Source organism: Apodemus sylvaticus, chromosome 21, assembly GCF_947179515.1.
Source record: "Apodemus sylvaticus chromosome 21, mApoSyl1.1, whole genome shotgun sequence".
NCBI classification, from domain to species: Eukaryota; Metazoa; Chordata; class Mammalia; order Rodentia; family Muridae; genus Apodemus; species Apodemus sylvaticus.
In genome coordinates, this window is record NC_067492.1 from 24,046,170 (window position 1) to 24,187,708 (window position 141,539).

Genomic DNA, 141,539 nt, shown 5'->3' on the forward strand with positions numbered 1-141,539 from the left:
CGAGCTCCTCTCTTCTCTGGCACAGGGGCAGAGGGACTCCATTTCCTGCCAAGCTCTTTCACTGTGTGCTAGAGCCCAACTCACACTATTTTTAAAAAGATAGCCAAGTTCTTTTTTCATATGCAGTATTTCAGTTCTGGGCCTTGTGCAGGCCAGGTAAACACTCTAACACAGAGCCTCATACTCAATCTCTAAGACAAATGTGTGTTCTCTCTCTCTCTCTTTCTTGTGTGTGTGCGCACACGCATGTACACACGCATGCATTTGTCTGCACATGTGGAGGCCAGAAGCCAACACTTGGTGTGTTCCTCTATCACTTTCCGCCTTGTCTTTTGAGAAAGGGCCTCTCACTGGAGACTGACTGGTCAGAAAGCCCCTGGGACTCACCTGCCTCTGCCCCTCTGAGCAGGTTCCAGGTGGACACTGCCCATCCGAGCCTTTCCATGGACTCTGGAGCTCTGAACTCGGGTCTTTGTGCTTGAATAGCAAACGCTTTACCCACAGGGCCACCCTTCCACACCCCAAATGTAGCAGATTTTTATTGGCTTCCTACGGGCGCCGGGGTCCTGTGTTTGGAGCACAGGTAGACTGTGAGCCAACCACTGGCCACGTCCCTCAGCCTCTCTCGGTGGCAGCCTCAATCCTGCATCCCTTCCTCAGGTACCGTTTTCACGTGTCCTCCTCCTTTCTTCTCAGTCACTTGTATCCCAAGTTATTTTGAGTCTTTTCTGTTTCCCCAGGTTAGCCCAGGGTCAGTTCCTCCTACTTCACCAGACTGCCTACTCCTCCTTGAAATTCAGACCCATTTCTGCCTTCAGCGATCTCAGTCTCCTCAAAGCCTCTCTTGCCCAGCTGGCTGGCTGATGCCGGAAGCCACGCTGTGCTGGTTTTCCTCCGAGTCTTCTGGCCTTCCTTTTGCCTTCTTCATAAACTTGTCTTCCTTGTGGATGAGTGAGTGAGTCTGGTTGTGGAGGCCTCCCCCTCACCTCCTCCACCCATGAGCTCATCTTCTACTCCCATGCTGGCGACACCCCCACTCTCCGGCCTTCCAGCCAAGGCCGCCTCTTGACTTCAGGCCCACACATCCAGCTGCCCGGGATGCCTCCCTTGGCCACCATAAGCTACTTGCACTTAACATGTCCAAAGTTGGTCTCATCATCTTCCTAATTCCTGGCAGATGTCTTCTTCCCACCATGTCCTTCATTTCACGCACCGGCCTCCAAAATTCTTGTGTTCTGAGCTCTGAGTTTAGTGCTGAAGCTGCTGCTGCTGCTGCTGGTGGTGGTGGTGGTGGTGGTGGTGATGATGATGATGATGATGATGATGATGACTAGGTCTGATTATCACTATTTTACCTTCAGACGAACAGACCCTGCCTCAACATTTAAACTCCAGCTTAAATGCAAACTCTGTGCTTTTGAGAACTCTGTCAATACAAAGCTGCATTTGCCACATGCAGCCTCGTGGACGTCATTTTATGGGGAAAAGGGAACATGGTGTGGTTTTGAGCAAAGGAGCCCTTTGTCCCAGCTGGCTCAAAAGTAGGTTCTGGAGAAGGTGCAGGTCTGGAGTCTGCAGCTTGTTACTACAGCCAGAAAGGGATGGGAATAGAAGTCTTCTACAGACAAACTGACCTAGGGTGTCTATAGATAGGCAAGGGCTGAGGCCAGAGGCAGTTGGAGGATGCTTATGGGCCAATGTGGTGCAGGCAGAAGCCCTGAGGACTACAGACTCCTTTCGAATACCCTACACTACATGGGAGCCAAGCCCCGTCTCATTTTTCAGAGGTATCCTATTTAGTGAGCGCACATTCTGCACCTTGGTTACCTGGGGGAGAGGCAGTAAGATCCAGGATACGTAAGATCCAGGATACGTAAGATCCAGGATACACGAGCATCACTTGGATTCCGAGACTGTGACTCTCTCCTGAATTATTTTATGGCCTCGCAGATTGAAGGCAGATGTTTAGGGAGGAGGGTCCCGGAAGGCAGATGTTTAGGGAGGAGGGTCCCGGGAAGGTGGGAAACATTTTGTGCTCTGCAGAATTTTCTGGACTAGTCCCAGGGGAAAAGCAAGCCCCCCCCCTCCCCCGAGGTCTCTGGGAGACTGGTGATCAGACTGAGTCAGGCCTTTTTGGGTCCTCGAGTGTGAGTTATCTGTACTCTTTTCACATGGATTTTGTATCTTCGGCACGCCAGTTCCGTGCTCCGCTGGGCTTATGCTCACTTTGTACCTCTGCTGTTCTCTGGCCTCCCTCGGAAGCAGGCACTACCATTAGCCTCTGGCTATACAGAAGGGCACGGGCTCCGAGGGACGCAGTGCTGCGCGGTCCTCAGGCTTTCTTAAATTTGTCCTTTCACGGCTTCCATTACCCAGGGACAAAAAGATTTTTCTGGGGGAGGGGCAGGGCAAGGTCTTACTAAGTAGCCTGGGTTGGCCTGGCGCTTGCTGTGTGTAGACCAGGCTGGCCTGGGACTCATGGAAATCCCCTGGTCTCAGTTTCAGAAGTGCTGGGATTAAAAGTGTGAACCTCCATGCCCAGTTGCCCAAAATTTGTTATATGGTCCCAGGTATAGGTATATAAAATGGGGATACTTGCCAAATGTGGCGGGGCACCTGTTTAATCCCAGCACTCGGGAAGCAGAGGCAGGCGCTGGTTCAAGGCCAGCCTCGTCTACATTGTGAGTTCTAGGACAGCCAGGACTATGCAGAGAAACCCTTTTGCATAAAAAAAAACAAAAACAACAACAACAACAACAACAAAAAAACAGCTGGGCAGTGGTGGCACATGCCTTTAGACCCAGCACTTGGGAGGCAGAGGCAGGAAGATTTCTGAGTTCGAGGCCAGCCTGGTCTAGAGATTGAGTTCCAGGTCAGCCAGGGTTACACAAAGAAACCCTTGTCTCGGAAAAAGAAAAACCAAAACCAACCAGCCAAACAAACAAAAAAACACCACCACAGAAAAAAAACAACCCCCAAAACAAAACAAACAAACAAAAAATATATACAAAATCACAAAAGTATACAAATCACACATTTTCTAGTAAGTCACTAAAATTAATTTTAGAATAATTCTTTGGTGTATATATCATTTTGCCCTCTTTATTAAAGAGGAATGAAAATGTGTATGCTAATGAAGCATATATACTTGTTAAGTTTTACATATAGAATTAAATCTCGGTTGAATTTTGTCTATTGGTTGTTGTTTATTTTGGCTTTTCCAGATGAACTTTTTCTTTTCTTTTTTTTTTCTTTTTTTCTTTTTTTTGGCATCTGTGTGTGTGTTTGTGTGTGTATGAGAGAGACAGAGAAAGAGAGAGAGGGGGGGAAAGGGAGAGAGAGAGAACATGTATCTGAAGGGGTGTGAGGGCAGGTGCACACTTTTTGTGGCCTCTGAGGATCAAACACAGGATGGCAGGCCTCAGTGGCTGAGCCATCTTGCCTGCTCTGTTTTTGTAGGTGGGGGTTGAGGTAGGATCTCACTATGTAGTAGCCCAGGCTGGCCCTGAGTTTATGGAAGTCCTCTTGCTTCAACCTGAAAGTCCTGGGGTTATCCATGTGGGTATGAGCCACATGCCCACGTCAGTTAAATGTTTGATTCTGAATGGCATATAGAACATCTGTATGGCATAGAACATCTGTATGGCATAAAATATCTGTATGGCATAGAACATCTGCATGGCATAGAACATCTGCATGGCATAGAACATCTTCAGTGTTCCTCTGAGTTGATTAGGATTTTAGTTTTATGTGTTAAAGCTGAGAAACTATTTTTCCTACATTTGTAGTACAAAACAGGAAATGTATGTTTGGGGAATTATTGGAAATTCTGTACTAAGACCAGAGCAAAATTCATTTAATGATTTTGCTGTTGTTCTTTTATTTTGCTTGTCTTTTTTTAAAAAAAAAATTTTTTTTTTGAGAGATGGCTCAGTGATTAAAAATACTAGCTGCTTTTCCAGAGGTCCTGAGTTCAATTCCCAGCAGGAACATGGCATCTCACAATCATGTATAATGGGATCCTATGCTTTCTTCTGATCTGCAGGCAGACAGCCCCCAGATACATAAAATGAATAAATAAATCATGTACATATATGTAATAAATTATACATACATATAATATATACATACATATAATGCACACACATGCACACACACACAATGTATATATTGGAAACAGAGTTTACACTGTTTTCCTGGCTAGCCTGGAACTTACTGTGTAGACCACGGTGGCCTCAAACTCACAGAGATCTCAAGTGCTAAGATTAAAGACATACACGACCACGCCTAGCCTTGTTTTGTTTTTTTCTTGAGACAAGGCCTCACATAGTCCAAGCTGGCTTCAAACTCTCAATCCTCCTGCCTCAGATTCTGAAATGATAGAATTATAGGCATGTGTCACCATGCCCTGTCCTCATTTAATGTTTTTCTTTTTAAATGAAACTTAGCAACTCAAGCAGTACTTTTAAAAATATGACACACTAAGTTAATACAATCTAAAAAAAAATCTATGAATTTGATACACACTGAAAAGGTACAGTAAAATTATTAATAAGTCTTTTTATTTTTTATTGTTTATTTTATGTTCAGTGGTACTTGTCTGCATGTCTGTCTGTGTACAGGTGCCAGAAGCCCTGGAACCAGAGTTACAGACAGTTGTGAGTGAATTAAACTCAGGACCTCTGCAAGAATAGCCAATGCAGCCGTTAAGCCAGCTCTCCAGCCCAGAGTCCTCTTTTTTTTTTTTTTTTTTTTTTTTGAGACAGGGTTTCTCTGTATAGCCCTGGCTGTCCTGGAACTCATTCTGTAGACTAGGCTGGCCTGGAACTCAGAAATCCTCCCACCTCTGCCTGGCTTTTTTTTTTTTAAGCCATAGAACCATTATGTTTCTATGAGAATGAAGAACCCCATATGAACAGAAAAACATCTTAGTCTGTAATACAAATAGTCTCAAGTCTGAAGGAAGGCGGCTCCGGCATCCTTTGTTGCTGCCACATAGCATGGTGGTACATATACACAGGGCAAGGTTTGCATACCAAGTGTTCAGAGCCAGCTCTGTGGTAAATTTGCAAATTGTAATCCAGGCGAGCGCTACCAGAAACACCTCAGATTCGTTATGTATTTGACTTTGAATTAACTGTGTGTGTATGTATTAAAAAATATTTTACTATTGTCAAATTTTTCTCAGCCCCTCCATTCAGGGACCTTATATGGGGTTTCAACCTAAAGTTTCAGATGCTGGGCCCTGGGTCATACATGCTCTAGACTCTTCATTCTTAGCACGCTGCCCTCTGGCCTTTCGTTGGGAGATAGACATTCCTCAGCGAGCGAGCAGTCTCCAGGGTGAAGGACTATCAACTTTTCCTCCACTCTTGGATCAGAAACAAGTCTCCCAAAGGCAGAATTAAGGCAACTGAATGTTTATAGCTATTTCCAAAGCCTTTCTCCTCTACAGCCGCTGTGGCCGTGGCCCCTTTATCCAGGCCCAAGTTTCTTGGTAGAACAACTAACTGCAAGAGATACAGCACTTGGTTACTTGGCCAGCTGGTGTCATTTATTTGCATATACATAATTCTGCCCCACCCTCGGTGGCTAATATGACTCTGGGGAAGCACTAGCTGTCTTCTGATTGCTGGAGGCATGTGTGTGTGTGTGTGTGTGTGTGTGTGTGGTGTTTATGCAAACTGAAACCAGATGGAGGGGGTTGTTCACAGTCCTGCTTCCAGTTCTCTCCAGCGAATTCCTTGAAAAAGCAGCCCTCTGTGTGAGATGCTGTCCTCTGTGAGGTCTCTCACCGCTGGTATGCAAATAATAAGTAGGACTGGTGTTTCTAAAGTGGTGTTTCTAAGAACCGGGTTGAGGTGGGGAGTGTGTGTGCTCTGCGGCCTGGGGTTTTCTGCAAGGTCATCTGCAGCCCTAACTGTTCTCTAATCTCACCTTCTGTGCCCTCCCTCCTGTTCCCTTCCCTTCAGCTTGGGATCAGACGAGCAAAAGTGTGGAACTAAAGTTCGAGTCAGAATAACCTAAGCCTAGCATTTGCTAAAAGGCATGAACTGCAGAGAGCGATCTAGATACAGCCCGCTTAGCCTCAAATCCTAACTCTCTGGATGGGTTGGGTTTTGCAGCTAGGGACCCCTAATGGAATTCAAAGCCACACTCTTGCTTCCATCCCGGGAAGGTGACCACTGTAAATCTTTTATTTGCTTGTTTGTTTATTTTGGAGAAAGGGTTCTGAGGCTATCATCCCAGTTAGCCTGAAACTCACTATGTAAATTAGACTAGCTTCAAAAGCGGGGGTGGGGGGGGTGGAGGGGGTGGGGGAGGTGGGGGGTGGGGGGGTGGGGGGTCGGGGGGTGGGGGGGTGATCCACCTGCCTCTGTCTTCTTAGTGCTGGGATTTAGGGAGTGTAGCCAACTGTTAAAGTGGTGTGCGTATGCGCGCGCCTGTCTCTCATGTGCGTGTGTGTGTGTGTGTGTGTGTGTGTGTGTATGTACACACGAGTGTGCGTGAGTGTGTGTGTGCACAAGAGTGTCAGTGCGGGTATGAGTGTGAAGATCAGAGGACAGCCTTGGGTGTTGGTCCTCCACTTCCACCTTGTTTGAGACAGGGTCTCTTCCCCACGCCCCACGCCCCGCCCCCAGCCTCCCAGGCCAGCTGGCCAGCAGGCTTCCATGGCTGCTGTAGTCTCCACCTCACATCTCTCCACAGCAACACTAGGGTTCCATGTACTCACGCGCGACGTGTTCAACCTTTATGTGGGTTCTGGGGATTCAAACTTAGGTCCTCACGTTTGTGCTGAAAGTTTTTATACACTGAGCCGTTTCTCCAGCCCTATTGAAGTATTTTTAACTGCCGGCCAGGCCCAGAGCTTTGTAACGCGATCATTAAGCGATTCCTCGTTCAGAGAGAACAGGCAAAGTGTGCCCACTGGTCCCCGTGTGGGGGTCAGCAGTTTTTCTTTGGAACATGAATTGGGCATTGTCGCGGTGAGGCACGACCCAGTCCCCAGGCAGGGAAGAGGACACTTCTTTCCCCAGTGCTGCCCTTCATTCCTAGCTCAGAATGTAGTTCTTTTGGATTTGGAGCTTTTCAGATAATTGTGTAGGGTTACACAAGGTTTCGCGATATGAGCCCTCAAAGAAAGCCCTGCCAGGGGCAGGCTGGAAGGTCTCAGCAGCAGCCTCTGCTTTAAAGTAGCTGAGGGGAAATTCAGGTGTTTCGGCCATGCACAATTCTCAAATAAAGAAAGCAAGAGCAGCCAATAGTTTAGCATGCATGTACCATTCCCCGTAGAAATAAGCAAGCAGAGTTGGATTTCATACTGAAAGGAAATCTCCTCCCGGAGCCCTGCAGGGCCAGTGGGGGTCAGCGGCAGAGCCAGTGTCTGGAACAGGCCTGGCACAGACTTGGAAATCTCAGCAGCACAGGATCCATCTCTCCTCCCCACTCCCTCCCCTCCCTTCTCCTCTCCCCCCTCCCTTTGCCTTTCCCCCATCACCCTTCTCCTCCCTCCCCTCCCCCCCTCCATCTCTGCTTTCCTTTCTTCATCTTAGGTAACACACTTGCTTGGTAAATACAAGCCTTTAGTTTTCCAAGAAACATAAAATAAAAATTGAATTATGGGCAGGCAAAGCCTTAAAAATCTTTGGTTCCTAGGACTCTCTGGACACATTTTTCACACTCCATGATTATTTTATTTCGTTGGCCTCCTAGGAGCAGCCCTCCAGCCGATGTGTTGTGTAAGGGGCTGGTTCCAAACACCTTGTCCCCAGCTAGAGACATGGAGTAAATTTTATCTAGCTCTGTGGAGAGTTCTAGAAGGATGACATTGTGTTCCAAGCCTCACTAGCTACAGTCAACAGAAGGAAGGATGCCGGACTCTCACCAAGGACGCCGAGAGACTATTTTAAACACTGGATGCTAGTACTTCTTGCTTAAAGCACAGAACAGCCATAAAGACTTCTTAACAAGGAAAAATTAATGGGTGCAAAATGTCTTGAATGGAGCAAATAAAAACCAAACCAAAACAAAAAGGTCCCACCCTCCCCCGATTCACAAGGGATGTGGGAAGGGATAGTTTACTGTGTTGAAGGGATAGTCCTACTGGAGGTGAACCATTTTCTCCTGGGCTGGACATCCAACAAAGCATCTCATACGAGCCAGGCAAGTGGTTTGCCACTGAGAGCTGCATCTTTAGTTCAGGAAAACCAACTTTAATAAAAAACGATTCAGTGAGGGATTATTTACTTTATAAAAGGCAATTTCCTGGTTCTTTTTTCTTTCTGTTTTTATTTGTTTGTTTGTTTTATTTTTTTGAGACCAGGTTTCTCTGTGTAGCTCTGGCTGTCCTGGAACTAACTTTGTAGACCAGGCTGGCCTCGAACTCAGAAATCTGCTCACCTCTGCCTTCTGAGTTCTCGGATTAAAGGCGCTCACCACCACTGCTTAGTTCTGGTCCTTCTTGGTATTGCATAAAATCTCCTCAGTTTTACTTTATAGTGGGCTTCACATAAGAGTAATATCATTGGGGTGGTAGTGGCGGATGTCTTTAATCCCAGCATTCAGGAGGCAGAGGCAGGAGGATCTCTAAGTTCGAGGACAGCCTAGTCTACTGATCAAGTTCTGGGACTGCCAGGGATACACAGAAAAATCCTGTCTAGAAAACCAAAACAGAAGCCCAACACCCCCTCTCTCTCCTCCCTCCACCTTCCTTTCTCATGCAATCATCTATTGTTTATTATTATTACTGTTTATTATTATTGTTTATTATTTAAGACAGGGTCTCGATATGTAGCCCAAGATGGCTTCACATTAATTGTCCTGCATTGCTGCCATCCTACGTGTTTTCCTCATGTTGAGTTGGCAGGCATGTGCCACCGTGCCCAGTTCTGCAGGCGTTTCCTGTGTGCTCTATCATCTGTTATGGAAGCAGTGGAGAACTAGAGGAAGGTGATTCCTCTCTCTGGTTCCCCTTCCTGTGATCTGGCTGGAGGAACAAGCCTGAGTCAGATCACTGTACAGTAACAGAGCCCCTGACAGAAAGCACTAGAAAGCAGAGTCCCATAGTGCTCTGGGATGGAGGCCCTCTCTACTTTGAGGCTCAGAGAAAGATTTTTTTTTCTGGATGAAGTGATAGTACCACAGGTTTCGGTTCTGCTGGCTAAGGCCCAGCTAGGATGAGCTCCCCCCACCCAGGAGGCGCCTCTGGCAGTTCTCAGAGCCAGGAGAGCCTGCCCAGGGTGGAGGGAACTGGGTCTTTCCAGGAAATCAAGGGTAGCCAATAAAGCCCAAAGGTCAGCTGCAGTCAGCCGGCAGGCCGTGAAGACTGATGGCTTCGAGTCTCATTTCACAGGATAAAGAAACGCAGCTTCTTTGGGAGAAGGAAGAATTGAGGATTGTAAGCAGGAAAGAAAATAGTGTACTTTTACTTTTCTTTTGTTTCTTTTTTTCTTTTGCTCATATACGAACATACGTACGTGCATGTGTGCGTTTGTGTGTGTATGTATCATGTATGTGTATAGATGAACATACACATGAAACCTCTAGATTGACATTGATACTGGGTGTCAGTTCATCCCAGCAGTAGGGAGGCAGAGATTTCTGAGTTCAAGACCTGCTGGTCTACAGAGTGAATTCCAGGACAGCCAGGGCTACACAGAGAAACGCTGTCTCTAAGAACAAAAAACAAACAAAATTTGTCTGGTGGCGCATACCTTTGACCCCAGCACTTGGGAGGGCGGCAGAGGCAGGCGAATCTCTGTGAGTCTGAGGTCAGCCTGGTTTACAGAGTGAGTTCCAGGCTGGCTGAGACTACATGGTAAGATTCTGTCTCAAAAGAAAAAAAAATTTAAATTATTTGGCAGTGTGTGTATGATGTGGGGAAGGATGCGTGTGCCACAGAGCATGCGTGGACATGTGGAGTCAGAGGAAATCCTTATGAACTTGGTTTTCTTCTACCTTCACGTGGGTTCTGAGGACTAAACCCAGGTCATCAAGTGTTTAATCTACTGAGCCATCTTGTCTGCCCAATTATTATTTTTGAGATAGGGAGGGTCTCCTGAATCTGGGGCTTGTCAGTTCCCATAGAATAGCTGGCCAGCATGCTCTAGGGTTTCTGTCTCTCTCCAGAGCTCAGATTATCCTCCTAGCTTTTACATGGATGCTGAGGATAGAAATCAGTTGACATTTCACCAGCTAAACCATCTCTCCAGCTCTCCTCCTCCTTCCTAAGGTCTCCATAGGCTACGAGAAGACCAGTTAGTTGGTAGTGGTGCTCACCAGGGAGGAAATGCTAGTGGTCACTGGGGTAAGCCAATGGATGGGCTAACTCTCCAAGCTATTGTGACCCAGATAAAGTGGTTCCAGACAAGAAGAACTCTGGATGGTCACCTCCCACCCGTGGTAATTTGATAATTACATTGATGAAAGGAACAGACCAAACTGAGATTTAGAGGGGCTGTGTCACTAGCTGGTGAGGTGGCAGAGCTGAGTTGGAAACAGGTAACCACCGGTCTGCTCTGAGACAGGCATCCAGTTCCAAAAAGCCTGAGAGCACACAATTCAGTCTGAGACTCTCCTCTGGCTCAGGGTAGAATGAGCCCACTGTGTCTTCAGGTGTAGCCGCCCACAGTTCCTAGGAATCATGGTCGCCAGCTTCTGGTCTCCCAACTCAAGGGTGTTTTAGACTTTAAACCAATTTAGACACATATGTACGTTTTCCTACGTGGTTAAGGCTCTTGTATGGTGGGAAGACCTGTCCTATGGGTTAGGGGCAAGGACTCTGAGTCAGAAGAGGCCTGAGGGGCTGACTTCTGAGCCAGAAAGAGCACAGGTCTCATGTTTTCACAGAAAATGGCCCTAAGGAGAGAGCATAGGACAACATTCTCAGTGACGGTTAACCTATTAGAAAAGGCCTGAGGGTGAAGCCAGGGACGCTGACTCATCACAGGCGACAAGAATGGACTCACATGCCAGGGAGGTGGGCAGGAGGGACTGAACAGGCCTTGGCAGCCATGTTTGCTGTGTGTTTCCATTGATCCCAAAGGCAAAGGGACTCCTGGAGGATGTTGGTGTTTTTGTTTTGTTTTGCTTTTGGAGTCATGGACTCCCCATGTAGCCTAGGCTCACCTCAAAATCACAATCCTCCTCTTGATCTACCTTCTGAGCCCTGAGATTACAGGCATGCACCAACAAATTGGGTGTTTCCTTAAGGATATTAAATAAGATGGTGTGGCTGCTTTCCCCCACCCCACTTATATATTACTATTTATTTATTTATAGTGCATGTATATGTGTGTCTGCCTGTCTGTGTCTGTGTGTACCCATGTGTGGAAGTCAGAGGAGTACTTGCATGAGGTGGTTTGCCTCTTCTACCACATGGGCCCTGGGGAGGAGCAGGGAATTGAACTCGTGTTTTTGTACTTGTCAGGAAGAACTTTACCTGTTGTGCCACATCTTACCAGGACAGGATGTTGTTTCACAGTAGGAAGACGTAGTTCTCTCTGGTGTTTTCTCAGACAGCGAGGTCTTGATGACCAGACTGGGGATCCCAGGCGAAGGAGAACTTAAAAAGTTCTCCTGGTCCTGATGGGGCCATTGGTGCCTTTGGAAAGTAGATTTGGGTGAGAGCAAGCCTCTTCTCTGAGAAACTAGACAGGAAGATGCTTTGAGGTCAGCAGGAAAGACGCTGGCGATCAGGCCCGACAGAGGGAGGGAAATGGACCTAGGACATGTTTCAGATGGAGGACAACTTGACCTTGGGGCTGTCTGTGCTCAGTATAGAAGAACCGTACACTAGGAGTTTGAGCAAGGATGTCCCCTCTAGGCCGGGCATTCGAACAATTTGCTCCCGGGTGGCGGTGCTGCTTGGGAGGTTTAGGAGGTACAGCCAGGGCGCCATTGAGAGCCGGCTCTGACCGGTTAGAGCAGCACTGTCCGAGTTTGTTCTCTCTGCCTCTTGCTCTGCTCCTGCTGCTGTGCCTGCCACTCGTGGCCAGGTTTCCTTGCAATGACGGACCCTTATCCTTCCGCAACCAACAGCTCCGACGAACTGCTTTCTGTAAACTGCTCTCGATCCTGATGTGGTAGCACAGCAAGAATTTAATTCAGAGGCCAATGCCAAGAGCGTCGCTGTGGAGAGCCGGGCCAAGTTCTTTTGTGGATGACTCTGGAAGATTTTGAAACTTTGGATTAGAAAAGCAGCTTAATGTTTTTTTTTCTTGTTTTTTTGTTTTAGGAGACAGGGTTTCTCTGTGTAGCCCTGGCTGTCCTGGAACTCACTCTGTAGACCAGGCTGGCCTCAAACTCAGAAATCTGCCTGCCTCTGTTTCCTAAGTGTTGGGATCAAAGGTGTGCGCCACCACTGCCCGGCTAAAATTTCTTTCTTTCTTCCTTTCTAAAATTTCTTTCTTTCTTTCTTTCTAAAATTTCTTTCTTTCTTTCTTTCTTTCTTTCTTTCTTTCTTTCTTTCTTAAGTTTCTTTCTTTCTTTCTTTCTTTCTAAAATTTCTTTCTTTCTTTCTAAAATTTCTTTCTTTCTTTCTTTCTTTCTTTCTTTCTTTCTTTCTTTCTTTCTTCTTCTTTCTTTCTTTCTTTCCTTCCTTCCTTCCTTCCTCTCTCCCTCTCCCTCCCTCCTTCCTTCCTTCCCTTCTTTCTTTCTTTCCTTCCTTCCTTCCTTTCCTTCCTCTTCCTTCTTTCTTTCTTTCCTTCCTTCCTTCCTTCCTTTCCTTCCCCTTCCTTCCTTCCTTCCTTCCTTCCTTCCTTCCTTCCTTCTTTCTTTCTTTCTTTCTTTCTTTCTTTCTTTCTTTCTTTCTTTCTTTCTAAGATTATTTATTATATGTAAGTACACTGTAGCTGTCTTCAGACACCCCAGAAGAGGGCATCAGATCTTATTACAGATGATTGTAAGCCATCATGAGGTTGCTGGGATTTGAAGTCATGACTTTTGGAAGAGCAGTTGGCACCGTTAACCGCCGAGCCATCTCTCCAGCCCAGTTTAATGGTTTAAGCCAAATTTAATGGGCCATCCAAACAGGAGCCTGGAAGACCACAGTACTGAGAGCAAAGTGGATTGTAGAGGCCTCAGACTTCAGGAGGAACTAATGACTTTAACAACAATGGGGCCAATGCCATTTCTGTGATATTTTGACAAAGAATCTAACTGCTTTCTATCTTTGTCCTAAGAACTTAGCTGAGGCTAAACTAAAAAGCAATAGACCAATTTCTTTAATGGAGAAACTTGAAGATTGAATGAGGTTGGGTCTGTGTACTGGCTGATTTTGTGTGTCAACTTGACACAAGCTGGAGTTATCACAGGAAAAGGAGCTTCAGTTGAGAAAATGCCTCCATGAGATCCAGCTGTAAGGCATTTTCTCAAATAGTGAGCTAAGGAGAAGGGCCCTTTGTGGGTGGGGCCATCCCTGGGCTGGTAGTCTTGTGTTCTATAAGAAAGCAAGCAGAGCAAGGCAGAAGAAGCAAGTCAGTAAGAAATATCCCCCCCATGGCCTTTGCATCAGCTCCTGATTCCTGACCTGCATGAGTTCCAGTCCTGACTTCCTTTAGTGATGAACTGCAATGTGGAAGTGTAAGCTCAATAAACCTTTTCCTCCCCAACTTGCCTCTTAGTCATGATGTTTGTGCAGGAATAGAAACCCCGACTAAGACAAATTGGTACCAACATAGTGGGGTATTCCTGTGACAATCTGACCATGTTTTGGGGAAGACTGTGGAAAGACTTTGAAACTTTGAGTTAGAAGAGTTATTAGGATGTTAAGAGCTCTGTGGGAGGAGAGCACAAGCCAGGGGAAGCAAGCCAGTAAGTAACATTCGTCCATGGCCTCTGCATCAGCTCCTGCTTCCTGACCTGCTTGAGTCTCAGTCCTGACTTCTTTGGTGATGAACAACAGTATGGAAGTGTAAGCTGAATAAACCCTTTCCTCCACAACTTGCTTCTTGGTCATGATGTTTGTGCAGGCTGTTTGTTGTGTGGGAGCTTGGAAGATAATGTTGAGAACAGTGCAGAAGATGGAGGCCTGGCTTGTGAAATTTCAGAGGGAAAATTAAAGACTCTTATCAGGGATGTTGCTGTTTGGATTGTGAAGATTCTGTAGTTTTGGTTAGCTGAGGCTGAAGAATCATCTGTGATTAACAAGATACCAGAACCTTACTGGGACTACTGATGCTAGTTAGATGGAGCTAAGAAATTATCGGTGATTAAGAAGAAGAAGCCAGCATCACGGAGATTAAATCTTCTGAGAAGTGTTTTTTGAGAGCCCAGAGGCTGTGTTCCAGAGATAGCCAAGGTTGTACCTTGTGCTGTGGCTGGACTTGGTAATGTGTAAGAGTCACCCAGGTGGTACTGGTTTTGAAGGCCTGAAGGATCATGAAGAACAGCTGAGGTTTGGCACTGTGAGAGGCTGTGGAAGGCCATTGGTGAAGGTTGCAGCCTCAGTTGCAATTAATGGCCCAGGAATGAAGGGGTCATGCAAAGGAGTTGAGGCTTGGCATCATGAAGAGAGCCTATGAGAGGCTATTGGTGAAGCCTAGATACAGTGGAAGACAGCAGTGTTTTGGAGATGCCATTACCATGAATGACCACCAAGAACAGCAGCAGCAGTGGAGTACAGGCACCTGGAGCCTAGAAGACAAGGTATGTACTACAAAGGGCAGGACTGGAGAAGACCAGAAGATCATGAGTTGGATCCCAGACATTGGACGGGTAGAGTTTGATTTTGATTGTGACTGTACCCTGATATTTTTCCTTCTTGAAATAAGAAAGTATTTTAGTGGAGCTCACAGTTAAGAGACTTTGGATTTTAAAAGATATTGGATATTTTAAAAGGAATGAACTTCTAAAATGTAAAGACTGGGACTTTTAAAGTTATTTAGATCTTGGGGACGAGTAAGAAACTAAGTATTGAAGCTTAATAGTGATGTTCGTGTGTCAAGTTGACAAGGGGTCAATTGTACTAGATGTATTTTTGTGTCAACTTGACACAAGCTGGAGTTATTACAGGGAAAGGAGCTTCAGATGAGAAAATGCTTCCATGAGATCTAGCTGTAAAACATTTTCTCATTGATCAAGAGGGGAGGGCCCATTGTGGTGGTACTATCTCTGGGCTGGTAGTCCTGGGTTCTATAAGAAAGCAGGCTGAGCAAGCCAGGGGAAGCAAGCCAGTAAGTAACATCCGTCCATGGCCTCTGCATCAGCTCCTGCTTCCTGACCTGCTTGAGTCTCAGTCCTGACTTCTTTGGTGATGAACAACAGTATGGAAGTGTAAGCTGAATAAACCTTTTCCTCCCCAACTTGCTTCTTGGTCATGATGTTTGTGTAGGAATAGAAACCCTGACTAAGATAGTCTGTGGTATGACTATTGTTGATAATGCTTACACAGGTCTGCAATGGAAAAGAGCAAGGAGGGCAGAAAGACATAAGAAATGTACAGTTTGGCGAGACAAAGAGCCCCGGTAAGCTTAATGTCATGGTGAGCAGTGTCTGCTGAAAAGAACAACTGTAATCGCTAAGGAGATTGACAGCATTAAGGAGAAGCCTGGTTTGCATTAAAACAAAGGGGAGAGCAGGACCTCTGCCAGGTTAAGTGTCGGGGTAGTTTTGTGCACCACGTATTCAGATGCTGACTTCCGTGCTCAGAGATCTGGCTGCAGTCCTAGGACTGGCATTGTCAAGCATCTCCAGTCTTCATGTTGTATAAAAATTGTTTTACATCACCTCTGATTGGTTAATAAATAGCTGATTCAACCAATAGCTGGGCAGAGGAGGAGAGAAGGCAGGACTTCTTCTGTTCCTAGTCAGGGGGGGTCCTAAAGAGATGAGAGAGAGAGTGAGGAGGGGAGGAAGAGAGGTTGTATCATATAGGTAGATCATGTGGAAGGACCAGGAGGAGCCACCGTGAGGACACACATGGAGCAGAGTGAGCCCGGACAAGACTTGAGATCACAGGACAATGTGGTTTGCAAGTACGTAGCTTTAGAGGATTAGTTGTAGAACTTGAAGCCTTGCAATGAATGTATTAGGTCTTTGTGTCATTTATTTGGAAGCTAAAACAGGCTAGAGTGGCTGTAGAAACACCCTGCCATCATTTGGGATCAAGGGGGATGAAGCCCGGGCCCCCTTCAACCAGGCACTTTTATATAGGGTGCCCACTGTGCCACCAAATGTAAATGAAGTTGGGGGGTTGTTTCTTCTTCACTAGCTCGGTTGGTAGGAGCATGAGACTCTTAATCTCAGGACTGTGGGTTTGTGCCTCACACTGGGTACCAAATATAAATGTAATCCTGTTTTTTTTCTATCCCCCATCCCCAGTTCCCAAATAAATGACACAGAGACTTTGTATTTATTAATAAGCTAGAAGCACTAAGCTGGGCAGGTTCTGCGCTATTCTAACCCAACCATGCTTGCCTGAACTACTTCCCAGCCACATGCCCCATCACTTGCCATCTGAGTCTTACCCTGACTTGCTCTGGTCCATGTGTGTCCTCTTGGCTGATCTCTTGTCATGACCTCATGGTAACTCCTCTGTGTACTTCTCTCTCTCTCTCTCTCTCTCTCTCTCTCTCTCTCTCTCTTTCTCTCTCTCCTCCCCCTCCCTCCCTACTTGGGATCCACTGATGGTTTTGTATGTCCTGCCCTATCTCTTCTCCTGGCCAGCTATTGGCTGAATCAGCCCTTTATTAACCAATCAGAGTTGATGAAAAATAATTTTTACACATCATTGAGACAGACGATGCTCCAGTAATCATGACAATGCCAACATCTAGACTGGAACCAGATCTCTGGGCACAGTAATTAGCATCTGAATACATTGTGTACAAAACTATCACCCAACAAGTAAAATTTACAACTTGTATGTTTCTGTTCCTAGAAATAAGCTGTTGAGTGAGATTGCTGGTGATGTGTTCAGCATGTACTGCTGACCATTCTGGCTTTTGAGGCTTGATGGATGCAAGAGTGAAGGGTCGAAACTCTCCTTTTGCCATTTCAGAGAGCCACTGAGTCCAGGCAGCATGTGGCAGAGGGAGTTCTTGAATAAAAACCCAGAGAGAGGGAGGAAGGATGTGAAGTCTGGGTTACAGTGGAGACTCCAAGATGCTGGAGATGCCTGAGCTGTAAGATGTCCGCCAAGGAAAGCTGCAGATAGGTAGAAGAACCAATCCAAGAGAGATGTATCTCGTAAGCTGCATCTCTGCTTGAGGGGCAGAACTAGCTGAGCTCTCTGATACCAGATACTGAGCTTCAGGATTTGGTGTTTCCACTGCTGGGTTCCAGCCTTGCTTTGGTCCAGTATTTCTTCTTTATCTCCCCATCCCTCCCCTTTGAAGTGACAATGTATATTCTGTGCTGGTATATGTTGGAGAATGTATAATTTGCGTTTTTATTTTACAGAGGGTTACAATTAAGAGAGTGTCTTGTAGGTTGGTTGTGGTGGCACACACCTTTAATTCCAGCACTTGGGAGGCAGAAGCAGGGTGTATCTCTGTAAATTTGAAGCCAGTCTGGTCTAAGTAATGAGTTTTGGGCCAGCCAGGGAAAAATAGTCTCAAAAACAAAACAATGAGATACAACAACAACAATGACAACAAGTAAACAAAAACATTGCCTGAGTCACAGAAGAGATCAGAGCCATATGCTGTGTTGAGACTATGACAGACTGTGAGGACTTTTGAAGTTTGACTAAATGCATTTTGCATTACAATAAGTCTACTGGCCTATGGGGTCAGAAAGTGGAATGTAGTAGATTAAGTGAGAAATGTCTCCCATGTGCTTAGGCCTTTGAGCCCATGGCCTCCCCCCCACTCCCCACTGATGGCACTGTTTGGGGACAGTTAGGAGGTGTGGCCTTGCTGAAGGGAGTATGCCACTGGGAACAGGTCTGAGAGATCATGGTGCCACTGTACTTCCAGTTTGCTCCCTCTGCTTCCTGCTTCCTGCTCTCAGTTCTCCTGCCCCTGCTGCTTAGCCTGCTGCTTCGCCTGCTGCTTCGCCTGCTGCTTCGCCTGCTGCTTCGCCTGCTGCTTAGCCTGCTGCTTAGCCTGCTGCTTGCCACCACGCTGCCCTGCTGTGGCGGATTCATCCCTCTGAACCTTAAGCTCAAATAAATCCTTCTATAATCTTCCCTTGTCCTGGTGTTTTAGCTTGGCCACAGAGAGCAAGTAACTAATATATCTGTGAAGATGCCTGCTAAGATGGGCCGATGAGGAGGATAATAGTGCTTCCCAAAAGGCTCAGTTGCGGTAGTGCTCTCCAGGAGGACCAGGCTTTCTGGTAAAAATTAAGAAGGAATATAGGGATCTGTTGCATGTCACACACTCGTTAGACATGCAGGAGATGTACCCTGGAGGTAGGGGACTCTGGGGTATAGAAGGCTATGACTCTTGGGTCTCTTTCTTTGCTGGGGACATCAGTTAACCCTTCCTCCACCTTCATTTCTCTATTTGACCCTGGGTTCTCCATTTCCAGATAACGACTGAGGAGTCATATGAGTTTCTGAAGCCAGAGTAATCTTGATATTATCTTCAAATTTGAGCTTTATCAGTCAGTCCTAAAAGCAAGAATTTAAATTATAGAGAGGTTAACTTGCATAAGGACCCAAATTGGCATGTCACAGAGCAGAATTATGTCACATTTACTTCACACATGTGACTTACACATTTTTAGTGGTAGATACACTTTCTGTTCCTATCTGTCCAGGGTGGGAGGTAGCCACCCCAGGAACTTACCAGTTTTGAGCTTTCAAAGCTTTGCTTAGAACTCATTGTGTAGACCAGGCTGGCCTCAACCTCACAGAGATACGCCTGCCTCTGCCTTCTAGTGCTGGCAGTAATATATGTGCTGCCGTGCTTAGCAGGGAATGAGAATTTCTAAGGAATTCAACTTAACAAGGAGGTCCTTCAAAGGAAGAGAAGCTAAAGGTTCTGTCCCCTAGCAGTTCCAGGAGGAGCCCCCAGAGTCCCAACTAGAAAAATCTCCGTAGCCTGGGACAGTAGCAGAGAGGAATCCTGACAGGAGAGTGGTGTGTGTGTGTGTGTGTGTGTGTGTGTGTGTGTGTGTGTTCCAAGTCCTTTGGAATTATCTGGGAAGAGAGAGTCTAGTGGAGGAGACCTATACTGAATTTGAAGATGAGAGTTTCTAAAAGGCATTATGCTTGATTTAAGGGCAATAAGGAATTTAGATATTTTGTGGCTGGAGCAATGGCTCAGTGGTCAGCAGCATGTATTTCTTTTGTAGAGGACCTGAGTCTGGCTCTCAGCATCCATATCTGGGAGCTCACAACCACCTATAACTTCAGCTCCAAAGGGATCTGACATCTTTGGCCTCCTAGAGCACAGACACAAACACAGATAATAAATTAAAAAAAAGACAAATAATAATTGTCTTTTTTTGAGACAGAATCTAACTACATAGCCCTGAGTGGTTTGAAACTCACTATATAGACTAGGCTGGCCTTAAACTCACATAGATCCTCTTGCTTCTGCCTTCTGGATGCTGGGATCAAAGTCATGAGCCACCATTCCTGGTCCCAAAATAAGTCTTTTTTATTTTTAAGTTTTTAAAAATGTAAATTGGTATCTTGCCTACGTGTGTGTGTGTGTGTGTGTGTGTGTGTATTTGTGTGCGCGTGCACACACACACACACACACACACACACACACAAAATACCAGGATCGGGAATAGCATCCCATTATAGATGGTTATGAGCCCCCATGCAGTTGCTGGGAATTGAACTCTGGACGAACAGCCATTGCTCTTAACCTATAAGCTATCTCTTCAGCTCCCCTCAAATAAATCTTTAAAAAAAATTCTTGGTGTTGGTGGCACATGTTTCAATTCTAATACTCTGAATCCTGAGGCAGGCAGATCTTTGAGTTTGAGGCCAGCCTGGTTTATGTAGTGAGTTCCAGGCTAGTTAGGGCTACTCTGTCTCAACCTCCACACCCCCAAACAAAAACAACAAAAACAAAAGAAAAAAACCCAAAAATTCGAACAAAAAAATTAGACATTTTGTGTTATCAATACTAAATTCTTATACTTCACACCTTACATTATAGTTGCTCACATTTTCAGTTGTGTAAAGCATTTGTTTAGGTCTGTCTCTCCTTCAACCTGTTATTTCCTTCAAGGGCAGGAATCCCTGAGTACTCCTCATGATGTGCCTGGCACTTGAGACATACTTGGAGAATGCAGCGGCCATATCTTTACTATAATGCCAGCAAATTCAGGAGGCAAAGGTAGGAGAATTGCAAATTTGAGGTCATCATGAGACCCTGTTTCAAAACACACACACACACACACACACACACACACACACACACACACACACACGAGACCCTGTTTCAAAACACACACGCACACACGAAAGAAAATGAGTAAAGAGACTAGATTGGTTGGGGGGTCTTCCTAAATGTGATTTAGAGGAGAAATTAGATACAGGACGCATTGTGAGGAGAGTAGGATTCTTGGAAGACAAAGTGTGGGAGGTGGAAGGGAGTGGATATTCCCTGTTTCATGGTTATGGGGGGAAATGAAGAATGGACTTGCTGTAGAGTCAGGGGGCACTTAGCAAACTCCGCCCAGAGCCACGATCCCCCTGCAAAGTGATGCGGCGCGGTTTGGCCGCTGTGGGGCGCCGTAGCTCGCGCTGTTGCCAGGGGAACGGTCCCCGCGCCGGGCAAGGCCCAGCCTGCCTTGGCCTGGCACGGATGCACAGCCAGCGGGTCCGAACTAAGGCGGAAGGACTGTGAGGCCCAACCTCCGTCCGGGATGGAGCCGCGCTCCGGGACGCGTCTCCTCCGTGTCCGGGGGACTCACTCTGCCCGGACGGTCTGAAGTGCCGCGGCCCTGGGGAGGGTGGACGGGCAGGGCGGGGCCGAGCGGCTGGCTGACCTTGGCAGGCCGCATCTGGCGCGGCCGCCACCACGCGCAGGTGAGGAGAGGCTGCGTTTCTCACCTCCGAGCCTGGCCCGAGCCATTGGCTCGCTCTGCGCCTGGCGGGACTCTGGGCCCGTCTCGGCTTGCTGCTGGGTTTCACCGACCCAGTGGAGCGCCGGACTTCTTTTATCATTTATCAGGGCTATAGCTCCGCACTGAGCGCCCACTGAGCGCCCACCGATTGCCAGGCTGTGTGCCAGGCGACGGGCCTCAGAGCAGACGCCTGCAGTCTTCGGAATCCACAGAGAATTAAGGATGGGTTGGGGAAACAGGCGCCAGACACGTGACTAGAGTAATTCCAGGTCTCATTAAGTGCTGGGGGGTGGGGGGCTAAAGGTCATTCTTAAGCTAAAACAAGGAGGTTGGAAAGGAGCCAGAATTGCGAATAGGGGAAGGGTGTTTCTGAAAGAGGGAAAAGCGAACCCAGAAGTCCGGGCAGCAGAGTACTATTATGGAACGGAAATGCGAGGGCAGTTCCTAAAGTTCATGGGGAGGGGGGGTCTCAACTTTTATCCCAGAACGCGAAGGGAGTCACTGAAGTGTTTGATGAGTTTCAAAATTTCAAAAGGGTTTTATACTCTGGGTGCTGCTGAGCAGAAATCATTCGAAGATTACCATAGTGCAGTCAGTGTAGCCGAGCGTCCTGGAACCCACAAGTCGCTCCCTGCTCTCATCTGTGCACACAGAATGTTGTTGGCATGTTCTCGTATCACATGTCATCAGACAAAGTGGTGGGGGCTGGGGGGAGTCCGCATCTGAGACCAAGGACTAGAGAGATCTGTGGGAACAGTTTGAAATAATAGGACTACCTCAGAGTGTTGAATTAAGTGAACTCAAGTAGGGCCTAGCCTACAATAAGTGCTTTCTAAGTGGCAGCGATGGCTGTTAGTATGGAAACAGTGCAATGATCTTAGGGCTGCAGAGATGGTGATCACTTTATTACCAAAGGAGAGCTAGCTTAGATGAATGTGGTCACTCCTTTTGTGGTAGGAGACCAGCTATATACAGATAATCACCAGGAGATGCAATAAAAGCAGCTGTGGTGTTTAATTAGCTTCTCCCCCTATTGTTTTTCTTTCTTTGTTCTGTCACCCTTTGGTCTTAATGACTTTCTTGGTGGGTGTTCCCCAAAGGCCTGGCTGGCTCCTACAACCACCAGTTGATTTCCTGGTTAAAAATCAACAACCCTTGCCTCCTTCCCTTGATTTGGTTTCTGTTCCCCGCTGCTCTGTTTCTCTTCCTGGACTTGTATCCCAGAGTTTGTGGTGGCTGCTGCAGAGGAGAAGATACAGAAATGTTTGCACAGCATGTCAACCCAGGAATCATTTCAAGTTTCTCTTGCCAAGCAACTGACTTCAGCATGTTGTTTACGAGAGAGAAAGTAGAGGCCAGCCGCATTATTTGAGACCAAAGACCAGAGAGGCCTTTGAGAACAGCTTAAAGTTCTAGCTTATTTTCTGGAAGTGATACGATATATACTCCTCAGTTGAACCATAGACACTTCTCAGACTGTTTAAGAACACACATTTTTCTGGTACCTGTGGGGAGTTTTAATCAACACTGTACTTGCCCCTAGAAGTCGTTTATAAATGACTCTTTGCACTCAAACCAATGTGCTCTGCAAAGCACAGGTCCCCTTGATGTGGTCTAAATTGAGGCACAGTAGATCTCGGTGAGAATTATTTTTGAAGCAGATCCTGGAGAAAGGCTGGAAACATGATTTAGAGTTGCTCAGAGGAGTCTTAGGGGAGGAAGGAGAGCTGCGCAGGAGCACACCTTTCCTGTGGAGCACACCTCTGCCTTGTCGGGGGTCACAGGGTACTGACCGGCTCTTGGTCAAGAGCTAGACATGACCCCTAAGAGTGCCAGGAAGTTCTGTGACCCCTCCTCCCAGCACTGAATGGCTCAGAACTGCCTTCGTGGGTGAGAAAGCCCTTCAATAAGCACTCTTGTCAAATGGTTGTCAGGCGGGAATTCCTGGTTTTTCTGGCCTGGTAGAAACCTCTAGCACACACAGGCTCATTTGGTTCACATGGCAGTACAGTGGAGCAAGGAGGGCTGGAGGGAACAGCCTCTCAACTGTTGATCTGGTGTGTGTGTGTGTTTCGTTGCTGGGGATTGAATCCAGGCCTTCCTTTCCACAGAGCAAGCTATCCTACTACTACTTCTTTATTTTTGAGATAGAGTTTCACCTTGTAGCTTTGTCCTGGAACTCACAGAGACCTGCCCACCACTGGTAGCTGGGATTAAAGGTCTGTACCACCATGCCCAGCTACTTTAATTTTTAAAAGCAATAAATGGTTTTTAAAAATTGAATAATACTAACAAACATACAGTAGAAACAAATGGTACTAGATCTTCATAGAAACTGCCTGTGTTTGGGTTCTGCCATTTCCTTCCCAGAGTACTCTGGACCTATAGAAACATAGATATCTGTCTGTCTGTCCCTTCTGGGTGTTTGTTTGTTTTGACACAATCTTGCTATATAACCTAGGCTGGGCCTGGGACTTGCAGCCTTCCAGCCCTAGCCTCCCAAATGGTATTTTATATTTGTATGTATGTGTATGTGTATATGTGTGTGTGTGTGTGTGTGTGTATATAAAATGTGTGCATTTGTGTATGTGTTTACCTGTCACATATATTGGATCTCTTGGACCTCCTAGTGTAGGTGCTGGGAATTGAACTCTAGGCCTGGACAAGCAATAGCTGCGTTTTTTTTTTTTGTTTGTTTGTTTGTTTGTTTTTTGTTTTGTTTTGTTTTTTTTTAAGGTTTATTCTGAAGACTAGCTGGGAATTGAACTCAGGACCTCTGGAAGAACAGCCAGTGCTCTTAACCTCTGAGCTATATCTCTCCAGCCCTTTTATTATTTATTTGTTTGTTTGTTTGTTTGTTTGTTTGTTTTTCCAAGACAGGGTTTCTCTGTGTAGCCCTGGCTGTTCTGGAACTCATTTTGTAGACCAGGCTCGCCTCAGACTCAGAAATCCACCAGCCTCTGCCTCCCAAGTGCTGGGATTAAAGGTGTGTGCCACTAGGCCTGGCCTTTTATTACTTTTTTAAATATTTATTTTATGTTTGAGTGTGTTTTACCTGCATGCATATCTGTGTACCATATGCATACCTGGTACCCTTGGAGATTAGAAGAGGGTGTCAAATTTCCTGGAACTGGAGTTTAAGATAGGTTTGAGCCACCATGCTAAGGCTGGAAACTTGGTCCTCTTTAAGAGCAGCAAGTGTCTGCTTCTGAGCCACCTCTCTCTAGCCCCATAACTTGATTTTTATTTATTTGATAGCTCAGTTCTACAATTGTGTGTCTTGCATGTTCATGTAACTTTATCTTAAAAACAATGTCATCATCTGCTTTTGATGCTGCTAGCATTCCTTTGTAGATATGTACCATAGTGTGTTTATATTTGTTTTTGTTCTTTGTTGTTACAAGGAACAATACAATGAACTTTTGTGTGGTAGGAGAGTGTAGGGTAAATACAGCAGTGGAATGTCTGGGCCACAAGTTAAATGTGTTGGCAGGTTTGGTAGACATCGCCAATTGCCTTCTAGTTAACTTGAAAGAAGACATCCAAAGAAGTGGGATTTGTGAAGTTTGCCCCCAGCTTCTTAAACTGTGAAGAGCTGTGCAAGAGCCAGAGGAAGGCAGGCTCTGTCTGCAGACCGCCTGCTTCCTGTTTCCATGCCCCCCAATACATACCAGTGTTTTTTTGAGACAGGGTCTCCCTACATAGCCCTGGCTATCCTGGAACTCACTATGTAGAACAAACTGGCCTTGAACTCACAGAGATCTGTCTTGCTCTGCCTCTACTTTAATCCCTCTGAGTGCTGGGATTAAAGTGCCAAGCTACCCAGCTTCATGTTCCTTTTTTATCTGACCCAAGCAATTTACCTTCCTAGTTTCTTGGCTTCTTCCTTGCTATCCCTCATTATTAGTTGAGTTGATTCTGAAGTCCTCAGACACCTTTCAGAAATCCAGGGCTGTCCACAGGCTCTCTAGGGCCTGGGCTTTGCACTTTAGGTGATTTAGCTATCTCATGCATGAATTTCAGAACAACAGTCTGATTTATTGCTACTATTATTATTGTTCTTATTATTTGAGCTCAGATGTTGGCATCTTGCTGTGTTACCCAAGTTGGCTTTGAACTCATGGGCCAAGTAATCTTCCTGCCTTAGCCTCCTGGCTGCCTACATTTTTTCATTGTTGGAGTGGTGATGGGCAGGAAATATTATCAGTCATGCAGCTGTTATACCATTCATTATGAGAACTCAAAATATTAAGATTTCTTTCTTTCTTTCTTCCTTCCTTCCTTTTTTTTCTTGCTGTTTTGAGACAGGGTCTCACTATCTAACATTGGCTGGGCTGTAATTTGCTATTTAGAACAAGGTTGGCCTCAAGCTCAGAGATTCACCTCCTTCTCCCTCCAGAGTTCTGGGATTAAAGTCATTTGCCACTTGCTACTTTTGGCTAAGATGTTCTCCATTTAATTTAAGTTTAATGTAACTTTATATAAATTAAGGAGGCTTAATTTTATTTTGAAAATGTTATTTAAGGTTTTTAGCAAGTGAATGTTAAATAGAAAAGATTGTTGTCATCCTGGCAATGGTCTTCATCTTGTAGGGACAAGGGAAGGGCCTACACACCCTCTTCAGTCTTCCACAGATGTCAAACAAGTCCTTGCCTTAGGTGGCAGATACTTGTGCCTCTTAACAGTCTGTGTATCTCCTTGCCCTTTCTCCCTCCCGTCCTCAACAGCATCTGTGTGCTTTGTCTTTTAAAGCAGAAGGTCTATATAGTATTCAGCTCATTAAACATGCAGCAGGGGTCACTGTATGGGCAAGGAGGAGCTGTGCACCTGACCTTAACCCAGAGTTCAGGGCCGCCTCCTGTACTGTTACCTTACCCCGTATTCTTTCTAGTTTTGTTTATATCCTCTTCTCTGCTGAGGCCAGAAACGGAAGCTGTGTCATACGGTGCTTTAAAATCCCTCTGGCTCTCTGTGGCATCTTCAGCAATGCCCAGAGCATCCCACCTGGCCTCAGTGCTGCTGCTGCCCCCTTGCACATCCCGGCTGAATGCCAGTTCTAGCCCTGGCAAAGCGCTACCCGAGCACTGCGTGCCTACTGCCCCGCTGTTGCCTCAGAAAGGAAAGCTGGAAGGGCACCGAGCCTCATCTGTGTTTATACCCTCAGTGCACAGGCCTGGGTTCCAGTGCGCCTTGCCTGCCTGGGGCTGAGTGCACCATCTGCTCATGTTTTGGGGGAACAGAGCCACATATCTTTCAGTTTGGACTCCCAGGGTGTTGAGAGGGAAGGGACAGCCAGAGAAAGTCCCCAAGCCTGATGACAATACTTGGTCTCATCTGTGGGCCCCATTTTGGATTTGGTCCAACCTCCCAGCCCTTGTAATGAAAATCTTTTGGGCCAAAAAGAATTTGTGGACCCCAGTTCAATGATAGAAATTATTATCAAGTTCACAGTTTGCTCCCTCAGGATTTGGGGGCAGGAAGCATCCTCCTGGCTGTCCTTTGTGTCTGTTCCTGAGTGCTGCTGCTTCGAAGGCATTCGTCCCTGTATCTGATGTCATTGGCAAGTGGCCCCTCTCTGGACCAACAGTATAGTATCCTCATTTGGAGTCAAAGCTACCTCCAAGAATATTAGCAGCAAGCCTCTATCTTAGGATGGTGATTTCTCCTGCCTCAGGACTCGGGTAATTTAACACTAGGGATGCTGTAGCACCTGTCAAGTGCTAGGAACATATCGGCCACATGCCTCTGTTTCTTCCTCATTTCATTTGTGGGATTGACAAAGCCAAGACCATGCTTGGGGTTAAATTCATATATTCCCTTCAGAGTGCTTTCTTGCTTGATTGGGATATAGCCAAGGGAGATGGTGCTTATGTAATGTGCGCCAGGCCCTGGGTTCAGGACGTCAGAATAATGCCCTGATGGCGGTGTTTCTAAGCCCATGAGTCCACAGAGAGCCCATGAGCCTCAGAGAACTGCCGCTCAGCTGAATTGACAGGGCTTGCCTCGATGACCTATGCTTATTGTTACTAGCCAGGGATGAAGATTTGCTCACCTCAGAATGTTCTAAAGAAAATGTTGTCAGTTTTTATTTTCTTTGTCACCTGTGGTCTAAATTTGGACCCAAAGCCTGACTTGCCCTTTTTTGATGACTGATCAGCCCTGTACCTTAAGGCAGTTTCCAAAGAAACAAACAGAGACATGTGGCTGATAATGCCCTATTTTTGGTAGTGGCCATAGGCATCTCTAGGTAACAAGATCAGAATGTCAGCCCAAGACAGAGTGGTGGCATATTCTGTACAATCTAAAGACTATCTTGGCCTATAAATCAAGTTGAGACACTTGGAAAAATCTCTTAATCAAATTATCCAATCTCTTCAGCTAAATTAAAAGGAACAGTGGAGATAGAGAACTTGTGTGTCCTAATACTTGAGCTGGACGTGTTGGCTCATATTTGCAATCTCAACTCTCAAGGGGATGAGGCAGGAGGTTTGCCAAGGGTTTGAGTTAACCTGGGCTACATAATGAGTTTTAGGGTTGGCCATGACTGCAAAGAGAGACTTGGTCTTATTTTATTTTTTTGAATTTCAGTGTGTTTTTCTGTGGGGCCTTTTGCTTAAGAAAGCAACTCCAGAACCCAGAAGGGTCAAGGACACCACAAGAAAACCTACAGAATCAACTAACCTGGACTCATAGGGAACACAGAGACTGAACTGACAGCCAGGGAGAGTGCATGGGACAGACCTAGGCCCTTTACACAGATGTTACAGCTGTGTAGCTTGGTCTTCATGTGGGACTCCTAATATCCGGAATGGGCTGTCTCCAACTCTTGCTGGTTATAGGGGACTTTTTTCCTCCTAAAGTTGCTTCTCCAGCAACTTTAACTCGCCTGACTCACCAGTCCAGTGGAAGGAGAAGCCGCTGGGTCTCTGCGCCATGACCGGAGCACAGCAGGCTGTTTGCAGAGCAAAAGCCGTGGGTGGTAAAGCACCCAGGAGCCTTTGGCTACCAAAGCCACTTGGAAGCGTGCACCCTCTACTTGGGGGTAGAAACCCTCAATGTTACACACCTCTTACTGTGGTAGTTAGTGAAGTTAGACGCTATCCCTGAAGTAGTCACCGACTTCCAGCGTCTGTTATGAGAAACAAGATTGCCAGCAGGATTGTTTAGTGGGTAAAGGCACTTGCTGCCAAGCTTGACACCCTGAGTTGGAGCTCCATGCGCACGCACATGCACGCGCACGCACACATGCATGCATGCATGCATGCATGCACGAAATGTAAAAAGGAAAAGATGTCAGAACTGGTCTGTGCTGCCAGCATGTAGCTATTAGTGCTTTACAGGAGGGAGACCAGGGGCTTACCTAGTTGAGTTGTCAAAGACCCTAGCCATGTGTTCTCCATGTCAGACATTTAACACTTAGGTTAACACTGCACATTTGTGCAGAGCATGCTTTAGAATCCACTGTGGGGCTAGAGCTTGGAAAACATTTCCTGGCTAGCATGTGGCCTGCATTGGATCCCCAGAACCTATGGCAAATGCCCGGTTGGATGGCTTGTATACTAGGGATGGGGAAGCCAGGTAGATCCCCAGGTCTCACTGGCTAGCCAGCCTCAGCCACTGGCAGACTCCAGGCCAGTGAGAAACCCTGTCACAGAAGGAAAAAAAAAAGGTGGGCTATGGCTTGGAGGTGGTTCAGTGGTTAGGCGCACTCACTGTCTTCTCTTCCAAAGGACCCAAGTTCAATTCCTAGCTCACAACCATTTGTAACTTTATTTCTACAGACAGACATGTAGGCAAAATGCCCATAAATATAAAAATAAATGTTTTAAAAATCATTATTTATGTGTATGGGTGTTTTGCTTGCATGTATGTCTGTGTACCATGGGCATGCGGTGCCTGTGGGGGTAGAAGGTGGTGTCAGATCCCTGGAAGTAGAGATACAGGTAACAGAACACTCAGATTCAACTGCCATATATCTCAAGTTGCCTCTCTTTTGAAAGGCAGAGTGTGTCAGGGGTGCTGGCTCGGTGGTTAAAAGTACTGCTTCTCTTGGGTGCTTTGATTCCCACAACCAACATCAGATGGTGCTAACTGCCTGTAACTCCAGTTCCAGGGTATCTGATGCCATTTTCTGGACTCTGGGATCCTGCATATACACACAGCACATGTAAATAAACAAATAAGTCAGGAAGGGTAGATGGCACTTTCACAAGGACACCAAGGTTATCCCCTGGCCTTTACACAGAGGCACTCGCGCATATACACACACACACACACACATACACACACATGAACACACTTATGAATACACACAAACAAACACTGAAGAATTTATTCTGATAGAAAGTACTTTATTCTCAATTTTTCCTTTGCAGCTGGGCGTGGTGGCACATGCCTGTCATCTTGGCCTGAGGAGGAACGGGTAGATGAAGACCAGCTATGGCTACATAGTGAGTAAGAGCTTGCCTCAAGACATTTGTTTCCTTGTTTCTTATTATTGATAGTTCCGGATGTTAGATTTTTTTTCCTCCCACAGGATCAAAAGGTATGCTTTTTATTTTTTTTTTTTTTTGGCAGGGCATAGTGTCACATGCCTTAAATCCCAGCACTCAGGAGGCAGAGGTAGGTGAATCTCTGCCCATTCAAAGCCAGTTTCTAATCTACACAACAAGTTTCAGGATATTCTACATAGAGCTTGTCTCAGAAAAAATAGAATACGTGTATGATTGTGACTGGAAAAAATAGGGACAGGAAATCAGATATTGGCCATTTTCCCATTGTGTATGTGAATTTCTCTTTTTGGGACAGGGTCTTACCATAGATCCCTGGCTACCCCAGAAACCATGTACCCCAGGCTGCCCTTGAACTCACAGAGATCCATTGCCTCTGCTTCCTGAGTGCTGAGATTAAAGGTGTACCACACCTAACATGAGTATGGATTTTGAATATATAAAGTATTAATGCTAGTCAAAATATTCTAGTCAACAAGTGTTGGTAGTTTAGCTTTATAACAAGTATCAACAAACCTGCTAAATTCTGGGTAATAGTGTTTAGAATTAAAATTATAAATTTCTTTCTGAGGGCAACTAAGTGGTTTTCATATCATTTTTGTCATATGGTAGATTACATTCACTGTACTTTTCTGAGTTGTCCTACATACAAGTATACATGTGCAATGCATGTGTATGCTTCGTCTAGGGCATCAGATATGGTAGACAGACCCTTTATTACGGAGCTCTACCTCCAGCCTTCAAGTCTATGTCTTATTCCTGTGGAAAAATAACAGCAACCTCAATCAGTCCTAGATCTTATAGACTATCAGACAAGGAACATATTTAATTGTCCTGCAGCCTAGAAATAGGAGACAAACCAGAGACAAAAGTAATCACAGTTACTGTAGAGTGAACACTTGCCTGCTGGATTTGCCAGTAGTATCACTGATCTGTGCACTCCAGGAGGCACCCACACTCTTCCTTTTCAGAGGAGGAATTCCAGTCCTCTTAGCTAATAAGTGCAAAGCCCAAAGCTGAACCTAGACATGCTGGTTTAAATATGTTTGGCTCAGGGAGTGGCACCATTAGGAGTTGTGGCCTTTTTGGAGTAGGCGTGGCCTTGTTGGAGGAAGTGTATCACTGTAGGTGTGGGCTTTGAGACCCTTTTCCTAGCTGCCTTGGAGACAGTCTCCTGGCTGCCTTTGGATCAAGATGTAGAATTCTCAGGTCCTCTTCTAGCACTGCCTGCAGGCTGCCATGCTTCCTGCCATGATGACACTGGACTGACCCTCTGAACCTGAACCAGCCCCAGTTAAATGTTGTCTTTTATAAGAGTTGCCCTGGTCGTAGTGTATCTTCACAGCAATGGAAACCCTAAGACCCGTTTCCTTCAAAGCCAGGGAATCTCTATCCTGTGTGCTTCTTAGTGAAGGGGGGGGGGGGGGTAAGGGAGCCGAGGACTACGTCTCAGAAGAAAACAAAGGTCACTGTTTAGCTTTGAGATAAGACCATTCAGGGCTGATATCACACACGGCCATGCTTGGCCTGCAGGAGCCGCTCAGCCTTAGGCTGAGGGGAGTGTGGCTTCTAGTGAAAGGCCAGCAGTCAGGTGACAGCCAGTTTGTAGAGGATGTAGGGTAAAGGGTATGCCACTGAGTAAATGTCATGGCCACGTGGAGGGTGGGAGAGGAGGATTGAAGGCAGAGCAGATAGACTAGCTGGTCTTTAATTTTGGTTGGTAACAGAGAGAGGGTTCATACCTCAAAAGTGTCTTAGCACTGAAGCTTAGGATATAGTGTTTTTAAAGGAAAAACCCACAAAAAACACAATTACATCACTATTAGATGAGGTCAGAGTAACCTTGAAACATTTGTTTAGGCAGAATGTAGTAGTTATTTCAGACACAACACGACAATTAATTTCATTTATATTTTCAGTTATTTTAGCGTATGTTTGTATAAACATCAATTATTTTGGACTATGGTCAGGGTCATAGAAACCCCAAGAGTGTGGCCAAGGCAGATGTGACTGTTGGACAGAGGGCTGAGAACTGTCTGAGCAGCTGCAAAATGGAGTAAGAACAAGATGGTATCACCTCAGTCACCTCGGTTGGCTGGAATTATACATCAGTTATCTTACTCATATTTGGTTTTATTTCAGATGGTTTCAAGTCAGCGAACATTCACTGAGCATCTACTATATACAAGGTATAGCTCCTGATTGTTGGGGGAGGAGACACACGGGGGGGGGGGGAAGGCAGAGGTGAATGGATTACATGTCTACGGTCTCTGAGGGAAGAGAGTATAGCAAAATGGTTGACATCGGGACAGCAGAGAATTCCAAACTGCAGTGACACTCCCAATGAGGACTGAACATGAGGGGCCCTGGCTCTGCTTGGGACCCCAGGGAAATCTTCCCATTTGAGGGGATGCTTGTAGTGGGCAGGGGCATTTTGTGGTCTGTGAGGTCAGTTACTCCTAGTGCTGAGGTGCTTGCGGTGCCTTTTTTCCTTAGTTTATCATCACTTGTGTGTGGCTGCAGTGACAGTAGCTGACAGGAGAACCAAGGAACCAAAGATTATGCCTCATTGTTTCAGGGGTTCCAACCCATCATGGTGGAATGGCCCATTTCACGTCATAGCTGACCAGGCAGTAGGGAGCAAGGCAGGAGGGAGGCAGGGATAACACTCGTTAGGCCGTCTCCAGTGACCCATTTCCTCTAGTAGTCCTATCTCCCGGAGTTTCCAGAAGCTCGCTAAAACAGCATCTCTATCTTGGAATCAAACATTCATAACCCTGTGAGGGACATTTCAGATTCAAGCCATATTAGAGTTTGCTGGTTATGGGTGAGGGCTTTGGAAAGACTGTCTAGCTGCCTGGGTGTTTTTGCCTTCCCACCAAGAGCTCAGAGCTGCCGTTTGCCCAGGCATGACACTGCCTGCCTGGTTTGTCAACCCGGAAGATACTGGTGGACAGGGCTCTTTCTCCTGTAAGAACAGGCTTGTCCCTGCTCTGTGGGAGTTCTGGTCAGCAACTGGGCTTCAGCAAGGCAGGACAGGGTGGGGGGTTGCTGCCCTCTGGTAGCCTGGCTCTGGCCAAGGCCTGGCCTTTCTTGCAGCTCTCTGAGTGGGTGAAAGGGCGTTAGACCGTCTCCCTTCTGGGTAAATCAGACCCAGGGTGACTGGGGGAAGCGTGCCCATTCATTCTGCTGGAAGGAATCAAAGAAGAATCCTCCCTCCCCGTGTGTGTGGGCTCATCCCCAGCTGAGAAACTGTAGAGTACCCCTCTGAAGCACAGGGGTCCTCTGTTGTTGGTCCCTGGTCCTAAAGGGACTATGTGTCTGCCAAGCAGCGAGCGGTGAGGCCAGAGCTTTCTGGACACCCCTACTGCCTGTTTCCTTCAGCAAAGGACCAGGGCCCCCTCTCTGACACTTGATTTGGATCTCAGGACGGAGGTGACTAATCCTAACAGAATCAGCATGTGTTCTCATCGCCCTGGCCCCAGCTTGATATTGTTACCAGATGAGAACATGTCTTATTGAGTTTCACTCTTATGGCTGTAGAGACAGGACACTTTGAGTAACAGGCAGCCACACGGTGTCCTGAATAACTCTGGACCCTCCTCCCATGACCTGGCCAGGCTAGGGTCAGAGTCTGCTCTTGAGTTTTAGGACCGTACTTTATTGCCACCCTGCCCCCGACTGCATATTTTTATTAGGCTAGGACCCCAGGTTTCTCTGCAGACTGTATAGCTCCTGCTGCTCCCTACCATCCAGCTAAATCCTGGCTGTAGCCAGGGCCCTGTGCTCCCACTGGACCTTTTTAGGCCTAATGCTCTCTACTTTTCTCCCTCTGGAGATGAACATCTGCAACAAACCCTCCAACAAGACAGCCCCTGAGAAGAGTGTGTGGACAGCGCCCTCACAGGACAGTGGGCCTTCCCCAGAACTGCAGGGCCAGCGCTCTCGTCGGAATGGATGGAGCTGGCCTCCCCACCCGCTCCAGATTGTGGCTTGGCTGCTCTACCTCTTCTTCGCGGTGATTGGCTTTGGGGTCCTCGTTCCCCTCCTGCCTCACCACTGGGTGCCTGCTGGTTATGCTGTATCCTTGGAATGTTTGGGACTGGGAAAGTTGGGGAGATGCATAGTTGAAAGAAGGCAGAAGTCTGAAGCAGGGTCCTAGAGCAGGGTCATCTTAGTTGATTCCCTGCCAGGGTTCAATACCAGGGGCCTCACAAAGTTTCCTAAAGCTTCTTCAGACTCCTTATCCATGAGCTAAAGAAAGGGCATGTTATGGTTGGAGATGTGGCTCAGTCGGTAGAGTGCTGGCCTGGCATGTGCAAAGTCCTGGGTTCAATTCTCCTTTGAGACAGCAAGTTTTGGAGCAATAATTTCACTTGTGAAGGAATTTGTCATGGTATGGTTTTCCCATATAATAAGTTTCTTGTCACACTTAAAATGTGGTTTTATTTATAACCACATTATTTTGCTATGCCTGGGAATATTTACACGCTTATTGATTTTAGGATGAGGGTGCTTGTGCCAAAAAGTGGCACAGATATGTCCTTCAAGGTCCTGGGAACAGTGACAAACTCTAACTTGATTGAGCCTTATAGTATAGTCTGTTCCAGTCCTGGCCACAACCCCAAAGACCTACAAGGCTGTGCGTAGGTGGTGTGTAGGGTGCAGTAGCCTGTGTGCCCCTGTCTAGAGAGTTCCTGTCCTCTCTCCTGGCATCAACCTCCTGGAGAGGATTTCTGAGAGGGGAGGGATAAGCTGGAGAGCACGCGTCAGCAGGGCCTGCTCTCAGCTCAGCCTCCTCAGGCTTCTGCTGGTCGGAGCAGCTTCTCCAGCCCTCTGGTTTGGACTCTTCTGTCACACAGGAAGGGTTCATTGGCTTCCAAGGGCTGGGTTGAGAATGAGGGCATATTAAGAAGTATGTGACCATAAAGGGCTTTAGCTATTAATGCAAGTGTGTGTGCTTGGCCCCGAGCCCTGGGCTGGTGAGTGACAAAAGCAGCTGAATAAAGGAGCTCTAGAGAAGATTGTCACCCTCAAACTCTAGCTGTGTCACTGGGGCCTTCCTGGTTCACAAGAGCCCAAGGCTAGATCATCAGCTGGGTGAATGAATGGGAAATGACTTTTTGTAAGGTGACCGTGGGCCTTAGTGTGATTAGGTGGGACATTCTCCTGTGGTCTGGAATAATTCCATCAGTGACTGGGTTACCCAGGTAACCTACCTGCAGGGCACCCGGGAACCCAGAGTAGTAACCATGGCCTGGAGTGAGGAGAATCAGAGCCAGCCACAGTAAACAAAAGTGCTTACATTTGCCAACACTTGACAGGAATCGTCTCCATCAGTCCCTCTGACAATCCTGTGGGGAAGGTATTCTCCCCACTAAGAAAGCATAGTAGTCATGTTTCTCTTGCTGTGATGAAATAATGTGGCCCAAAGCAACTGATGGAAGAAAGGATTTATTTTAGCTCATGGTTCCAGAAGGTTAGGTAATTAATGCTCATAATTGTGGGAAGAGGGTAGCAGGAGGTGGGCTGGAGGGAGGAGCAGGAAGCTGGCTGAGCACATCTCAGCTGCACACAGGAAGCAGAACAAGGCTCGCAACCCTCAAATCCTGTCCCACAATGCTGTCCTTCTCACACAGGTTCTATAACCTCCAACAGTGCCACCAGTTGGTAACCAAGTGTTTAAATAGATGAACATATGGGTAACATTTCTCATTCAAGACCTTATGAAGAAAATGCTTCGACAGGATAGTGACGTTCTAAGGTCACACAACTAGTACCCAGTGAGGCCAGACAGGCTATTCAGGCTGAGGAAATGGAACAATTGAGGTTTGATGTACTTCCTGCCTGCTTTCTCTTTTTCTGGGAGCCATCTGGGAGCTTCCAAAGCTACCTAGTCTGGCAGCCTGACCAAGGCTCTGTGTTCCATCAGTGTCCTTCCATCGCAGCTCTCAGAACCCTTCGGAATGAAGTGGGCACCAGTTCCCCACTGTGGGCCTAGAATGGCCCTAGGCTTCAGGAATGCACAGATGAGCTCTGGTGCTTGCGGGGAGGGCGAGAGTGGTGGGTTAGACACATTGGTCACACCCATGTAAATGTTGGGAAGGGCTCAGTCTAGTCTGGCACACATCCCCCAGCATTGCTGGTGCTTGCAACCTCCTTCTTCCATTCATGCCTGGCTCCCCTTCCTCCTGCTGACAGCCAGTCAGTCCTCACACTGTTGAGTTTACCTCCTCCCCAGCCTCCCACCTTCCTTCCACTGCTCCTGCCTCTCTGACCAAGTAAGTCTCCCCTGTGTGTCCCTGCTCCTGCACCTACAGCTGCAGGCAGAGCACTCTTAGGACTGTCTGAAGACACAGCACACCCCCTCTCTTTCTTGATGAATCAATCTCTCCCCCCTCCCACCACCCCTCCCCTCTCCCTTTCTCCTGACCATCTTTATCCCTCCAGCCAGAGCACTTTCAAAACACACACACACACACACACACACACACCCTCACCCTCCCTCCCTCTGATAATGTTTCACCACCTCAAAATCTAGCAACTTTTCCCTGCCCTAGGAAATGAGGCTGAAGATGTCACTGAGTCTTTGTGCTTTCTCCATGTGCAGTCTTCCTGTGTATTCAGCTTCCTTTTATTTCCCCGTTTTGACAACAGTGATGTCTTCCCAGAAGGCCTTGCTCACCACCCAGCCAAACAGAGGTCCAGAAGGGTCAGATCAATAGGCCAATCTGGCTGGGAAATTATGGAATGATTAATACCTAAACTGCACAGGTCCTTTATATGTTGTGAGGTCTTTTATTTCTTTAATATTTAACATTGAGAGAGCTCACATGGAAGCCTAGAATTTTGTTGTTGTTCCTTTTGAAAGCTCAGAGTTTGGCAGCATGGACCCTCATTATTATATGATAGTCAATGAGAATGACTGGGACAATATTTCAGTCACCCCTCTGATTGACACCTCTCATGTTCCGGATAGTCCCAGTCCTTTCCTTCTGCCTTGCCTTCCAAGGACCTGTTACGCATTCTTTTCCATATCTCAGCTGAGATGACACTTCTTCAGAGAAGTCTCCCAGATCCTGTTGGAATAGATATAGCCATCAGTTACAGAGCATCTCCTCTCATCTGATGACCTGTTATTTGGTTAATATCTGTGCTTTCTATTATGCAGTGGGCTTCTTACAGCTCAGAACCGACGGTTTCTATAGACCTCCGTGCCTGTCAAAAAGGAAAGAGCTGTGCACACAGCTGAATGAAGGAACCAGTGAAGGAAGCTGGGAGAAGACAGGAAGCTCAGTGTTTGCCCACACTGAGTGTCTAGAGTTGAGAGAAGACAGAGGAAGGCAAGCTTTGGCCCCTGGCTAAGGCATGAACTTCAGCTAGAGAGCCACTTAGAGCCACTGTAGGCCTTGATGCAGGGAAGCGCTTAAGTCCAGGCCTTTGAAGCCATGCAGGGCAGGGTTTAGAGAAGAATGTGTGGTTCTTAAGTAACCCAGGCACCCATAGCCCTGGCCATGAGGACAGAGCTCAGGGCTGGCCTTACGTTTGGCTCTTTGAGCTCTGGCACAACACAGTCTGGAAGAGCTGGCTCATTGAGACAGGTAGAGGAATTTGGCTACTGTGTGAGGGTAAGGATTAGGACAGCTGATGGGTAGAAGATGAATAATGCTTAGATCCTGAGTGAGAGAGGGAAGGTGTTGGCCTGGCTCAGGAAGATAAAGAAGGATCCTGTGTGGAGTAGGTGAAGAGGAGAAGAAGATAAGGCAGCTCCTTCCCTGGGGGGAGCCTCTGTATAGATGGCGAGTTTGTGTATAGATGTTCCAGCAGTCTGTGTCTGGCTAAGTCCTGGGAGTGCTTCACTTCAGCTCCAGGAGCTACAGTGCTCTGGCCAACCCTGGACATGTGCGGCCGTCCCAGACATCCGCTTAGGGTGCCAGCTACCTGGACTTGAGGTGCGGGAAGCTGCCAGTGGGTGAGCCCTGTCTGTAAGTGGTTCTCCATCTGGCCCTAGCTCTTGAAAGGGTAGGAAGTGGCTTCCTGTGAAAGCAAGAAAAACAAGCTCAGAATTTCAGCCACGGTCTCTGGACTTTAGAAGGTGATGTCTTTTACTCTCCTTCACCTTCTGGAATCTGAGACCCAAAACTGGCTTGTACCCACCTGAAATGTTAAGGCCAAGGCCATTTGGCTAGATTTCCTGGTGTTAGTAGTGAGTACTACTGGTCTTTGGACTCCATTATCATATGACTTTTTTTTTTTTTTAAAAAAGATTTATTTATTTATTTATTATATGTAAGTGCACTGTAGCTGTCTTCAGACACACCAGAAGAGAGCATTAGATCTCATTACAGATGGTTGTGAGCCACCATGTGGTTGCTGGGATATGAACTCAGGACCTCTGGAAGAGCAGTTGCTCTTAACCACTGAGCCATCCCTCCAGCCTATCATATGACTTTTTGATCGAGGGTATAGGGTCTGATGAAGAAGCTTGGTGAGGAGGCTCCTATGAGGCAGGAGTCTCTGTATAAAGGGAATCTGCATGGACAGGAGAATCCTTCCAGGAGAGTGGGTGGGGCTCCTGGTTTGCAGAGTACGGACTGAGTCTTTAACCTTCTGGGCTAGTGCATGGGGGCCATCTTTGCTGGCCACCTTGTGGTGCACCTGACTGCTGTCTCCATCGATCCAGCAGATGCCAATGTGCGGGACAAGAGCTATTCTGGGCCCCTGCCTATCTTCAACCGCAGCCAACATGCACATGTCATTGAAGACCTGCACTGCAACCTGTGCGACGTGGACGTGTGAGTGCGTGAGTGTGAGTGAACGTGTGGGCCGTGAGTGGGCCTGCAGGGTCACGCCCAGCTTCCCCGTGACACTTACACCTCTGAACACTTGTACTTTCCCTAATGAAGAGTGTGGAGGGTGGGTGTGCAGGGGCATGCCTTAGACTCCAGCACTCAGGAGGCAGAGGCAGGCAGATCTCTGTGAGCTATAGGCCAGCCTGGGCTACAGAGTTCCAGGACATCCAGAGCAACACAATAAGACCCCGTCTCAAAAAGAAAAACAAAGAGTCTTGGTGGAGCTGGACATGGTGGTGCTTACCTATAATCCTAGCCATTGGGAGGCTGAGGCAGGATTTCAGTGAGTTTAAGGCTAGTCAGGGCTACATAATAAGACAGATTCAAAAAACAAAAACAACAAAACGTTTGGTGGAGTGACCTGAGATAGTGATTACAGGAAGAGAAAAGACAAGGCATAGCATTTCCTATAGCAAAACCGGAAGGCATTTGGCAGCACCAAACCATTTCTAAATGCTAGCGAGAACTTTAACCTCTTGAAAGTACTCAGATAGGGGAGGAGGGAGTTAAGACTTGAGTGCTTTATGCTAAGCGCTACGTTCTTTAACAAAAGAGCCAGAGCCCACTGCTCAGAAAGCCAGATGTATCCTGAAGCCACAAAGCTACTGAGCAGCAGTGTCAGGGGCACACTACCTGTCTGGCCCCCCGCACATTTGCACAGTTACCCGTGAGGAGTCTGAGGCAGAGAGGCCAGTGGCTCCCGGCCCTGCTAGTGAGGAGGAGACAAGGTTGTGGAACACCCATTCTTCTTTGGACCTCTCTTGGACTCCTCCCCACACTACCCAAGCTTTGTCGTCTCCCAGACTCGTGTGTGGGTTGAGGGATAGAGTGCAGCCCAAGGCCAGCTCCACACGTGGAATCTGAAGGCCCAGAGTAGCCTGTTGAAGGGTGTGTGGACAGGAGGCAGCATGCCCACTGCCGTTCCCTAAGCAGCAGCCAGCACAGGTTCCGACCGGCTCTGGCAGTTGCTCTGTGAGTGATGGAGGGATGCACTGTTCTCCCGTGCTCATTTGGGTCTTGAGATGCGGCCCCACTAGTGTCCTGGTGTGGCCGTTTGACTTGCTCCTTTCCCATGAGCCTCGTTAATGCCCCTGGATGACAGTGAACACCTCTCCTTTTGGCTCCTTTACAGTTAGCCCACACATGTCTTCTGGAACAATGCCAGAAAAATTCCTGTAGGATGGCAAGGAAAGTGACCCCAAAATGGAGCTGTTAGAAGTGCAATTAAAGTACCAGCCGGGCAGCTCTGCATTTTGCCTGGGGTCCCACACCTGCATCTTGTGTGTGGTCTGGCATGGATGTCCTTGCTTGGAAAGGATGCCTCCTTTCCTTCTCATGTGACCTTTACGTAGGTATGTAGTTCAAGAGTAGGACTCCCAAGACACCCTTCTTCCCTTTACCGTGAGCCTCAGCACCTTCTCCGGGGGTCCCTCCTCCTGTTTCCGCCAGAGGGCGCGTGTGCTCCTCATTGCTGGTCTGAGAAAGGGCAGAGGTGTCTGTGGGTAATCAGGAACCAGACTTGACTCGGGTCATTATGCTGGGCTGGCTGACCATGAGGTGCCTTCCCCCCCAAACTTCCACAGGAGTGCGAGATCCAAACACTGCAGCGCCTGCAATAAGTGCGTATGCGGCTTTGACCATCACTGCAAGTGGCTCAACAACTGTGTGGGCGAGAGGAACTATCGGTGAGAATCAGCGGGGCCCGGGCTTCCTGATCTATCAGGACTGCTTGTAATACAGTATACAATTGTGGGTGGGGATTTGTGCACACTGAGAAGATACTTGGGATGGCAGAGGGTGGGTTCAGAGACCGCCATCCTATTGGTCCAGGCTAAGATGGGGAGCCTGAGAGGTGGATGTGTTCATAGAGTCTCGAGCTCTGTGCCCGTGAGGTCTGAGGTGTTGGGGTCAGGAGCCTGGCTTCTTACAAGCTGGGGCTCAGGAGTGCTGACAGCTGCCCATGGTTGGGCCAGGCTCTTTCTGCACAGTGTGGCGTCTGCTTTGTTGGGTGTTCTGCTCCTGGTGCTGGTGGCCACTTATGTCTTCGTGGAGTTCTTTGTCAACCCCATGCGGCTTCGTACCAACCAACACTTTGAAGGTCGGTGTGGGTTCTAGACTCAGGCTTGTTTTAGTTAGTGCACCCCTGGCCCCTGGCTAAGCACAGTCTGCCTGTGCCCTGCAGTCTTGAAGAATCACACGGATGTGTGGTTTGTGTTCTTGCCTGCTGCCCCTGTGGAGACCCAGGCTCCTGCCATCCTGGCCCTGGCCGCCCTGCTCATCCTCCTGGGCCTGCTTTCTACAGCTCTGCTTGGCCACCTGCTCTGCTTCCACATTTATTTAAGTAAGTGCCCTCTCTAAGCTCGCCTGGAAGGGGAGAGTCTCCACTGCTGGGAGGTACCTCTGGGCTGTAGAACCGTGAAGTCATGGACCTTACAGTGCTTGCTCTTTGTGGTTGGCCTGGTTTTGCCCTACTGCTTAGTACATGTGTAATAGGGATTTGAACCTAGTGCCAGCTGCCTCTCCACTACTGACCTGTCTCTTGCCACACCCACCAGTGTGGCACAAGCTTACCACCTATGAATACATCGTGCAGCACCGTCCAGCTCAGGAAGCAAAGGAGACCCACAAGGAGCTGGAGTCATGCCCCCGCAAGGTGCGGTCCATTCAGGTATAGAGGCCCTGAGAGGCGGGCTTGGGTGTGTGTGTGTGAGCTGGGGAGGAAGGCTGTGCACAGGAGCCATGGAGGAGACAAGCTGAGAACAGCAGCTAGAGTGGGGGCCTGAGGCGCAGGACCCAGCCGAAGCTGGGCACACAGGCACTGACACAGCCAAGAGGGGCCCTGTGTGTCTGTAGTCCTGCGCACCCTCCTGTGCAGGCAGGCACTGGCGTGCGGTAGAGCAAGCCAGCCCTCAGTTGGCAATGGACTGGGTTAGCCATCAGCTCTCTTCATCTGCAGCCTCGACTTCTTACCTCTTGTTTTAGTTTTAGAACAGGGACAACCGTTAACAGTCCGTGTTGGAGATGGGCACATTGATGTCCAGAAAGGTTAAAGGCAGCTGGTCTGAGGAGAGTGAAGGGTTCCATGCACAGAACAAGGAACCCTGCAACGTAGGCTTTGGCCTGCTCAGCCCAGCTGCAGACCAGCCTGTCCCCATTCCCACGCCCCTGGCTTCCTGAGGGCAGCAGCTGGGGATGGAGGTGCTCCAGTCCTCAAAGCCCCTAGGGACTGTAAAGGCAGGGGCCCGGGCAGGCTTTGCTGGGAAGGCTGAACCCTGGATCCCAAATCCTCATGGCAACTGGATACAAACACAGGCTGGTGGGTGGTTTGGAGGAGGACCCTGCCTCTTTTTCTCACAGGCTGGTGGGTGGTTTGGAGGACCCTGCCTCTTTTTCTCATCCCCACTGCCTGTGGGCCAAGCTGAAGAGTGCTACCAACTGGGGGAAAACCTCCGGTCTCACCATCCCTACCTGCCCTGGTGCTGGGCACCAGACTGTATCCAGATACTGGCAGCCACCCTAGAGTGTCCTAGAGTGTAGAGCAAGCAGGCCAGGCTTGCTTAGGATGCCCAGGCCCCAGGCTCATGTACTCTGTGCCTCGCCTAGGCCTTGGCCCAACTGTGACAGCAGCAAAGACATTTACTTCTGTTGTCTGCAGCTAAGGACAGGGCAAGCCTGTTCTGTAGGAGCAGGTGCCGGCCCCTTTACAGGCGAGAGCTGGTGGCCAAGAGCCTCCAAAGCACCACTCGAATGTGGCCCTGTTTGAAGGTCTCTGAGGAAGGGCAAGGATCAGCTCTGAGGCGAGGAGGAAGTCTAGCAGGGACCTTCCTGTCATAGCATCACCTTCTAGCTGGTTAGGGCTCGACTCCAAGCCTGTCCTGAAGTCCAAGGGATCCAGGGTGGCCAGTCTTTGCTGAGTTCCTACTTAAGGAGGGGGATGGGAGGACAGTGACCTTAGGGCCCCAGGACTTCTGATCCGTGTGCTGTTCTGCTTGCGCAGCTATTCCCATACCCTCCCCCCAAAGGGTCATCCTAGGCAGAGTTTGAGCCCCGGACTCAACTGGGACCTCAGTATTTGCACCTGTGTAGTCAGCCAGTGGTTGGCTGGGCCTTGTCCTAGTCCCTAAAACTCTCAGGGACCCAGCAGGCAGCCTCCCAATCCCCACCCAGCAGGAATTTGGGAGGGGCCCCTCTCTGGAGCCGTTGCCCCCAAAACATAGGCTTGTTTTAGAGACGGCTTTCAGTTACAGTGTCGGCTCTGCCTTAGTCAGGACGCCTCTGTCACCATGGAAACGACTGCCTAGCAGGCGACAGCTGTCTGGGTGCTCCCTCCAGCTCACTGGCCCCGCCCTTTGCCCTCTGCCCTACTCCTTTTCCGGAGGTGGCTTTTCCTGGTCTTCTATGTCTTTACCTGCAGTTCTCTCCAGCAAAGCTGGGGGGCATTTGGCACACAGTGGTGCCAGCCTAGCCACTCCCAACCCTTTGCTATCATCACACCTTCAAGGTTCAGGGCTGTAGCACTGTTCTGTCACCTTTGTTTTGGGAAATAGGGACACAACGACTACATTCACATTCTTCTTCCCAGCAGCCAGAATCATGGCTGGCACACTGGGGTGTATGCAGTATGCTGCAGACCAAGCCCCCAGCGTTCCCAGCCTGGAGTGCACAAGCTGGCCTGTCAATAGCTTTGTGGTTTCCTGGCCACTGAACAAATGAGTTCAGTGCCTGGATCCCTAAGAGGAGGAGTCAGGGGCAGGTGAGGGCAGCACTTGAGTGTTCCATCCCTGTGAACCTCTTGGCTAAGCGTCCCAGTCTAGGTACTGGACCTAAGGCTGCAGCTTGACTAGATGGAGTGAGTCCTTGTGATGAGATGAGATTTAGAAATGCGTTCGAAGCCTTGCCTTGCAGAAGGGCTTTCCCAGCCCATCTGACATCCCTAGACCTTTGGGACATGAGGCCACCAAGCTATCGGAGAGGCCAGTAACAAGGGGTGCGCGGGGCTTAGATTGTCTGGATCCACACCGTCTCCTAGCCTTCCTGACCCCTTTCCCAAGGAGATGGAGTTCTACATGAGGACCTTCAGCCATGTGCGTCCAGAGCCCTCTGGCCAGGCTAGGCCAGCAGCATTGAATGCCAAGTAAGTGCCACCTGGCTGTTCCAGTCGAGGAGGGAGAAAGGGTGGGTCAGTCAAAGCATGGGTCTGGGTCCAGCTCTGCAGCCTTGGCTGGATTAGTGTCTGCCCTGCTAGGAAGGGAGCCTCCAGCAGGAGGGGCTCCAGGGCAGCCTCCAGCAGGGCAGCCTCCAGCAGGAGGGGCTTCAGGGCAGCATCTAGAGTTTGCTCCCTGGCTTTTACCTCAGTCCTTCCCAGTTTCTTGCCACCCAAGGCCAAGTGGAACCACCACTGCCCTCCTCCTCAGACACACTGGCTCTGCCTCCACGGATCCAACCCCAGGTAGGAGGACCTGTGTCCAAGAAGAGGGAGATGGAAAAGAACCCTCTACTCTGATGACTCCCTGCTGCTTTTGGCAAAGGGGTGTAAGGGAAGCAGCCCACACTTCCTTTGTCTTCACAGAAAAAGAGGAAGCGGCGTGTGTATAGATTACCCAGGTCTGGGGTCTTGGAACGAGAGCTCCCTCTGCCCAGGCTCCGGGGTGAGCACGCTCTCTGCTTGGATCCTGTTGGATTAGTTCGAGGGAGGGGAAGGTTTTAAAGCCCTAGCTGCAGCCCTCCTCTAACCCTAAGTTCCCCTCTGCGCAGAGACTGGGACTCCTAGCCGCAACTCCAGCTCTTCATCTGATTCCACCAGTGCCAGCCCAGTGCATGCTGGTGGCTCTGCGGACGCCTACTACTCAGCATCAGCTGAGTCCATGGAAGAGATCCCAGTGGCCCAGACGCGCCTGGGCAGTGCCGCACTGGGCGCCCCAGGAGCCAGGGGCCGAGAGTCTGGGCTGGCTCTACAGGCACGTTCGCCCGCTGTTTTTGTGAGCCCGAGCAGTGGTGAGCCTGGAACACCTGGAGGCAGTGGAGGCCTGCCTTAGCCCACTAAGGCTAAGGACTAGAGGCAGGAGGGCCTTGTAGGATCGTCTGGTCAGACTCTATGCAACACCCCACATTCGCCGCAACGAGTGCACTTTAGGGACCTCAAGGCCGACAGGATCGGCCTTCCTTTCCCAAGACTCAGCAATATCCGCTCCACCAGCCCTGGTGCCCCAATAAACATTTTTTTAATGCTTTTGTGGACTTAATGCTTATTTTCATAGTTAAAAAAAAAATCCATGGGTCTCACAGAAACAAGACTACCATTGCTAGCTTGGGGCAGAGAAGGGGTGGGGGCAGGGGTTAGCAAAGGTCTCTGGACAGGATTTTTTTTAAGTGTTGGGAATCAAAAACATGGGGTCTTGTTCAAGCACTACCAACTCTCCTCTGTCCCTATTTCCTTTGTAGCCCAGGCTAGCCCCAAAGATTTGAACCTTCTCCTTCAGGCTCCCGAATTCCCAGATTGCAGGCATGTGCCACCACACCCAGCAAGGTTATTCAGTAGTATTGGCAGTTGGAGAGGAAACAGGTTAGGGAGGCACATTGTCCGAACAGAAGCTGTGAGGCGGAAAGACAGGAATGGAAGGAGACAGCCATTCTCGAGATTCAGGAATTGCTTCCATATAGGACCCAGCAGTTGGCGGCGGGGGTGGGGTGGGGTTGGGGGGGTGGAGGGGGGAAGAACGAGTGATCCACTGATTGTCTCAGTGTTCCCCTAATGCTTCAGAATCTGGCCTACTGAGAACCTAGAAGTAGGTGAATGGCATAGGTTTAGCGGCAGCTGTGGTCTTTGAGCTAGCCATAGATCCTTGTCAATGAGGGGCAGGATCCTGTTCTTCATTTCAGCTCTTAGTCTCAGGTTGATTCTTTCAGAAGTCTCTTGAGGGTTGGGGACACCACTGGAACTTTGGGGGGCTGTTTCCCCATTGGCCATGGAAGTTCTTATACTAGGGCATCCAGGACTGCAGAGGGCAGCTCTGGCCACTTGAGGACTGCAGTTGAAAGGGAGGAGCAGGATAAGGCTGTCGCAGCAACTCTGCGGGCCCAGCGCCCACAGAGCGCACAGGGCGGGGTCTGGTGGGAGGAGCTAGCGTGACCTTGGTCACTCTCCCGCCGAGACAGCCTAGGGGGTGGGACTCACTGTCTCTATGGTGACCGAGAAACAGGGGATAATACTACGGAGCCGCCCGGGCTGCAGTCCCGCCCGGGAGCCGGCAGGGAGCGGAGCTGTGGAGCCTCCTGGTCTCTAGCATCAGTTCCTGGGTCCTGTCCGAAGGCACGCTCAGGAGCAGCCAAGAGGTAGAAGCCGGTAGGAGATTGAACATCGACCACCCTAATTCGTATGCCCCAAAAGGAGGGGTGGGTGGGAGCAGCATGAGCCAACCTCGTATGGTACAGAGCTGAGGATACCAGCTGAGCACCCCCCCTCCGCCCTGGCCCCAAGGGTTCCACACACACTCCTACCCCCACCTTCTTGCTAGGCTGATTGATGACTGCAGCTGTCCCAGCAGGAGCTGACGAGCAGATTCAGTTCAGAGGCGTGACCACTGCGTCCAGGGTCTGAGGACCCCAGAGTAGCTGCCCCTGATTCTGCTCCACCTCAACAGCCCCTAACCTACCTTCCCAGAGACGTGAGAGTAATAGTCAGGATCATCCATTTCCTTGAGAAAAGCACCGTGTAGCACCCAAACCCCCCTGGACACATTTACCCTTGGTGATCAAGTACAGGGCTTTGGATTCCCGGACGGATTTACATCCTTGGGAGAGGCAAAGGGCGTGGGGTACACCATTTATAGTCCCACAGAGGTCCGGGCAATGTGCGATTTCTGGGTTTTTCAGTCTTAAAAATTGCAACTTATTGGATGAGTAGGTGTGGTCACCAGGAAAGGCCTTTCAGTATGGACCAACTAGTAATGGAAGAGGAAGCTGTTCAGGGGGCCAGGCTGTGGTCATTGGATACTTTTTACCCCTAAGAGGCAAGGTAAAGATGGTGGCTGAGAACAAGGGTGTGGTCAGGAGGCTGCAGTGGGTGTGGTGATGGTGGTATGTCTTAACATGATGCCAGAGCATGGTGATGCCAGTGCTGGTTAGACTCTGAGGGGCTTTAGGGCAGGTCTGTGTCAATTGCTATAGTATATGAGTAAGGAGGGTGTGCTGAGGGTGTGGTCAGGGAACTGTGTGAGTGTGTGATGGTGGCTGTTCAATGCCTTGCAAGTAAGTATGGAAGTGTTAGTGCATAGACTGGGGGAGTTCAAGGCAGAGCTGTGTCAGAAGCTGTAGATATATGAACGGGAATGCTCTACAGGTATGGCCAGGGGGTCCTTGTAAGGGTGCAGAGTCTGGCTAGTCAGTGTGGCTGGGTTCAGGATGTGAGTTAAAAGGATGCAAAATGGAGATGCAAGAGTGCGCAGAGTTTGATTTGGAGAGGGACTTTCAGGGTGGGGCAGAGGGTGTGGTCAGAGATCTGCAGTGGAGATCTGAGGAGGGTGTGGTCAGGGGGTCTGCAGTAGGACATGCACTTTACTGCAGGGCTGTGGGCATGCTGGGGAGGGGTTTTGATGCAGGGTTCTTAATGTCTGTGTGGGAATGGAAAGGGAAAAAGGGTCAAACTCAAGGCTTTGGGTGTGGGTGGAGGAGGCCTCAGTGCAGGACTGTGGGTCCAAGGCGGCGGGTGCAGAGTGCCAGGGCTCGGCGCATCTGAGCTGTGGGACCGTGGACTCAGTGATACGTGATATGCTCGGTGATAAGATCTTAGTGGAGGGCTGAGTATAGACGAGGGGCTTGTGCTTCAGTGAAGGAGACCATGGCCCCATGGAAGAATCTAGGGGCTACTGTACAAGTCTCTACCTAGGTTTCATTTCCCATTCTTAAGCTCCACAGACTGGAAGCTACAGCTTCAATCAGTGGCAAGGGGCCAGGAAGCCACAGTTGTGCCCTAGGCTTAGGGAGTGCTGGTATGCCCCACCCGTGGGCCCCTGGTCCCCAGCCCAGCCCAGCCCAGCCCAGCCCAGCAGCACTGGGAGCTTCTCCCTGAAGCCGCCCTGACACCATCCTACCCTTAGCAACAGTCTCCAAGAAGCACCACCCTCCCTTAGCAACTGTCTCCAGGCTTCACAAACTGTGGCCAGGCCAGACCCAAGTTCCTGCTCCCCTCATGTTTTTGTTTAACAGCAAATAGTAACAAGGCCAGGGCTGGGCCGGCTGCGCCCCTGCCTAGGGCATGCACCGCTGCCCTTGTTCTTGCTCCATTGTCAGGCTAGGCTGGGCCTCCCCAGGGCTCCAGGACCTTTACAGAGACACTGCCCTCGCTGCATACCTGCCCATGCACCAGCCTTGTCTGGCGCTGACCCAGACTGACATGGGGTTCTCAGGGAGGCTGTTCTGCCACCCCCCCCACTTCCACCAGCCAGGCTTTGTACCAGGGACAGACAAAGCCATGGCCCTAGCGGCTGTCCTCACAGTCTTTCTGGACAGTGCCCTTCTGTTCCCAGGGCCGTGTGGGCATCATGACTTCATCTTCTGAGCCCTACTGACATCCAGGGCTGGCACCGGGTGACAGCACCTTTCTGCCCATAGCTCTTCCTCAGCTCTGGGCATAGACAGGCCCAAGGTGCTAACCCCTAGGCAACCCAGTCCTGACTGAGGGACCGAAGTGCTGCCACCTCAGACCTCACAGGCTTTGAGAAGGCAGGAGGGGCATTGTGGGCGTAGAGGAGGTGGGAATGACCGAGGCGGATCCCCGCAGGGTGGCATGGCAGCGAGTACTGACATAGCTGGGCTGGAGGAGAGCTTCCGGAAGTTTGCCATCCATGGCGACCCCAAGGCCAGCGGGCAAGAGATGAATGGCAAGAACTGGGCCAAGCTGTGCAAGGACTGTAAGGTGGCCGACGGAAAGGCTGTAACGGGCACCGATGTCGACATCGTTTTCTCCAAAGTCAAGTGAGCACCGGGCAACCCGTTTCTCATGTTTCCAGAAAGTGGGGAGTTGGGGGGGCTGGAATCAGGGAGGATGTAAAAAGGGGGTATTCCTTACGGTGCACATGGTGCCTGGCAGGGCAAAATCTGCTAGAGTGATCAACTATGAGGAGTTCAAGAAGGCCCTGGAAGAGCTGGCGACCAAGCGGTTCAAGGGCAAGTCCAAGGAAGAGGCCTTCGACGGCATCTGCCAGCTGATAGCGGGCAAGGAGCCGGCCAACCTTGGTGTCACTGTGAGTGCCCTGCCAGCCCGCCCCTGGGATGGAGGGGAATCTCAGTGGGGGCGGGGGTGGGTGTGATGGGCCAGGTTCCCTCTCACGGGACTCTGTGGGAACTCTCTCCAAACAGAAAGCTAAAACGGGTGGTGCTGTGGACCGGCTGACGGACACCAGTAAGTATACGGGCTCCCACAAAGAACGCTTTGATGAGAGCGGCAAGGGAAAGGGCATTGCTGGACGGCAGGACATCCTGGACGACAGTGGCTACGTGAGTGCCTACAAGAACGCAGGCACCTATGACGCCAAGGTGAAGAAGTGACACCTGCCAAAGCCCCCAGGGAGGCTGTCCCACTGGAGGCCCAGGCCTAGAGTCAAGGGTCACACGGAGCACGAAAGCCTGATTCCCTCCCTGCTGGATCTGCCACCAAGAGCTTCCTGCCCAGTCCCAGGGCCGTTCAATCAGGCCTCTGACCCAGACTGCCATGTCCCCTCTTCCTGTCTCCCCGTCTGGGAGTCAGTGCCTGTATCCTCACCGCCCCGGCCTGGTCCCAGGCATGGCTGACTCTTGCCCGCTTGCCTCATATTTAAGCTGCTGCTCTGGCCAAGTGCCTAATTCTTACCCAGACCTCAATAAAGATACCTTTTGTACCAGGATGGATGGACTGAGTCTACAGTGATGGGGTCATTCACACTGCAGCGCCCTTATCATCCCGTCCTGCACCACCACCCCCCCCACACACACACACACACTGGGCTCTTCCTTCCCATCGGTAGCCATGCCAAGGATAGACGCTATTTTCCATTAGCGAGTCCTTCCCATTAGTGCCGAGCAGAGCCAGACAGTCCAAGACAGCCTTAGGGAGATGCAGAGCTTTTTACTGGCCCCTAACTCTAGGGCGATGACATCACAGCCTGTTGTCTAATCAATAAGGCCTCAATCTGCTCTCAACATTTGCACAGAATGAAACAGCAGAACTGGCCTGGACCAAGCCTTGGCAGAGGCTCAGGGCCAGGCCTAGGCACTGTGGCTGCCAACAGGGGGCTACTCGGGTAAGGTAAGGCATTTGGGGCTCCAGCCCAGAAGCTCAGAATTCAGGAAAGAACTAGAGAATAAACAATTGACTCCCTAACTCTGTGGCAAAGGAAACTGGGGGAAGAAAGATCTCAGCAGATGAGCCCAAAACTTCATGCCAGCCCCGTTCTGGCTCAGCAAGCCCTAACAATGTTTCTCAAAATCCACGGGACCTAATGGCCAGGGATGAGCCTGGTGTCCCACAGTGAGGGGCTCCCCCCCATCTGCTCACCATTCTGATGGGGAAGGTGGGGCCATTCTGTTCCCGTCCAGATCATCAGGCCTCGGAGTCCCTGGTGTCTGGCTAGAGCTGTTCCGAGCACGCACTTCACTTCCTTGCTGTGGCAAATAGGAGGCTGGTGGACTTAGGGCGTGTCCGTGAGAGGGCAGCTTCTGCGTTTAGAGGCTCATGCTCACCAGGAACTTTTCTGTGTACCCCACTCCCACAGGCTGTCCTGGGGTGCTCTGCTCACACTGGGCTTAAGCCCAACCACATGGGGAGGAGACATGTGCACAAATGGTGTGAGATGGACAGGGATGAAGGAAGGTCAGGTGGAAAGCAGAGAGCCCAGGCTAGCACCTGTCTCCCAGATGTCAGAGGCTGGCTCTTCACTGGGATGTCCAGTGGGAAGAGTTCCATCTCCCTCCATCTTGAAATCCGCTTGAATCACAAGTTCCATGTTAGTGAGCATTATGGAAATCCTAAATGCTTCCAGCTTCTACTTACTGAAAGATCGTCACAGCAGGGGGTGTGCCTGTGTCCATATATGGGCCTCACTCTCAGCTAGAGTCCCAGAGTGGGTGGGGGGAGACAGCTAATGAGGGGGGCAGCAGCCTGTTATTCCTGTGACTGGTAGGATGGCTTGGAGAAACGGGGGTGGGGGTTGGGGGAGGGTCAGGGTATTACCTGACCCTAAACTCCATGTAGGAGGAGAACGATCCCTTGTTTTCAGAGCCAGCAGCAGCTCAAGGTCCACTTAGGGCCAGGCTCTTCCACCGTAGGGCAGGCTTGGCAGGCCGGCCTCTCCACTCGTTTTCCTTCATTCCAGGCCTTTCTCTGCCCTCCAAGCTGGGTCCAGCCAGCCCTGCATGGTGACAACTGTGGCCTTTCCCTTAACCTAGCTACCTCCTGTCCCCCGGACTACATGACACATCAGGCAAAAGCAGAATCTGAGAGAGCTTACTTCCCCCAGGAGTGCCCAGCAGCCCAAGAATGGCTGGCTTGAGTCAGGAGCAGCCATTTCCTGTGACAAAGGGAGATGGCCATGGAGGTGGCTTGGCTTCTCTCTAGAGGAGCTCTGTGCAGATGCTGGGCTGCTGCTGTAAGATGCTCATACTAGAGGCGGGGAGAGGTGGATGGTACAAAGAAACACCATGTTTGCCCAAGGTGGCTCGCACAGCCGGTGGTTTGTGCCCTGAGCTGTTTCTAAAATGTGACAACTCAGACATCCCCTTTCTAGGCAAGACTTAGGCTCTTTGGAGACTTCTTAATGGGACAAGGAGACAGAGAAGCTGGCTTTGTGGAGCATGCAGACAAAAACTTTTGGCTTCTCTTGAAAAGCCAAATAAACCCAGGTGTCCTTGGGTTTATTTTTAACTCAGAAACATGGGGGCTTCACAACCCAGTGTGGCACAGGACACCTTCCCTGCACGGCACGTTGAGTCAGGGCCATGAACCAGTGTCTTAGCCTCTTGCCTCTTCCCGACATGGTGACATAGGGGAAGTGGCATCAAAGTGGCAGCATTTTGTTTTCTGGCAACATTGGCAGCTCTGGAGAAAGCTGATACAGAAGCAGACCCACTAAGGTCTAAGACACCTGACCTGCACAGTCCTCATGTGTGAAGTGACACCAGGGTGGGCCTGCCCCTGCGGTTTCTGCTGCCCCCTCCCTCGAGCTTAGCCTGTCCTGTTCCAGGCGGCTGGTCTCCTTATAGAGGAAGCCCTTTAAACGCACACCTCGACCCTCTGTCCTCCCAGCCCCCAGCCCTGGAGAGGTGCCACTCCCTCTGTGACACAGAAAGTGGCAGCTCTCCTCTTGTCCTTGCCCTCAGTCCTATGCTCTGCCTAGTAACCTGCTTATTCTCAGGGCTCGTTTGACCTCATGCCCTCTGGGGACGTGTTCCTCAGCTTGCATTCTCCAGGCAGAGACTCATGTCCTATCACATACTCCTGGGACACCACATCCCACTGGGTCTCTGACCCATGATCCTTCAGGGGTCACCAGACTCTGCATCCTGGTCTAAGAGACTGCATCTCTCCATTAGCATCCTAATCTGCGAGGCCCACTACACACCAAGACTTCACTAGAGCTTCCACATGGACCCCAACATCCGCCCACCTGCTCTTAGTCCAAGCTCTCATCAGACTAGCTCCTGAGTCTTAGCAGAGTGTAAACACTTGCACTATAGCAGGAGGAGACTCCAAATGTTTCAGAGTCTCTGGAAATTCTTCTAACACAAAAGACAGCAACACACATTCTTTTTTAACTTTCTGTCACAGCTTAAAATGACATGGAAAAGTGTCCACTATTTTTTCCTTTCTGACATTTTCAATCAAATGTTTCTGTGTGAAATGGTGCCTAGGACCAAGTGCCAACAATGTGTGTGGGCAGAAGGAAAGAATGACCAAACGGGAGGAGATAAATGGAAAAATAAGAGAGGGACAATATAAAGCAATCATAATAAGTCTTTCTTAATCTTTGGGGGTAACCACCAGTACCCACCGTAGGGACAGCGGCACTGAGTGTCCCCCAAGGGTGAGGGAGCTGATGGGGAGGGAAGGCTGCGGTGCTAGCTCCACAGACCAGGCTCAGGGTCAGCTTCTGAGACGCTCTGTATCAGGTACTGACCCGTGTCGTGTACCATTGGTGAGGAGGACGACAGCGTGCTTTTCCCAAAGGGTGACGATCTCCCCAGAGGGTGATTCTTCTCTGGAGGCAGGAGCGATTTCCCGGAATAACCTTTCTGTTCTTTATTCAGCTGCTGCAGCAGATACTCATTAGTTACCACCAGGGACCTGAGGCCCGGGGGGAAAGGCAGGCATGAAATCACAAAAGCAAAGCACACGCCATTCAGGTCTGCAACAGCTACGAAAGACAAGCATGCAGTGCAGCAGCGCCTTTCAATACAACTGTCTGACACCAGTGGGTCGTTTTAAAAGCAGACCACGGTTCCTTTGTGATAGCTCAGGCACTGTGTTCCAGACTGACTGAGCAGTGATTTCTCTCACATTTTAAGGAATGGTTCTTCCATTCTTTCCAAAGCCCTTCCTTGATGAGGGAGGGAGAAAGCCAGACACAGGCATCTGATGAAGCCGTCAACCCCACTCCCTAATCACTGCCTCCTTTAGTGGTCTGTCTCTGTACCAGACTAATGGTACAAGCTACTACGGAATTCTTGAAGTCGGAATTACCGCACAAAACCAAAAGCCATCCACAAACCAGCACAAATTATGATGTATACAGCCAGGTGTAGTGGTGCACGCCTTTAATCCCAGCACTCAGGAAGCAGAGGCAGGTGGAGCTCTGGAACCTAAGGCCAGCCTGGTATACACAGTGAGTTCCAGGATAGCTAGGGCTATGTAGAGAGATCCTGTCTCAAAAAAATGTATAAAAATAGTATTAATTACAGCACTATTTTGTTTTGGGGGGTTTGGTGCTACAAATTGAAACATGATCCTCTCACACTTACTGGGTACACATACACCCCAGCTCATACTATACTATTTTGGAAGTCAAATACTGTTGATCTAACTGGTATTAACAGAGAACTAATTTTTTTAAATATATAATCATACAATGAGTACTAGGCATCTATAAAAAGGATGGAGAACTAACTCATAGACTATGGTGAACTGATTTTTCAAGATGAAAATGTTGGGCCAAGGAGATGGCTCAGTGGAGTGCTTGCAGGCATGTTTGACCACCTGAGGTTGATCTTTGGGATCCTCATAGTAGAGGAAAATATGCTGACCTCCTCATCTTTCGGCACACTCAATCCTCCCTCCCTTAACAAACAAACAAACAAACAAACAAGTTAAAGCAAGCTTGGAAGGTCAGTTCCCAGCACCCACATGGTAGCTCACAACCACCAGGAACTGTAGTTCCAGGAGATCCGGGACGTCTTCTAGATTCCATGGGAATTAGGCATGCGTGCAGGCAAAGTACCCATGCACATAAAACATTTTCAAAAATTTAAAAAACAAATTAAATAAGTAACACCTGTGCTCCTTTTTATGCACAAAGGAGAGCAGACTGCAGCACCGCCAGCGTCCACTATAAACTTCCAGTTAGAGGAAGCAGTAGGTGCTTCTGGATTGACCTTATTTATGGGCTTGGCTTTGGGATGATGGTATGTTTTATAAAACTGTACAAACAAGATAAACCAAAAAATTTCCCTAAGCATCAAAGTAAAAATAAAACAAATGAGCTGAGTGGCTTAAGGAAACACAGAGCTGTTTCAAGTTCATCTGCCACTGTCATTCTGAGTGTTCACCCCGTGGAGATTCTCTAACGTGCACAGTGCAGGCTCTAGACCAGTAGGCACAGCACAGCCGGGAACCGCCAGAAACGAAACGCAGAGCTCCGAGTTCCCAGCCTACAGTGCCAATCAGACCTGGCCTGGGTCCCAGCATCTGCATTCAACAAATCCTTCCTGTAGTTCCTGTGCAGACCTAGGTCTGGGAACCGTGATGTCACGCTACACTCCTTATAGGCTGGCCTTAAACTCACGATGTAGCTGAGGCTGTCCCTGCTACTACGCAAGTGTGCTGACCCTCCTATGACGGCAAGTGCCACCATGACCAACTGAAAACTTGTGGGGCTTTGGTCTTTGGTTTTTGTTTTTTAAAGTCACCCAGAAAGGGCCGGGATCTGACACCCTGGCTTTAGTGTACTCTACTGAAAATCAGTGGTGAGATCTGGGTTTAAAGGTAGGGGGGTTGGTTTTTGTAAACATAAGTTAGAATCCTAACAGAGGTGACTGGCAAATCAACTTTTCAAGAGCTTTTCAAGATCGCTGGCTGCCTTAAGTCACCTCCCCCTCTCCCCTCCCCCACCCCTCCCCACCCTCAGGTGTCTCCAGTCTGCAGCAGCTTGAGGGTGCTTTCTCTGTGAAGAGGCTAATGGTAGAGTGTACTTTAGATTCTTTCCCCTATTACTCCCTACTGAGTGCTCTCTGTGAGTCTTTGGGGCCCAATAGCAAACACTTTCCAGAGGAGCCAGATGGCTGATGTGAGGGGTTGGTAATGACCAAAACAATCGGATGACCCTAGAGTCCTATTACAGCCACCCAGAGAAAAACTAATTATTGAGTAGTTGCAACCCACCGACACCACCAGCAAAGGTTTGTCCCTGGTGTATCATAGCAGTACTAAAGCAGTCCTTTGATCCCTGGCTAACTGGCCAAATACAGGCGATTTACATACAGACTGCACTAATTTACACAGGTGTGGAGTCTAGCTTCCAAGAAAAGCAGAGGAGATAAAGAGGAGTGAACACAGGCTCTGAGCCAGCCAGCCAGGCCTGCTCCTACCTCTGACTCTCATGGAGGAGGGCAACCGTCTCCTCCAGCCTTTTCAGCTGAGTCAGCTCCTGGTTCAAGCAAGCCACCTGTATGGTGAGCTGTTGGTTCTTGCGCAGAAGATCATCTACAAAAGGTACAACAGCCAAGGAGTGAGCAGGACTCCAAGTTCACTTCTGAGTGAGCTCATGTACTCAGGAACATCCTGACTGTGCCCCTATACCTACCTCCACACGCCCACCACTCCCTCCCTTGGAGACAGGGGTTACTTGACAAGAATATGGCATTTGGCAACAGATCAGACTTACAATCCGGCCAGGTACAGTTGCGCATAGGTGCACCAAGCTTCCAGTTTCACTACAGCCGATGACCGTGGCCCACAGAGGACCCAGGGGCACATCTGCCTTCTCCCTATACTCAGTAAACAGTCTCCTGCAGTCTTTATTTTGGTTTGGAACCAGGTGCCCTTCTCTCCCTACCTAGTTTGTGAAAAAATGTCTACAACGGTGTCGATCTATAAAATTATAAGACTGCAATCTCTCAGTGATAGGGAAGACCATTATACTTGCCTTATATTCTGCCACCTGCCTGCAGCCATGAGGTAGGTGAGAACACAGGAACCCTGGTCCTAGAAGAGCCAGTTTTCTAGAAGAATGCTCTGAAAGCACTAAGGTGCTCACCAATCACCTGGGACCTCGTTAAAGCTAGATTCTGACTGGGGAGGCGGTGGAGACGACCTTGTCTGACAAGCTCCCAGGTGATGTTACCATGGGTCATGTTCTGAATGGCAAGGTCTGCAAGGTGAAAACCAGGGATGCTACAGCTGCAGTAACCCCCAGTAAGGCGCCATACAGAACCAGGCCTTACAGCTGAATGAGAGGATTATTTCTCAAAATAGGCAGGAGACAACTGATGTTTCCATTTTATCTGGGTTTTGTGACTGTCACCAGGAGGTGCTGAGTTTAACAATGGTGGCTCAATGCTCCCATGGCAAGTTTCTCACAGCTGTGGGAGTGCTGTGTTTGCTTATGAAAGCTGTATGGACTAGAGGTTTAAAGTTGAGGATAGACTTTGAAATATAGGCTAACCTATGGTAATAATAATAATGAAATAGTGGAAACCAATACTTAAGTGGGTATTGTTTTTCATTCACCACAATGGCAAACCTAAAAAGAAAAGGTAGCATTTTCAGCTGGGCATAGTGGCATACGTATTTAATCCCAACACTAGGGAGGAAGACACAGGTGAATCTCTGAGTTTTCAGCTAGCCTGGTACACAGAGTGAGTTCCAGGACAGCCATGGATAACCCAGAGAAATCCTGTCACAAAACAACACAAAACAAAACCAAACCAAAAATAAAGCAAACAGACAAAAGCAATATTTGGGGGCTGGAGAGATGGTTCAGTGGTTAAGAGCACTAGCTGCTCTTCCAGAGGATCTGAGTTCAAGTCCCAGCAACCACATGGTGGCTCACAACCATCTGTAATGGAATCTAATGCTCTATTCTGGTGTGTCTGAAGACTGCTACAGTGCATGCATAAAAACAAATAAATAAATCTAAAAAGAAGAAAAAAGTAGCATTTTGGAAAGATGGAGTGAAAAGGGAGCTCAAATACTGATTATGGGATCAAAACCCACAATTTTGCTAATTCTGCGGGCGATTTAGCAGTGTATAAGATGTCTATGCCCTTTGACTTCTCCTAGGAAGTCGTCTGAAATGCACGCCAGTCTTTGTCCAGCGGGCAGCTTTGGGCAGCAGTGTCACTGACAACTGCATGAGCACCAGGAGCTGTTGCTCTACCGCCAGGGAAGGAAGGTGGCCTCAGAAAACTGTTTCCATTCTGGCCATCCTCCACCCTTGCTCTTCCCTTGGAATAGTCGGAGTCTCTTTAGAACTACCGACATTCTCTCCAAGGTCTACAGTCACTATTATAAGAAAAGGCAGCTTTTTGGTAATTAAATATTAGAAACAACAGTATGGAATTTGACAGACAAACGAGTACTACTCATGCAACACCAGGGAGTTGCCGGTGCCATTTAGTTAGTGGCATTAAATAAGGATGTAGAAATAGCTGTGTGGTTGCTGGGGTGCAACGGGGAAAAATGACTACACAAGTATATACGGTAACTTTCTGGAGTTACCCAAGTGTTTTATAGTTTCCTTAGAGTCAAACTTGAGATGAATATATTTTTGTATGTAAATTATCTTTAAAAATCATGGTATAATTTGAATTTTTGAGTTGAATGTCTATCATATATGGAGGTTATTTGGAAGAAATAATTCAGAAATACTGGTGGTATTCACTGCTGGGTCACAGAGCGCTATGGCCTTAGACATTTTCTCTTGCTGTGAGGACAACAGGCAGCGTCGTTCTAAAACCTCCATCCATGTATGCTTTACACAGACACAGAGCGTTATGTGGTAACTCAAAGATGCTTACATTACAATTTTCTGAGAACCTAGCCTGGGTTGGATTCCTAGTGCCACAAAAATAAGATAACTCTCTGAGGTAAGATCATAATTCCCATTAAGTCCCAAAGACAGCCTATGGCTGACAAAGCTCATTTGCCAACAGTTACTTTGGGCAGTTTCACTCCTGGCTCTCCTAACTTACCGTGTGTGTGAGATGGGTGCCCACTCACAATCGGGGTGGCAGCGGCTCCCTCCAACTGCTGAATTTTTTCTGACAGAATAAGGTTTTCCTCTAGCACTTTGACCAGTTTTTGCTTCAAACTTTCCTTTAGACCAGAAAACAAGGCACCAATGCGTTAAGAAGATGAACTCCTGGGCCGGGCCCTTCCCTCTAGCAACAGACAGAACGGGTGCAGCTGTGGCCTCACTACACATCTGATTCAGAGCAAGCACAGTTCAAGGGCAGCATTCAAACTGAGCCTGTGTCATCTCTGGCTGAACAGTGGTGGCTTTGCAAGGGGCTGGCCTTCTGAGTCATTAATCAGAAGTTCCCAGGGCTCAGCGTGGCACCTGAATCCCCACCCCCACCCCCTGAAGGTAAGAAAACAGAAACTGAGGACTCTAAGATTCTTTCCTGATATTCAAATATTCAAACATGGCTGCTGCTCTGAGGCACTCTGCTCCAGCAGAAGGGACAAAGATGGCCTTTGCCTTCCATCTGGGACAACGCGGTGTGATCCTACATCCACGAAACCCTAGAGGTTTCGTCGACTTCCTTGCCTCGTCCTTTCAAGCATTTCTTTAGGAGATTTGGATTTGGGCTAGGAGGACGGAGTTATTTCCAAAGACCCTGCATGTTCTGCTCCTAACAGGTTCTGTATTCATGATTGGTCCCACCCGCCTTTCCCCTGTTTTGGTTCTGGAATGTCTAAGTGTCTGCGGCCGCGACATTCCTTGGGGCCCCTGGCAGTTCTAGTCAGGATGCTAGGTCTTTTCGGGGTAAAGGAAGAGGAGATGGGGGAGCGGGCCGTACCACATCGTTGGGAACCAGCAGCCCTGCCTCCTTTAGCTCTGTCTCCCTCCAGCACAAGGCTTTCCCTGCCTTGTCGTCGAGCTGCGAGCGACGCCACTGCTGAGGAGGCGCAGGGACCACCAAGGACAGGAGCAAGTCTCTGGCGGGACCTGACAAAAATTCAGGTTGGGTACCTGAGAAAATCTTAAAGACCAGAGCTTAGAATCCAAACCAACAACTGCTAGCTCTGCAGTCTAACCTTATCCGCTTTTGACATGAGTTTTAAGTGACTGTATGAGGTGTTACAGACTCAGAGACTCAGAGACTCTCTGGATGGTCCAGAGATTGTGTCCCAGAGGATGATTTCCCTACAAAGTGGCAATAGCAGCTCAACATGGAGAAGACTGTTTCTTTATCCACCATGTCCCTTTAGAATTAAGAAGTTTTTAAACTAGCATATATTGATTAAATATAATAATGGAGTTTATCATGACAGTTTCATACATGTACATATTACTATGCTCACATACACATTACCCTCTCTATCCTGTTCCCATATAATCTTTTTAATTAAAAATTTTGGGGTGGGGGTTGGTGAGATGGCTCAGCAATTAGTTCCTCTTGAAGACCAGAGTTCAGGTCTCAGCACCTGTATCAGGTGACTCACAGCCACTTTTAACTCCAGCTCCAGGGAATCTAATACTTTCTCTAGTCTCTGCGGGGCACCTATATGCACATGTATACACCAATGTTCACAACTAAAGCTAAAATCTTTTTTTTTTCAAGACAGGGTTTCTCTGTGTAGTCCTGGCTGACCTGGAATTCACTGTGTAGATTAAGCTGGCCTGGAACTCACAGAGATCAGCCTGCTTCTGCCTCCCAAGTGCTGGGATTAAAGGTGTACACACCATTGCTGCTTGGATAAAACTAAACTCCTTTTTTTTAAAAAGATTTATTTATTTTATGAATATGAGAACATTGTTGCAATCTTCAGGCACACCAGAAGAGGACATCAGATCCCATTATAGATGGTTGTGAACCACCACGCGGTTGCTGGGAATTGAACTCAGGACCTCTGGAACAGCAGTTAGTGCTCTTAACCACTGAGCTATCTCTCCAGCCCATAACTAAAATCTTTAAAGAAAGTTTTTTAGTGCTAGCATGGGGCTTGTGCCATCTAGACAGATGTTCTACCACTGAATTATAATAGCCTCAGTCCTTAGAAATTAAAAATAATTTTTGTAGCCCAATGTTTAAGTTTCTAGTTTCTCCTTAGAGCTTACCAACAAGTAAAAGTTCCTTGAGGTCTCTTGCCATCAAACAAAAGATAAACACTTGGAGCCAATGTTTATAAAGCTATCTACCCGTGCTTCTAAAAATTAACCCCTGAAAAAAGTCCAGGAACATTAATTCATTTGCATTTTTAAAATCAACATTTCAACAGTCTCTGCAAATTTCAGATGATCAAACCTAATTTCTGTTGTCATCAATACTGGCACTTCCAAAGGATCATAAAATGGTTCTGCAATTATTAATATAACTGCTCTCTATTATGTATCATGCAACATGTTACCAAAGACCACACAGGAGCACCCACAAGCACAGCATGGGAAGAAGAAAAACATTGCTACAAAGCAACTGGACAAACAGCTGATTTAAAAAAAAATAGGGAAGACAAATGTGAGAGAAATGCAGATTCGTTACTTACAGCATTTCTGGGAAGTCTTCGAGTGATACAAGCTTCCCCTTGTAGGCTGAGGGAACTGGATGGCTGTTAAACAAACCGCGGGGCAGAGGCAAGGTCCTGCCCTCCTCAGTGCAGAGCTATGAACTCACCAAGAAACTTCTTGTCCAGGAGGAGGGAGCCGGAGCCATTCCAGTGCTTATCCACCAGCTCCAGGAGCTGCCTGAGGACAGTGGCCACGTGGGAGGTTCTGGCAGAGACGGGGGGACTACGGTTTCCTGATAAACCATGCAAACTGCCCAGGTCACTAGAGAGAGGCTCAAGAAGACAAAGACAAAAACAGAACCCAGGATCGTTTGTGTGGTTCTCATACAATCTTTAACAGAGCTTCTGCCTTTTGGTTAAGCTATGACTCCATGTTACTATGTCCAAGGCAAGCAAGCACATGAAGTGTTCAGGGAAATTTCGTGTTTCCTTTTTCTGTTTCTTTGATAGATTATTCCCAGGACCCTGTCCTTGCTGGCAAGTGCTCTACCACTGAGCCTCATCTCTAGGCCCTCAAGGACAAATTCAAAAGTAGTAGATCCTCTAGCGTTATTTTTCCATGGAGGTTTTTAGAATTTATTCACAATAAAAGTATGTCATTTAGTACATACATGTATGGCTCAGGGTATTATGTCATAATTGAGACTAATTTAATGAGAAATTAAAATTCATAATAAACTTCTATTTAAAATAAAAGAAATGTTCTATAACATTTTAAGAATATATAAGTTAAATGTCATTGTTGGGTCAAGTACTAATATTTTTTATATAAAGAAATCAGAGATAGATCTGTATAGTAAAACTCACAGTTGCTTTTATTCATTACAACCTGACACACAGTTATATATTTTATATATAAATCTATCTCCTAGTCTTTTCTATAGAGTCTTGTGGACTTCAAAAAATCTAATGCAGGCTAGAGATTTAGCTCAGTGATAGAATGCTTCTATGCATGTGCAAAGCTCTGGCTTCCATTTCCAGCAACACACACACACACACAGATATAAATTGAAGACAGCCAAATCATTTCTCAATTCTTGGCTCCTTTGATGTAAAAGACTAAGGATGATTAATTAGCTAATGGAACACAACACCCAGGACAGTGACTTGAGTTGAGTAACATGTGTGGCCTGTGATTGGTAGGAAATGATATCACAACTGGGATAAACATGGACTCAGAAAGTCTGCACCCAGCACTGATCAGGGCAGAGTAAGGACTGGGGATATATGAAGGACACAAGACTGGATCATTTGGGATGTTAACCTGACCTGGAGTTAAAGCATAGAAAAGTCTAGTCACATCAAAAAGCTATTTTAGGGAAATTTATTTAAAATAAATATTTACTGTTAATGGTTTTCTTTAACTTTTTTTTTTCTTTATTGGTTGAGACAGAGTCTCATGTGGCCCAGGTTGGTCTTGAACTCCTGATCCTCTCACCTCTGCTCCCCAAGTGCTAGTGATATAGTCCACCATGCCAAGCTTAATGCTTTTTTTTCTTTTTAAGATTGAGGATGATAGATTTCAGAAGCTAAACATCATATATATATATAATTTACAGTCAAGGACATGGCATGTGTGTGGGCCCTGAACTCTACATTGAGCATCCACTAAAAGCAAAAAAGTCTGCCTTTGTCTTTACATTAAGTTAGTGCATTGAAAGCTTTCCAACGTCTAACAGGAAAAAATGGGAATATAAACGGTAGTCTAAAAATCTTGAGATTTTAACACTATATGAAATAGAAGTAAAATTTTTTTTCCTTAGTCCATTGTAGTAATGCAGCATCCTAAATATCCTAAGTGTTCCTGGGACTGCACCCTAAATATATTATCACAGTGAGTGTTTTTTTGTCTGATAAAACAGTTTTTTGTGGCTGAGAATGTAAAACAAGCCAAAATTAAAAAATAAGGAAAATATTGCAAGACTGCCCCCTTTAGTGCACAAAAATTCTGGCTGTCTCCAGAGGCTTTCTGGGCCTCTCTCCTTCATTACTTGTGGTATGTGATTGTGACCAGGGCCTCGTATGTATCAGGCAAGCTGTACCCCAGCTCTCCCCTCCAGAGTTCTGAAAACTGAGCAGGAAGGATCCAGAGGGTGAAGGAACAGAAATTTCTGTTAAGTAATCCTAATGGGCAAAGAGATTCCCAACAACCAGAACTTAAAATGACTAGGAACAGCTCTGAGCAAACATTCTGCTTCCCTGGGAACCAGGAAATGACCGAGGCATGTTTTATGTGAAGAGGGTCACAGACTGTTGGAGATGCGTTTCTCAGTCCAAATGGAAGGGTTCCTCCTGCTGGCTATAGGACCTGGAGAGAATTAGCACTCAGAAAAGAGAGTTCTTGATTCAAGTTCATTTCCAGCTAAAAATCCTCTGGATGATCTAATTCATTTGCCTGTGAATACTTTGGGGAAAACTGTTACAATAATTTGGGTTTCTGTACAAAAAAGCAAAATAATGACTTTAGCTGAGCATGGAGATGCCTGTATTTAATCCCAGCACTGAGGAGGCTGAGGCAGGCACATCTCTGGGTTCGAGGCCAGTCTGACCTATGTATAAAATGAGTTCCAGACCAGCTAGGGCTACATAGTGAGACCCTGTCTCAAAAAAAAAATCTTATAAAAACTATTTCAAGCAAGTTAGTTACTTGTGACAGCTTCTTTATTGCTTCCTGTTAGCAAACCTTGCAGGACATTAAAGTGTTCCCTACCACCTACCATGTTTATGCTCTCAAAATAAATCAGGGTCAGTTCTTTTGTGATATAAAGCTTTTCCTAAGGGCAGAAGAGTCACAGGATTTATCCTGGTAATATTGGTTATAAGCCTCTGAAAATCCCTACGACCTTCTAGCACCATTAGCAGGAACCACCCCAAACCCAAGAGCAGAACACTCTCTTCTTGAGCCTTTGTGTCTCTTGTACACACACAAACACGTCAATACTTGCGCCTCGCTGCCTGTAGCATCTTGGAAACCACGCTTCAGATTTGGGTTGGCAGGGATATTGTCCTTCCGCTTGAATCCTCTCCTTGAAGGGCTTAATGACCTCTTAGTCAGAATCTCTCTGTTTTCTGGAGTCCCAGGAGGCAGCAGCAGTGTCCGCAGAGAATTTCCTAGGGCAGGGTTGCATGGGAAAGAACCAGGTGCTGGTGCAAAATCACGGAGGCTGGAGAGCTGTTGCTCGACGTTGGCCAGCAGAACAGGGTCACTGTTGAAATGGGTTGTGGCACAGAGATCTGTGGAGAGAGCAGCCTGGGAAATGAACCAGCCTCTCAGTTCTCTTATACCTTGCATCCGTTTGGTCTCAGGTGGTGATACCTACTCTTTAGCATCCACCATTATTAACTCAACCCCCACCCCTTTCATCTCCCTCTACCGACAAAACCTCAATTCTGATTAGCTGCAGCTCTACATGCTCCTAGCCTATACCAGAGCAGTGGTTTCTCCCTTTAACTCATCACTGCTAGGTTACTTTGAATATCATCTCTTCCCTCCTTTATCTCACTGAGAAAACAGAGACAGTCAAACCAAAGGTCCATGGCACCTCACCACTGACTTTATCTGCCGCCTGAATACACCCTCTGCCTCCTCCTTGTAGATGAACTGCTGTTACATCATCTAGGCCAGCTTCTTGACCTGGTAACTAAATTTCCTCTCTTCTGGACCAGACAAGGAGTTTCCCCTGCAGCTGTTCTGCTTTCTGCTATACCCTTAATGGCTCCCTCTACTGATGGTTCTGGGGCAGTTTTATAGGGCTCCCTCTCCATCCCCTCTTCCATTTCTCTGCTCCCTCCCATTGCGAAACTCCTAGAAGAGGTTGTATATGCTTAGCACTCTGTTGCTTCATGCCCTGGGTGGGTTGTTGTTTTTTTTTGAACTCACCTCAATGGAGCTTTTATTTTAATGTATCCCCTGAAGCTATTCACTAATTCCTTTGTATTTCCTAATAACTGCCAGTCCCAGCTCTTCTTCCCTACAGCCTCCAACACAGAAAACACACACACACACTGCAGGGTTTCTCTGGCTATCATATATACATATATGTCATATGTGTGTGTGTGTGTGTGTGTATGTCAGGATCTGTTGTCCACACACTGCCTCCACTGTTCTCTCTAGCTGAAGCTACCAACATTTATCAACTGAAATATATGTTAACTTTCTATCTTATCTTTTAAAAAAAGATTCACTTATTTTATGTATGTGAGTACACTGTCACTGTCTTCAGACACACCAGAAAAGAGCATCAGATCCCATTACAGACGATTGTGAGTCACCATGTTTTTGCTGGGAATTGAACTCAGAACCTCTGGAAGAGCAGTCAGTGCTCTTAACCACTGAGCCATCTCTCTAGCCCCTATTATCACATATCTTGTTAGAATAAAAGCAGAGATTTAAAACTTATGATCAAGTATATATGGAATTTGAATTTGCTCTTACTTTACCTCAGAACTAGACTAGCATCTGGTCCATAACAGGTATTTAATGAGCTTTTTAAAAAATAAATTCATAGCTGAATATTAGTCTCTATAACTTACCCTGAAACTACCTTATTTGGAGAGTAAAGTTTCCTATTCCGTTCTCAATTCATCACCTAGAGAAGTTCTTGTTGTCTTGCCCCCCCCCACATGTGTAAATTTATGCACATCTACATGTGATCATCTATGTAGAGACCAGAGGTTCATGATGGCCACCAGAGAGAACTAGATGCAGCTGGCAATAAGTCTTGGGATGTTGGTTAACTAAAATACCATGCACTTGTGAGTCTCACATTTCTATATTTTTCTCTAACTCACCCATCATGTTACACCCATAATCTCCAGACTTCTTGATGTTCCGTGAACCACTCATGACCCTAATACGCAATTTAAGAAATACGGATAAAATTCAAGAATTCATAATTCCAAAATTCATGAGTTAAAAAGACTTGCAAACTAACAGGAAGATATTACCTGAGCTAAGCTTCAGAAGCCTGCCTGTGCTGGAGTCTGGGTTTGACAGGGATGTTATTAAGTCTCCACAGGAATGGGACGAGGTGGCCTTTTTGTCGTGTGAAGGCTTTATGCTATATTCTCGGTAGTTCTTGCCCTTTTGAGGTCTTTTGACAAGACTTCCATGCAGGCAAAGCGTTTGAGAATACTGGTTATCATAATGGTCCAAACAAACATCAGACGGCAACTGATAGGGAAGGATCTGGTTGGAATCACCCACATCCAGGCGTTTACCCAAAGAGGCATCATGGGTACATGGATAGGCATCAGGTTTTGGTTTCAAGTCCTTTTCTGGAGAAGAGCCTGAAGACTTAGTGTTTAAAAAAGATACTCGGTAACCGTCTCTCGTCATCTTCTCTGGAGATCGGACTGTGCACTGATGAAGTGGGTAGAGCCCGAGTTCTAGTCCTCAGCAAGGGAAAACAAAACAAAACAAAACAAAACAAAACAGGATGAGAGTTTATCTTGGCCTAGGCAGGTCTCTCTGCTCACTAGACCAGGAAAGGGCATTGGAAGAGGTGGTTCTAATTCTAGTAACCATCAAAGGCCTTCCACAGGGACAATGACAACAGGACGTGGGGGATGCTTTGTAAACAACAATCTGTGTTATTTTGGAGACAAATTTCATATTAATAGAATATCCTAAGTATGGTCTCTTAAAATTATAATTTCAAAGCTGACTATGTACTGTTTTGTTTTTGTTTTTGTCCTTTGAGACACGGTCTGCCTGTGTATCCCAGACTGGCCTGAAATTCACAGCCTTCCTACATCCTCCATTTCTCAAGCGCTGCCATTACGGATGTATGTTACCATGCATGGCTTCTAGATGGTAATTTCATATACAAAGTGGGTGGACCTCCCCACGACAAGAGTCGTGGTTTTGTGTATTCAGTTTATAGACAATAGTTGGTCTGTGATTTTATAGAGTCCTTGCCCTCGTTCACCCTTAAAACTCCACCCAAGGGTTTTAGTTCACTCTCTAGGAACTGATACCTAAGCCAATTAAACAGCAGGGAATGCAAAATGTATGAAAATCCCCGGCCTAGGTGCTAACCCAATTCTGAAGCATTTCTCTCAGCACTATTTGTTATGTAATATGTCTCACGGTTTAGCAAGTAGGACATCAGAGGAAGCAACAGGTTCCGTGCTCCTGATATGTTCAGAGTTTCTTATGCTTGAAGGGCTACCTTGAGAATAGGATGTGTTATTTCTGAATTAGTCACATTAACCTCTAACCATGTTCCTAAGTACCTACAGACTGGCAATGTTTTCCCCAGGGCCAACATATATCACATGGTAAATGCCATAGAACAGTGCCTTTATTTAGGTAACAAGAATATCTTAGGCACAAAGAATTAGTTTTGTTAAAGTAATGACAAATTATGTATTTTAGACTACCTGTATGTTGTAAATATGTAAAGATATGGGATGGTATATATCAAATAAGAGCTAAGAAGAAAGTGAGGAAATTCTAGGTCCAAATTAGGAAACAAACAAACAAAACTTTAAAGGTATATTAGTACAGGAAATCACTTAACCCAGTTAGCTTAGGGTGAAAAGGACAAAAGTCCAGGTGCTCCCCAAGGTGTGAGACATTGTGAGACATGACAATCACATCCCATGGCACTTGTGTGCACACTTGCGCGCAAACACTGTAAGAAGAAAATGTGGGTAGGGGGTAGTGTCAAGGGTAAAGATAAGCTAGAAATAAGGCACCTCTGATAATGGCTTGTGTGGGGGTTAAAGCAGCCCCAGACTGATAGCATTCTAGGTACTTGGAAGAGGCAAATGAAAATTTGTTCTGGAAAAGGCAAATGCATATAAGACTAATAATATTGCTCATATAATTACTCAAATATAAGAGCAAGCAAACACCCCAAACAAACAAAAACCAAAGTTTTAACATGAATGAAAAACAGTGGGAAAAATAGACCTACGAAGGTCTGATGTTATAAATAATATATACCATATAGCTATCAGACACCTATGTTTAATGTTTAAGGAAATATAAAATAAGCTTACATTTGCCTTAGAAAAAGTGTCCCAGACCAAATCAAACATATTAAACAGAGAAGAAAAATATTGGGAATTAGGAATTTAGCCCACAGATTTAATAGTGGATTAGACATAGCTAAAGAAAATGTTAATAGGATGAAAGGTGGGCTTTTTGTGCGGTGGTGGCACACACCTTTAATGCCAGCACCCAGGAGGCAGAGGCAGGCAGATCTCTGAGTTCCAGACCAGCCTGGACTACAGAGTGAATTCCAGGACAGTCAGGGCTAACTGGAGAAATGCCGTCTCCAAAAAGCAAAACAGAACAAAACTCAGTCAACAACAACAAAGACAGGTGGACCAGAAGAATTATTCAAAATGTTAATCAAACAAACAAAAAAGATGAAAAATATAAAAGACTAAGAGATAAATAAAGAAGCTGGGCGCAGTGGAGCACACATCTACTCCCAGCACAGAGGCAGGAGGATCTCTGTGAGTTAGAGGCCAGTCTGATCTACATAGTGAATGCCAGGAAAAGCAGGGCTACAGTGAGATTCTGTCTTGAAACCACCGCTGAGCAGGGAGAGAGAGAGAGACAGAGAGACAGAGAGACAGAGAGACAGAGAGACAGAGAGAGAGACCGAGAGACAGAGGAAAGAGAGAGAGCAAACTCTCTGGTATATTTGTTTAATTAAGAGTTCTAGTAGAATAAGAAGTGTACAAACCATAGTTATATTTTTCAGAACTAATGAGTTCAGTTCATGAATATAGACCCCAGTGGTACAGTGGAATAATGGCCCAGTTCTGAAAGAAGCATCCCCCAACGTAGAACTCTGCCCTCACCCAAAATCCCCTCAAGAACAATGGTGGAATGGAAGCAGTAAACCAACAAACAAAACAGAGTTCGTCACCAACAGGCCCACACTGAAGGATGTGTTACAAGCCGGAGGAAATGATCTCAGAAGGGATCAGATGCCTGGGCTAAAGAAAGAAATAAAAACAAAGATAAATTTAAATGGAAATTGCATTTTAAACCTTGTGGGATTTAGAAGTCTGAAGACTTCCATTAGGAGCTCACTGGGAAATGCAGCTCAGTGATGGAGCAGTGCTGAGGACATCTTAGGCTCAATTTGTTAAGGCAGAAAAAAGTCTGTAGGAGTGATAGCTTTTGTGGGGCAAGAAACAAGGAAGAGAAAGGTCCTTTATGGTCTTAAATCACCTAAAAGAAAAATGTAAAAGAAGGAAAAATTACGATATTAACCATTTTTCGATTGTAAGTTAAAATCATATTGTTGTTTGAGGACTAATACTAAAACTACACAAGGTATAATAAAATCTGGTAGAGAGAAAGAGAGAAAAAATAGAGAAGTAACAAATCTGAAGGAACACAGAAAAAGAAAAAGAAACAGTGCGGAAGGAAACATTCACTCTTCAAGCTGGAAAGCCGCACAGATCAGTAAGCTTCTGAGCCAGTCCCTAGGGAAACCGGAAGGGTCAGCTGACCGGAAGATGCAGAGATGCCGTGTCTTCTCCTAAATCTTACCCCATCCAGATCTCGGAATACCTAGTGAGCAAAATATTTACCATCTTCCTGGTGGAGGTCACTTGTCTCCCTTCTTGTTGCTTCCTGCATCTAAAAAGAAAAATAAAACCAAAAGTTTGAAAATGTAGGAAGAAAAGTATCTGAGTGTTCAGACTTAAGCTCACCGGACTGGGAGATGGGCATGTTTCCCGGTTACCAAGGACAAGCATCCCTGGAGGCATGGGAACAGACCTTCCAGCCGGGGTCTAAGGTTGAGCCTTTCAAAACAGTTACAACACAAAGAGGTTCCAGAGTTGCTTTAGAACCGGGAAGGAGACTCCTTGAAAACACAAACGCTGTAACGCTGTGTTTTATCTGCATACAAATTAATTAGGGCCTCGGTTTTTCAATTTCTGCGTGGAGGGTGCACATGTGAGTTAGCGATCAGAGGTTGATGTGGGCTGTGCTCCTTGATTACTCTGCAACCTTAATTTTTGAGACGGGGCCTCTCATTAAGCTTGTAGCTCGTCTGTTTGATTAGGCTGGCTGGCTGGCGAGCCCCTGGGATTCACCTGCCCTCTTCAAATACACACTGCTTTTACATGGGAAGCCAAATCCAGCTCCTCACGCCTGTACAGCAAATGCTTTCTTTACCTACTGAGACATCTCTCTCCCCAGATCATTGTTTCCTATTTTACCTTTTCTATTTATTCCATTTTTCTGATAAAGCTGAGTACTTGCTACGGGAGCTAACAAGACTTTTTAGTTCTTGTTTTTCCCCTGGAGGCAGGAGTGTAGTGTAGCCCTGGCTGGCCAGCAGCTCCCTGTAGAACAGGATAGCCTATGATCCTGCTTCTGTCTCTTTAGTGCTGGGGTTACAGGTGTGTGCCCATTGTGCCAAGCAGCTGCTGGAGTTTTAAGAAGCTGTAAGTTAATCTGAGGCATAACTAGGCAAAAGGAAAGCCATCTAATATGTATTTAAATTTTTTTAAAAAATATTTGGTTATAATCTTAAAATATATTGGTTAGAGCTATACCTCTGTGGTACTGTGCTAGTCTAGCATGTCTGAAGCCTTGGGCTTTCTCTATTCCAGTGTATACTGGCACCCACATATATAATTTAGGTTCCCTGCCCCCCAAAAAAGATTTTGCACAGCTTTATGCTAAACTTAAGGATTATAGTAAATTAATCAATTCTTTAATTTTCTTTCTTAAGGAATTAATTCTAGAGAGGATATTTTTGCTTTAACTGTGAAGCACTACTTAACTGCATATTGGAATAGACATTGTCTCTGTTTTCTTAAATAAATAGGAAGATTAAAAAAAAAAAAGAAATGGAAACTGAGATAGTTTCCTAGCACCCAAGCAGGAACTCTAAAAACAAAGAAACAAATGTCTTTAGAGTCAGAAGGCTTTATAACACACACATGCTGAAAAACCCTCCCTGTCTCTCTTCGTTAAATAAAGCTGCCATTCACTTCTCAATTAACCCTCCCTCTGGCTGTTTTCTACAGTTCTGTTGCTTACAAAAGTATCAAAAAAAAAAAAAAGAAAGAAAGAAAGAAAGAAAGAAAGAAAGAAAGAAAGAAAGAAAGAAAGAGAAAGAAAGAAAAAGAAAGAAAAAAGAAAGAAAGAAAGAAAGAAAGAAAGAAAGAAAGAAAGAAAGAAAGAAAGAAAGAAAGAAAGAAAGAAAGAAAAAAGAAAGCAAGCAAGCAAAGGGAGCCGCTGCCAGTTCCTAGGTCATATTTGCTTGCACACAATAGCTTTAATAAAATAATTACATGACTTCAACCATCTTTTTTTCCCCTCCCAACACTTAGGGGGGGTGTTTGTTTTTTCAATACAGTGTTTCTCTGAGTATCCTTGACTGTCCTAGAACTCACTCTGTAGACCAGGCTGGCCTTGAACTCAGAAATCCTCCTGCCTCTGCCTCCTGAGTGTACCACCAATGTCCCACTGTAAATTTTAATTTTTTCCTAAATCTTGCATTATGTCTAATTTCTGGTGGCCATCACGCCTTGCCACATTACCCTTTCTCTCTGTCTGTTACATAGAAGAGGCATCTTCTGGGAAAGCCACCTTGATATGTAATACTTTGAATTTAAAAAAGGTGTATGGAGAAAATGTGAGAGGTCAGAGAAGAGGAGATGGAGGCATTTGGTAAAGAGAAGGAATTTTATAATCAGCTCTGAACTGTTAAACAGGGATGGATGCATCCCTGCTTGAAGACCAGTACCTAGCATACAATGTGCTAAGTAAGGTTTCACGTATAAATAAAGACAACGCTATTATTAGTACCGGCCATTCAGCAGGAGGGTGAACGCATTACCTGTGTCCCCAGCGGAAAAACGTCTAACTTCTGAGCTGGTGTGCCACTGCCCTGGGTTGCACAAATGCTGGTTAGGGGATCCTTTATTTCTCGGTTGGGGAAGGGAATAAAAAGTCCTTTGTTTGAGTCTGTATTAAAAGGAAAGGAATACAGTGAAGTCCCAACATAGTTCAAAGGTAGCATGTCTTATAGAATGACACTGAAGGGAAGTCACAAGGCCAGGGGTTAATTCACGGTGTCACTGAGTAGAAATCATGAGAACTGGGGCAGATTGCTTCAGCTCTCTGAATTCCCTCACTTCGTTCAACAATGATGATGAGACATACACTACCCGTCTTTCAGCGTCAACGGGAGGCAAAAACAAGATCATGGGTATGAAATGGTCTCCTAGGTCTTGTCTTGTTCTGTAGACATTCAGAAGTCGAAATGCATTTTGCACACTTCCCACTGAGTAAACAATAAAGTCTAACATCAATTTAACTCTCCTTCCACAGGAGATACTGAGAATAGACTCTGGCTTTATACACATTGCCAGGGCTCTAATCAGACCACTCTTGATTTGCCCTTTCAAGACTGACTCTTTCTACCTTGATTACCTTATTGTAAAAAGAGAATAATATCTAATTAGAACCAATTTCATAAAGAATACTGAATTCTTAGGTCTCCCAGTATTTCTTGCATATAATTAGAGAAATAACTTAGAAGTGAAAAAGAGAATATAGAATTTCTAATGGCATTCTGGAAGTTCCGATTTGAACTGGGTGGCACACAACTGTGATCCCAGTATGGGAAAGGCTGGAGCAAGAAGATCCCAGGCATGTTCTTTATAAGTTCGAGGGCAGCCTCCACCTTCTGGAGGAACTGTTGAAAAGAAATACTTTGCATTGGTTTAGGGAAATTCTTGTTAGCAGGATTGTGCAAGAACCTTTCAAAATCTTGGTTTTCTTCAAGCCATGTGTTCTTCTGCAAGCTTTCTGGCAGCAGAAAACTACCAAGAGCCAGTGCTAACGCAAACACAGAATGGCAACAGCCGCTAAGTCCATCTGAGGCTCTGAGATGCATCCTATTTCTGAGTTGCCTTCTGGCTTTGAAATGTTGTCTGAAAATACAAGATAACGCTTCTTTCCCTGAGTTTAGTAAAACTACCTTTCTAAAAATAACAGGGAACTCTCACACTTTGTTTCTCTGGTAGCTTTTACTGTGGTGCTGTGTACAAAGCAAGGCAAAGCAGAGGCTGCTGGTTGCAGCCTGAGCACTGGAGAAAAGTAAACTGATTTGGGTTCAGGCTCTGCCTGTCCTAACCCTGCACAAGAAGACTTTTTTTTTTTTTTTAAGATTTACTTATTTATTATATGTAAGTACACTGTAGCTGTCCTCAGATACACCAGAAGAGGGCATCAGATCTCATTATGGATGGTTGTGAGCCACCATGTGGTTGCTGGGATTTGAACTCAGGACCTTTGGAAGAGCAGTCGGTGCTCTTACCCGCTGAGCCACCTCTCCAGCCCACAAGACAACTTTTTTGGCTTCAACACTTAGCACTGGTTTCCTGACTTACGGGTTCTTTTCCTTTCCTTCAACCTAACTTTTGGTTTAAGTAAATCCTCCATTGTCTGAGCTCTTGGCCAAGTGCTAGCACACCCCCTGGGATTAATGATACCTGGAGTCTAAATGAGTCAAAAATCTAAGTACCTTAACTCTAGTCTCTGTCACTCTCAGTTGGCCCCACTCCTTTGAAAGGTAGGTGGTCATGTAGCCCAGGATGGCCTCCAACTCACTATGTAGCTGTAGCTGACCTTGAACTTCTGATCCTTTTGTTTCTATCTCCCAGGTTTTGGGATTGGAGGAGTATGCCATGATACCTGAGTTTATTCTTCCCTCCTTCCCTCCCTCCCTTCTTCCTTCCCTCCCTTCCTCTTCCTCCTCTTCCTCCTTCCTCTTCCTCTCTCTTTCTCTCTCTCTTTCTCTCCCTCTCTTTTTCTCCCTTTCTCTCCTCTTTCCTACCCCTCTCTTCAAGACAGGGTCTCTGTGTAGTCCTGGCCTTGAACTCAGAGATCTACCTGCCTCTGCCACTCAAGTGCTGCGACTAAAGGCATGTGCCCCCACTGCTGGGCTCTGATCTCTTTTTCGGTCCAGCTCTGAGTTTCCTGAGCAGAATTCCCCCCATAAAAAGCACAAACCTCCACAAGCAGTCCTTTCTATGTCACACTTACCATCTTCACTTCCAAAACACCCCTGCTGGCTCTTCCCCAGTCTGAGCCCTGATCTTCCCAACCTCCACCAACCCCTCACAACAGAAGCTTGTACTTGGATTCTCACCCTGGAAATCTCTCTCAGCCATCAAATTCTACAGATTCCCGCTTCTTGGGGTGAGAGGAGAGTTTTGTTTTAACTGAGAAGGAATTATTGGACTGCTGCTTTCGTCCTTTTACGGAATACCACCCAGTGACTTAGTATGTCCACAGAGTCGGGCGAGTGCCACCGTGATCTCACTCCAGAACACTTCATTACTCTAAAAAGAAATCCCATACTTGTCATGCTCAATTCTACCCCTCCTGCGATCCTTCAATACACCTTCAGTCTATACAAACTTGTCTGTTCTAGGTATTTCATATAAATGGAATTAAACAAATATGGCCTTCATTTAGTATGATGGTTCAAGATACAGCCTGCACATCTCAGCAATTCATTCCTTCCATGGCTGGATACTATTCTTTTTGTTCTGTTGGTTTTTAGATTTTTTAATTTGCATTGGTGGTTTTTCTGCTTGCATGTTTGTGTGAGGGTGATAGATCCCCAGAAACTGGAGGTTTAAATAGCTATAATCTGCCATGTGGGTGCTGGGAATTGAACCCAGGTCCTATGGGAAAGGAGCGAGTGCTCTTAACCACTGAGCCATCTCTCCAGCTCAGAATACTACTCTTTATATGGATATGCCATACTTTGCTTTGTTTATATTTCTCTCAGGAGACAGATTAGAGTGGAATTTCTGGTACCTCTGTGTTTAACCTCTTAAGGAATTGATAAACTACTTTCTAAAGATGTTGTACAATTTTATTCTCCTATTAGCAGTACATGAAGGACCAAAATTTCCACATCCTTGCATTCACTTATTATCTGTCCTTTCAAGTCTTGCAATCCTAATGCATATGGAGTGGTTATGCATTTGCATTTCCCTGAACCACTGTGTTAAGTATCTCATGAGCTTGCTGGTCAGCTGCATATGATTTTTTGGAGAAGCAGTTATTTACATCTGCTGCCCATACTTTAGTCAAGATGCTCATCTTTTAACTGTATTGTGTTGTTTGTGTGGGTGCCCAGATGAGCATGTGGTGGCCAATGGGCAGCTTCTCGGCGTCGGTTCTCACCTTCCTCTTGTTGAGGGGCAGGGTCTCTCCTTTATCCTGCTGTGCTGCTGTATACACAACCCTCAAACTTCCAGGGGATTGCCCTGTTTCCACCTCTCCTGCTGGAGCTGCAGATGTGCGTCTCCGCAGCTTGCTCTTTTTCTGGGGATTCTGGAGACTGAACTCAGGTTGTCAGGCTGTTGCAGCTGTTGCAGCTACCCACCGGGCCATCTTCTGATTGCCACGTTGGTCATCTTTTTGTTCCTGAGTTGTAAGAGCTCTCTGCATAAAATGGATGCTAGACCCTTATCAGATAAATGATTTTTCAGTCCCTCCATTATTTTGTGGGTTCTCTACTTTCTAGATAGGGTCTCCCTATGTAGCTCAGGCTAGCCTAATGATCCTCCTACCTCAGTGTCTAAAGTACTAAAATGCCAAGTGTGTGTTACCATGCCCAGCTGCTGTAGTACTTTTAAATTTTTGTTATAGTTTCCTTATTTATTATGTGTGTCACTGCATTAATGGCATGGCATACATGTGGAGATCTGGGACAATTTAGGGGAAGTTGGCTCTTTCTTCCACCAGCTGGGGTCATCAAGTGTCTTCCTTATCCGCTGAGCCACCTTGCCTGTTCTGCTGTGTTCTCCTAGGACAGAAAACTCTGGGAATTTATTCTGGCACAGTTATGGCTAAATTTTACATATGCCACATCAGGAAAAAATTAGCATAAGGTAACAATTTGCATTTTTAGATACTTTTTTCTTATACTTTCTTTCATCAGATAGAAAATATGTTGAGTGCTTAATCCCTAAAACAAGTACAGTTGTGACACTGTTGTCCAGCCCACTTTCATACCCCCATATTAAGATAACAGAAACACACTGACTTTTTAATGCTGGCATGGAGGCAAAGAACTGATAGTTGACTGCTTCGATTGCCAGCAATCACTTAGTGTTTGGCCAAAGACCCTGCAGTCCATGAGAGGATGAAATAGAAATATATTGGCCTGATCACCAACAGGGAAGGACTTGCTTGCTGCCCAGCTGTGGAAAGGCACTTCAGCTGTTTGCTCTTTTGAGATCCATGGTCGTTCTGTCCCCTCAAACTGTTGTCTCCTTCCTCTCACTGTGAAACTTTAATAAACACCTTATTGAATTCCAAGTAAAAAAAAATTAAAAGCAGAAATAACTGGAGGGGACCTGGAGAGATGGTTCAGGGGTTAATTGCACTTGCTGTTCTTGTAGAGGACCTGAGTTTAGTCTCTAGTACCCATGAAGGCTCATAGCCACCTGTTACTTCAGTATCAGGGGATCTGACTCCCTCTTCTGGCCTGTGTGGGCACTGCATGCGTGTGATATACATGCAGGCTAAAGTCATACATGTAAAATTAAAATAAATAGCTGTGTGATGGTGGTGCACATCTTTAATCCAAGCACTCAGAAGGCAGAGGCAGGTGGATTTCTGTAAGTTCAACAAGACTGGTCTACAGAGTGAGTTCCAGAACAGCCAGGGCTGTATAGAAGAATCCTGCCTCAACAAACAAACAAACAAATTTAAAAAGAAAGAAGTTACTTGTGTTCCATTAGTCCATAAAATAAATGAAACCGAGTCATTTTCTTTGATTTACTAAGCCCTGGTAAAAAATTCCCAATTTGAAAATTTTGCAATAATATTCACATTAAATGATAACCGTTAAAGAAATGAGTATTTTCCCACCACAAGACTGCCATGAATTGTAACTTCAGTATCCTTGTACTTTTATCTTTTCAATATCTCTTGAATATTTTATTCATAAATTCAATTCTTGTTAAATTTAACTTTTGTAAAAAAAAAAAAAAAAAAAAAAAAAAAAAGAATCATCCCAGGCAACCCCCTTAGCGTTTGTCTCCAGGTTTCCTTTCGTCCTTGAGGATTTCATCTGAAGTTCCATGACTGCTGCTCTGTTCAGATGGGTCCTCCTTTGACTGCTCTGTCTTCCGTTTCTCTCTAGAGACACACCTAATAATGCCTCTTCCTTCAAACAAGTTGCTACCCACTTTCCCACGAGTATAGAAATGGACGGTTACTATAGTAAAGAGGTAGGATGGTCTTTGTGCCAGTCACAAGCTGAGTCGACGTCCTTATCAGTCACACCTCTATTTGGTGACCTGGACTTCCTGCCCACGTGACTCCTCACTTCTCAGATCTGAGTTTGCAGCTTCTTTTCTCTCCATTTGGACAACTTTCTTCTCAACTGTGCTCACAGAGAGCCTGCTCAAGCACCACCGACTAGTGAGACCGTTCCCAGACCCCCAGTCAGCATCTGAGCACTGCTGCTTCCTTTTCCCTTTGCTGTCTCTGTCACAGTGGTGTTCTTGACTCGGCCTGACCTATAGCCTAATTAGCTGTGATGAATCACTCTGGACTGGGAATACATAGAGAGTTGACACTACCACGCCATTTCTGTGATAACGTAACACAGGTTCTGGCAGTAGACACTCAGAGAACTACTCTGTTTACTGTGCTCCACCTTAGTTTTTGAGGCAGGGTCTCTCCTGGATCCACTTCCCCAACACCAGGATTATGAACACGCGCCACTACACTTGGCTTTTCGTGTGAGTTCTAAGGTCCTAACTGGGTCCATGTACTTCCTCTAGCAAACACTTTATTTACTGAACTATCTTTCCTGCCCTTGAGGTGGATTTTTGTGAACAATTTTACTTTGGTCTTTTAAAAATATGATATATTCATTAAATCAGCAGATCTTAATTGTGATCTTATTTAAAGGCAAAAAGAGTTAGCTAAAAGAATGAGCAGAGATCCATTCAATTCCAAATCCATGTGTTCTATAAACACATATCCACAGGATAAAATTCTCAGTCTTTTAAGACAGGGTCTCACTGTGTAGCTCTGGCCGGACTAGAAATCGTTATATAGAATAGATTGACCTCAAAGTTACAGAGACCCTCCATTTCTGCCCCTTGCGTTCTGGGATTTATGGCATGTGCTCTCTTTAATAAGGCATCCATTGTTCTTTGTAATCTGATCAACTGCATTTTCATTCATGCTGCTTGTGCCAGTCGAAGTGTGCTGCTCTTCCTTTCGGGCCCGTCTAAGCTTCCAGACAATGCCATGTTGACTGGAAAGCTCTTGTACAACCCCAGTGGTTTACTTGGTAATTACTCAAGTAACTGAAGATATGTTTATACAAAAATCTGAACAAGAAGGGCTGAGCATGTAGGCACACACCTCTAATCCCAGCACTCAGATGGCAGAGGTAGGCAGATCTCTGAGTTCAGGGCCTCACAGAAAAATCCTTTGTTTTTCCAAAACAAAAACAAAAAAACAAACAAACAAAACAAAACAAACCAAAACAAAAAGAAAGACCCTATCTCAAAACAAGAATATTTATAGCAGTTTTTACATTATAATTTCAAAATTTAGATGCAATCAAAGTATCCTTCAGAAGTTGAGTTTACTAAGTAAATTATAAGACGACCACTTATTCAGTATTAAGAAGAGATGCACTAACAACCCACAAAATGTCACAGAAGAACTAGGCATGCAGTACACATTTTTCTTCTTCTTCTTCTTCCTCCTCCTCCTCCTCTTCCTCCTCTTGGACAGTATCTCTCTATGTAGCTCTGGCTATATATCCTGGAACTCACTCTGTAGGCTAGGCTAGCCTTGAACTCACAAAGATTTGCTGCCTCTGTTGCCTAAGTACTAGGCTTTTAATTCCAGTACTCAAGATGCCAAGGCAGGTAGATCTCTATGAATTTAAGACCAACGAGGTCTACATAGAGAGTTCTAGTCCAGCCAGGAATACATAGTGAAAGAAGCCAGCTTAGCAGAATTGGTGAGCTCTAGAGTCAGCACAACACCCTGACTATTAAAAAAAAAATCACTAAATAAGAAAGAGAGAGAGAGAGAGAGACTAAAAGGGCTGATGAGATCGCTCAGTGGTTAAATACATGCCATGCAAGCACAGGGCTAGCTAGACTTTGGATCCCAGCACACACACAGGGGGCACAGCAGCTTGCCTTTGATCCTACTGGGGCAGGCAGCTGGCAAGTTCTGGGTTCGAGTGAGAGACCCTACCTCATTAATATGCAAGAGGGAAAGTGACCAAAGAGGACACCTGACATCAACCTTTGGCTTGTTTTTATGTCAAACATGTGCACCCACATACATACAAACATGTACACACATTCATGCACAACACATGCAACCTGAAAAAAATAGGTAAATGATAGAGAAAGACCCATCAACTTCTCGTCTCCATACACATGTGCCCATGCACCCAAATACATACATGTGTGCATGCAAAGAAAATAGGCATCTGATTTAAAAAAAACCAAAAACATCCTTTTGTAGAGTAATTTAAAGGGCTTTTTGCTAAATGAAAAGACCTTGAGTGGCATCATAAAGAACAGGTGACATTTGATACAAGCTTTTCAGAGGAATGGCATTAGTTTGCAGAGGAGAGACAGGAAGAATGACATGGCGGAGGAGGAGAAGGGCTGGCTTCTTTGGAGCATGCACACTGTAGTGGGAGATAAGGTTTCAGGGTCAGCTGAAGAGAGAGACCCAAGTTCTGGGGAACTCTATATATTGGGTTAAGGAGTTTAAAATTCATGTAGTAGTTGGGTGGTAGCCATCAAATCTTTACACAGGACTGTGTAATTAATTATCTCAGCTGTGTTTTAAGAGAATTAGTCTGGCATCAAAGTACAAAGTGGATGAAAAAAAAGCAGAGGAAGAACTTTGATGATATATAGGTCACACTTGGCATCTGCATTCTGCCACTTGCTGCGTAAGTAGGGCAGGTTATTTCACCTCTCTGGGTTTCAATTTCCTCACCTGTCAAAGCAACTTCAGGGTTGTGTGGATTAGATGAGATCACAGACAGTCCCTGGGCCAGAATTTGTACTCCGTAAATATTAAGCAGAGCTGTTAAGCAGAGGCTATTAGAAAAGCAAGGGAGGGCTCAGAGTCACCTGGAGGGGAGGACTCAGAATCACCTGGAGGGGTAGGACTCAGAATCACCTGGAGGGGGAGGACTCAGGAGCAGCAGTGTCGAACCTGGTGCTGCTTCACTGTTTCTGTCAACTTGACACAAGCTAACGTCATCGGGGAAGAGGGAATGTCATCCAAGGAAATGGCTTGGAAATCTGAAAATGGGCATTCCCTTTACTAATGATTGGTCTGTGGGGGCCAAGCTCACTGTGGCATTGATACCTGTGGTTCTAGGTTGAATAAAAAGCAAGCTGAGCAAGCTACGGGAGCAAGCGAGTGAGCAGTGGTCCCCCATGGTCTTTGCTCCACGACCTGCTTATGGGTATCTGCCCTGCTTGGCTGAGTTTTCCTTGGTTTTCCTTAATGATGGACTGAGATGGGGACCTGTAAGGCAAATAAATCCTTTCCTCTCCAAGTTGCCTTCTGTTGTGGTGTTTATCATAGCAATAGGAAGAAAACCGGGACAACGCCCATGTGATTCTGAGCCAGGATAATAGCAGCATTGGGAAGATTTCCATGCAATACAAAGAGCTGTTTGGGCTTTGTTTGCTCTGGGGGATGTTTAGCTTGAGGGGCTGGAAAGTTAAGCTGAGATGATTTCAGTTAGTTAGCCTGAGTTGAGGGACTGGTGCAGAAGAGACACTGGTGCAGATGCCAAGCTGGACTAATATTTTTAATAAATGAGAGAATAGAAAACAGATAATAAATCTATTTACTTCATAAATAAAAACGTGAAGATGGGTTAGATCAGCAGGAGCAAGGGGAGGGGAGTGGACAGGAGGCTGAAGATACGGCCTGAGTTGCTTATTTTGAGGGTGTGGGAAGAGTGTCAAAGATTGTGTGCTCAAGAGAACAGGACCAGAATCCAAAGCAGTGGAAGTTGCCTGCTTATTCAGAAACTCGGCTTTGAAAGCCTGAGCTGGTACAAGCTGTCCTGCAGGGAAGCCCGAGGCATGACTGTTAGCATGGCATAACCTCATTAATCATATTGAATTACCAATGGCGCTTACTGGCCTTCCTCCCCAAGGATCTAGCACAAACACAATTTGCAGTGGGAAGCAAAGCTCTTTAACGTCTCAAGGCAGCAAAATAAATTTTACATTAAAAAAATTAGGGAACAGATGGCGCCTCAAAGAACCTTTGGAAATGGGTTGTCTAGTGCAGCAGCTTTTTCTCAATAGAAACTGTAAACTTGAGGACATTTCAGCTCATGGGGTGAAGTCTTACATGCACTAGTGCTATTTTACGTTAATGAAGACTAATTCTGATTCAGCTCAAGGGCCAGTCAAATTGTGCTTCAAAGTATTTTTCCCATCTGGAAATGGATATAGAAATGTGTGTACCCAGAAAAATAAACCTAGACTATAGAGCCAAAGTAGTCTTTCTCTTTTGTGGAGAGATTCTGAGTAATCAGAATCTTGTTCTTCATGCACTTCGGCATTTACCAAAATAATTTCAAAATTGCATCTATTTGAAATATAAAAATGCTTTTAAATTCAAAACAAACAAGCCATACTCCTCTTTTATATGCACTAAGAGGGCAAAGGAAAAAAGGAAAAGGAAAAGGAAAATATTACCTTATTATGGTTTATCAAGAACCTCTGTGAAAGTGACTTAATAAATGTCAACATGAACCCATTAAAAAGTCAGGAAAATGAAGCATTATATGTTAGAAACTGAAAACATTTAATATCTAGACGACACAGTTGATCTCTTGTTATTAGAGTTCTTTCTCGGATTTTGAACAGTCTACTGTGTTTTCGACTTGTGTACAACTGAATAACTCTTTTAAGGGAAATAAGCCTTGAGGCAAAATAAAGTTCTCTTAAGTGAAGGTCATCTGTTTAAGAATGGCAGGCTAATTCACAAGGATGCATCAGATACAACAGAAAGCTTTCTCTGAGTCTGAGGCCTGGCCATTAATGTGGGACAGCCACCTTAATTGTTCTGGAAAACCAACAGTGGTGTTTCTAAAGCCCTTGGAAGATGGACTGTCTACTAAGGCCGTTCATTCTCAATAGAGATTGTATACTTTAACTCATTGTATATTTTAAGTCATGGAATGAATTTTTGTCTGTGCTAACATAATGTTATGTTAATGGAGTCTAACCAGTTCATGCAAGAAGAGGCAGTTTAGTTACATATTGCAAACACTAGAGATTCTGCAGCTGGGAAGGCGCTTGGTTGAGAAGCTTAGGAGGCTCAGGGTGTTGGAAGCAATGCATGCAGATGAGTCACCAGTCTCTAAGGAAATCAATTATCTCAATTATCGCAGCAATCAATGCCCAGGAGCCTGGGGGGTGGGAGGTATAATTTTAGGGAGCACAAATGATGTAAGGTGATGTAAATGAAACTGAATTCTCTGAATATATATCCAGCTTGTGCTTTGAAATGTCGGAGGTTGTACTTGGATAACACAAAGTCCTCTGGCAGTTGGAAAGAAAGATTTTTTTTAAAAGCAGCCAAAAAATATTGGACTTGTTTTAAATTTGTGTTTTCACAATTACTTTGTCTTCATCCTATCCAAGATTGGCTATGACGGCAAAAGCAATTGATGTCTTCGTAATTTTACAAATACAGAGGCAATGCTGACCTGTTTCCATCCTGGTGTCAACCTCAGGACTGACATGTGATGCAGGGCCCTCATCGGTCACACAGTTTTTCATTGTCTTCTCCCTAGAGCTGTCGCACAGAAGGATTTATTGAAAACTCAAAAGAAAGCCTCGGAGACCACTGGTCTATGCTGGTTACAAATATTAGTTCTTCATTTACCCAAATGCTCTAGGACTACAAAACCATGATAGCCCAGTGGAGGCCACAATTTGTTTTGTTTTTGTTTTTCCAAGACAGGGTTTTTCTGTGTGGCCCTGGCTGCCCTGGAAAGCCCTCTGTAGACCAGGCTGGCCTTGAACTCAGAGGCTGTGACTCCCGAGTACTGGCACTAAAGCTGTGCACCACTGTGCCCAGCTTGAGGCAATTTTTTTTCAATTCAGAATATTTATTCTGAAAACTATAATAAAAAGAACAACAAATCTTAAGAGGGAAAGCCAGAAAATTGAAATTTTTTTTGTTTTCTTAACTGAAACTTAAGTCTGAAGCATTGAGACGTTATCATTTTAAAAATTAAAGTAAACATAATCAGATCACAGAAAGGGTGATTCTAGCTGTTCGGTAGAAAAAATAATCTCAGCAGAGGCAGGCAGATTTCTGAGTTTGAGGCCAGCAAACTGGTCTACAGAGTGAGTTCTAGGACAGCCAGGTCTACACAGAGAACCCCTGTCTGGGGGGGGGGGGTGGCAGGGGGGAAAGAGGAAAGTGTTTGTACTTGAGATAATTACTTGAGAAGTACAGAAACCTAATCTGTGTGCAGGCATACCCATCACCTTAAAAGCCCCTCTCTGGGACTGGAGAGAAGGTTCAGTGGTTAAGAGCACTGGCTGATCTTCCAGAGGACCCAGGTTCAATTCCCAGCACCCACATGGCAGCTCACAACTGTTTGTAACTCCAGTTCCAGGGGATCTGACACCCTCACACAGATATACAGGCAGGCAAAACACCAATGTACATAAAATATAAAAATTCATTGAAAATAATGGTGGTGGTGACATTGTTGGCGGCAGCAACAACCATGCATGCACATATGCCTTCAATCCCAGCACTTGGGAGGCAGAGGCAGGCAGATCTCTGAGTTTGAGGCCAGCCTGGTCTACACAGCAAGTTCCAGGACAGCCAGGGCTACACATAGAAACCCTGTCTCTAAAAAAACAAACAAAAATGTTTTAAAAGCACCCTACTACCTTTTCATAGGTAGGAAAACTGGAAGGCTTAAAAATGTTACCTAATACTGGGGACCTTATATGACGGTGTAACTATGTAACTTTATGTAATATTGGACACAGAAGAACATTTTAACCTATGACTAAGCAACAACTTAATGGGAACTTAAACAGATTAATGATGGAATTTTTTACCTAAGTAGAAACTTTATTCAGTTATACATTTATTTATCTCTATCTTATTATGGTAAACAGGAAATTATACAATATTTAAAAGAGGATTTAGTTTACTCTCTCTCTCTCTCTCTCTCTCTCTCTCTATATATATATATATATATATATATATATATATATATATATATATATATAATTAGAAACATTTCAGCCAGTCAGTGGTAGCACACACCTTTAATCCCAGCACTTGGGAGGCAGAGGCAGGTGGATTTCTGAATTCAAGGCCAGCCTGGTCTACAGAGTGAGTTCCAGGACAGCCAGGGCTACACAGAGAAACTCTGTCTTGAAAAAAATTATTTATGTCTATAGTAAGGTAAGATTTATTCTATGTAAATTAACCTTAATAAATATTATATTTAAAAATAGGGAACTAAAGGAAAAAATAGAAAATTACAGGTGCTTTCTGAAGGTTATACCACAAAACAAAGATACCTAAAATCACTTGGAAAAGAAGATGGTAGCCCAACAGGTATTGGTTTCATTTATTCATTATTTTGTTACTGTCATTATTATTGTGGTGTGTGTGTGTATGTAATGTATATGGATGAACAGGCATGTCACTGTATATGTATGCATGTTAAAAGACAATTTAGTGAATGGAGCTGCTTCTCTCTCTCTCTCTCTCTCACACACACACACACACACACACACACCTTTTTTCAGTTTTTTGAGACAGGGTTTCTTTGTGTATCACTGGCTGTCCTAGAGCTAGCCCAGTAGACTGGCCTGGCCTTGAACTCACAGAGATCTACCTACCTTTGCCTCCCCTCCCCTCCTGTCTTTATATGTCTGGCATGACATAACAAGTCAACTTCTATATATCAGGCATGGCTTTAGGCACTACAGATACTACAGTACACAAGGTCCATATGCTTATGAGTTTATACTCTAGAGATGGGAAGAAAATGAATTAGGTAAATAACAGGGGCTGTAAGAGTGCCTCAATGGTAGAGGACTTGTCTGAAGCGCAAGGAACCTGGGCTTAATCCTCAGTGCCACAAAGGAAAAGAAAACAAGAGGTAAATAGATAAAACACATACTATGAAGACTAGGAAGATAATATGGAGATATGTTCATGATGTCTTATTAAATGCTGTACATGTATGAAACAAACTACCATAAAGTCATATATGCATGTGTACAGATACTGCACACACAACCCATGCACTTGTAACACACATACATATATAATAAAAGTAGTGTGTGTGTGTGTGTGTGTGTCTCCATGTTGGTGTGCATGTGGAGGCTAAAAGCTGATGTTTTCCTCGAGTGCTCTCCATCACATTTTTTTAGACTTAGTCTTACATGGAGCCCCAGAGCACACTTATTTAGCTAGGCTGGCTGGCCACTCAGACCCCAGATCTTGTCTTTGCCTCTCCAGCACTGGGGTTCAGACATGTGCTGCTATGCCTGTTATTTATTTATTTACCTATTGATTGATTGATTGTTGTAGTTTACGATGTGGATTCTGGGGCTCCAAACTAATGTCCTCAGGTTTGTGAAAGCAGATAGATGCCTTTCCTGACTGAGACACTTCCTCAGTCCCAAAGAGATACAACTAGCATTTATTTCCGGGTGGTGAAAAATACACGAGACCAAATGAGTAGACTAATAAATATACTCGTGTGTATTTAAAATACACAGAAGAGGATTGCAAATATCTCAGTATCAACAGCAAAGTATAGAGTGATTTTGACTTTTTTGAATTACTTACATTGTGAATTAATTTTAGAAATTAATGAAGCTAATTTAAAAATTTCAAGTTACATGTATTCATTCCTGAATGGATTCCATCCTGTGATCTATGTGTTCATGTATGTTACACAGCATGTGTATGGAGGTCAGAAGACAACTTGTGGGAAGGAGTCAGCTCTCCCATTCTACCATGTGAGGATCAGGGATTGACCTCAGGTTATCAGACTTGGTGCCCAGAGACTTTACCCAGTAAGCTATCTCACCAGTCCTAATGAGGCTAACTGTTTTTTGTTGTTGCTATCATTTTGGGGTTTTTTGTTTTTGTTTTGTTTTTGTTGAGACAGGATTTCTCTGTGTATACTTGGCTATCCTGGAAACTCAGTCTGTAGACCAGGCTAGCCTCAAATTCAGAGATCCAGATGCCTCTGCCTCCCCAGCTTTGGTACTAAGGGCATGCTCTACCACTGCCCAGCAAGGCTAACTTTTAAAAGCATGAGTTTAGTGTAGAAGATACATCTTCCTTTGGCAGGATTTTATATCAAGAAATACAAAACTCTGCCATTCTGATTCCTGAGAGCCTCAGGGTCTCTTTACTTTTTGTTTTGGAGTTTTTGTTCTGTTAGAAAATTGCCAAAGCAACAAAACAGCCCTGCCTATGGCCATGAAATCCTAGTTCAATGCAAACAGACTGTGCGCTAAGGATAATTCTGCCAAGAAAGGGTAGGTAAGAATTTACAGAGTGAGAGACCTTATAGTGTCCTGTTGATAAGCTGTGGCAATAATGATGGAGAATTTATAACAACCACAGCCAAAGAAACTCTACAGGTCGGAAAAGAGGGCTTAGTTCTCTTCCCTATAGACCTGTTTTTTGCTTGTTTGTTTGTTTGGTTGGTTGGTTTTTTTGGATTTGGTTTTTTCGAGACAGGGTTTCTCTGTGTAGCCCTGGCTGTCCTGGAACTCACTCTGTAGATCAGGCTGGCCTCGAACTCAGAAATCCGCCTGCCTCTGCCTCCCAGAGTGCTGGGATTACAGGCGTGCACCACCACCGCCCAGCTTAGACCTGTTTTTAAACAGGCAATTTTATTCTAGATCTGAGTGTTCTGCTGGGAAATGAGGAAAGCAAACTAGAAATCCCCTGAACCAAACTGAACAAAAAAATAGAGAAGTTTTCTTACCTTTTTTCCACCTCTAAGAGAAAATTTTCACTGTTGCCCAACTGACTGAAATGTAGCTTGGCCGCTCTCCTCTCACTGTCACGGACGGCTCGGTCATCTGGAGGCGGAAGCCACGGCCTGAGCATTTTTCTTTTTCAGAGTCAGAAAACCATATTTGCAGAGGAAAAACTGAAGCCCAGACTCATCTCATGCATTAGAAACAGGTCATCACACAGTTCTATTATGTTGTCACTAGAGCAAGCAGTAGCCCAGTTGTCACAGCAACCACTGCCACCGGCTCACCTGCTGTTTCAGGAAAGCACAGCTTGGAAAGCACGGCAAACAATCACACATTAAGGCTCAGAGTCACTTTTTTTTTTTCCACATTTTTTTTCTGAAACAATTTTTAACTTAGTTTCCCAACAATAACCTTTCCAGGACCATACAAAGTTAAATTTTATAGCAACAAGAAATATATATTAAACAAAGAAATTATGTGGAAATACAGAGCAGCTCATTCTAAGGAATGGGTTTTGGGTTTTTGTTGTTCTTGTTCCTTGACAACTAGTTCTCAATGAATTGCATTGGGTTCCTATTACTATTATGGTTAATAGATCTTGGCACCTGGGAAAAATAAGTCTCAACTTAGAAATTTTATGTTGAGGAAGCAGTGGAGAAACCATCAGCTGAAGAAAACTAAAGCTGGAAGTAACTGATAAAATCGCAGATGGTCGTTCCCTAAACAATAAAAGTACTCGTCACACATCCTGCCAACACAAAGAGTTACATAAATATTGACTGATACACAAATGCCTCCTGCCAGTGCACACTTCGGTCCAACATCCCAAAGGTTAAGAGGTGGCTAGCTTCAGTACAAGTCTGGGAGGGGTGGAAGAGGAGGAGGCTCTCACCCAGTTTTTCCAGCGTTTGCAGCGTGTACACAGCAAAGAGCCTATAATCTGTGTCTTTCCTTACAACAGGATTGAGTCTCAAATCTAGTTCTTTAAGGAAGGGCAAGGGCTGTAGTCGGGACACCTCCACTAACGAAGGAATGTTGTTATAATATAAGTTCAGGTCTTGGAGTGAGCATAAATACTGGATGCCCTGAAAGAAAAATAAAAGCACATTAGGAACTAGACATTGCTGATCCTCATAAACAGAGCATGTTTCTGTATGTCTCTGTATCTCTGTCTTTCTCTCTCTCTCTCTCTCTCTCTCTCTCTCTCTCTCTCTGTGTGTGTGTGTGTGTGTGTGTGTGTGTGTGTGAGCATGTATGTGTGAAGGTCAAAAGATGACTTAAGAGTCTTCCCCAATTACTCACTACCTTATTTTTGTTGTTGTTTGTTTTTGAGATAGAGTCTCACTGTCTAGCTCTGGCTATCCTGTAACTCACTATATAGACCAGGTTGGCCTCAAAGGCACAGAGATCCTCCTGCTTCTGCCTCCTAAGTACTAGGATTAATAGCATGTGCCACTACACCATTGTGGTTTTTTTTGAGATGGAGTCTGTAACTGAGTCTGTAGTTCTGATTGGCTGGCCAGAAAGCCTCAGAGATCCTACCATCTTTGCTTTCCCAAACTGTGAGCTTCATGTGCTTAAATCTAATAAAAACCCCATGCCTTGTGTAGCATGCACTTCACCACCCGACTCCCTTCTTCCTACTCCTTGTATTACCCTCTGCTCTCCTGACCTGAACACTCTTTTTTGCCATTGAAATCACATTTCCTGGTCTTTCTAGGAAAAAAATCCACAGTGACAACATTGCAAATATTGTTCCATGTGTACCGTGCATTGCTACAACCAGAATCTCCCGGGTATGTCCTAAGCCCACCCAGTCTTCATTTTAGGATGGAGACTAAGAATCTGTATGTTTACAAGTCAGAAATTTAGTGTTTTCTACATGCATTGAAATGCCCTTGGCAATCCAAGTTTCATATGGTTTTCCCTGAATAATATGTAGTAGTATATATTTTATGAGATTGGGTTTCTCTGTGTAGCCCTGGCTGTCCTGGAACTGTGTAGATCGGGCTGGCCTTTAACTCAGAGATCTGCCTGGTCTGCCTCTCAAGTGCTAGAAATTAAAGGCATTCACCACCACTCCCTGGCTTTACCTAATACTTTATAAGAAAAAAAATAAGCATAAAGGTGAAAGAACTTATAGAAAGTAGTAAATTGTAGTTGGGGAACCCTTAAAAGGAAGATCCTATACTTCCCAAGCTGATATTTTCTATCTTATTTCTTCTTGTTAGACTATAAATTGAGTTAACCTGGCTGATCATGGAATATAGAACCTACCTTTAGACTAGTGATTAAATTCCTTGACAAATCTAAGGATCGGAGACTTTTGAAATTTCTGAAGGCATCACCAATAGAGTGGATTTTTCCGGCATAAGATCCCTGCAATGAGAGAGACTCCACCAGTTCTGAAAAGAGATCAGTGGATGCATTATCGTTTCCTTCTGGATGAATAGCAGTCAGCTCCCCGTCCTCCCAGGTGACTCTGAAAGGTCCTCCACCCACAGCTCAGAACATCAGATCTTTTGCCTTGTTTGTCTGCTGGGCAGAGATACCTGTCCATTTGGGAAAAATAATTGGCTGAAGATTAAACTTTTTAAAAAATCCACTTACAAATAGCAATATTAAAAACACTAAAAAATAGCAGTGTTGTCAAAGACACTGATATGAACCTCAGAGCAACAGCTGTTGGGCTCCCTAATCGCCTGGAAGCTGTGGTACAGGACCCTAGAAACTCTCAAAACAAAATGTACTGCTCCATTTGGAGTTTTGATGTTTTTGGTCTGCTTGGTTTAGTTTTACTTTGAGGCTGGGTCTTATTAGATAGCCCAGGCTATCCTAAAGTGTCCAATAGTCTTCTGTACCCGTTTCCTGAGTGCTGAGGTTACAGGCACAAGCCAACCACACTTCCTAAACAGAATTTGAAAAGCACTTGGCACTGCTAGGATTCAGCTTTTTAGAAGACACTCTCAGAATTTTCCCAGGAGATATACTATACTATACTATACTATACTATACTATACTATACTATACTATACGGTGAAAGATGTCGACTTCAAAGGCATCTGGAGATTAGAGCGAGCAAGCAGGATGAAGCTGCCAAGGGCTCTTCACATGAAGCTATGGTGGAGCCACCTAAAGAACAAGTGTGGATACAAAGAATGAAGCAGTGTCTGAGACCTGCCCTTGTCCGTTAACCTCCTGGTGCACAGGTTTCCTATCTGCACATGAAGGGAAGTAATATACTTAACTCATGAGATGTAAGAATTAAATTACTGTATATATAAAGTTTACAATAGTGCCCATGGGGAGTGGGGTTCAGCTCAGTGGCACAGCATTTGCCAAGAACCCTGTCCCCAAATTGTACATGGCTTGTGAGTGATATCAAAGTATTAATTAATGTTTTGTGCAATAATCACAAAGAACTAAGTCTCTTTTCTGAGTCTTACATGGAAAATCTTTAAGACATTGACAGGGTTACTGGAAAAAATAGCTCAGCAGTTAAGAGCACTGGCTACTCTTCCAGGGGAGCCTATTTGGGTCCCAGCACCCACATGGTGGCTCACAATCATTAGCAAGTCCAGTTCCCGTGGATCCAATTCTGATCTCTGCAGGCACCAGGCATGTAAATGGTGCACTTACAAACATGAAGGCGAAACAGTTACATACATAAAGTAAAATACATCCAAAAATCACGTGAGAGGAAGAAAGGGGTAAAGTACAATCGTGTGTGTCTCTATGTGTATCTGTGTATGTCTCTGTGTGTCTGTGTGTGTGTGATTAAGTAAAGTCAACTAGACTTCTAAGATGATTGAGATGAGTCTCAAATTTGCCAATACAATGAGCAGATTTGGTACTGAAAATAGCAACCAAAACTGGAAGGGGTTTCTACAAGATCCAACCTGTGGGTGAATGCCAGAGAACTTAATTGAAATAAAAATTTAAAGTCCTGGAGCTGTTTGGGTCTGATAATTTGTTGTCGTTTTTTCTTGTTGTTTTGTGCATGCAGGGCTTCACTCTACAGCCCTGGCTGGCTTGAAACTCAGAGATCCACCTGCTTCTGCTCTCTGAGTGCTAGGAGTAAAGGTGTGTGCCACCCTGCTCAGCTCTCATAAGCTGGAGATCTCACTCAAGACAAGAGCCATACTTTAGAGAAATCGGTATTAGCAGAACCGATAGACAACCTCAGAGACGATGGATAGTTGTTGCAGATGAATGTGAAAGGTGCAGATGAATGAGCAGGCCCACGTCTGGGAGACAGATGCTGGCCTCACTCAGGCTGCCTGAGAGCATGGCTGTCAGTTCTTTCTGAACGCAACAGAAGAGGGAGCTCCAAAGCCTCCAGCCTGGAAGACCTTTCTGAGCCAGCCTTTCCCCAGAAGCTCAGGAAACCTTACTGAATGTAAACAAAGCCACAAAACCAAGCAGATGAATGAATGAGTGAATAAATAAATAAGTAAGCAAGTAAATAAATAAATGGTTACAGGGGACTTTTTCAAAGAAAAAAGCAGCACAGAAACATTTATAAGAAATGAAAAGAGAGAGATCCCCTCTCCAAACAATGGAAGACATTCTTACAAAGTAACGTTTCTTAAAGTGTGAGCCCCAGACCCCTAAAGGTCCTTGAGACCTGTCCACAAATTGGAAATGCTTTCCTTAAAAATGATCTTTGTGACAATATGAAAACATGAATTGCCTCTTGTCTGGTGTTGATTTTGCACTTACAATACAAAAGAAACTATCCATTGGTCCTTTGGGATGATGTGTTCTCCTCTGCTATCTACTGAAGAAAGCAGATGCATAGATGCATGTGGGAAAATGTGGTATAACCGAGTTGTGAGCTCAACTAGACACTTATATTTTCATTATATTTCATTTATTTAGTGTGTGTGTAAGTGTGCATGCAATCATGAGTGTGTGTATGTGTGTGTGTGTATGTGTATGTGTATGGTTGTGCATATGCTACAGTGCATGTGTGGCAGTCAGAGGATATCTTGAAGAATCAAGAGTGGTAGAATTATAGGTGTGTGATAGCATACCTGACAGTAAACATTGCTTTAAAAATAAAGTAAGCCTGTCATTTCAGGAAAGCAACTAATAGTCACTGCTGTCTGTGATAACATTTTACGTGTATATTTATTATATATATATATATGCATATGATTTGGGGATGCAGATGTATCTCAGTGATAGAACAAACATTTAGCATGCACATAGTTCTAGGTTTGATACCTAACACTCTTATTTCTCCAATAGAATTCTGAAGCAAGTCTGTCTTTCCACCCTGAATTGGATGCTTCCCAAACACTTAGGTTTTTCTAATGAGATTAGTGGAAATACTCCAGATCTGGACTAGAGAGCCGTCTCAGCAGCTGAAAGCACTTGTCCTTCTTGCATGGGACCTGGGTTTGATTCCCATGCACACATAACCATCTGCTATTTCTAGTTCTAGGGTATACCCAACACTCTCTTCTGACTTCTGCTGGCACAAAGCACATACAGACAGGCAGACAAAACACTGATACACATTAATACATTTTCAGAAAAAGATTTGATTTTTTTTCTGTTTGTGGTGGATTAAATAAGAATGACCCCCATAGATTCATATATTTGAATGCTTTGTCAATAGGGAGTAGCACTATCTGAAAGGTTAGGAGGTATGACCTTGTTGGAGGCAGTGAGTCACTGGGGCCCAGAGTCTTTTTTGGATCAGGATGTAGCTCTCGGCTACAGCTTCAGTGCCATGAAGCAGCCAGGATGATAATAGATGAAATCTTTGAAACTATGAGCAAGCCCCCAACTAAATGCTTTCTTTTATAAGAGTTAACTTGGTCATGGTGTCCCTTCACAGCTATAGAACAGTGATTAAGACAATGTTGTGCCGGGCAGTGGTGGCTCACGCCTTTAATCCCAGCACTTGGGAGGCAGAGGCAGGCAGATTTCTGAGTTTGAGGCCAGCCTGGTCTACAGAGTGAGTTCCAGGGCAGCCAGGGCTACCCAGAGAAACCCTGTCTCGGAAAAAAAAAAAAAAGAAAGAAAGAAAGAAAAGAAAAAAGAAAAAAGACAGTGTTGTATGATGATTATCTGTCAATATTTAGAAGAATTACATAACTCAGGGAATCAATATTTCCAAATGACCAATGCATGATGTTTCAGAATCACGCATGGGTAAAAGAACCATTCAATGCAAGATGAACCAATTGATTTCACTATAAAAGAATGAAAAAAGATCAGTTATATAATTTTGGATTCTACACACAACTAAAATTCAAGAAACTGCAAATTCCCTAGTTTTCAAGTTTTATCAGAGAATAAACATATCCATAATCTTCACAAAGGTTAGGAAAATATTCCTCCCTTTGCAACTATGTACTGTACCATGCCAAGTTCCTAAAATAGACACTCAAGCAAAACAACATCATATCAAAACAGAATTTAAAATGGAGCAAATAACAGAATAAGGCTGTCTTGCATTATGCCAGATATTAAAGAAAACTTTAAGAATATATATGCATATATATGTACATATCTAATACTCTCTTTAAATTTTTGAGTTTGGAAGGCAGATGCTTTTCACCAAAATATTAGATTAAGGGATTAAAGAGATAGCTCAGGCATTAAAAACATGTATCCATAAGAACAAAAAAAATGTGGAGGCTAGTTCATGCTGTCCTAGGACTGGGATGGTGGGGACAAGGAGACCCTGGGGGACTTGCAATCTGAATGGGCAAGACTTCAGTTCAGGGCAAGGCCCTGTCTCAAAGAAACAAGTACTTGAGGAAGACACCCGTTGTCAACCTCTGGCCTCCACACACACATGCAAGCACACCCATACTACATACAACACATAAAAATGAGAGAGAAAAGTATGAAAACAAGGATGAGAAAAGATTTAAAAAATTGATAAATTCTACCTCTGAGTACTTTTATCCATAACAACAGAAAGCAGGACCGAGACACGTACTTGTACCTCAGTGTTCACAGAAACATTAGTCATAATTAGCCCCAAAGTAGAAACAACGTCAATGTTCATCCATGGGCAGACAAGCAACATATATAATATACATAAAAAGAAATCTTGTTCAGCCTTAAAAATGGAGGAACTTCTGATATATGGTTCTGATGTATGCTGTAACACAGATGACTTTGAAGACTTTATGTTAAATCAAAGAAGCCATACACAAAGGACAAAGACCACATCATTCCATTTGTATATGGAATACAGACTTCCATGAACCCTAAAGCAATAGGCCACCTATTCATAGACTGAAGCCTCTGAAACCATGATTTATCTCAACTACTTGTTACAGTAATTAGAAGCTGATTCACACAGTGGGAGAAACTATTTGTTAACCATGTTTTCCAAGAAAGGATTAGCATCTATCCAAAACATACCAAAAGCTCTTTAAATTCAGCAATAATGAAATAAATAACCCAATTTTAAAAACAAATGGAAAGATCTGAACAAATACTTCAACTTTTGTTTAAGTTATGTATATGCACATGTATATGTACATGTATATATGTATATATGTATATACACATGCATATATATATACATATGTGTGTTTATACACAGATGGCAAAAATGGAAACTGTTCAACATCATAAGTCATTAGGAAATAGCAAAAAAAAAGATACCACTGCATATTAAAATTACCAAAATCCAAAAAATTGATATAAGTGTTAACGAGAGATTGTCGGGCAACTGGAAGGTCACTGCTGGCTTGGATGCAAATGCTGTAGCTACCACTTAAGACAGTTTGGCACTTTTGAAAAGCTGAATATATCTTTTCATATTATCTAGCACTCACACTCTTTGGTATTGATCCACACTAGCCCAAACTTTACGTCTATTCAAAGACTGCACACAGATGTTTATAGCAATTTTATTCATGGTTGACAAAATTTGGAAGTGACCAAGATGTCCTGAATATGGAAACATGTAAGCAGAGCATGGACAGCCACACAGCAGGACATATTCATATAAGAAGGACCAGTGGCCAAAGCATGCAAAGTCACGGAAAAAACCTTTTCTTTGTAGTGCTTAGGTCGAACCTATGGTCTTATGCACACTAAGCAAGTACTCTCTATCACTGAGATTTATTCCCAATCCTTTGTTTGCTTGCTTGCTTGAGATGGGGTCTGTGTAGCTAGGCTGGCCTTGAACTCCTGAGACCCCTGTTGCCACCTCCCAAATGCTGGGCTTACAAATGTGTGTTGCCATATACAGCTGGATATGGAATAACCTGATGTATCTGTTATTAGGTGAGAGAAACCAACCAGTTAGATAGTGCGTGATTCCAACTCTGTAACATTCTGAATACGGCAACAGTGAAAATATCAGTAGTGGGGAAGGGTAGTTTCTGCACTTGGGATTCAAGGCATGATCACAGGTCCGGAAGACCATCTTGGGCTATAGTTTAAGACCAATGGGGCTATGCATAGTGGGGCCCTGTATCAAAGAATCAAGCAAACACAGTCAGAGAGTTTGGGGTAAGGGAGAAATAAATAGATGAGGTCCAGAGTTATTTATTTATCTTTTAACCTTTATCTTTATTTTTTAAGTATGGGTACTTTGCCTATCTGTATGTCTGTACATCATGTGTGTGCAGTGGCTACAGAGTCCAGAAAAGGGTGTTATGTCCTCTTAAGACTGGAATTGCAAATGATTATGGATGCTGGGAATCAAATCTGAGTCTTCTCTAAGAGGACTTAGATAACCTATAACTGCTCTTAATCCCTAGGCCATCTCTCTCCATCTCCTATTTATTAATTTTAAAGTACTGTTAATTAAACATAAGGCTTAGCACATACCAGTCAAGCTTTCTACCACTGAGATATATCACCAGACCAATAGAGGATTTTTAGGGTATTGAAACCAGTGTTTGATATTGTAATATTAGACATAGAACAATATAAACTTGTCAAAACTCACAGAACTATACATCAAAGACTGAAACCTAACGTAAACTGTAGTCTTCAGCTAAAAATATTATCAACATTAGTTCAATTATAGCAACCGTGTCACATGGAAAGACTATAAGGGCACTGGAGGGCAGGGGATGCAGGTAAGGGAAGACGTACATGGAAGCTCTGCATTTTACACTCAAATGCTCTGTAAATCTAAAACTGCCCTAAAAATAAAGCCTTTTCATAAAAAAGTAATAAATTATTGATACATGCTAAAATATAGATAGACCTCTAAAATATGCCAGACATAAAGGGGCACGTATCATTCCATTTATAGGAAATATCCAGAAGGAGCAAACTCACAAAGATAGAATTAGATTAGTGACTGCCAGCGGCTATGGGACGTGGGAAATACGGCGATTTTTTTCTAATAGGTCAATGAAAACATTCTGGAGCTAGGTAGCAGAAATGATTGTTGTCCTAGTTAGCACTATCAATTTGAAGAAAGCCTCAGATAAAATTTTGCCTAGATCAGACTGGTCCGTGAAATGTCTGTGGAGGATTTTCTTGGTTGCTAATTGGTACAGGAAGGTCTAGGCAGGTTGTCAGTAAGCAGAGTTTCTCCACAAATGCTGCCTCCAGGTTCCTACTTGGAGTTCTCTCTATAATGAATTGTGACCTGGAAGTATAAGTCAAATAAACCCTTTCCTAATATACATTGCCAGAATATTTTATCACAACAATTATAAGCAAACTAGAACAGTTATACAACCCTGCAAATGTTCTAAAGGACCTTGACTTATACACCTTTAAATGTTTTATAGTGTGAGAATATCCTTTTTAAAAATGCCCTGCCATTAACAACAGTGTCTTGGTAACTTTATGATTCATGATAATCTAATACCCTAAGAGTCTGCTATTGTGAGAAAGCCTAAGGGCAGAATTAGTGGTTCTACTAGTTATGTGCAGGATTTCTCTCAGTTGTCACTGCAGCCTCATTTGAAGAACAGACAACAGGACACCAGGGTCATCATTCAACTAATAAATTGTGAGGTACAGGCTGCTAAGAACATGTGCATTTGGTTCCAGTACTTATAAAGTGTTAACTACACACAAATCAAAGAACAAATCAAATGCAGCACTATCATATAGAGTAACAATAAATAGAATAGGGGCAGGGGAGATGACTCAGGGGTTAAGAGCACTAACTAGTCTTTCAGAGGACTCAGGTTCAATTCTCAGCATCCGTATGAGAGCTAACTTCAATTCAAAGGAATCCAATGCCTTCTTCTGGCCTCCTCTAGAACTAGGCACACATGTGGTGCACAGACACATATGCAGGCAAAGAATTCATACACATAAAATCAAAATATATACATGATACATACCTCAATAGACAAAATCTCATTTTAGTTGTGGAAACAAAAACTCAAGTTGTTGCTCTCTAAAATGAAAACAGAAAGGGGAGCTGCTGGGGGAGGAAGATCAGTGTGTGGCAGGCATGGGGTCTTAGGGTTTTACTCTGTGAACAGACCATGGCCACGACGATTCTTATAAAGGACAACATTTATTTGGGGCTTGCTTACAGGTGCAGAGGTTAAGCATGGCGTCTAGGTAGGCATGACGCTGGAGGAGCTGAGAGTTCTAAAGGCAGCTAGGACAGAGATCTCAAAGCCCACACTTAGAGTGACACATGTCCTCTAACAAAGCCACACCTCTAAATAGGGCCACTCCCTGGGCCAAGCATATTCAAACCACCACACATGGGGATAGATGAGAGGAAGAGATTTACAGAAACAATGGACACAAATGTTTTACAAAGCCATTACTTTTACTTCTAATTTTTTAAACTAATAAAACACAAAAACTAAAGGCAAGAAAAAAAACATTTATAACTGTGCTGGGAAACTGAATTAATAACCTATCATAGAGCTTGTTTCCAATGACAATAAAAAAAAAAATCTCAAACCAAGTTTTTAAAAATGTCCTCAGGAATCAAAGGGAAAGGATCTCCTATTAGCATCAATTATATCAATTATAATAATAACCAGAATAGATTATAACACACCAAATATTGTTGAATCAATAAATTTATAATAATTTGGAGAAAGTAAAGTGGTCCGCATTAGTCACCTTTAAAGAAATAAACTCATTTTTGAAACTTATAAGTGTCTGATGAAACGATAACAATAAAAAAACAAAAACCAAACATCAATCTTGCCTTTCCTGTACAGCTGGCACCTCACAACAACAAATGGGGGCTGTGGACATTTTTGTCTTTATAGAATTATTGAACTCGGCAAGAACAATGGAATTTTTGTAATTCCTAGTGAATTAACAGACCTAGGCAAGCATGGTCAATGGCTACCTCAAATACAAAGAACATCAGGCACTACATACTTCCTTTAGAAATATACAGTGTTATCCATGAAGCAGTCTTGTGAAAAAGGCATACATAATCAAATATGAACCTGATTGAACCTTACACAATGACTAATTCACAAGCAACACAGAAAATAAGGAAAAGAAACGTTTTAGGGATATAGTGAGTAAATGAACTCTTCAGAACAAATGGTGCAAGTTTCCTCAAATACAATGAAAATCCAAGGGGAAAAGGAGGGAATATTAGGGAATATTTAGATCAAATAAGATTTAAAACACACACACACACACACACACACACACACACACCGGCATGTGCACTTTATATAGATTTTTTTAAAAAAAATATGGCTCAATTAGAGAAATGACACTGATGTATGAATATTTGATATTAAGGGAGTTACTATACCTAGGCATGGTGGTTCATGCCTTTAATCCTAGAACTCTGGAAGCAAAGGCAGGTGGAGCCCTATGAGTTCCAGACCAGCCTGCTCTGCATAGTGAGTTCTTGGCCAGCCAAGGCTACATGAGTAAGACCCTGTCTCAACCGTCCCTCCCCAAAAAGAAGTTATTATTGGGGCTAGAGATGGAGCCCCATGGTTTGTCTAGCACGTATAAGCCTCTGGATTCTATCCTGAACACGGCACACATACAAAGGTTACTGCTATAGTTAAAGCACAATGTATTAGAGGAAGTACTTGACATACTACATTAGAAATCACAGGAGTGGCCCAGAAAAGAAATGTATTCTGGAGAAAAATGTAACAATACTGTTACATTTAAAGACATTTTATGGACAATTAAAAATAAACAGAACTTTTTTTTAAAAAAACAAAATAAATTCTGGACTGGGGAGAGAGCTGAGTTTGGAAGATGCTCGCCACATAAGCCTGAGGCCTGGACTTTGGATCCTTGGTGCCCACACAAATGTTGGACAGATAGATGTGGTGGTCTGCTTGTAATTCTAGCACTGGAAAGGCAGAGACAGGTGATTCCAGCAAGGGCAGAGACAGGTGATTCCAGGATTCTGTTACCTTTATTCTTATATATATTTGGAAATAGTCATATAAAAATTATAAAATTTCCGGGCATATTCTTTTAATCTTAGCACTCATGAAGCAGAAGGAGGTGTATGTCAGTGAGTTTGAAGCCAGCCTGGTTTACATAGTGAATTCCAGAACTTCCAGACTGACAAAGCAAGGTCTGTCTTAATCAACCAACCAACCAACCAACCAACCAAATAAATAAATAAATAAATAAATAAATAACAAATAAATAAATAAACAAATAAATAAAGCTTATATAGGGAGAGAACATTTTGGAAATCTGGTAAAAACAATCATCCTTAGGGAGAGGAACTAGGCCTGTAAGACAGCGAGGCAAGGTAAAGACTTACTTTTTGCTTAATAATTATCATAATCAGTATATCCTAAATTAATTACTTTAACAATCTTTTTTAAAAGTAGATAATTCCATACCTTTTCTCTGGCAAACAATCACCATCAGCTAAGGCACATGCTTGCTAGTGTTTAGTTCCTGCTCTGGTCCTGACCCTGCCCTGGCCCTGGCCCCGTATCATACCTCCAGCTCCCCACCTTACTTCTGTATTCTTCTTTATAGTTATAAAAATTTCTTTATTCCATGATAAATTTCACTATCTCCTCTCTCAAACATATTGTTTCCTTTTTCTTCTGCCTGAACGTGGTTTCTGTCCTTCCTGATTTTCTAAGGCCCTCCTTCTCTAAGTTGTCACTAGGCCACAATACTGACAGTGCTCATGTACAAAGGGTCAGTCTACAGACTTCTTGTCTAATCTCTTGTATATTTATTAAAGACTTAAAGTTTTTATCTGTCTGAGCTTGGTGATGCACACTTTTAAGCCCAGCACTTGGGAGTCTAAAACAGGCAAATCCCAGTGAGTTTGGGCCAACCAAATCTAAACAGTGAGACTCTATCTCAAATAAACCAAAATAAAATATATTTAACTGCCTTATATTGTTCTAACTGGAGAATGTAAGGGGTATATGCTCTCTCCCCCAAGTATCGCTACTTTTATTTTATTTTTTAAGGTTGTATATCAAGTTTGTGGATTCAGGCCCTTGCACCTCAGCCTCCCTAGTAGATGGGCTATGGGCATGCACTCCTACAGCCAGCTTTGAACCTCTCTATCCTCAATATCAAGGTGAATCATTTCTATAAAAATATATTAATAGGCTGACACACACCTTTAATCCCAGCACTTGGGGGACACAAGCAGGACAATCTCTGAGTTCAAGGCCAGCCTGGTCTACAGAGGAAGTTCCAGGAGAGCCGGGGCTACTCAGAGGAACCCCCAACCTAAATTAACTAATTAAGTTAATTAATTAAGCCCAATTAATTAACTAATTAATTAAAAACTATTTTAGTGGAAGTGAAGACACAGATGTTAACAAGCCAATGAAGTTTATTTTATCTGACTTGTAAAATAGAGTTCACAGTAGTTTTGAAAAGAAAATTTATGCCGGGCTGAGGATGTTGCCCAATTGGTAGAATGTTTACCCAGCATGCTCTGAGCCCTAGATTTGATTCCTCAGAATTGCATACATCTGGGCATAGCGTCAAGTTTAAGGCCAGTCTGGGCCACACAAGACCTTGTCTTATACAAACATATATATAATACATATATGTTATATATATAATATATGCTATATATATGATCTGCAACAACTTATACATTGATCAAACTATTATCTTTGATTACAGGAAAAAAAGCTTAATACCTCTTGGACTTCTCAGTATTTGTTATGGTTACAGCACAGGCTTTGGGATCAGTCTTGGATTAATAAACCCTGTCTGTATCTGCATCCTCTGTGACTTGGGGCAAGAGTCTAACCTAATATTATTGATTTGTAAAATGGGAACCATAACGGCGTAAGCCATTAAATGCAGGTGAGGATATAACTAACTTACTAGGGAGCTAAGCGTTTCATTAGGAATACTGAAGGCTCGCCCAGCTTTCTTCTCTCTCAGACACGCAGAGAGCTCGCCGCGTGCGTCAACCCTGTCAAAGGCAGGGTTAGCCCGCTCAGCGTTACCTCTAGGATGAAGGCAGGGCTGGGCACTGAGGGGTCGCTTGGTGTTTCACATAAAGCCTCTTGGAGCTTTTAAAAGACTGGGCTTTGGTCTTGAAGGGCTTCACAGAGGATAACGGAATAGGGCGTCCTTTCCCAATGCACCGACTTGAAGTTTAAGGAACTGCCCGAATTGCCGCCACACCTTGTGCCTCCCCAACAGCGCGCACCACCTCAGCTGCCCTTCTCAGCCTTTCTTTCTCTCACCAGCATCCATGTCCTCCCACTAGTGGAGACATCTTTCTGTCAGATTCTGTCACTTGCCACACAGGGGTCCTTTCCTGCCTGTCAGTGAGTGCTTCACACTCCTCCTCGCCCTCAGTTCCTCACCCTGTGCCTCAGACTCTATTACTTCACCCTCTGCACCTCAGCGTAACCCTTTCTGCCTCGATTTCCTCTTTCTTCGCCTCAGGAGCCGCTCTCCCGCAGTTCCTTTGCCTCTTGCCTGGGGCTCCCAAGGCTACACACCACAGTTTCCTCACAGCCTCTGAGGCACGCTCCAGATCCACAGCCTCCCGGCCCTACCCGGCTGCTCCAGTTTCAGCGCCCCCAGGCGGCGGAGGCACTCCTCGTCCAGATCCCATTGCTCCGCCATTCGCGCCCGCCGCTCACCTGCCACGGCTCGCGAGACCGCCCCGCGCTCGCCAGGCCCCGCCCCGCGCTCGCCAGGCCCCGCCCCCGACTCAGGCCCCGCCCCTCCCACTGGCCGGGGGGGGGGGGGGGGTCTTGGTTCTCTAGGGGCCGTTAGAGGACCGGTCGCGAGCCTGTCCGCCTGCCACAGAAGTTAGGACTATGGTATGGAGCCCGTCCCTGAGAAGGGAGCCAAAACCACTAAGGTGGAGACTGAGGGGAGCTGGTGCCCAAGATGAGAACCTCGGGATTAGGGATCTGCCTTTGGGGTGTGAGGATCCGAAGGAGGTCCTAGTTTAGAAGAATCTAGGGAGGGCTTGTCTGAGTTGTTGAGAGAACATGCCATGCTGCCTTGAGGGGTGAACTAATCCATACCACTGAGGATTTGAGGGGGCTCCAGGTTTGTGGGGTGAAGAAGGGGTGCCTCTTTGACGGATGGAGGCCTTTATACCTTAAAGCCCATGTTTATTCGAGAACAAGATGGGGGATGACGTTTAAAGGGGAAATCCAGATCTGACAGTTTGAGGGGGCGCAGGTTTTGGAGGCATGATGGGGAACTCCTGATCTGAAAGATCAGAGAATCCTGGCTCTGAGGCGTTGAGTCCTGTCTTTAGGGCACTGAATTTCTATCACTATAATCTTATATGGAAGAAGGTTGTGTGTTAATGAGATGCTCTTTGGGGTGGAGTTTCGATGACTAAACTACTGCCGTGCTTCCTGCATTCGGTCGGTTTTTTTTTTCCCTCATGTACTACAGGTTTCCCAAGCTGCTGATGGCTGGAGGCTCTCCCCAGTCTGAAATGGTTTTGCATTAATAAGTCCCTGAACAATCTTTGGGGAAGAAAGCTCTGGAAATAACAGTTACATTCCTAACTTTTTACCAGGAAGCATCCCTTGAGAGTTCTCCCATGGGGGGGACACACGTGGGAGCAAATTCTCCCTGTTCTTTAATAAGCAGAGCTCAACCTCCACGAAGTAGGTTTTTCTTACCTTTTCAACCAGCTGCTTACCTTTAAAGAGAACAAAAATCAAATCCTTGTATATTTGTGCTTTTTGGTATAGGTGGGACCTTGGTTACTTTGTTTATCATGCCCAGCCTAAGCCACATTTTGAAGGCCCCGGACTCAATGACATCATTGGGTTAGCTTTTCCAGTTCTGCTGCTGAGCCATTATCCATTTTATAATCTGTTTCTTTCTCTTCACCTAGAGCTCTTCTAGGCTTAAAGTAGCATATCTAATTGTTCCTCCCGATTTCAGACACTTAGACAGGGCTTACTGTAGAAGAAATACCCCTCTTGTTTGTTACAAGAATCTACTTTGCTGCCTCAGAAGAAGAGATGTGGGTTTTTGATGGAAGAGGAGGTGTTTCCTTTCTTGAATAACCGCCTCGTACTTTAATGGTCTTGTTCCCACCGCCATCATTCTCAGACAATTTTGAATTCATTTTTTTTAGTTAGCATGCCAACTAGAGGGATTCACGGTGACATTTTCAAATACATACAGGCTTCCTCTTTGTTTGGCTGAGCCATTGTCCCCTAAGTAGCCCCACCCCTTTATGCCCCTATATGCCACTATTCTCTCTCAGTTCCCCTTCCTTTGGGACTTTTCCCCCACTCTCATTGGCCCCGCTCTCCTTTCATATCATATGTAGATATGTAGAAATCTATTTTCCATGTATTAAAGAAATCATGAGCCTAGCTTACTTATCTCCGGTATCTATCCATTTTCTGGCAAATGTCAGAATTTCATTCTTTACAGCTGCATAAAATTCCATTGTGTATATCTACTGCATTTTTTTAAAAAAAAAAAAGTCTATTTGTTGATGGGCCTCTAAGTTGGCTCCATGTCTTGGCTATTGTGAATAATGCAATAATAAACATGGTGCCCAGGAGTGGTGGCACATACCTGTAATCCCAGCACTCTGGGAGACAGAGGCAGGTGGATTTCTGAATTCGAGGCCAGCCTGGTCTACAGAGTGAGTTTCAGGACAGCAAGGGCTACACAGAGAAACCCTGTCTCGAAAAACCCATCAACCAACCAACCAACCAAACAAACAAACAAACAAACAAACAAACAAACATGGATATGCAAAAGAAACCATGGCATGCTGATTTAGAATTCTTCAGGAAGGTTAGTCTTCATTGTCAGCCTGACCAGAGTTGGAATTACCTAAGAAGCAGTCCTCTAGGCATGCCTGGGAAAATATCTCCAGAGAAATTTAACCAAGGAAGGAAGGATCACGGCAATGCAGCAGCACCGTGTCATGGTCTATGGTACCTGAGTGAGAAGGGGGAAAGAGCTTCAGCAGCCTCCTGCTCGCTGCTTCCTGGTCTTCCCAGATGGAGGGATCCTAGTTTCATGCTTCTGCTCCCATGAATTCTGTCACACTTGCTGTGCCATGCTGGACTGTATGCTTTTAAACCAGGAGCCAAAACAAATCCTTAAGTTATTGCTGCTGCTGCTGCTGCTACTACTACTACTAACTACTACTACTACTACTACTACTACTACTACTACTGTGTGTGTGATGTTTATGGGTGGGTGCAGGGTGCACATGCACATATCTAGAGGTCAGAGGACAACTTTGTGGAGACAGTTTTTTTTATTTCCAATTTGTCATGGGAAGCCAGGTGGTGGTGCACACCTTTAGTCCCAGCACTCAGGAGGCTGAGACAGCTGGATCTCTGAGTTCAAGGCCAGCCTTGCCTACAGAGCAAGTTCCAGGACAGTCAGGGCTACACAGAGAAATCCTGCCTCCAAAAAAAACAAAAACAAAAAACAAACAAAACAAAACAAAACAAAAAAAAACAACCAATCAGCCACACAAACAAACAATTTGAATGGGTCCCAGGGATTAAACTCAGGTCACCAAGCTTGTGCAGTAGTGTCTTTACCTACAGAGCCATCTGGTGGCCTCTTAGATTGCTTTTTACAAATATTGTCACAGCATTGAGAAAAATAACTAATACAAGGTATATATCCACGAGTGGTGTTACCGAGAAGTGTAATTGAACCATATGATAGTTCTATGTTTATTTTCATTTATTTTTTGATCCTTAAACACACACACACACACACATCACCATTACCATCACCACCACTACCAGGGTCAGTAAATAAGAATGCTTACTGACCAATGTTTGGTTCCCACCACCCATATGGAAATCTACAACAGTCAGTAACTCCAGTTCCAGGAGATCTAGCAGCCTCCTCTGTGAGCTCTTGCCTGCACTCAGATAGTGTAAGTCAGGCTGGCACATACACTAGACATAAGTAATAAATGGGTTTCTTAAAATAACCCTATACATATGATTTAATATTTTGAGTTTGTTTTAAAATATGCTCTCACTCTGTAGTCCTAGCTAGCCAGGAACTCACAGAAGTAAGAGATAAGAAATCCACCCTCTTCTGCATCCTGAGAGCTAGGATTAAAGGCATACATCACCATGCATGGCTGACTTAACATTTTAATAAGAATAATTCAATGATCTTATGTTTTCAGAGTTGTGAAACCAACACCACAACCAACTGTAGGATGTTTTATCTTCCTTTAAGGAAACCTGTACCCATACTTGGTCTCCCAGCCCTAATAACCATCAGTCTCTGTGTAAATTTGCCCTTTCTTCATACTGACATCTTTGTTTCTCTTAGCATACTGTTTCAAGGTCATTCCACATTGCGGCATGTATCCATCTTGGGAGAACACCTGTCTTTAATTGTAGCACTTGGGAGGCAGCAGCAAGTGGATCTCTGTGAGTTCAAGGCCAGCCTGGCTTACATAGTGAGTGTTATGCCAGCCAAGGCTCCAAAGTGAGACCCTGTCTCAAATAAACAAACAACCTACCAGAATAGTTTCAGCATATGACTATATTCTAATTTGTTTCTTTATTCACCAGTTGATGGACAAATTCAACTGAATATACAGTCTATACTATGCTCCATTCTATCCTATGTATTTATATGGCTGTCTTTGTGCCAATAGGGGTTTTTATCCATGAGTCCAGCCTTTTTCCCACCTCCCACCTTTTAATACAGGGTCTCACTATATAGCCATCTCTGGCCTTGGGTTCAATATGTAGCCCATACTGGCTTCAGACTTGAGGGATCTTCCTGCCTCTGTCTTGAAGTGTTAGCTTTACAGATGCATGCAAGCATGCGACTATGGCTGGCTTTTAAAAAATATTCTTCAATCTTGTGCTCATAACAGTGTGTGTGTGTGTGTGTATTCCATTGGATGTTGTATGTACATTACCATGTTGCCAGAAAATTTAACTTAATACTTCTTATCAGGGTGCTTTCAATTTCTTTTTGTTACATAACTCTCTCCTCATTTTCCCTTTAGGAGGAGCCTGGCGTGCCCCATGAATCAGCAGAGGATTTGTTTCACTTCAATGTCGGGGGCTGGCATTTCTCAGTTCCCAGGAGCAAACTTGCTCAATTCCCAGACTCGCTATTGTGGAAAGAGGCTTCAGCCTTGACCTCTTCAGAAAACCAGCGTCTGTTCATTGACAGAGATGGTTCCACATTCAGGCATGTACACTATTACCTCTACACGTCCAAGCTCTCCTTCTCCAGCTGTGCAGAACTGAACTTGCTCTATGAGCAAGCACTGGGTTTGCAGCTGATGCCGTTGCTTCAGGTAAGATGTGCTTTCTTCCAAGACTAGTGATCAGTAGCATCAATAAACACGAGGTTCTTTTCTGTATTGGGTTCTGAGGTGACCCTTTGGTTTTGTTTTGTCTTTTAAGACAGGGTTTCTTTGCATAACCACCCTCGCTGTTCTGAAACTCACTCTGTAGACCAGGCTGGCCTCAAACTCCCAGAGATCAGTCTGCATCTGCCCCTCAAGTGCTGGGGTTAAAGGAGTGTGCCACCACAGCCAGGTCTGAGGTAACACTTTTAAGGGACAGTATTCTGGAACTTCATGATGGCTTTTGAGACAAGGTCTTGCTGTGTAGCCAGGGACCACCTTGAACTTAAGATCTTCAGCCCTGTTGGACAAGTGCCACCATGCCCAGCTCCTAATTACACATTCTCTACAGAGACTTTATCCTGATTCTACTTTATATTAGCAGCCACCAGGGACCCAGATAAGATGTAATATCCAGGGAATCTTTGGCTCTTTCAAATCTTAAGATGCTAATTATTTTTTTTTTTCTCTTTTTGAGGTGCTAGGGCAAAAACCAAGGCTTTCTGCAAGCTAGGCAAATACTCTGCTACTAAGTCACATGTCACAGAGATTTGCCCGCCTCTGCTTCCCGCATGCTGGAATTAAAGTGTATGTTACCATACCCACTGGGTTGTTGTTGGTTTTGTTTTGTTTTTGATTTTTGTTTTTGTTTTTTGAGACAGGGTTTCTCTGTGTAGCCCTGGATGTCCTGGATCTTGCTCTGTAGACCAGGATAGCCTCAGACTCAGAGATCTGCCTGCTATCTCCGGAGTGCTGGGGTTAAAGGCATGGGCCGTCACCTGGCTGCACCTTCCTTATTTTAAGAGCAGTAAATTCTTTCACTTATAAAGCATCAAAGTATGACAGAAGATGCAAGCATTAGCTTTATTCTTTCTCCAAGCCCACAGAAGTCATTTGGTAGTGGCTGTGCTTAAAGAGTTGATTTGGTAGTTTTTGAACAATGATTTTTTTTTTTTAACCTGGAAAGACCTAAATATTATGACTGGGAAAGAAATCTGGGCATGTTCCATATCAATCTCACTGTCTGGACAAGGTGTTGTTTATTCCATTTTCATAAGAGCTACTCCATCAGCTACAGTGAATCTCTGCATACCACTAATTACAGACCCCCAGTACCTCTTGGAAAAAAATTAACTTAGACTGTGTTTGTATCTGGGTCAGGAGGAAAGAGACCATTTATTTTGTAATATATGTGCTTATGAATGATTCTTGCTAAAGAATTCAATGTTTTCTCTGAAGTTATTATATATTTAGGAATCCAGGAACTCCAGCATAGTGCAGTGCAAGTTGTAGCTCTGTGAATTTTTTTTTTCAGGCTTCCCACTTGAATCTAAATCTTGTCAACTTCTTTAGGAGTAAAGTATTAGAATTGCTTGCAAATGGCTTCAAAACCATTTAAATGGCGTGCATGGTAGGCTTGTTCATGGCTCTCTGCCAAGCCACTGTTTTGTGTGGAGAGGAACTAACTTGTTCATTGCAGATAATCAAAGAGATCAAGGCTATGTTTTACAGGATAATTTAGAAGAATACAAGCTTCTCGTACAAACAGTTTATTAAGCCCTTGAGCCCCTTTGCAGTCCTCACTTCCTAAACGAAAACCAAACAAAATATCTCTGAGAATCGGCTTCGAAGGAAGAGGCAACAACTCAGAAGCCAATGACTTGGTCTGATTCCAAAATTCCAAGATGTGTGAGTAGCGGAGTTTGAAGAATTCTGTGGCTCTGCCTTCCTAACACAGCCTGTGAAACCAAGTGCTTATGCTTTGGAAATGGTGTTTTCGAAGAAATCAACATTTGGGCTGGCCCAGCCTAAGTGGTATTTAGTCATTGAAGCAGAGTGTAAATACAGCTGGGATCCAACAGCCGCGGCCGCACACTTCCCCACCTACCGCTGAGTGGCCTATCCAGCTACTTGGGTTAACTGAACAAATAGTGCTTGGAGGAAATGAACTTTGCCAATTCTTAGTCTAAAGACTCTTCATAATCAGGCCCAGGTCAAGCATTTAAATGACCTAATGAGAGTATTCTGGGTTCCAGTTTATTCCCATGCACTTTAGGGACAACAAAGATTAGTATAATAAAACATGATGTGAGCCATGTGTGTGGATGATATATGTAATCACATGTAATTTAAGAGCTGGGGGTCTCACTGTGCTGCCTCAGCTGTCCCTGCACTCCTGGATTCCACTGATCCTCTGGCTTCAGCTTCCAAAGTCACTGAGGGACCACAGGTACATGCAATTACACCTGCTATCATAGGTGTTATTTAAATTTTGTAGTAGCCAAATTTTTAAAAGTATAAAGAAATGAGTGAAACCAAATTTTGATGATTATGTATTTTATTTAACCCAATATTTTCAAAAATTTACGTTTGAGATACTTTTGTTTTATACCAAGTTTTCAATATCTGATTTTTTTTTTTTTTTTTTACATTTAGCACATCTCAGATTGAGACTACTGTAGTTCTACAAGGCATATAGTCACAATGACTACCATATTGGATAGCACATATCTGAACTGTTCCAAATTATTAGTTCTCCTTAATACAGAGTTCTTCAGAACTAGCACCTAACAATAAAAGCAGAGCTAAGCACCTGCTAATGGGATGTCTCATTCCGTCAGAAGGTAGCACATATTGTTTAGGGTGGTCTGTAACAGCTTTGTTGAAAGTCAGTGTGGAAATCTGGGCATGGTGGTTGTACTGGCTGTTTTTTTGTGTCACTTGACACAAACTGGAGTTATCACAGAGAAAGGAGCTTTAGTTGAGGAAATGCCTCTGTGAGATCTAGCTGTAAGGCATTTTCTCACTTAGTGATCAAGTGGGGAGGGCCCATTGTGGTGGTGCCATCCCTGAGCTGGTGGTCTTAGGTTCTATAAGAGAGCAAGCTGAGCAAGCCAGGGGAAGCAAGTAAGTAAGAAACATCCCTCCATGGCCTCTGCATCAGCTCCCGCTTCCTGACCTGCTTGAGTTCCAGTCCTGACTTCCTTTGGTGATGAACAGTAATGTGGAAGGTGTAAGCTGAATAAACCCTTTCCTCCCCAGCTTGCTTCTGGGCCGAGATGTTTTGTGCAGGAATAGAAACCCTAAGACAAATTGGTACCAGCACAGTGGGATATTCCTGTGACAACCTGACCGTGTTTTGGGGAAGACTGTGGAAGGACTTTGGAACTTTGGGCTAGATGATCCATTCAGTGTTAAGAGCTCTGTGGGATGCTGTGTAAGAGGTTAGAAGATAATGTAGAGAACAGTGCAGAAGATGGAGGCCTGGCTTGTGACATTTCAGAGGGAAGATTAAAGACTCTTAGGCCGTTGCTCTTTTGATTGTGAAGATTCTGTGGTTTTGGTTAACTGGGGCTGAAGAATCTGCTGTGATTAACAAGATACCAGAACCACTGAAGCAAACCTTTGTCTTACTGGAACTATTGATGCTGGTTTAAGAAATTAAGAAGAGACCAGCATCACTGAGGTGAAATCTTCTAGGAAGTGTTATCTGAGAGCACAGAGAGTGTGTTCCAGAGATAGTTAAGGTTGTTCCTTGTGTTGCGGCTAGACTTAGTACTGTGTAAGAGTCACCCAGGTGGTATTGGTTTTGAAGGCATGAAGGGGTCATGAAGGGCAGTTGAGGTTTGGCACTGTGAGAGGCCATGGACAGACATCGGTGAAGATGCAGCCTCAGTAGCAATTGATAGCCCAGGTCTGTAGGGGTCATGCAAAGGAGTTGAGGCTTGGCACCATGAAGAGAGCCTATGAGAGGCTATTGGTGAAGCCTAGTTACAGTGGAAGATAACAGTGTTTTGGAGATGCCATTACCATGAGATGATCACCAAGAACAGCAGCAGCAGTGGAGTACAGGCACCGGGAGCCTAGAAAACTGTGTGTGCTACTACAAAGGACAGGACTAGAGAAGTGACACAGGCCCTTGAAGGAATCCAGAAGATTGTGAGTGGATCCCAGACATTGGACAGTTGGAGTTTGATTTTGCTTTTGATTGTGACTGAGCCCTGATATTTTTCCCTCTTGAAAGAAGAAAGTATTTTAGTGGAGCCTTACAGTTAAGAGACTTTTAATTGTAAAAAGACTTTGGATTTTAAAAGAGATTGGATATTTTAAAGGGATTGAAATTTTAATATGTAAGAATTTATAAAGACTGTGGGGCTTTTAAAGTTATTTAGATCTTGGGGATGAATAAGAAAGTAAGGGTTGAAGTTTAATGATGATATGTTTGTGTGTCAACTTGACAAGGGGTCAATTGTACTGGCTGGTTTTATGTGTCAACTTGACCCAGGCTGGAGTTATCACTGAGAAAGGAGCTTCAGTTGAGGAAATACCTCCATGAGATCCAGCTGTAAGGCATTTTCTCAATTAGTGATCAAGTGGGGAGGGCCTCTTGTGGGTGGTATCATCCCTGGGCTGGTGCTCTTGGGTTCTATAAGAAAGCAGGCTGAGTTGAGTCAGGGGAAGCAAGGCAGTAAGAAACATCTCTCCATGGCCTCTACATCAGTTCCTGCTTCCTGACCTGCTTGAGTTCCAGTCTGACTTCCTTTGGTGATGAACAGCAATGTGGAAGTGTAAGCTCAATTAAACCCTTTCCTCCCCAGCTTGCTTTTTGGTCATGATGTTTGTGCAGGAATAGAAACCCTGACTAAGACAGTGGTACACACCTATAATCCCCGTGGGAGACCAAACTGTGGAAAACCAGACTTTCAACAGCTATCACCTTGAGAGTCCACTGACCTTGCGGTTTATAGCTGAACCACCCCCTTCCTCACACAAGGTTGATCAACTGGTTCTTATCCTGGCCAAACACCTGGGGTTGTCTAGGTGAAACCAGCATTCCAGAAAAGCTGCTGGATGCCACAGCCAGCATCCCCCGGGATGACCTTTCCTCTTTCTGTGCTTTTAGCATTCCCCTCAGCCCCTCCCTATTTCCTCTCTCCGTGCGTTCAAAACTAGGTGTTTTGCTTTTCATTAAAGAGGCCTTGACAAGACACCCCCTTTTGCTTGGCTCTGCTTGTCTTTCCCACCCGTTTCTCTTCCAGGCTCGGTCCTCCTCGACCCCCAGAATAACTAGGTCAGGATAAATCCCAGTATCTGGGAGGCTGAGATAAATTCAAGGCCAGCCTTGGCTACCTAGCAAGACCTTATCCCCAATAACTAAGCAAGTGAGTGTTTTAAGAGGACAAAAATGAGAGGAAAAGTAGGGGCATTGAGTGAGCCAACAAGCAAGTTAAGACTGAAAGCCTCTGGAAGACAGTGCTTCAAGCTCATTGAGATTCACACTGCTCCCTACACACCTACCCCCAATCCAGTCCCACTCCATTTACCTGCCCTTCTGCCCACCTAACTTCGACCTTTAACCTCTTAAAGGTGCACTTGAGGGCTGCAGAGATGGCTCAGTGGTTAAGAACACTGACTATTCTTTCAGAGGTCCTGAGTTCAATTCCTAGCAACCACATGGTGGCTCACTACCATCTGTAATGGGATCTGATGTCCTTTTCTGGTGTGTCTGAAAATAGCTACAGTGTATTCACATACATAAAATAAATAAATCTTTTTTTAAAAAAAGGTACATTTGAAGTCTCATGATGTTATTGACAACCAACCACATGCCAGATTCTAGAAATAAAGAGATGAAGTGAGAAGCTATACAACCCCTCCCCCTTCGGTACTTACTGTTAAACACGGGTTTTTGTGCATGTTAGGTGAGTGCTGTGCAATTGAGCCATACCCCCAACCCTGATTCTACCTACATAAAAGGGTCATATATTTTATCATTGCATATATTTTTATGCAATTTCTGGATGTGGTAGTTTATGCCTATAATCCCAGCACTTGGAAGGTAAGACAGAAGAATTGTTGTGAGTTCAAGGGTAGTCTTGGCCACAAAATGAAATCTCAAGAGAATAAAAAAAAGAAGACTGCATACATTAATTCACTCCTGTTTGTTTTTCAAGGCAGGGTTTCTTTGTGTAGCTCCAGCTGTCTGAGCCACCAATGCCTCTGGAGCACTGAGACTGAAGGCGTGTGCCACCACTGCCTGGCCTCTTTGCTTCTTGATTATGGGTACCATGTGCCCAGCTCTCTTGAGCTCTTGGCATTGTGCCTTCCCTTTAATGATGTGCTGAAACTTGGTACTATGAACTAAAATAAACACTTTCCCTCTAGAAATTGAGAGTTAGAGAAATTCATAGAGCCAAGAGAGAAAGAGAGAGAGAGAGAGAGAGAGAGAGAGAGAGAGAGAGAGAGAGAACTGGGTTATGGGTTAGAGAGAATGGAAAACAACAGACAATGGTACTCCAGAGTACAAGGTTTCTCTCTGGTACCCAGAGTAGATAGTGATAATAACTACACGGCTGGGCAAATATACCAAAACCCAATGGACTGCACTGTTTAAACTGGATGCTTTAGCTGGGCCAGATGGTACAGGCAAGTTCAAGACCAAACAGTACTTTAGCAAGACTATATTGGGGTTGGGAGTACAGCTAGGGCTGTAGCTTAGTATTGGAATACTTGCCTAACCTGGGTTTGATCTCTAGTTTTCTTCAAGGTGAGGTTTTTTTTTTTTTTTTTTTTTTTTTGGTTTTTTGAGACAGGGTTTCTCTATGTAGCCCAGGCTGTCCTGGAACTCACTCTGTAGACCAGGCTGGCCTCGAACTCAGAAATCCGCCTGCCTCTGCCTCCCAGGTGCTGGGATTACAGGCGTGAGCCACCATGCCCAGCTCAAGGTGAGTTTTACAATGTGTAAAAATAAGGCTGTTGGAGCTGGGGAAATGGATCAGTAGTGCTTTAAGTTCTTGAGAGGACCCAGGTTCAGTTCCCAGCACCCATACACTTGCTTACCAACCACCTGCAACTCCAGTTCCTAGGCATCTGACTCTCTTCTGGCCTCTACTTGTTCCTGCATGCACATGATGCACACAAACTCATGCAGGAACACACATATACATACAAAACTAATAAGTAAATCGATCTTTAAAATAAAGTTGTAAGGAAGAAAATCAGTAGCTACTGGCTTGACAATATTAGAGTCTATAAACTGTATAGGTCATGGACCAAATCCAGGCCACTCCAGTGTGTGTGTGTGTGTGTGTGTGTGTCCCATAAGCTAAGAACAGTTTTACTTTTTGTGATTGGGGAAAAAAAAAGGTCAACTTTCAGTATTACTGCTCAAGCTTCATTCAAATAGAGCCACGCTCCTGTTTGTATTTTGCTTATGACTTTTTTGAACTACAAAAAGAGCTGAGTAGTTGAATTGACAGAGACCATATGGCTAGCAAAGCCTGAAATATTTAGTATCTGGCCTCTCACGGGGGTGTGGGGGTGTGGGGGTGTGGGGGGAATGTGTTTACTGATGGTCTAGATTCAACTGGGGCAAAGGAAGAAGCAGGGAGATCATCTGGGAAGCTCCAGCAGGCTCCAGGTCAGTGGACCTCAACCTTCATAATGTGGTGGTGAGCCCCCAGTCATAAAATGGTTTTTGTTGCTACTCAATAACTGTAATTTTTGTTATGAATTGTAGATATCTGTTTTCTGATGGTCTTAGGCAACCCCTGTGAAAGAGTTGTTCAACTCCCCCAAAACACACCAAAGGGTTGTGACTCATGGGTTGAGGAGCACTCATCCAGATGAAAGATAAGAATGGTTTGGTCTTGAGCAGTCATAGAAACAGTTTAAAGCCTGGTATGTCTTGATGAATTTGCTAACGAATGGGATTCAGGCCATGAAAGAATGGACAGCAGCTTATGTTTCTATCCCGAGCAATCAGGTAAATGGTGACTTCTGAGAGACATGAACCCTTAGGGGACAGGGATCAGAAGTTAAGACTGAGGCATGTCAAGATGGAGAAACAGTAACTGGGCAATGACACCCGAGTGCAGAACTGAGGAGTCACTGAGTGGTCAGAGGTGTAATTCACAGAACATTTGGGACCAGAGATACAATCCAAGAATCATCAAACTTATATGTAAATCTTCGAACCTGAAAGTTTTGGAGGGTCATATATTATTCATAGGAGAGACATAAAGAAGTCATTGCCATCCATACATCAGCATCACGAGGGTTCCTAAAACTTCATGTGGAATTCGAGAAGCCCTCTCAAACCTAACCTACTTGGAGCCTTCCACAAGCCATCAGACTGATTAGGAGTCACAGCTGCTACTGGAAAATGTGCAGTTTCTCTTCAGGGTCACTCACAAGAGTTTAAGGTTTTGTGTAGACTGTTGGTTCATGCCCTTGAAGTCTGCTCAGGCTTAAACACAGGGCCTCCCTCAGTTCTACCACTAAACTACACCGTGGCCCCATTTTCCCCATTTCACCTCCTTCTGGGAACTTTGGGAAGTTTGGACCATAAATTGCTCCATTTGTCAGCAATCTGCTACCAGGACAAAATCCAAATATGCCTACATTCCTTGTGTTCAAGGGAGCCAGGGAGTTTTTATGCTGATCATACAAATTATGCCTTTAATAAAATAGGCCAGTGGCAGTCTCACATTTCCTATTATGATGTGGGACAGATTTCTTTGTGGTGTTGGAAAGGAACATGGCAGATAAGTCATCCAACAATGTGACTTGTGGACAACTTAAGTGTAAAGCCCTTGAAATGGCTTCAAGGCATGCTGGAGAGATGGTTTTGCGGTTAAGAGCACTAACTGCTCTTTTGAAGTCCTGAGTTCAAATCCCAACAACCATGTAATAGCTCACAACCATCTGTGATGAGATCAGATGCTCTCCAATCTGGTGTGTCTGAAGACAGCTACAGTGTACTTACATATAATAAATAAATCTTTAAAAAAATATCTTTAAAAAAAAGAGAAATGGTTTCAAGTGTCCCCATAGACTGTTCATCCTGGCTCATATCATATATGCATATACAATCTACACAGAGTTCAATCATTCCCTAAGTATCCCCTATACTTACTTTCTATGCCCCCTGAGCTCATTTATTTTTTTTCTTTTAAATCTTGTTATAAATATAGCCCACAGCCTAGCCTGACATTTCCAGACAAAGTTATTGTTGCTCTGTTCTTATAATAGTGCTAATTCTGTTGGGATCATTTTTTTAAATGTCTTTCTTCTTTTCTGGTTTATATTCTTCTCATGTTTGCATTTCTAATGGGTTTCAAAGTATTTGGCATCTAGTTACCATCTGCTGTGAGATGAAGACTGGACCGACTAGTAGCAGCAGAGGTTTCATTTCTAGAAAATGGCTCATTCTCTCCTCCAGCAGTAGAGAGACAAGTTTGAAATATTGACCGATGCACATTATTTGGCTTCTTTTCTTGCACATCCTTTTGGTCTAATAGTCTTGCTCCTTTTAGCATCAGCATCTTTATACAGCAGTCAGTGGTTTGCTGGTCCCCTAAGCTCCTTTACCATGATGCTCCTCCCAATAGTCCAGAAACACACAAAGCATCTTCAGACCCATTACTCCTCGAAAATCCTGTTAAGCCCAACTGCTCTGCCGGCAGAGTGCCTTGTCCGCCATCTTTTAGCAGCACACATGCCCTGCATCATCAGATTTCTATTGCTTCTGACTTGTTTTCACTACTTTTAGGCTCAAAGCAACATTAGTTGTCCTTAGAGTAGCAGTTAGTCTTGTAAGTTCGCTGTATTTCCAATGTTTCTGGCACAGTGGAGCATGTCTGTAATTCCAGAACTTGGGAGGCTGAGGCTGGAAAATAGCAAATTCAAGAACAACCTGAGTTACAAAGCAAAACTTTGTGGAAAGAAACACGGCCCCACCCCTGTAATAACGTGCCATGTCACAACATATGGAGAGTAAATTTCCAAAAAGCAGTATCCAAGCGGATGAAAGTAGTCCTGAAGGCGCCTACAGAAAACCAGCCATATACACTGTGACCACTAGAGTCAGTAAAGCCAGAAGCCCCCTGGAAGTAGGCTCCTTAGAGCGTTTGTTATTCACGAATTCTTTCAACAGGAAATACACCAGTGTCCCAATTCTAGCAGAGAACAAAACAAGCAAAGTCCTTGGTGTCTCAAGGAGGTTATCCTATTAGAATAAAGCTAACAGGGCATAAATAAGTAAGGAGGGAAGGGAACTGTGGAGTGCTCCTGCGGTTTCTCAAAGCATCCTAATGCTTCCTGTGAGTAGAGAGCTTTTGTTTCTAGATATCAGAGCAGCAAGGGCTCACTGAGAGAGTTCAGGAGCTACATTGTTGAAGCTTCAGGGCTAGGTGCAAGCAAGTTTGACCCTTCTGCTTAGCACATAGCATGTCCTCACTGGCTAGGGGTGTAATCTTTGTAGATTTTATTTGCCTGATTTTTTATAAAGTTTTGCTAACTGTTTCCTTTCTTGGGTAAAATGGGGCTGCTCACAGTTTAATTGAAACCCCTGAACACAGAGGTTTCATTTCTAGGAAGTGGCTCATCCTCTCCTCCACTAGCATATTTCCTCTCATATTTCCTCTAGACCTACTAGATTATATACTATATGCATAAATTGTTTGCAACCTACTTTTAATGAGGGCTCAACCTCTCCTCTAGCCCACCACCCAGCAGAGGTAATGGAAGAGAAAAGTTATTAGGATGTGGGAGAAGTGGACCTGTTTGTTCAGCAGTGGTTCTTCGGGGTCGAGCTCAATCTTCTTTGGCAACAGTTCAGTCCCATAGCAAACACCAAATACAAGTAGGTCAGGCGCTGCAGACCAGTCCTCTAGGCAGGCAAACACTGGACAGGAACCAGCAGCTGTAGCTCAATCCTGAAGAAACCAACCACCAGTCTTGCCAGCTGGCCTGAGACAAGGCCACGGAAGCAGCAAACTGCTGCAGGGACCTTGAGAGCAGTTTTTGGGCGAGTTTCTCTCAATGGTGGCATTAACTGAAGTTGAGCTAAACAGTGCTATATAAGGTGAACTAATACATGCGTGTAGTTAACGAAGAATAATGAGGCAGAGCAAACTAAACAAAAGCTCAGTGCTCATCTCCCACTGTCTGTGGGGTCATATTTATACTCCATCAAGCATCCTTTCATGTGTTAACTATACCAAAACATCCCTTCACCTGTGTCTGCTTCAGGAAAACATTCTTTCCTGTGTCTGCTTTAGTAAGGCATCCTTTCACCTGAGTGCCCCAGCAAACTTTCATTTGACAGGTCTAACTTTCCAAAGAAACTAGAAGTTGCCACTTTAATATACTCCATAGCAAACAACACCTCCAAACAGAACTCTAGGCCAGCCTTCAGATGCCTGTTGTCCTGCAGAGGAATTTCCTTCCTCCCCAGGGGCCCCTTCTCAAGTGGCCAATTTAGATTTGCTCAAGGACTCATCTGTTTTATCCACTAAAATGGAATTTGGGAGTGGGGTCCGCAGGTGGCAAATCTAAGCTCTTGTGAGTACTGAGCAGTGTCTTAGAATGGAGTTAGGTGCTCTTGTCTTTCTCCAGGGCCTCCCTGTTTCACCCTCTTTTCTCTATCGTGTGCTTTGCCTTTCTGTCACCACCAGTCCAACTCACACTGAGCCCTTTCTTCCTGCCAGTCTCTTTCTCTGTCCTTCAGGTCCCTCTCCCCTTAGGTCTTCTGCCTCTCAGGTTGCAGGTTGGAGTCATCTTTGCAGTCTGAACTGTGAGCTGTGTGTGCTTGCACTGACTTTTCCTATATAGTTTTGGGCACCAGCATCAGCCTCAGTTGTGAGAGTGTGGTTTGCCTGCCTTTCTTCCCAGAAGACTCAGCCCTCCAGCTCCCCGGTGTTGTGCAGGTGTTTATTAGGATCTAGACTAGAGGACAGGCTGCACACACCCAGCCCTGAGCCCTGAGGACAGAGGAAAGAGCCTGCCTGGCTCCAACCCAGAAGCCTTCAGAGAGGTGTGTGTGTGTGTGTGAACAAAGAGGAAGCAAGAATGACCGGGTCTGCCTAGGAGAGGCAGTGGGTCTGCAGCTTGAGAAATGGGAAGAGGAATTTTCTGGGCAGAGGGAACAGCATTCATAAAGTTGAGGAGGGGGAGCGTAGCTCAGCAGTAAAGTACTTATCTTTTAATTTGATTCCCAGAACCTACATAAAAATGTGAGGCATGGTGCCATAGGCTAATAATCCCAAAACTGTGTGGATGGAGATAGGAGGCTCTCTGTGGCTCACCAGCCAGGCAAGCTACCTGATTGGTGAGCTCCAGACCAATGAGAGACCTTGTCTCAAAGGGAGTAGATAATGTTCTTGAGGATGATGCCTTGATGTGTGTGTGTGTGTGTGTGTGTGTGTGTGTGTGTGTAGGTGCACACATAAACACATGCATGCATATGCATGCATGCATTTTAAAAAATGCTACTGAAATGTTCAGTAGTGGTGGTACACTCCTTTAATCCCAGCACTCAAGAGACAGAAGCAGGCAGATCTTTGAGTTCAAGGCCAGCCTGGTCTACAGAGTGAGTTCCAGGACAGCCAGGACTACACAGAGAAACCCTGTCTCAAACAAACAAACAAAAATGCTGAGGTGGAAACCAAGAACATGGTGTGCTTTGAGAGTTTTGTGGAATTTAGTGTCATGGATATTGGGTTGGAAACAGAACATTGGAAGATGAAACTGAAAAGGTAGTTGGGATGTGACCACCAAGAAGAAGACAGTTGTCATAGTTTGGGCTATAATCCTCCCAGCACTTCCCAGATTTTGTTGTCTTTACTTACACTCGAGAAATCTGGGGTTTGGAGATGTTGTGTGATGATGAAGAGAACAGGCCTGACTCTAACTCGGAAGCTTATTGAGAGAAATGTGCAGATAACAGTAGTTAAGATGTTGGACTCTCTGAGCTGCAGAGAGCACTGGTTGTTCTAAAGATGTGGATTTGAGTGCCAGTATCCAATGCTGCCTTCTGGCCTCTGTGGCAACCAGGTATGTACGTGGTACACAGACATACACATAATATTTTTTTATTATTTATGAGACAGGGTTTCTCTGTGTAGCCCTGACTGTCCTGGAACTCATTATGTAGGCAGGCTGGTCTTGAACTCAGAGATCTACCTTCCTCTGCTTCCCAACTGCTGGGATTAAAAATATGCACCACCACACCTTTCTGTTTGCTTTCTAATACAACTCAGGATCACCTACACAGAGTTGGTACCATCCACAGTGACCTGGGCCCTCCCACATCAATCATCAATCAAGAAAATACCCCACAGGCTTGCCTGTAGACGACTCTGGTGGGGGCACTTTTTCTATTGACGTTCCTTCTCCCAAATGACTCTAGCACATGTCAAGTTGACATAAAACCAACCAACACATCTGTCAAGGATTTTAATTAACCAGTAGAATCCTCAAAAAGCCTTAGGCAGCGTGCCTGGTCCTCTGCTCTCGGGCTTTTCTTTACTGTTCTCAATCCACCATTTCTTTCCTTCAACCTCAAGCAATGTCATGCTTAAGGCAGAGGTGTGTGGCTGAATATATACCTCTAACCCACCTTGCCCTGTTCTGTCCTTCCGGGACAAGCCACCATCTTCCTTCCTTTGTCCCACTTCTCAGCACAGATGCTGTCAAGTTGTCACCTTTCATCTTGATTCAGTGTGCTTTCCTATTTGAAATGCACACTCTGTCCTGGCCACCTAGTTACCATCCTGGCATCTCACTATACATCTTCTTTGCGCAAGAACAATGATTTGCTCTTACAGAAACTTTTCTCTGATTTGTCTCCTCTAAAGAGTTGACAGTTTGACACAGAGGCTAACAACACTTAACCATACTTAACCAAGAGGGAACAGAAAGCTGGGTCCTTTCTCAATGGTGTGAAAATAGTCCCAAGATTCTTGGGGATCCATGAATTTGTAACTAATGCTAGATCTTGTCTTATAAAATACAAACCATTGGCTTCCATGTCCATATGTGTGTTTGTAAGCATGGACATATGTGCACATGTCTGTGCGTTGCCAGTGGATGCCACAGATCAATGTCCAGTTGTCATTCTCCATTGTTCTCCTCCTTTTGGGGGTTTGAGGGGAGCTTGACAACTCAATTGGATTCGATGGCCAACAAGCTCCAGGGATTGATCTGCCTGTGTCTACCTTCCGGGTACTGGAATTACAGCTATGTGCTGTTGTGCCTTTAACGTGGCCTCTAGAGAGATTCTGATGCTTGTGTAGCAAGAGTGTGAATGAGCCATCTCCCCAGTCCTTCGGCATCTTTCTTTTCCCCAAGCCAAGAACTCTTTGAGTCTAAGCAGAAACCTAGCAAAGCATGGTGAGAATTTCTTAAGGCTCCCAATATTCCACACATGCAGTCTTCTTCATTGTGGTGCTCCAGGGAAATACTCCCCATAACCCTGACATGGGAGGCCTCAGTCCTCCTTCAGGCCCTCCAGCCTCTGGTAACGGGAATGATTGTCCCATGCTGGCTAGACTGCCTCCTTTTGAGACCTTAAACAGTTATGAGAGGGCCAGTTCCTACCTATAGCCACCAGAGGGCTCTTCTTATCACTTGGGATTCCCAAGAGCAAACTCACACCAGCTTCCCACCTCAGTAGCTAATAACTAGAAGCAGTTTGTCGTTGTTGGGGGGGGGGAGGGTTGTTCGTTTTTGTTGTTGTTGTTGTTGTTTTGTTTTGTTTTGTTTTGTTTTTGTTGTTGGTTTTATTTTTTTGTTTTATTGTTTGTTTGCTTTCGAATTGTTGGCTTTCTGATCACAACAAGGTTCTTAGAGGAGAAAGCTGATCATTATGTATGACCTATAAAGGATCACTTGGCCCTGTTGTGTCCAGCAGTTTATTAGGGAAATACTATCTTCTAGAGTGAGAACAGAACATCAGAACGTTTTGGTCTCATAGTATAATTTGTTCTCTGCAGGACTGGAGAAGGAGAATGGATCCCTGGGTAAGGGTGGGATGAAGACCGTCAGTAACCCACCTCTGCCCTGGGGCCCAGCCTCACTCCACTCAACCCTCACACCAGCTCACCTCACTGTTAGACTACTTCCCAGAACAGGGATGAAGATATGTGATGAAAAAAAAAATCACACCAATCATAAAAAAGCAGGCCTTTTGAGCATAATTTTGACATAAAAATAGAAGAAAAAAATGCTTCAAACTCAGAAAAAAATAATCATTGAGATTTTTAATTATATCAAATTTCAAATGACTAAACAGAAATTAGTCTTTAGCTGAGCATAGTGGGAAACACTGTAATCTCAGTGCTTAGAAGATGAAGGCATTCGCGGCCAACCTGGTCTACAGAGTGAGTTCCAGGACAGCCAAGGCTATACAGAGAAACCCTGTCTCCACAAAACCAAAAACCAAAAACCAAAAAAAAAAAGGGAGATGAAGGCAGCAGCATCAGAGGTTTCAAAATAAAAGGGTTCAAAGTCACCCTACCCCTACCCTTAGCTAGTCAGCTAGTCTATGAGTTTGAGTCAGCCTGTGCAGCATGAAGCCCTGTTTCCAAACAAAACAAAACAAAAAACTCCATAGATTTTTTTCAAGGAAAAACTCCTGTTACTTGATATAAAATTAGAAGAAAACAACTTCAAACTCAGAAAAAAAATCATTGAGATTTTTAATTATTACCTTGCCATATTGCATTTTGAGATTAATTGAGTTTTAAAATACTGTCCCAAAGCAAGTCACATAATATTTTTCTGAGTAGTCAGTGTAAAAAAAAAAGTTGGTTATGGGGTTTAGATTTTCAAGGCGACACTCTTCTTTATGGGACAGACCCTAGATAATCTGAAAGAAGGGAAACACCACCTCCGCGTGCGGCCTGCCGACATTCCTGTTGCAGAGAGAGCATCCCTGAACTACTGGCGAACATGGAAGTGCATCAGCAAGCCCTCGGAGTTCCCAATAAAAAGCCCCGCCTTCACAGGTACAGCCTGGGCAGGCCCACACCCTGAAGCTACCAGCTTCGACTCTCCCTCTCCTCGTCCTAACCGACCTTGACCTCCATCTGAGCTAGCTCTGAGTTGAGCTCGTCCGTCTGTCTCTTTTGATCCAGCCCCCCCCCCCCCCCACGGCTGCTTGCCATGGGACTCAGCCTCCTGCTCCAGTACATCCTGCTGCATTTAGTCTTCTTTTAGGCAATGTGGTATCTTTCAATCTCTCCCGGAAGTTAGGGCCCCATCAACGTTTCTACTCACCTCCAGGCCACTACCCAAAGAAACTCAGTGGCCTCTGGCTTCTACATCCCTTGCAGCATAGCTGGCCTATGATGGAACATCAGAAGCCCATGATTATTAATGGGTTTCTAATCTGCAGTTCGCAGTACTTAGTTTAATTAATGGAGGAGCTAGAGAGATGACTCAGAAGTTAAGGACACTAGCTGCTTATGTTGAGGACCTAGCGAAAACATGGCTGCTCATAACTAACTCCAGAGAATCTGATGTCCTTATCTGGCCTCTACATGGTGAACATACACATACAGGCAAAATACTCATACATATAGATAAATCTTAAATAAGAGACATGAGTAACTGGATATAGTGACTGGATACATAAGCCAAGATATATCATTCAGTGTCCTTTTACTGACTGTAGAAAAAAAGGATCTTTTGACACTTAGCTTCCCAGAACTTCCTCATACCCCTAAATACACATCTGAAAAGAGAAATGGGGGAAGGAAGTGTGTGGCAGAGACTGTCCTCTGAGTGGTCCTCTGGGTCAGAGGGAACATCCGCAGTCCTCAGGGAGGTGATGGCGCCTTCTGTATCTTCTCTTCCAGGTCTGCATGACAAAGCTCCTTTGGGGCTCATGGACACTCCGCTGTTGGACACAGAAGAGGAAGTGCATTACTGCTTCTTACCCCTCGACTTGGTGGCCAAGTACCCAAGCCTAGTGACTGAAGACAACCTGCTGTGGCTGGCTGAAACGGTGGCCCTGATCGAGTGCGAGTGCAGCGAGTTTCGCTTCATTGGTGATTGCTCTGTCTAGCAGTGGTCATCTACTCATCCCACACCTGGACCCACACCTCACTAGGCCCATTTGTTGCTTACGCCCTGAGGCCCTTCTCTGAACAGAGGCTGTAGGAGCATGATGATCCTCCAGGAGGCAAGCAGAGTCCAGCATGAGGCTCTCTCTTAGCTCAGAGCTTTTTTGGTTTGGTTTGGTTTTTGAAACATGGTCTCTCTATGTAGTCCTGCCTGTCCTGGAACTTGCTATGTAGAACAGGCTCACCTCAAACACACAGAAATCCACCTGCCTCTGCCTCTTGAGTGCTGGGATTAAAGGCATATACCGCCATGCACAGCCCAGCTCAGAGATAGCTTAGCTCCTATTTCCTTTGTGACAGTCTAGCCATAAAGGGGCACTGAAACTCCCTAGAGCAGTGATAAGGATCATGGAGTTGATGATAAGGGCAGAGGACTGAGCTGAACTCTGGTTATGTCTCATCCTTCGCTTATGTCTCTAGCTAGGCCTCAGCTAATTTCAACATACAGCAAGGAAATAGTGTTGTTTCAAAGACACTATCTGCTTTCTTTTCCATTACATTTGGAGTGTAAAGAAAGGGGGTTAATAATGGCAGTCTTCCCAGAATCATGCAGAACTGGCAGCCTGAGCTGAGGAGGGATGAGATCTCACATCCTTCCCGGAAGGGAGCCTCCCTTCTCACATTGCCCCAGGACTAGCTTTGCTGGCCTGTGAGCTGAATGGCCTCTCTGTTATCTAGATAACCAGAACCCAGATGAACACGACCATAAACCCCAAGTTATATCAGGGGCCAAATGCTTGAGGTCCCAGCTATTCAGATTCAGAATCACCTAGGAAGTTGTCTGTGCTGTGTTCCTGCATCTCTGAGTTGATTCTCTTGGGAACTTAGTGCTGGTTCCGTCTCTTCTTCCCATACTGCAATCCAGCAGAGACAAGCTGTAGGTGCCTCCTGCAGCCCAGGCTCAACCAGGCCTCTCCTCTCTAACAAGACAACTCCCTCTTTTGGAATGACTTGCTCTTGGGTCAAGTCTCTTAGGGTAAGTCTCAGGGTCTTTTAAGTTCACAGAGAGGGCATGCCAGGCCAGGCCAGGGGAGGCCACACCCATAGACTCAGACACAGGAAAACAAAGTGGGGTCTCTGAAAAGCACCACCCCAGAACAAACCTACTAATGAGGTATGTTTAGCAATTGTTTCAGAACTAGGAGCGCCTGACGTAAGATGAAGAGTCTGCCAGGACACAGATTAGTCATGAATATGTTTTGTTAACTCATGTTGTTTCTTTCTGCTTTTCAAGTGAATTTTCTACGCTCACACAAGATTTTACTACCAGATAACTTCTCCAACATAGATGTGTTAGAAGCAGAAGTAGAAATTCTGGAAATCCCTGAGCTTACAGAAGCTGTACGGCTGTACCGCATGAATATGGGTATGTTGCCTGGGAACCTTAGCCTCCCCTGGGTGTTCTAGAACTATCTGGGCTCGAGCTACAGAAGCCAAGAGCAAACCATCTCCCCTTACAGCCATTTTAGATTTGGGTGGTAGTGAGAAGCAGGTACAGTGACTGACTTAGAATCTGATAAAAGGAATTTGGCTTAAAACCCTGCGTGTCCTCTCTACTCAGCGTTGCAACCAGCATTGCCAGGGCCGAAGGGAAGCCTGCTTAGCCTGGAGCAGGAGGAGCCTAGCTTGGGTGAGAAACGAGGAAGGAATGTCCTGAGGACAAGCTTCCTAGACTTGTGCTATCTGTTCCTCTGTGGAAACCCTGAGCATCCACCCCCATCTTTCCTCTTCTGGGAACCCCTAACAAGGAAATGAAATGAAGGGCCCACTTCCTACCAGTGTTCCAGTTACTTCCTGCCCAGTTTCCCCTCCCCCTCTCCACCTCATTTCCCATTCCCTGCCTTCTGTTCCCAACATTCCTGACCCTTGTCCAGGTCAGACCTTATGCTCCTGGCCTTGCCTCGTGACAGCTGTTCCTACTTCACAGTTTTGATTTGCTTGTCATCAGCTCAGTCACCAGCTACTGCACATCCGTGGTCACCACCACATGTGCTTCAGGAAGCTGGTGACATCAAGCCAGGGCAGATGGTATTTTGAGAATGTGTTGAACCTTCTCAAATAACAGGGCTGCCACCACCACCACAGCCACAGAAGTGAAGACTTATCCTACACACGTGAAGTTTGGCCTGGTTGTTTGGTTGTCCCATGGAATGAGGCTCAGCCTTTTCCCAGGCAAATGGAATGCCCTTCCTGTCCTGGGGTTGGGGAGGGGGTAGTGATCTTTTGAAGCAAATCTCAGGAACCTGTTCCAAGACCTTTAGTTTACTAAGAGTGTGAGTTCAGCGCCTTTCCTCAGAAAGCATGGGGGTTATGACATGGGTAGAGTGGTCACTGCACCTCACATTTGATGAAAAGATGGTAGCATGTTTGTAGACAGGTTTCTCTCACATCTGTGAGGTATTAACCTTCTACAAAGCATGTAACCAAGGTAAATGTCTTTCATAGGCCTTTGACTATGACAAAGCTCAGACCCCAGCCCTGCATAACTCTGAAGTTACTGGTACTTTGCCCTAAACCACAATTTCAGACAGGACAGAACATAGTTCATTTGTCTGTAGACCACTAGTAGGGCTGCTCTCAAGAGTGGAGATGATCCATGAAAACCGTTCAGCAGGATGCCAAGGGGTATGGTCGTACACACCTGTAATCCCAGCACTTGGGAGACAGAGGCAAGAGAATCACAAATTTGAAGACAGCCTGGTGTATATATTGAGACCCTATTTCAAAATAATTGTTTGAAAATCTAGAAGCTTGTCCCCTGGCTCCTACTGTGTCACCTCCCATGAGTTTTGCCCTCTAAACTTAATGTGTGTACACCAAGTTATACCCAATGTTAAGGTGATCAAATTTGGATTGCGCAAGCAAACAACTTCCATCTTACCACATAAATCCTAACATGGGGTAGCAGGAGTACTCATGTGGTCCAATTCAGGGATGATCAAAGATCTAGGAGTCATCTCTTCCTCTCCAACACAGGAGGCTGTTCCCGGACCTCCTGTCCACCTCTAAGTCCTGGCAAGGGGGGTCGCACAGCCAGTCTGGAGTCTGTGAAACCACTGTACATGATGGCCCTGGGTCTGCTGGTCAAGTACCCAGACTCTGCCCTGGGACAGCTGCGCATTGAGAGCACACTGGATGGAAGCAGACTGTATATCACAGGGAACGGGGTCCTTTTCCAGCACGTCAGGCAAGTCCCCAGTCCCTCAGGGCACTATCGTCTGGGCTCTGCCCATCTTGGGAAGCAACCTAAAGGGGAAAGTGTCTTTGGGATACCTCGCTGTTTTACCTCTTCCACCACCATCACCACCAGGTTTGGGTCTCTGAGGAGCAGGCTAGGACAATTTATAAAGCTCTCCATGACTCAAAAGCTTCCAGCGGTCTCCTTTTCCTGTTTTCTGCTATTCGTTTCCCCTATGCTAGGTCTGAGCCTCCCAGGCCACTGTCGTATCTTCAGAGTCTGGATTCCTCAAGCAAACCTCTTCACAAAGCTTCCCTCCAGTCTTGGGAGGCTTTCCAGAGCCCAAAGTGACCGCCTGAGAACAAAGCAGGGCAGGCTTCCCAGAGGACATGGTTCCTTGAGGAATGAGCTCAGCATGTCCCTTCTCCTGCCAGGGCGTGGATTGCTTTACATTTCTACAGAAGGTTAAAAGGGAACTGCTCTGTCAGGGCCACGAAATTCATTAGTGCCAAATTGTGTAATTTTGGAGCCCTTAGGCGTATACCATCATCCATCTCTCCCAGACATAGCTACTTAAAATGTCACAGAAGGCACCTTAGACTCTTTCTAGGTTATGAAGGATGTTAGTAATCTCTCAAAGTCATAATAGACAGCCATACCATGGATGAACGATCTCAAGCAGATACTTATATAAGAAGACAGGGAGGAAGTGGCTGGGTTTTATTTTATTTTTGTAAAGATTTATTTCTTTATTATATATGAGTGCACTGTAGCTGTCTTCAGACACACCAGAAATGGATATCAGATCCCATTACAGATGGTTGTGAGCCATCATGTGGTTGCTGGGATTTGAACTCAGGACCTCTAGGAAGAGCAGTCAGTGCTCTTAACTGCTGAGTCGTCTCTCTAGCCCCCAAGTATCTGGATTTTTAAAGGCCTAGCTCAGGCTTCCAAGGTTTGAAATGAGTAACTTTGGTTGGTTTTGATGAATTAGGTCTGAAGAGGCGAGCTTGTGCCTCCCCAGGCTTATTCTCCTTCAAGAATCACGAAGTTAAGCCAGGCTTGGTGGCACATGCCTTTAATCCCAGCAGGCAGATCTCTGTGAGTTTGAGGCCAGCCTGGTCTACAGAACAAATTCCTGGACAGCTAGGGCTATAGAGAGAGAGAGACCTTGTCTTGAAGAACAAAACCAACCAACCAAACAAACAAAAAAGAAGTCACCAAATTGGGGCTGGAGAGATAGCACAGTGTTAAGAGCACTGACTGCTCTTCCAGAGGTCCTGAGTTCAAATCTCAACCACATGGTGGCTCACAACCATCTGTAACAGGATCTGATGTCCCCTTCTGGTGTGTCTGAAGAGATTGATAGTGTACTCACATACGTAAAAATAAATCTTTGAAAAAAATCTTTTAAATCACCAAGTTAAATCAAAGAAATGATTCTTCTGGTGCCACATTTGATCCAGTGCTTTGATGAGACACTCCGGTCATGGAGGTTAGCAGGCCAGACTCCTTTAAGGTAGAGTACTAAGGTGCTTTATAACAGGCTTTCCTCTGGGCAGGAACTGGCTGGGCACTTGCCGACTGCCCCTGACTGAGACCATCTCCGAGGTGTATGAGCTCTGTGCCTTCCTGGACAAGAGGGACATCACCTATGAGCCGATGAAAGTGGCCCTGAAGACTCACCTGGAGCCGAGGACTATGCCGCCCATGGATGTGCTCAGTACATTGTTGCTTTACTGTCTTCTCAGACACAGTGACATCTCTGTGTTTGAAATTAGGATCAATGGAGGCTCTGTAGACAGGACAGGGAAGGGGAGGATGGTCAGGACAAGAGGTGTAAGTGAAAGGGAAAGAAAATGTAGTCCTCTTTCTAAGGGGAAACTTTCTCATTACGTGCCCTCTCCTCACCTCCAGTTCCACAGTATATCTCAAAGTTACAGACACGGATGCTGCCTTGGGGTCTGCACGGATCCCCGAAAGCATTCCTGCACTAGTCCCAGGAGCTAACATGAGCTGCCATCTCTCTCTCTCATGCTAGGCAAGGAGAAATGGTCCATAGACCCATTTAGAATGGAGCAGAGGTACAAAGAAGAGTTTGTTTAAATTAAAAAAAAATACACAGTGGTCAAACTAGAGTCTTAAGTGAGTCCAAATCCAGTGTTATTTTCACAAGTTAATAATTTTTTGATACAGGATCTCTCTCTGTAGTCCTGGCTGTCCTGGAACCCACTGTGTAGACCAAACTAGCCTTGAACTCACAAAGACCTACCCAAGTGCTGGGATTAGTGTGTGTCACCATGCCCAGCTAGTTAGTAAATTCTTATTAACAAGTTTTCATGTAAAGTTTTAAGCTATTTTACTATCTCTCAGCAACACTTAACATTTATTGAGCATGCCCAGGACTCTCGAGCATTAAAGTGAGCAACTCGGTCCGGCTTCTGTCTCCTGGAGCTCACAGTCTAATCCTGTACGAAGGAGGGACGCCTAGCTCTGTACTGAGTGGACGCATGAAAAGCTGCACACGTAGGACATTAGCAGCCACGGACCCGAGGGGGCCGGCAGTGTAGACGGGCAGGAGCAGCAACCTGCCCGGCTTGAGAAAGCCGGGTCAAGTGAAGAAAGAACAGGGCCTTTGCAATTAGTACTCCAGGGTTCGTCCCTCCTCACCCAGGACAGCCGTCCATCTTGCTCTCCTGGAAGCATGCCAACAGCAGGGACAGCCTGAGCCCAGGGTTGTTGTTTCTTAGAGAGGCAAGACAATATGAGTTTAGAGAGGATGGAGTCTTACTGTGTAAGCATTACTGACCAAAGCACCCTACTGGTCATACCGTGTGCTCCCTCTTGTCGCTTCCATAGATGAGGAGTGGGCAGCCGAGGTCACGATATACTCACCACAGCAGATCATCAAGCTCTATGTGGGAAGCTATTGGTATGCCACCACCCTGCAGACCCTGATGAAGGTACAGACCGCTACGCCCAGTCATCCTCCTGCTCTGGCTTCCCCGCCTGAGCATCCTTGGGACTTGTGGGACTTGTCGCACAACCTTCATACAGCTTCCCGTGCTGTCCAGCATGAGACCCTTTTCCTAGCTCCCTGGCCACGAATGCTCTGATCTGTAGGTAGAAATGTGATGAGCAGCATGTCTGGAAGGCCTCAGGAATGTGGGTAGAGAAGAGGCTGGCTCTGGGGGCCAAGAAGGAGGTGGGGTTAAGTTCCAAAGGCTGGGGGTGGGGGGGGGGAGAACCAGAAGTTGAAGCACAGGCAATGAATGCACTCCCCCTTAGATGTTCTCTACGTTGTTTACCTGAATGTCAACATTCAGGGAGAGAGAAATCTCCAGACCTGCTCCTTACTAAAGCCCAAGACCATGGGACCGATTCTGATGTCTAACCCCTTCCTCTAGTACCCAGAACTGCTATCCAACACTCAGAGAGTATACTGGATCACCTATGGACAGACCTTGCTCATTCACGGCGATGGCCAAATGTTCCGACACATTCTCAACTTCTTGAGACTTGGAAAACTCTTTTTACCATCAGAATTTAAGTAAGCTAACCCAGGAAATCAGATTATAAAACACTAAGGCTAACTCTCTGTAGCAAAGAGAACCCTTGGTGGTAGCCTTTTGGGAGGAGGTCCTATTTTCGATAAGGGTGTTATTGTTCAAGGCCGCTTCTTTAGAGGCTTGTGTCCCCTCCCCCCCCCCAGTTTACCATCTCCTTGTCATTTGCAGGGAATGGCCTCTCTTCTGCCAGGAGGTGGAGGAATATCATATTCCAGCCCTCTCAGAAGCCCTGGCACAATGTGAGGCATACAAGTAAGCAGACTTCACTCTGGATTCCATATTAGCAATTTGGACCTTGATAAACTCCTCTTACAGATGTTTCCATATGCCAGGGAGACCTGCTCTCCTCATAGTTGGGGGAGGAAATTGGTAAAATGGGCTCAAGATGAGCCAGTGTCCTATGCAAAACCCCTTAAGGGCCCGCTTCCTTCCACCGTCTGTAATTACTAATTCCCAGCCAATGGACAGGCCTGACCAATTAACTGATGTGCCGACGGAAGCTTCCTCTCACTAACCAATCCCTCTTGGTCTCTATAGGTCATGGACTCAGGAAAAAGAATCTGAAAATGAAGAAGCTTTTCCCATTAGGAAGCTGCATGTGGTGACTGAAGGGACAGGGCCGATGGTAGAGTTCAGTAGAGATGCCAAGGAAGTAAGGCCCAGTTTTCTTTGCTTGGTGTTGTTCTTAACAGTTACCACCACAGGCTTCAAGGGGCAGGCCCAGCTCCTGAGGGACTGATGTAGTAAAAGAACAGGACCCACATGTGTTACTAGTACAAGAACTAATTTCTGAATCTTGAGGAGGCGTAGGAGTGTGCTAGCTACTTGTGGCCCGGAGTAACAATCTCTCCTTTTGAAATATAAAAGTTGCCTGGGCTGTTATGACTCCCTCTTAGACTGAGTAAACTTATGATGCCCTTCTCAGGGGATAACATTGTTCTGATCTGAGTGAACAGGCTGTCTTAAAAGCCCAGTTTATTGGGTCTTGGGAAGACTTTGATAATGTCCAACAGACCCACAGCTACTGTGCCCCTCCCTCCGCAGACCACAGCCTGCATGCCTGTGGACTTCCAAGAATGCAGTGACAGGACTCCATGGAACAAGGTCAAAGGGAACCTGACCAGGTCCAGCCAGATGGAAGAGGCTGAGCAGTATACCCGGACAATCCAGGTCTCCCTATGCAGAAATGCCAAGAGGGGGGGCAATCCCAGCACATACTCACACTGTTCTGGCTTATGTACCAACCCCAGACACTGGGGAGGTCACTCTGAGAGTCCCCCCAAGAAGAAGTGCACCACTATAAACCTCACACAGAAATCTGATGCCAAAGACCCCCCTGTCACCCCCATGCAAAAACTCATATCTTTGGTAAGGGAATGGGACATGGTCAACTGTAAACAGTGGGAATTCCAGCCACTGACAACCTCCAGGGGCAGCTCTTTGGAGGAGGCTAGCCTGCATGTCCCCTCAGGAAGCGAGGCTGCTTCCCAACCTGGCACCTCCGCTGCCTGGAAAGCTCATTCTATAACCTCCGAGAAGGAAACTGGTCCCCAGGCTGGACCTGGAGCTGGAGTGAAAGACAAGGGACCAGAGGCAACCTTTAAGCCGTACTTCCCCACAAAAAGAGCCGTCACCCTGAAGGACTGGGGCAAGCAGAGGCCCAAGGAGAGAGGTGAGTCTTGCCCCATCCTTGACCCAAGCCTCATTTCAACAGAAAACTGATCTCCAGGCTAAGACCATCGAGAGTTAATGACAGAGCAGGGGCCAGAACTTCCTACACAGATACCAGCTCTGTCCAGGCAGCAGGCACAGAGATGAGTGGCTCACTGACTTGTTGACTTGAGGAGCCAGGAGGTCATGTGAGGTGACGTGATGAGCATTGTAGGAGAGAACCTCAGAAATATGAGCAAGAAAGAGGCCAGCCCCTGGGAGTCCGCAGGCGGGGAGAACATTTGGGGTGTCTGTGGAAGCACAGGGCATACGTCATAGAAATCACACTGAAGCCAGGAGGCCTCAGGCCGGGTCTTAGGGGCCAAGTTCAGAATGTGGTGCACTGTTCTGGCCTTTATATGGATGAACAAGGCCTAGAGGATCCTTTAAAGGGTACACATGATCAGGTGTGTGTTTCTGAAGAAGTGTGGTCATAGGAGGCAAAGCATCAGTGGTGCAGATGCATTCCAGGCTGGGCGAAGGAGACTGAGAAATGGAGGAAGGCAGGGAGGTAGAGGCACTGCCGAGAGGCTGGGCAAGCCAAGGGCGGCTGTGAGCAAGCGATAGGCCTTTAGTCAAAGTGGGTGACAGAAGAAAACAGACCTGTGGGAAAGGCGCGCAGGGCATGGGAAATACTAAAGACCTTTCAGGAGGGTCTGTCGGGACTGAGCTGAGGATAGTTTGGCTAACAGTGGCAGGAAACCCAAGGAAGTTTGCTGAGAAGTGTCCTGTTAGGTTATTTTCTCTGCTTCCCTTCTAGTAGCCTTGGTCCTGCTGAGAGGTGCCCTCTTGGACTCTGTGAGGCTTAAGTTGGCCTGTCACACTCTAGGACAACACATTTTTCCATAGTAGACAAATGTGAAAGGCTGTCTAGAAAGGTCTGCTCACTTTTTAGCTTTCAAGTCTTCCACTGGACTTTTGCTGGTCATATTTCATGCTAGTCCTAACTTGAGTTCTGAATCTTAGAATTGGGCTTGCAACAGTGCCAAGACAGTGAAGTGGCGAGGCCAGGGTACCCCTTCCAAGAAGTGGGAGGATCCTGGGAGTTGTGAATGAATGTACAGATCGGTCACCAGGAGACTCCTCTGTGCTTGCACTGAGCCTGGGCTCTCGAGCCTAAGGAAACTCTTTCTCTCTTTCCACAGAAAGCCCTGCTCCTGAGCAGCCTCTGCCTAATGTTAATGGGATAGACAACCCGGGGGCCATCCTCAAAGTGACTCACCCCCCTGTGGTGGGTAGTGACGGCTCTTGCATGTTCTTTGAAGACAGCATTATCTACACCACCCAGATGGATAACATCAAGCACACACCACTCACAGCCAGCCCCCAGCCTCGAGGTGAGGCTTTGCTTGAGATGCACAGCCCACACCCAGGGTATTACGAGTGGCTGTCCCTAGAGAGCTCTACCTTTCTTCCTGCCCCGTGGTTATCTCTAAGGCCTTCTCTGTGGGCAGCTTTAGTCATATCTACTCTTTCTTCTTCTTCACAGAAGTGACTTTCCTGAGCTTCTCTATGTCCTGGGAAGAGATGTTTTATGCACAGAAATGTCACCGCTTCCTGACCGACATCATCTTGGATTCCATCAGACAAAAGGATCCCAAAGCTATCACAGCCAAGGTGGTGTCGCTGGCCTACCGGCTGTGGGTATGTATAACAGGCCTTGGGGAAACCCTCCTCCTCCTCCACATATCCCTTTGGCCCTTGTGGTAAGTTGTATAAAACAAGAGGATGAGGGGAAGAAGCCGGGGACAGAAGAGTAGCTGAAAAGGCAGAATCTGGGAGCTGGTCAAGGCCCTGCCTGACTCTAGGCTCTCCTGACAGACGCTGAGCATCAGCCCCAAGCAGTTTGTGGTGGATTTGCTGGCCATCGCTGGCTTCAAGGACGACCGGCACACTCAGGAGCGTCTGTACAGCTGGGTGGAGGTGAGGCCTGCCTGCTCTGTACAGGGCATGGCAACTCTGAATGACTCACAGGGGTACTGTTGTGCCAGGCCAGTGCTGTCATCTAGAAAGCTAGCCAGCTAACTCAGTGGTCCCTGGTCCCATGGAGGTAGATGGATGAAATTAACCAATCAAGACTAGTCAAAAGAAAACATTTGGGAAACCTATTTTTATAGTTTTCCTCTAAATACTATGACACCAACTATGCCTTCACCACTAACAACCCTGGTCATACTTGGGAAGGACTCAAACACATGAAATGGAATTAGGCCTGTACAGCCAGTAATAGCTAGTTCCCCTACTGAGCGATGATGACACCATGTTTTTTTATACTTAAGTTCCTTCAGAGCATTTTTAGGATTTACTTTCAATTTATGTGTATGGGTGTTTTGCCTGTATGAATGTTTGCACACCATGTGTCAGAGGCCAGAAAAGGGTGTTAGACCTTGGAAACTGGAGTTATAAATAGTTGTTAGCCCCCATAGGGATGCTGGAAACCAAACCCAGGTTCTCTGCTAGAGCAACAAAGCACTCTTAACCACAGAGCCATCTTCCCAGTCCCTAAAGCATCTTCTGAAAGCATTTTTGAGGGGGTTTCAAGGGTTTGGAGGGAGGAGGTGATGAGATAGCATCTCCCTATGTATCCCTGGCTGTCTTAGAACTCATTATGACTGGCCTCAAACTCACAGAGATCTGCCTGCCCCGCCTCCCAGTGCTGAAATGGCCTACACTACCATACTAAAAAAAAATTTTTGTAAAGAAAAAAAAAAAACGTTCAATAAGGGCAAAAGAATGGTTAAGGCTTGAGAAATCTTCCCCAATTTATTTTGGTTTTGCTGTACATGGTACTGAACCCTGAGCATCATGAAGTCCAGGCAGGCACTCATGTCCCAGCCCTCCTCCCTTTGAGTCTGAGATGCGATGAGGCCAAGCCGCCTGCTCAGCCTTGAACTCATTTTGTAGACCAATTAAGGTTTTACTTTTTTTCTTTTCTGATTCTCCAGAATAATTTCAGAATTGTGTGTGATTTAGCAAACTTCTCAGTAACCTGGCCTTTTATAATCAAGTACATCATGATAATGTCATTCACCTTAAACACATGATTACCCAATTACGGTTAGCTCTCTAGTTTGGGTGTTATTCATAAAGTCAGCATCTATGTCTAGAAAGTGGCTATGAGCATCAGGAAGCGCATTTTCACTGTCATTGTGCTCAGTTCTGAGCCCTGTGAGATGCTTTAGTGTGGAACTGAGCCCTAGAGTGCCAGAGGTTCTCCTCCTTCCCCTTACCTAGATAAGGGAGCACCCCTCACACAGAGCTAGAATAGGGGACTGGCCTAGAAATCAGGGATAAGAGGCCTTTCCTTGCAGCTCACACTGCCTTTCGCCAGAAAATATGGCCGTTGCGTGGACCTGCTCATCCAGAGGGGACTGTCTAGGTCTGTCTCTTACTCAGTCCTGGGCAAGTATTTACAAGAGGGCTAGAGTACCCAGACATGTTGGCCCCACAGACGATCACCATAGACCAGTTGCCCAAGATTCATTTCTGTGGAAACCCCCAGAATGCACTTGCCCAGCCAATGATACAAATCACTTTATTTTTTATTATAAACAAATAAAAAAGTAAACTACAAGACAAATGCCTAGACTCCTTCTCTGACAAAACAGAGTCACTGCCAGTGAGACCTGTAGACAACTCTAACTGACAGCTGTTCAAAAAGCATCACGTCAAAATGACCAGGTAGTCCAGAAACAAGAGGCTCGCATGGGGTGCCAAGGAATCCAGGAATGAGGGGGCTATGGGGCAGGCTAGGCCCTGCGCTGGGAGAGATTAGCATCACTCAAGGGCTGAGGAGCAGCTGCTGGGAATCCACGTGCCGTCATGACTCCTGAGAGCTCCACAGTACTCTACCAGCCTGGAGTTTGGAATACTCCCCTCTGCCCCAACATGTCCTTAACTCACAGTTGGGGTAGTGGCTGGAGAGGGGACAGGGGTCCTAGGAACTTCAGATCAAGGTGCTCATCCAGTCTCTGCAGCTAGGTGCCCTTGGAGAGGCCCTGGGCAGCGGGTGATGGCTACAGACATCAGAAAGGGTAATCAACGGGATGTTCCTATTGGGGGGGCGGTGGCCCAAGAGCCAGCCGTGCCCTGGTTGTGGCAGACTCAGAGGTGCCAAGTTCCTTGGAGTTACTGAGTGCTGTTCATCTTCAAGCCGGACTCAAACCTATGGAGCCAAGTCAAGCAAAGTCAATGTTTTGCTTCTCTGATTCTAGGTGGATTGGAGTCCTCTGGGGAATGGCTCTGACCCACCCATTCCCACTCCCCTAAAGAAAAGGCAGCTATAGCCCAGGGTAGTTAAGGGAAGGGCTGGTGGGCATAAGGCAAGATAGCACTCACACAGGACAAGTCCTCGAGGCCTCTGCTCACTGTCTGCCCTGACACACAGCTGCTGTCAGAACCACTAGAGCCACTGGCTGATGGGCACTGGGATGAGACCTCTGAGTCCTCAGGAGCTAAAGAGGGAGACTGGGTGAGTGGTCAGCGGGGGAGACCCAGACCTGAGCCCTGCCTCCCGCCTGAGTGAGCCCACACATACTCAAAGAAGGCTGGCTGCCCAAGTCCGCCTCGGCGTCTAGTGATGCTTCCTCTGGGAAGTTGGGTGGATACAAGGCCCAGTGAGCACCCATCAGAGCTGGATCTCTGTACAGGTGCAGACTGAGAGAGCCCAGGACAGAGCCAGAGGCGCGGTCTCCAGGAAGGGAGTCCAAGGCACCCAGATAGGGGTTATCGTAGTCAAATGGGGTCACGGCAATGGAGGCCCTAGAGCGAACGTCTGTATAAGAAAGAGGACAGATGAGAGCCCAGTCTGGCCCGAGGCAGCTGGGGAGCACAGGCCAGTGGTAATGGAGGGCCGTGGCCTCCTCACTCCCGCCCTCTGCAGGACGCCTCCTACCTCTTCTCTTGAGCACATAGTTGATGTTGCGGTCACTGATAGCTTCCTCACTGGGGGCAATGTCCCAGAAGGCTCTGCTCCCCACACCCATGGATGCCATCTCAGCCATGCGCACCTCTGAGTAGAGAAGAAGGCATATGCGAGGCCCCCTGAGCTGTATCTATAAACTTTCCTAATCTATTAGTTAATTTCCCAGAAATTAACCACTCTATGCATGATCCTTTGTGGTACAGACTCCTCTCCCCCCAGCCACCCCAGGGAAAGGAATCATAATGACCCTTTTAGGGCATAGGACTTCTGATATTGAGAGGAAAAGTTATGTTCTTTCCCTGTACTGTCTGCTGCTGCTGCAGCTCTCCTCTTCCCAAGCTTTTCCAAGTCCCTAGACCCAGCCCAGTCTCTGGCTGATACACTCTAGGGGGCCTCACTCTCTCCCCAGAGAGTATGCAAGGCCCTCAAACCCTAGGAAGACATGTATTTGGGGGTTTGTACAGGGACTCACCCTTGTTATGGACTGCCTGCCTCCACAGGAGACGGGATATATCAGCTGTCCAGGCTTGTTTGGTGGCCACGTCGGAGGCCTGCAGCACAAACAGGTCCCTGGCCTTGCGACGTCGGAACCAGATCTCAAAGCGCAGTTTGCTTTCCCCACAGCACTCGGTGAGGCCGAGGTCTGCCATCTACACAGCCAGTGGAAAGGAGCATGGTGAGGCACAGATGCAGGGCTGGGGGCAGAGCTCAGGGTAGCGTAGGCTTACTTTGAAGGAACGCTTGTAGGTGAATATGTCAACACCCGCAGGCCCACGGCGAGGCTTGCTGAAGAGCAGCAGCTCCTCAAACAGGAAAACACGCCGACAGGCTTTGTGGTGCCCAGCCCGCACTGTGAACTCATCCTGCCGTACCAACTGCCCTTGCTCCTTGAGGTTAACCTGCAAAGTTGAAGCCCGTAGATGCCCAGCTGTCCCACCCGCTTCTGCACCCATGCACGGTGCTTCCCCACATGGCCTGCGGTGACTCACGTCACAGCCCTGGATGGCATCCATGGCCAGCAGGTCATTGCCATGTCTCAGCTGGAAGTGCACCAGGCTCTGGGCGGCCTGCAGGGCACCCAGCTCGGGCGCTCGGCCCCCACAGGCCCTCGCCAGCTCCTGCAGCAGCAGGGCATACTTGCTCATGCGCTGGATGGGCTTTAGCAGGTAGGAAGCCAAGTCCAGGTGGTCTCCCAGCGCTTCCTGCTTCTCCTGCCAGAAGGAGATGACAAAGCGGTTTTGAGTGTGCCACCCCATGCCCTGCTCTTCCTATGGTCACAGGCTCCTACCTTGAAGAAGGTGTGGCCATAGTTGCTCATCAGGGCATCAGAACGGGGTTTATTCTTGCTGTAGAGTGCATACATTCCAAACTGCACCCTCTGCAAGGACACACAGCTCAGCCCAGGTGCCAGAGGACCGGTTCCCCAGAGATACCCCCACCTCTTAGCTTAAGAGGACAAAGACGCCAGTGACTGATCTGCCCTACTCCCACAGATCCCACTCTGCGGCTGACCCAGCATGAAGCAATGCTGTGCACGAGCTGTCTGGGCTGCACAGACGGTCTCCACATTAAGCTCTGCCCCTCCCAGGGGTCTGGGACGGGGTTCACTATACCCTGCCATGCTCGTGATGTCCACGAGACCTCTTCTGTGGTAGAACTCACTCTCTCCTCCTCATTTGGCCTCTACTCAAACATCCCCTCTTTTAAACTTGAAACCCCCCAAGAGGCAGACATTTTTGTGAGTCTCACTCTAGCTGTACCCTAGTGGTGGACTGCCTTCCTCACAGCACTCTGTGCACGGAGCCTGACACTAAGTATGTGTCCAAATCTCCAGGGTCCCTGTGGCCTATGGAACTTACATGGCGCAGGAAGGCATGAGCCACTCGAGGTGGGTGCCGGGTGCAAGCCTCTAGCTCACGCAGGAAGAAATTGTAGTGGAAATCCCGAAGCTTTTCAAGGTTGCCGAAGAGGTGCACACGCTGGCCACGGAGGCCCTGGGGCACATCAGGTCGATCTAATTCAGGGAAGTAGTTCTGTATGGTATAGTCAAGGGCCCGGACATACTCACGCTCTGTGGCCACCATCTCCGCCAACACTAGCTGTAGCCTATGAGGTAGGTGGAGTCAGGACCCAGGACCCTCCACAGAGCCCCCTGCCCTGCCTTCTGTCTATACCTGTTGGGGCTCCTGACATCAGAGCTGCCTGAGAGAGGCACAGAAGGAGATGACCTGGGCCGGACACCTCCCCTGGCCTCAGGCCTGTGGCAGTCAGTAACGATGGCTGCGCAGTGGCCTCGACTGGAAGCATCTCCAAAATGCTTCCCCAGATTCCGATCAAAGCTGTAGGCCTTCCTCAGCGGAGGGACAGTGGGTACAGCAGAAGCCCGCCTGACAGACAAAGTAGCTGTGCTGTTCGTTGATGGTGGCTTCAGTGCGACCTCCCGCTTCTGATCCAGAGCCAGCCAGGTGTCCTGGCACTGTGCCCAGGCCCAGCGACATTCCTGGCGGATGCCTTCTGAGCCTAGGCCTGTGGCCAGAGCCCACATTTTCCGGAAGTGGGCAGGGGGCAAGTCAGGGTGTCTGGTCCAGTGCAGCTGCAGCCGCTGCAGCACAACCTCTGGGTGCTCCTGCTCCAGCTCTGTCAGTAGTCGCTGCCCCTCCTCGGTCCACGTCGAGGCCTGCAACACCAAGGCCACAGAGACATAAAAGCAGGGCCCTAGCAAGCCTGCAGTCCCTTCTGCTCTGCTCCCTTGTCCCGCCCGCTGGCTGGTCTGGGGACACTGAGCTTGGGATCAGACAAAGCAAGAGGATAAGCAAGCCAAGCAGGTTGCGACTGTGGGAGAGCTTGGGCAAAGCCAGGATAGGTAGGACCTCCTCAGCCACCTGCTTGAAGAACTGAGACAGCTGCTCAGCATCTGCCAACCGCTGGCGCCGCTGGGCCAAAGCTCTGGAAAATTCCATCAGCTGGGATCTCAGGGCCAGAAAGCGCTTTCCAGGGCGCCCCAGGTCAGCAGCCTCCCAGCCAACCAATGGCTGTAGTAACTTCTCCCCTAGCTTGACCTGTTCCTGGAGAGACAAACTCAACTCAGCTGCTGAGCAGCCCAGACTCAGATCCTCCCTCTGGCATCCACACATCATCGCTTACATAGCCCTGGTATAGCAATCCTCCTGCCTCTGCTTCTGGAGTGCTGGGGCTAACCGCATGCATCACCACACCTGACTTTCTGCCACAAGGAGTTTTGAACATACCATTTCCCAGCTTTGTCTCCCCATCCCTAACTCATTTTTCCCCGAAAGAGCCTACATTTGACTTCCGTGCTGCTTCTTTCCAGAGTTCTCGTCTTTGTGTGCAAATACATATGACCATGAAAGCTTTTTTGCAGCTGATCTCTGCTGACTGGTAACCTCCAGGAGAGAAAGGATTGTTTGCCTTCACTCAAGCCCTCGCCCTAGACCCTGGCAAGGTGGCCCAGACCCTGCAGAACGAGCAAATAACCAAACATACCTGGGCAACCTGGTCCAGCTCTTGAAAAGGGCCTTGGGCCTGGAGCAGCGTGTCCAGCGAGGGCTCCCCTGGTTCTTCCATTCCTGGCCAGCCCACCTCCTGTAACCACACTTCAATCTGTGTGGACACAAGTGGAGACACGCAAAGGCAGCTGCTGTGATGGAGCTACAGCTATGACCAAAGGCAGGACGCGGTCTGGACAGGAGCTCTACCTGGTGCAGCGCACCCTCCTGGGCTTCCAGCGCCTGGAGGAGCTCGAGGGCCTGGATTCGCTGGTTGCTCTTCAGGGTCAGCTGATGCAATAGTTCATCCACTTGGCCATACAGCTCATCAGCCTGGTGTACTGCAGACCTGCGAAAAGCACACAATCTTGTCTTGTGCTCTGACAGTCCCGTTTCTCCACTCTTAATGCAGGGACTCAAACCTAGCAAGCGCTGAGACAGCCAGCTGAGTGCTGACACAAATCCAGGAGGCTGAGCTGGCTAAGTTCTGATAGCGGGGCTTGTACTTACCTGTAATCAGGGCTCAGGGTCACCCGTGGCATCCCTTGCTTCAACCATGCCAGTTCCAGGCTTCCCTGGCTTTGTAACCATGACAACTGTGGTGAATCTAGTACCTGCTGCATGAGGGACTGTGTCTGCTGTAGCAGCTGACCAACTTCCTATAATCGGGAGTAACAGGCATTGGTTGACATGGGAGGGAGAGAGGAAGTCAAAGGACACTCAAGGAGATTTGGGAGGGACACTCACTCCAGACTCCATGGGTTGTCGCATAGCCTTCATGCTGTCAATGACCCCCTGAAGCAGGGCACAAACCATCTGGCAGCTCTGCTGTAGGGCTTCGAGCCGCTGTGAACGGATAAAAGCATGACCAACATACAGGGATGCTCCCAGCCTCTGGGATCTACACTCCCGCAGCCAGTGTCATCCTGTTCAAACTGACCCAGGAAAGGCTCCCCAACAGATCCAGGTTACCTGTATAACCACGCCCTTCCACCCCCACCTGGTGCACTGACCATCCGGAAATCCAGCCAGGCCTGGTGACAGTAAGACAGGCCTCCTCCTAGTGAAGTAGGCAGCTCCACGTTAGGAATGTGGGTCAGTAGGCTCTGATGAGAATGCAGCTGCTTCAGCTGCAGAAGAAGGCACCATGATGCAGGAGCACGTGGACAAAGATTCCCCACTTCCATCCTAGCCAGCCTGGCTTGGTACCTGAAGCCCGACAGGCATGGCCTCTGGCATCTTCCCAACTAGCAGCACTTGTTGTACAGCTCCTGGGGATGCTTCCTGCAAGGAATCAAAGTTCGGACCTACCCCTTGACTATGCAGAAAACAAACGCGAAGGAGCCACGATCCTCTACTCACTTGTAGCTGGCTGAGGCCCCAGGTGAGGGAGGAGCTCGGGGAGCAGATCCGGGCATCGACTAGTACGGTCAGTCCCAGAGCCTGCACTTCAGGCCTAAATGGTGAGTTTGGTTTTAATGCCCGATTCACAGATCATAGTACTTCGTGGCCCAGTCTCAGCACCCTCCCCTCCCCATTCCAAGTTTCTCCCTCAAACCTGGGGATGCCTCGCAGGTAGAACAAAAGACTCAGCAGCTCATGGCTAGCACACCCGGGATGAAGCCATGCTGGACTGTGGGCACACAGAAGCAGCAC

At 45.9% G+C, this 141,539-nt stretch overlaps 5 protein-coding genes across 7 annotated transcripts in view; 3 read left to right on the forward strand and 2 right to left on the reverse strand.

Moving 5' to 3' along the window:
• Nucleotides 1-20,671: 20,671 nt before the first annotated feature.
• Zdhhc1 (zinc finger DHHC-type containing 1) lies at nt 20,672-44,567 on the forward strand. 2 transcript variants are annotated; one of them, XM_052166826.1, is made up of 13 exons: nt 20,672-20,938; nt 29,352-29,426; nt 31,629-31,675; nt 33,325-33,567; nt 38,106-38,281; nt 39,922-40,023; nt 40,312-40,436; nt 40,521-40,679; nt 40,894-41,006; nt 43,390-43,472; nt 43,694-43,787; nt 43,908-43,986; nt 44,093-44,567. In XM_052166826.1, the coding sequence occupies exons 4-13, from the start codon at nt 33,325-33,327 to the stop codon at nt 44,371-44,373; spliced, it is 1,455 nt and encodes a 484-aa protein (XP_052022786.1). In that variant the 5' UTR covers nt 20,672-20,938; nt 29,352-29,426; nt 31,629-31,675; the 3' UTR covers nt 44,374-44,567. The 2 variants fall into 2 exon arrangements, with proteins under 2 accessions (XP_052022786.1, XP_052022787.1); XM_052166827.1 differs by having other exon boundaries at nt 40,894-40,991.
• Nucleotides 44,568-45,568: 1,001 nt separating this feature from the next.
• Nucleotides 45,569-49,218, forward strand: Tppp3 (tubulin polymerization promoting protein family member 3). 2 transcript variants are annotated; one of them, XM_052166415.1, is made up of 4 exons: nt 45,569-45,680; nt 48,117-48,310; nt 48,426-48,579; nt 48,695-49,218. In XM_052166415.1, the coding sequence occupies exons 2-4, from the start codon at nt 48,123-48,125 to the stop codon at nt 48,881-48,883; spliced, it is 531 nt and encodes a 176-aa protein (XP_052022375.1). In that variant the 5' UTR covers nt 45,569-45,680; nt 48,117-48,122; the 3' UTR covers nt 48,884-49,218. The 2 variants fall into 2 exon arrangements, with proteins under 2 accessions (XP_052022375.1, XP_052022376.1); XM_052166416.1 differs by having other exon boundaries at nt 45,569-45,670.
• Nucleotides 49,219-52,331: 3,113 nt separating this feature from the next.
• Lrrc36 (leucine rich repeat containing 36) lies at nt 52,332-86,490 on the reverse strand. The gene is made up of 11 exons (XM_052167178.1): nt 86,366-86,490; nt 82,079-82,167; nt 71,141-71,268; nt 68,874-68,922; nt 65,259-65,705; nt 63,253-63,545; nt 60,419-60,584; nt 58,604-58,752; nt 57,773-57,896; nt 55,169-55,283; nt 52,332-52,652 (listed from the first exon to the last, which is right to left on the reverse strand). Exons 1-11 carry the CDS (start codon nt 86,488-86,490, stop codon nt 52,427-52,429), a joined length of 1,911 nt encoding a protein of 636 aa, XP_052023138.1. The 3' UTR covers nt 52,332-52,426.
• A 15,072-nt stretch (nt 86,491-101,562) lies between these two features.
• On the forward strand, nt 101,563-135,000 carry Kctd19 (potassium channel tetramerization domain containing 19). Its single transcript, XM_052167304.1, has 17 exons — nt 101,563-101,601; nt 105,739-106,035; nt 121,727-121,877; nt 122,730-122,921; nt 124,231-124,362; nt 124,558-124,626; nt 125,973-126,183; nt 127,737-127,897; nt 129,034-129,137; nt 129,582-129,724; nt 129,912-129,995; nt 130,281-130,395; nt 130,788-131,415; nt 132,599-132,790; nt 132,943-133,097; nt 133,275-133,376; nt 134,765-135,000. Exons 1-17 carry the CDS (start codon nt 101,563-101,565, stop codon nt 134,876-134,878), a joined length of 2,889 nt encoding a protein of 962 aa, XP_052023264.1. The 3' UTR covers nt 134,879-135,000.
• A 430-nt stretch (nt 135,001-135,430) lies between these two features.
• Plekhg4 (pleckstrin homology and RhoGEF domain containing G4) overlaps nt 135,431-141,539 on the reverse strand; it is an 8,518-nt gene continuing 2,409 nt past the window's right edge. Inside the window, 19 exon segments of the mRNA XM_052167305.1 lie at nt 135,431-135,469; nt 135,792-135,907; nt 135,991-136,227; nt 136,348-136,464; nt 136,850-137,027; nt 137,106-137,276; nt 137,367-137,588; nt 137,666-137,755; nt 138,237-138,483; nt 138,552-139,054; nt 139,260-139,442; nt 139,882-139,998; nt 140,094-140,232; nt 140,394-140,542; nt 140,631-140,729; nt 140,897-141,013; nt 141,093-141,167; nt 141,246-141,339; nt 141,442-141,539. The exon segment at nt 141,442-141,539 is cut by the window's right edge and continues 26 nt beyond it. Coding sequence (XP_052023265.1) covers nt 135,431-135,469; nt 135,792-135,907; nt 135,991-136,227; nt 136,348-136,464; nt 136,850-137,027; nt 137,106-137,276; nt 137,367-137,588; nt 137,666-137,755; nt 138,237-138,483; nt 138,552-139,054; nt 139,260-139,442; nt 139,882-139,998; nt 140,094-140,232; nt 140,394-140,542; nt 140,631-140,729; nt 140,897-141,013; nt 141,093-141,167; nt 141,246-141,339; nt 141,442-141,539 — 2,991 coding nt within the window.

Bases quoted from the DNA above. Each gene is read 5' to 3' on its own strand.
- Tppp3 (XM_052166415.1), top strand. From the start codon at position 48,123: ATGGCAGCGAGTACTGACATAGCTGGGCTGGAGGAGAGCTTCCGGAAG. The intron at 48,311-48,425 runs GTGAGCACCGGG...GGTGCCTGGCAG, and splicing joins ATCGTTTTCTCCAAAGTCAA to GGCAAAATCTGCTAGAGTGA. The intron at 48,580-48,694 runs GTGAGTGCCCTG...CTCTCCAAACAG, and splicing joins CGGCCAACCTTGGTGTCACT to AAAGCTAAAACGGGTGGTGC.
- Lrrc36 (XM_052167178.1), bottom strand. From the start codon at position 86,490: ATGCTCAGGCCGTGGCTTCCGCCTCCAGATGACCGAGCCGTCCGTGAC. The intron at 82,168-86,365 runs GTAAGAAAACTT...TCTGTGCGACAG, and splicing joins CTCTTAGAGGTGGAAAAAAG to CTCTAGGGAGAAGACAATGA. The intron at 58,753-60,418 runs GTGAGTTCATAG...AATTTTTGTCAG, and splicing joins CCTGGACAAGAAGTTTCTTG to GTCCCGCCAGAGACTTGCTC.
- Kctd19 (XM_052167304.1), top strand. From the start codon at position 101,563: ATGGAGCCCGTCCCTGAGAAGGGAGCCAAAACCACTAAG. The intron at 124,363-124,557 runs GTATGTTGCCTG...CTCTCTACTCAG, and splicing joins GCTGTACCGCATGAATATGG to CGTTGCAACCAGCATTGCCA. The intron at 133,377-134,764 runs GTGAGGCCTGCC...CTTTCCTTGCAG, and splicing joins GTCTGTACAGCTGGGTGGAG to CTCACACTGCCTTTCGCCAG.
- Zdhhc1 (XM_052166826.1), top strand. From the start codon at position 33,325: ATGAACATCTGCAACAAACCCTCCAACAAGACAGCCCCTGAGAAGAGT. The intron at 33,568-38,105 runs GTATCCTTGGAA...CTTCTGGGCTAG, and splicing joins GGGTGCCTGCTGGTTATGCT to TGCATGGGGGCCATCTTTGC. The intron at 38,282-39,921 runs GTGAGTGCGTGA...AAACTTCCACAG, and splicing joins AACCTGTGCGACGTGGACGT to GAGTGCGAGATCCAAACACT.